This window comes from Pelmatolapia mariae, linkage group LG16_19 (genome assembly GCF_036321145.2).
Source record: "Pelmatolapia mariae isolate MD_Pm_ZW linkage group LG16_19, Pm_UMD_F_2, whole genome shotgun sequence".
Lineage (NCBI taxonomy): Eukaryota > Metazoa > Chordata > Actinopteri > Cichliformes > Cichlidae > Pelmatolapia > Pelmatolapia mariae.
Window position 1 is genome coordinate 66,830,875 of NC_086241.1, and position 144,179 is coordinate 66,975,053.

At 42.8% G+C, this 144,179-nt stretch overlaps 2 protein-coding genes across 7 annotated transcripts; one reads left to right on the forward strand and one right to left on the reverse strand.

Moving 5' to 3' along the window:
- Positions 1 to 911: 911 nt before the first annotated feature.
- On the forward strand, positions 912 to 3,703 carry insm1b (insulinoma-associated 1b). Its single transcript, XM_063498266.1, has one exon. The coding sequence runs from the start codon at positions 1,182 to 1,184 to the stop codon at positions 2,643 to 2,645; it is 1,464 nt and encodes a 487-aa protein (XP_063354336.1). The 5' UTR covers positions 912 to 1,181; the 3' UTR covers positions 2,646 to 3,703.
- Positions 3,704 to 5,423: 1,720 nt separating this feature from the next.
- ralgapa2 (Ral GTPase activating protein catalytic subunit alpha 2) lies at positions 5,424 to 99,079 on the reverse strand. 6 transcript variants are annotated; one of them, XM_063499063.1, is made up of 43 exons: positions 98,801 to 99,079; positions 82,817 to 82,927; positions 82,396 to 82,445; positions 74,158 to 74,215; positions 72,728 to 72,771; positions 72,413 to 72,593; positions 72,119 to 72,234; positions 71,295 to 71,433; positions 70,695 to 70,903; positions 69,920 to 70,159; positions 69,213 to 69,395; positions 67,940 to 68,074; positions 67,692 to 67,840; positions 67,454 to 67,565; positions 66,989 to 67,226; positions 66,432 to 66,611; positions 62,969 to 63,115; positions 62,503 to 62,625; positions 60,000 to 60,085; positions 59,818 to 59,908; positions 59,432 to 59,605; positions 58,152 to 58,331; positions 57,267 to 57,460; positions 56,910 to 57,008; positions 56,230 to 56,385; positions 52,584 to 52,712; positions 51,408 to 51,536; positions 51,075 to 51,133; positions 50,122 to 50,230; positions 45,701 to 45,811; positions 45,181 to 45,249; positions 44,774 to 44,911; positions 40,810 to 40,987; positions 38,521 to 39,352; positions 37,855 to 37,926; positions 36,958 to 37,081; positions 36,704 to 36,859; positions 33,897 to 34,055; positions 31,842 to 31,969; positions 13,818 to 13,939; positions 10,996 to 11,055; positions 9,993 to 10,034; positions 7,877 to 7,982 (listed from the first exon to the last, which is right to left on the reverse strand). In XM_063499063.1, exons 1-42 carry the CDS (start codon positions 98,904 to 98,906, stop codon positions 10,030 to 10,032), a joined length of 6,081 nt encoding a protein of 2,026 aa, XP_063355133.1. In that variant the 5' UTR covers positions 98,907 to 99,079; the 3' UTR covers positions 7,877 to 7,982; positions 9,993 to 10,029. The 6 variants fall into 6 exon arrangements, with proteins under 6 accessions (XP_063355130.1, XP_063355134.1, XP_063355132.1 ...); XM_063499060.1 differs by lacking the exon at positions 9,993 to 10,034 and having other exon boundaries at positions 5,424 to 7,982; XM_063499065.1 differs by lacking the exon at positions 10,996 to 11,055.
- Between the last annotated feature and the right edge of the window lie 45,100 nt (positions 99,080 to 144,179).

The window sequence follows — 144,179 nt, forward strand, 5'->3', positions numbered from 1 at the left end:
TCAACTTCTAACATCCCGAAAACACTTTTGGGCTATCCTGCAGCTACATCAGCCACATTTTAGCTCTGAATATCTGGGCAGCATTTTTCCCCAACACGAAATTCGGCTTCGGCCTTCTTTGTCTGGAGCACTGATTCCGCCCAGCACGCGTCTAGCTGTGGGCCAGATTGGCCGTGAGTCCCGTTTCACAGTTAAGAGGTCAATTTGCCTTTCAAACGGAAAAAAGAGAGACAGGATATCCAAGCACGGGCAGACGTGGCCATTGTGCACAAAGACCAGAGGGCCTTCTTATTACTTATGTATGCAGCGAGATGCCTGATTTATATGTCGAGTTAAACTACCGAGACAGACACGTGCCCTAAAATAAAGAAACACTCCCTCTGTAGTGTTTATTCAAGACGTAATAAAAATAAAGGTCTTTAAAAAGTGTCTTTAGTTCACTGATGTGCCCGCGGAACGCGCGTAAAGGTCACGCGTAAACGAGTCAAGTGCGTGGATAGAAAAAATGTTTAGTCTTAAAACAAACTGGATGACTGTGCACTGCAAACACAGTTTTACAGCCGTGTGTGAGGCGAGCCGCCTCTCTGACCAGCACCACAGCGGACACGTGAAGAAACACACCTTTGGGTTTCTGTTTAACCAAGCTCGTCTCACCCAGTTTTAATTCGAAATTGTGATAATTGTGGCGGTGACGGACATTTCCTTTTGGCAACTCCAGGACCCCCGGAGGAGAACCACAAAGATGTGGCACGTGTGCATTTGTGTAGGGGCCCATCAGACCGTAAAAAGAGGAGGGTCCGGCGTGTGCCTCTGTCGGGGAGGGGCCGAGCGCACACATTAATGTAATAAACCGCCAGTACATCTGCTAAGCTATCTGCACATCCTCCAACGAAATCCAGCAAACCCAGGATCTGAGCCCTCCCACAATAAAATCCACTGGGATCTTGGTTTCATCCGATTGGTCGGGGATGCTGCAACAGGGGGGGCGAGAACAATAGCATCATTCCGGCATAAAAAGAGTGGAGCTATGCCTTGGAGACGAAAACATTTCAGCAACAGAGGGATCGATATACTGGGGAAATCAAGTCCCATAAGCCTCTAGTGTTGCCATATTTTTCAAACCTGGATACTCCAGATTTTACCCACCTCCCCGAAGTGCCTTTTCGCCGTTCCTCGCCAAGATGCCCAAAGGATTCCTGGTAAAAAGAAACAAGAAATCTGCACATGTTTCCTACAGGACTCGGTCAGACGATGATGACCTCCAGGAGCCACCCACCCCAGCTGCCTTGCCGAGTCACACGGACCCATCCCCGCCGATTTCAGTGGCGTCCAGTCCGGACCGCGCCTCCGCATCGCCGGATTTCACCGCAGCTGACGCGTCGGTGCCAAGAATGGAGAAGCCGGCACAGTTCGGCAACCCAGAAGCCGTGTGCCAAGCCCTCTACAGCCCCACCCGGCCAATCAGCAAGGAGCACGACAGGGGATATTTCGAGCGAAGTTTCAATCTGGGCTCGCCTATTTCTGCCGAGTCATTCCCAACACCCGCCTCCCTCTCCGGTCTGGATCACCTCCTGTACGCCCCGGTCGACCTGAAAATCGGCACCAGCAACAGCAGCCGCAGCGGCACCAGCACCACCAGCAGCAGCAGCAGCAGCAGCCTCCCGGGACCAAGCAACCGGGTCGGCACCAAAAGACCCGCAACTGATGGAACGGAGCGCAAATCTAAAGCCGCATCCAAAAAACCCAAAGCCATTAGGAAACTCAACTTTGAAGACGAGGTGACGACTTCTCCGGTGCTTGGTCTCAAAATCAAAGAGGGACCGGTGGAGATGAAGCCGCGGGCTCAGTCCTCCGCAGGAAACAAACCTCTGGGGGAGTTCGTGTGCCAGCTGTGCAAGGAGGCGTACGCGGATCCGTTCTCCCTGGCTCAGCACAAGTGCTCCCGCATAGTCAGGGTCGAGTACCGGTGTCCTGAGTGCGATAAGATGTTCAGCTGCCCGGCAAACCTCGCCTCTCACCGCCGCTGGCACAAACCCCGGACCACCGGCACGCCCGCCATGCCACCCGCGCAGGGCATCAAACCTGAAATGGCCAAAATGCCACCACTAGGTGTCAAGTCAGTCTCCGACGAAGCCAAAGACATGAGTGACAGAGACACCCCGAGTCCAGGTCTGTCCGAATCGGGTTCTGAAGATGGCTGCTATGACTGCCAGTTCTGCGGGAAGAGGTTTAAGCGGCAGGCGTGCCTAAGGAAACACATCATGGGACACCAGGCCCTGCAAAAGAAAGTGCTGGAGGAGCACAGGTTTCAAACCAGCGACCGCCCGGCAGAGCAGGCTCCGGAGTCAAACACCTCCTCATCAGCGTCATCATCCTCATCCTCAGCGGAAGCCTCAAACCAAAGCCCCCTCAATCTGAGCCCGGTGGACTGCCTGCTGTGCCCGGTGTGCCGGGAGAGCTTCACCAGCAGGGCCGGCCAGGAGAGACACCTGCGCCTCATGCACTCCTCCCAGATTTACCCGTGCAAATACTGCCCCGCCACCCTCTACAGCTCGCCGGGGCTCACCAGGCACATAAACAAGTGCCACCCCTCGGAGAACAGGCAGGTGATCCTGCTCCAAATGCCGGTGCGCCCCGCCTGCTAAAGACAACACAGAACTCGTGCCTTTGATGGTGGAAAATTAAATAAAAAAATAATAATTAAGAAGCGGATAGAAAAGTGGCTTTGGGGCTTAAAAAAAGAAAAGAAACGAAAACACAAAGGGTTTGTGCTCACTGCCATAACTTTAGGCCAATGAAAGGCAGGGCGGTTAAACGTTTAAATGGTGTCTTTTCCATGCCAATCAGTGATTGTTGAATGCTTCTCTCTATATTTGAATTACATATAGGCCTATTTTGAGATTTTCTTTCTCATATTAGTTTATCAAGATTAAAAAAAACGAATACAAAGCGTTAGTTTGACTGTTAAAGGGTATTTTTCTAGGACAGCACATGTTCAACGATAGCTTCTAGACCTAAGAAATGTCTTAAATTTCTCAGAAATCCTTTTCCCCATCAAAGCCTGTTGACTTCACCGGCCGTGATTGCTCTATCACTGTAGCTTTACGCTAGTTTGTGAATGACAGAACTTAGTGTTGATGGAGGAAAAAAAAAAGAGTGACTGAGGAATTCCCTGTTTAGTAGAACCACAAATGCCTTTAGTATACAAATAAGCCTAGTCCGAAATAGCCTACGTACACATCCAAATCCCGCTGTATAACTGCCTTAAAAAAGTCAACATAGATTGTTTTAATTTGAATGCTGGCACATATTTTATTATTATTATTATTGAAAATTGTTGCAATATTTGTCATCATATGTTTATTTATTTATTTATTCTAATTATTTTATGTAACTTATTGTGTTTGTCGTGATTTTTTCCTGTGAATCGTTCTGGCAGTTTACATGTCGTATAGCCAAATCTTTTGTGTTTTTTTGTTTTGTTTCCTTTTGTCAAATTTATGAGTTGTGATAAATGTCGTGGGTCGGGTTTTAATCTTCAATCTCCACAGCTCTTGTAAAAAAAAAAAAAAATAAAAAAAAATAAAAAAAAGAGGAAAAAACGTAAAGCTCTTACCTTAGATGCAATCTTTTTTAAGGACAAGTTATTTTTCTTAAATGTTGGCTTTTATAGCGCTTTGATTGTATGTGTATATCGTTGTTGTCTATCGAAATAAAATATTTTCCAAAGGACACGTGGTCTCAAGACGCTTTTCACACAGACACCAATGAACTTTATGTCCAAACAAAACTCTTCGTGTTACAATAATTATTACTAAATCACAATGAGCTCGTGGCTCATTCTGGTTTTGCTCCTTTTGGGAAAGCCGAGAAGAAATGCCAAAATGCCCACGTGCATCAGTCGTTTTCTTAATTTCAACCCGCAAACTGCGCAGTGCGCACAGGAACACACACCAAAAATAAATCCCGCTCCGTTCCTCCACACATATTTTAAACTCTATTCGACTAAAATGTTCTACAGGAGGCATCGTGGGCACTTTTTGTCCCATTTTTTATGCCTGATCAGCTGATTTGAAGTTGATTCTGACAGCAGCCTCCTGAAGTACAGCAGCGAGATGACAAATTGTTAAACTTTGACAGTGTGAAATTAAACCAAGTCACCTTTCAAAACCTGTAACGGTTCCTCTTCAACACCTCTCCCACACATGGTGACACTCCAAAACGATACCAATCTATTTAGTCGTCTTTAACAGGGAGAAAGTCCAACTCCCTTGGCTAAACCCCCCTGTGCCTTCGACATCAGACTTATTCTGCGTAAATCATCGCTGCGGTGGCTCAATAGACGCCGTTTCGCTGCCTCAGTGAAGCACTTAAGGCCTAATCATAAATTCACCCTCTTAATACCACGTCAGGACATGACAGCAGGACAAAGAGGTGGTGGATCAGAGCTCACCTCTGCAGCAGTAAAACATCTGTCTGCTTTGGAGAACTCATACAACTCGATTTATTTTCCTGCTTCGGTTGTTTTCAAATGATTTAGGACACATCAGGGCACAACTGGCTTCAAAGCTGACCTCCAGAATCCATAAAGCATTAAGTTAGTGGTAATTTAGCAAAAGACACATATAGCTGACCTCACAGGCCAATCAGTGATGACAAAAAAAAAAGGTCAACTGAAAGACTAATGTGTAAAAATAAATATATATATACACACATTTAAAAACATCACCTCTTCACTAACTTGAACTCCTCACAGTCTCTTCCTGCTTCTGCAGAGTTCTTGTGCTTATTAAAACTCCTGCAGCGATGCAAGGCCAAAGAGAAGGCAAACTTTTCAGTGTTACCCCCTCCTCGAGCTCCTCCAGGCAACACTGACAATACATTAAGAAAGAGTGAGATTTGAAGTGTGAAAATTGACTGCAGCTGCCAGTGTAACACACGAAATAACACAATTTGGTAGTAATCACAGGGATATCAGCTTGTTCTGTCGTAACGTATCTCAGAGTCGGTGACAAACAAGCAAACAGTGCCGAGCCGGGTGAAAATGGGGCAACATTAGGTTTCTTTCTCACGCATGCACAATTTAAGGGCTCCAATTACAGTCAAGTACTTTTCTTGCGTCTTTATGTGGCCCAGGAGAGGCAGGGCACCTGTAGATGCTGCAACCAATTGCACCTGTACCTCCTGGTGGGGTTCCATTATGCTCCTCTAAGCAGGGCAGAGCAGCAGGGGAGACAGATGGGAGGAGGGTCAGATTACTCCTGCTGCTGCCAGCATGGCCAGGCCAGGGTCAGAAAGCCCATGGCAACAGCACCATCATAACCACACACACAAACCTCACAAATCTCCGGATAATGAGGAAAAACAGCAAACGACAGGTAGAATTTCAAATCGATTTAATGAAATGTTTCAGTTTTCACATTTCTAATAAAGATAGCAGGACTTCGGTCATTAAAAACAGTTTGATATGTTGACAAGTAATGATGAAAGTTTCAAGCTTTTTCCCCCTCTTATACAAAGATTATATTACAGGCATTAATATATTTATATCCTGAGGGCAATGAAGCCCTCAAATTTGACACAATGTACAAGGATTTCTAAAACGAGAAGGAGAAAATAACTAAAACTAAGACTAGCTCAATTTCTTCACGCGTATAAGACACAATCTTATCTTGGTCCGAACTAACACCTCCAGTGACTAATCCTCCGAAAGGAAGGCGCGAGCCCTCCTTTTAACAGACATATTCTATAAGCTACAATCTTTGGATCAACATCATGGTCAGCTCCTTCAAGTGGCTTTGGGGAAAATTAAAACCATAGATGTGATCCAGGCCTATATATCTATACATTCCTCAAAAATGACAACAAATAAAATAAAGAGAGCACAGATCTGTCAGTCCTCCTCCTGCTGCGGGGATTCCCCACATCCTGCTCGGGGAACGGACCAACAGGAGGTCAGATGGTGGAGAAACTGACAGAGGAACGCGGGGAAAGTAAGGCATAGTAGTGCAACAGATGGGGGATAGTGTTGCAGCTTAGGTGGAGCCCTCAGAGGGTGAGAGTCTATAGTGTGTTTATGTGAGTGAGTATGTTTGCGAGTGAGTGGGTGAGCGGGAGGGAGGGGAGGCGGGGGACACCTGGCTACCATGACAACCCGAGCTGGCAGTTTGGAGGAGTGCGAGAGGCGGGCTGGCTGTTGCTAGGAGGGCTGTTAAGAGTTCAGCTCTGGCATGCCACCTAAACCCAGCCCCCTCCTCCTCCCCACCGCCACCCCCTCCCGTGGCCTCAGGAGGCCATGACATGGGAAGAGGATCATGGGAAAGAGGACGAATGGATGCCACTGACACAAAGAAGGTGGCAGCACACCACCAATAAATAAAGACCAAAAATCCATCTGTTGCCGTTTTCATGAGACGTGATCTTTAGAGACGCAGAGGGAGGAAGAGACTTTTTTTGTTTTTTTTTTTACTCCCGAGGAGGAGACGGGACGCTGAGATTTGATTGTGGGGTGTGGAAATAATGTGGGACATCATCTTAGAAGACAGACATTACACAGGCACTGTGAGAAGCTCCCTCAGAAACACAATCTCACACACACACACACACCAGTGCATGGAGTTACCTGAGGCTCTGGCGGCATTTTTCCTTTAAACACCACACGAACACACAACACCGCAAAAGATAATTCAAACAGTCCATCCAACAGACTGACATCAACAAATAATATTTAAAGCAATTTACATCCAAGAACAAAGAAGCATTTGATGTTAACTGACAAGAGCCAGTGCAAAGACCGTGGTCGGCGTGTGTTGGGAATGTTGGAATGTCGATGTCTCGGCTTTACAGGACAGGGAAACTGATAGCGGAGGAAAGAGACAGGAGGAACTTATTCAATTACCGGACATGAGCCTATGTTAACGACATCAGAAAACAATTACAAACGCAGTGTTTTCTCATTCCAGCGCAGTTGCATAAATCAAATAATGACACGATCCATTGGAATTCATTTAAAAAGGAAAATTAGAGTAGTAAAAAAAACGAAACCCAAATGTCATTTCAGCTCAAGTTAGAAAGACGTCATCGATTGTCCACTCCGAGTTCAAAACAATTAAACAGCCTCTGGCTGCACATGCTGCAGGGACTCCCGTGTACTAGTGCAGCGAATGCGAAACATTCAGGGGAGGCTTTCCCCATCCATTGGTGCTTTTCCCTGCAGGAACATCATTCCCCCACGTAGATGGGACGGCATCACACTGCCGCTAACTGAAATGGTATCTTTGACACAGAGAGGCTGTGGCGATGCAAACAGAGGTATAAAAGGCAGACATATTTATAAATGGATACCAAACTCTTGTGCAGTTTTAGCGTGGTGTCATTTACAGCTGCGTCATCAGTGCTTTGTTACATGAAGTGCTGGGACAGAGGAACTACAGAAACTGGGTAAAACAGTCTCCCATTACCTTACTACAGTAAGAACTTTAAGTGTTTTTCTAGCGCACGTGAGCGCTCTAGAAAATGAGGATAAAATCATTGCAGGTGCCTCCTATGCTGAAACCAACGAACATAAATAGCTTACTTTCACGTACACACCTGTCTCAGTTAACACCACAACAAAATGAAATGTACTGACAAAGAAATCAATGATTGCCACTTAAATTAAAAATTGCCGTATGCTCCAGTTAATGTTTACATGTCACAAAAAAGGAAAAAAATGAAACATTAAAGTAATTTCTTGCAGTCGCGGCTGAGTTTGTGAGGTTTTTCCAGAAAAGACTGAAGGCGGCACTCGGGTAGGGGGAAGAGGGGGACGGGTTGAAGAGCTCAGTTGGAGGATTTGCTTATAGCGCTGGCTGATCGGCGGAGTTTCCCGGAAACTCTGTTCTTTGTGGCACGGGGCATGGTGGGAGACACCTGGTCGACTGAATCTGTTGTCGTCGTGGTGATGCTTCCAGCTTCGGTGCTTCCGCTGCCGGTGAAGGACCCTGGGAGAGAGAGACGGAGGAAAAGTTTGTAGACAGAAACACGACAAAGAGAGAGAGAGACAGGGAGGGTTAAATGTGGCGGGCGTTTGTTTGATTGTTTTATATCCCAGCACGCTCCATCATGCACGCGGCTGCTCCCAAAACCAGGATCACCCAATTCCCTGGATTTCCACCAACATTCACACAAATACCAAGTTTAGAATAAAAGAGTGTCGGGATTCGAGTTTGCTGCAGAGCAGAATTCATTTGAATCAAGATGGCGCATCTCAGAAATCACATGCTTTTTTCACATGCTGTAGAGAAGCAAAGCTTGTTAAAAGAGAAGCCGCCTTTATCCCCAACAGTTTTTTTCCCTTTTATGATGTGAAAAATGAGGCAACCTTTGTAAAAAAAAAAAAAAAAAAAAAGTATTCAGTTCACAGTGTGACAGCAGAATGCTTTGAATGAAAATGAAATTACACATTACGCTCTTGTTGTGAACATGTGGAGCCTTCCTATTGTCAAACATTTTCCTTTTCCACAAAAACTTCACTTCAATGATTATGGCAAACGGTAATAAGCCGGGAGGTGGGCATGAAATGCTGGCGAGGACAATCAAGTATTGTGAACGCCGACTTCCTCGCTGTGCCCCTGACCAAACCCCAACTACGGGCACCCCCCACCCCGACCCCACCCGCTTTGGCCCCATGCCTCGAGTTTAAACAACTTTTCTGCTTTGTTGAGGTGGCATCTGGTTGCCTATTTTCTTTCCTATCCTTTTATTTCCTGCCATTTTTTCGGAGGCATCTCAAGTTGCAGCGGCTAAAAGGAATGGCAGATGGCTGGAGTAACAGACACTCAGCCGCACAGTGGACACCAGCAGCATCCAGAGCCACGGCTCACAGAGAGGAGGCTGGGCCGTGGATGAAACGCTGGGTGTGGGTATTGTGAAGGGCTAGAGGGGAGGTGAGGCGGGGGGGGTCTGAACATGCATTCTCAAATCTGCATATGAATATAAAAAAAAGAAAAAAGAAAAAAAAAAAGGATCGGGCTTGGGTAAAAATGTGAGCAGGACGATTTCTGCATTCCCGTATTGTACTCATTCCTACAGTAAACTCTTGCAAAATGCATCTGCTGGAAAAACATACGACTATTAAAGGCAATCCAGTCAACACACCATTAAAGACGCGCTGCACTAAACAGTCATCACTACCACTGTGGCACTTAATGACTGCGGTTGCATCAGTTTCTAAATGATGTTCTTCACTGTACGGCCTTTTGTAAGAATTAATTTTCCAAGTAAGCTACTAAGTGGGGAAAAATAACACAGATCCAGAAGAGGCTAATGTGTCATCATTATCATGATTACAACCCAACACGTCCGCCCTATACTCGGCCAAAACGGCCGTACGCCGAGCTTCATTTCTGACAGAAAGAAGAGAGGAGAAGCAAAGGGAGAAAGAAAACAAAGAGACTCTTTAAATGGCCCTGCTATCCCATTGGTCCCCACTGCAGCAGTTCAAACAAGGCTTTAGATGACAAAGACGTCTTCCAGTGCGGCAGGTGTTAGTCTCAGAGTCTGCCCCAGGCAAACAGGCACACTCCAACAGGAGGAAATGACAGGGGTGGGGGCGGTGGGGGGATTGAGGGAGAGAAAAAAAAGAGGAAAGAAAGAAAAAAAGTGTTTGCTGGGGGAAGAGATAAAGGCGCGCCACATGCAGAAGCGAGGGCCAGAAGTGTAGCCGTATTGTTCATGCTGCTACTTAGTCAGGTGCTAATTGTCCCCACCGTGCATCACTCTCAATTACCAGCCTGGCCTAAACAGTAGGACATACCCCAAATAAACAGCCTGGTTTTTCTGTCCCTTTCCCTTTGTTAAAGCGCTCAGTAAATAAAGCTTGGTTAGTACTGAATGAAAAAGGAGAGGTTCGGGGAGGGGGAACAGCCAGGATGAGTGAACGAGGGAAGAGCAGGTAGGTAGGCAGGCTGCCAGAACCAAAACAAGCTTCCGGCCTCATTTGGGGGGCTTACCTTCACCACACACAGTATTTGGATCTTTAAGATATTTTTAATCTAAAAGGAGGGGAAAAAAAAAAAAAAAAGAGTAAAGCATCATGAGAGAAAGCAGTGGACACACAACCTTAATCACACTGCAGGAGGACACAACACAACGCTGCTGAAAAGAAAACTCTCAGGCACAGAGGGAGGGACCTTCAGCCAGCGCGTGCGGTGTCGTGGTTAGCCGTCGCTGAAAGGCTTAAAGGTCAGAAAAGGTTAACTGATTTGTGTGATGAGTTAATCAACAAATGCCATTTTTCCCTCTACCTGACAAACTGGTTACTTAGAGTTTCTAAAAACTGAGACCATTTTGAAAAAAATCCCAAGCACGAATGGTGTTCAGTTCACATGGAAACAAGAGGCTGGAAAACATTTACCACCAATGTTACGAGCTGAGAGGGTTAGCATGAGAGAGGGAAAAGATGCCGGGGCACCTCGGAGGGTCAGGGGGAGCTTTTATGTACTTTTACCCAGAGAGAAAAAAATTGGTTTTCTTGTGTGCAGTTAATCATTTTAAAAAGTAAAGCGAATGATCACAAAATGACAAAAACACTCAAAATGCAGCAAAACGGTGCAAGTTGTAACACACGGAGGGCAGAGTGGTGAGGATGGAGTCTTCGTCCGGGTATGACAGACGGGCTAGCTCATGCAGGAAGCCGCGATGCTCGACTGAAGTTGTGGGGTGAGACTGGGGTTACATTCAGGAGCTGTGAGAATGAAGTTATGAAAGACACAGACAAACCACCAAGGTGGAGGGCTCGGGTTGCATGCCTTACAGCAAACTGGCAAAACTGCAGGAGCGCTTCATTTAGCAATTAGTGTGCAGGGCTTAAATTCAAACCCTGCTGCTAAATCAAGCGCAACCCTTAGTTATCTGACGATGGTGGGGTTCAGGGTGACCTAAATGAAGTGATGGATGTTAGCAAGCCGATGCCGGGCGTCATGCCTAGTATGGAGGAAGCAGGCAGAGTCTTACAGTCCAGTTTGGCCCAGGGGTACTCCATGTCCCAAACCATCCCCGGCCAACGCCTGCACGCTGTCATGGAGCATGAGTGACATGTTAGTGGCAGCAATGAGAGGCAGAGCAGGATGGGTGAACAGACAGATGGATAGACAAACTTGTGTATAAACAGACACACACGCACGCACACACACACACACGCACACACACTCCTGCACAAAGGAAAAGCATAGGAGAGTGAGAGTGGTAGCAAATTTGAAAAGAATGAGGAGCAACATCAGCCAGCCATCACAGACACATTCAAGCTGTAAGCCTGGTGAGATGCATTAGACCTGAAGCGCCACACGTACTTTTTGAAATACAGCAAATGCAGTTGACAAATGAAACATGAAATTGTGAGAGTTGTTGCTAATGACAAAAAGAGTGTACTGGTTGCAGCATCGACAATGTCATTAATTCCTGGATTTCACCGACAGTGACCGAAGAAATAATCTAACTTTAGAAAGCCTATTTAAAATGGATTTTATTTTAATCTCAACTTTAATTTTGAAAGGCTGGTTTATTCCTAGTTGAAGCCTTTGTAGTGACACCAAACTGTAAATGACTCTTATTCTGAGTGTATTCCACATGCAATATCCAAAACCTCATACAGTACTACGCAAAAGTCTTCATTTACCTCTCATTGCTTAATGTTTTCCCAGAAGTAGCAAATACAATACAAACTAAAAGTCACATAGTGACCTACGAATCACTCCAACACGAAAAGGCACCAAGCCTAAGGGATGAACCAGTGTTGTGTTTACACATAACAAGAAACTTAGTAAATAACCAACTTTAAATCATAGCTTTAGGATTTTAAATTGGTTGCCTGTCACAAAACAATCTGGTAAAACAACAGTTTTACCAGTGCAGTAAAAGCATACCTGGAGAGAAAAAACACACCATCAGTCATGGACTGGCCTCCCCAGAGCCGCACCTCAGCATTACTGAGGCAGTGTGGGATCATCATGACAGAGAACAGAAAAAAAAAATATGCAGAAACATCCAAAGAAGAGCTTTGAATGTCCATCAGGAGGCCTGTAGAACATTTTCTGTGGACTACTTAAAGAAATTACAAAAAAGTGCCCAACAGAGTTCAGGCTGTGTTCAATAATAAAGGCAGTCATACCAATTATTAGAATTATTTTAGCTTAGGCATACTGTATTTCTGTGTTTCAATAAATCATTGCACCTGTTTTCCATTTCCTGGCAAAATCTAAAGACTTTTGCACAGTTCTGTAAGAAAAACATACTTTATTGTAGTATTTTTATGCAAGTTTGAACAATACCTTTGTGCATATCCTTGTATTATTCTGTTGGCCTGTTTGCACACAGTTTCTGGAGAAATGGGATATCGCTGCTCAGCGGCAGGCTGACACAATGATCTTGCAGACTTCATTATACTTCTGAGCTTCTTGCATTGGCTGCAGCACACGTCCCATGCTGTGAAACATTATTCTCAGTTCTAGCTAACCTTTCTCAGACCGGCTCCAAAGCAATCTGGGAACCCTTTAACTCTGTTCGCTGGGGCAACAGTCATTTGGGGCTCTTCCAAAATAATCTGCAACAAGAATCTTCTTCTTCCACCGTTTATGATTTCCCATAAGTAAAATTCTAACACATAGTTAAATCATCATCCTAAGATTGGAAGCAGACTCGACACGGAAACAGAGTTTCGGGTACCGAACGTTTTTCATCTGAAGGTGGTCAAAACAACCCACGACTGAAATACTCGTCAGCATCAGCTGTTTTACGTAATTAAAAATAATTCTCTCTGATTTTCACTCCTGTTTGTCTATATGCCCCTGCACGCTTGTTCAGCACCAAGGATGGAGGAGGTAAATTTTACACCCCTACCCAGCAGTATGGTAATGTGTCTCACCACCTCCCGCCTGCCTGAATATCACACCTGAACATCTGAAGTCCGACACAGACATAAGACAGGCACCAATTCCAACAAAAAAAAGAAAGGAAGAAAAAGTAGTAGACAGTTAATTTTCACATGCCCACATATGGCACAAAAATACAGAATACACGGTAAACCTTGTTCAAAACATAAGCTCTGACAGATTTGATAATGACACGACGTCTGCGGTGTGGTGCTGTGGAGTGCTTTTCTTGTCAAAACAGAACGTGTGTCGAGATCCAATAGAGTGTAAAAGTGCAATCCTGTATTGATTTCAGTGCTGGCGCAGATCGATCGGTGCTGGTACAAGTAGGAAGAACAAGATAAGACACGTTTTCCATTCTATTCATCACAGGCTGATAAGAGTGCTGTGCTGACATCCGAGAGCTGCTGTTTGTTGGTCGGATCTCTTAAGTGTTGGTGAATGAGCTCATGAAGACACACACAAAGACACACACCCTGCAACTGCCATTTAAAAGGCTGCTTATATTCATAGGAAAGTAATTGCATGGAAGGATGCGTTTTGAAAAAAAAAGAGGAGATGTACAAAGTAGCGTGAGTGGGGCAGGAGGAAGTGGAGAAAGTGTTTGAAGTCAGTCGGACAGCGTGAAGAGCCTGGGCCCGTCGTTTGATATTCATCAGTGAGCGTGGGCTTGGAGTGGAGAGAGAGGGGGGGGTAGGAGAGGGGAAAAGGTTTGGACAGGTGTGTTTTGAAGGAAAAAGAGAGACTGAAACGCAGGGGGGGGGGAAATAGATGATGAAGAAAAAGGGAAGAAGGCATGGGAGGAAAATACCCAAAGGTAATGAAGCAGGAGTGAGATGGAGAGACAGAAAGAGGTGGAGTGGAAAGAATGTGGAAGAGGACAGAATTGCAGTGTGGTTCATTTCTCACCTGTCCCACTCATTGGATATCCAGGGGAGGGGGAGAAAACCTGTGAGGCAAAGTCTTCAAAGGTCATGACCTCTCTATGGTTCTGAACAATGGCCTCCAAGTAGAGTGCCCGCTCCTCATAGCTGGTAAGGTCTTGTTAAGGGAAAGCACACAATGATAAACAGGAGAAAAAGCCTTGGATTCTCATAAGAGTTACATAAAAATATCAATTAATTTTTTGCAGATTTCAACAAACACAAAAAATAAAGACAAATAACAGCCACATTTTTCTGGATGCGCCGCACACAAACAGTGCTGTGGGAGTGAGTGGCAGCTTTACCGGGCAGGGCAGCTCCACCATCAGCAAAACCCAGCCAGAAGCAAAGATGGAACAATCAGCCATGCCACACAAACCCCAAAATGAGAATGCAGTCTCCAAATAATCATAAAGAAAGAAAGAAAGAATACATCACTACTGGCGTGATGCTCGAAACCTCTCCTCTCCTGTCCTCTCCCGCCTCTCATCCCTCTCTTCGCTCTAATAGAACCCCTGCTGCAGGCAGCATGTCTAGGACCACCCTCCCCGATGTGCTGCCTGCCACTTCTCCGTGCCATCAGGGGGAAAATTGGAGCCATTTGAAATTCAGAGTGACAAGCAGTGACTGGGGCCTGGGCAGCCAGCATGCAGGATGGATGGCTGGGTTTGAAATGAGAAAGCTCCAATAAATAAATAAATATATAAACAAATAAGCCCGCAAAAAGGCTGCTGGGTAGGGTGGAAAACATTCTGATGGCCATTATCATATCATTATCACAGATATATCATGTTGTGGAATGGCGGCAAGTGCTGGATGAAATATGGTGTAGTGAACTATTGGAGTAAAAAGGTCTATCTGGAGGCATAATGATACTAAGTGCTGTGAGATACACCAGTGTGTGTGTGTGTGTGTGTGTGTGTGTGTGTGTGTGTGTGTGTGTGTGTGTGTGTGTGTGTGTGTGTGTGTGTGTGTGTGTGTTCAGTCTGATTATTCTCAGCTGTCTGTTGTGGTCATGTTTCCTTCACAGACGACACCTGACAAATTGCTTGACAAATGCATACGCTCTCGCACTGAAACACACACGCGGAGCTCTCGCTGCTGAACGCCGACGCCCTCCTCCCCCCCGTCTCATTATGATTGCCAGGGTGGAGTGACACCGGGCCGCTGCTGACGCCAAAGCTGTACCAGGCTGAGCGGAGATAGGCTGGACTGGGCTGAGAGGCTCTAGTCTGGGTTAGATAGATAGGACGAGACAGCGAATGGGCAGGGGGCCTGCTGTGGGCACATGCCGCCACAGCAGGGGCCAATGCAGCCATGACCAATGGCTTTGAGGGGAACCGTAGCAAAGCGGGGATGACGGGCACCTGAGCCGGGACACACCAGAGGGTACGATGGCCAAGCTGCTGCGAGTCAGAAACGGACAGAGGGCAGAATAAGAGACAAGATAACGGGAAGTAAGTTCATTGACAAGCCACGACTTAATGTTTTTTTTCCCCCAACATGCAGGAAATTATTAATAAATAAAATATACATGTTGCTCAAACACAAATACTACATTGAGAAGTTTACTTTGCTAAAAAAAATAAAGCAGAAGCTTTACATAACCTCATTTGGACACTTGTCAGGACACAACACTAAGACATCCATTAAATTAAAAGCTCACAAAAGAAAAGAAACGGGAAGATTAAAAATAAATAAATAAAAATATTAAGTGTACGACCTGCCGACTATATGCTGCACCTAATTGCTCATTCTTTGCCAACACCTCCATTTAGGAAATGCAGAGCAGCAAGACTTTAAGCGCGTAAAAGCACTTCGCCGTGAGCTTTGCATCTGTCTTCCTGTCATAGCCAGACATGCAACGTCACTGTTTTCTGTCACTTGTTTGAAACCGTGCTGGACAAAGAGTGGCTATCCCAGGCTCTGCTGCCATGGTAACCTGGGTCACAGCTCTGTGTGGTGGGTCATATCCAGGGTTTAGTGGATGACCGAGAGAAAGGATGTTTGTTAAAAAAGAGCAAAATGTGTCCACATTTGAGGTTTTAAGTGGAGGGCAAAATACAGGAAAAAGACTGATTGAATGAGAAGAAACGAGAGAACTTAGAAGGACACCGAGAAATGAAAAACAAGGAAGGATGGGGAGAGAGAACCTCAGCACAGCGTGGGTCAACAGAGCCATATGGCTGTCCATTATCAGAGATGCAGATGACTGCAGGCCTGTTATTGAGATTCCTAAAGCAAATATTGACTCCAGCTGGAGCAGACGCTCTCTCTGACTCTGACACACGCCTCTCCTCCACTACTTCCTTCCGCTGCCCTCTATCCAAGTTAGACAAATGGATTATACTGGGTGAGAGACAGAGAGAGAAAAAAAAAACTTCACAGAATAAAATGAAGGCAGATAGTGCAGAATTATCAAGAGACGAGAGAAAATATGACAGAAGGAGGGGGAGAAAAACAGGTGGTGAGGGAGGGAGACTAATAAAAGGTATTCTGGGGATGAGTAAAAGCGAGAGCCATAATCAGCTCACTTAAGTAAATGTGAGATGCTATCTGCAGGTAAAAACAAAAAATTGTTGCACAGAAATCAGACCTGATGCACACAGTGAGGGGTAATCTTGCCTTCACTCTCATTTTTATGCTGGTCTCTAATTACTTAGGCATGGGCACAGCTTGTTCCCCTGCATATGCACGGACGCTGTTACCTCTATGCAGTATAGTAATCAGGGGACACATCCAGAACAATGATGCAAACGCCGTGTCCATGTTATGGACACCAAACCCGCTCACACTGACCTACTTTTAGTGGAAAAATAAGCTCCAGCTACAGTTGATGAGTTCCTGGTAAATATTCATGTTTGTGAGACCGGGAAAGAGGACGCAGCTTAGAAAACTTCATACTTTCTGAAAATGTTAGACGTTATGAAAGCCTTCCTGATGAACTGTATCACAGAAGGCTAAACCCCATATCCTGTGCCATAAAAAAAAATCTCATAAAGCGAGGGATGAAATATAAAAAGGAAAATGCAGACAGGTCTACATTTCCACAGATGGAACGCAACTCAAGTCACCCGTGACATAACTGTCATTTACAGCTGAACAGGGAGGTCAAGAAAGACGAGCACGGGTGGGAGGAGAGTTTGCAGAACCACTTTGGGAATTTCCAAGGAACCCCTACGTTCCAAGCGGCTGCATTCTTATTAGGGAGAAGAAAGGAAAACCAATGTAATGTTTATGGAGCGTGGCAAACACTGGGATAGTAACGAGAAAAAAAATCTCCCAGGTTGGAGTTAATGTAAAACAACTTTAGTTAGGAGATGATATCTGGAGACATGGATGTGGTCGTTTTGGAGTTATGAGGGTGGGGTGGAAGTGGATGCTATAGAGAGAAAAGCCTATTAACTCCAACACTGTACACATTTGAGAAATGCTCCTTTTTCATCCTGTCCCCTGGCTGCCCTCTGCTTCTCTGTCATTACAGGTGACAAAGACCTGAACTTATAGCTAGTATGCAGCAAATCAGTGCAGGTGTGAAGCCAGAAACCTGCTACTCATACCTGTGTGAACATATGTGCATGCATATATGGAGCAACATACGTGTGTATGCATATGCATCTGTGGGTGTGTGCACATATGTATATGTATGCATGCATGCTGTCCAGATGGTGGGGGTAGCTCTGGGGGAATGGTAGGGGTCAAGCATCTTTGTGGATCAAAGCCAAGGTCAGGGCAGCTGCAGCGCCCCATGTTCAAGGTGAATGGAGGCCTCAGATGGCTCTTCATTAGCAGGCTGCTCCATCCCCGCTGGACCCCATCGGCCAACCGTCACCAGCCCTCATCATCATCTCTCCTCTTTTCTCTCTCCATCCATAGGGACCGGTCCTGAACACGCCTGTCCACTGGGATCCATTTTATAGTGTGCATAACCCCACCCAGCACATTCAGCCACATACGCACGCTCACACACAGAGGTGTTTGTGCATTAGCAGGCACAACGCTCACGGTAGCACCCACCACCCATGCACTCTGTTCCCCAGAAGAGACTGAGCTCTAAGCTGACCTCTGAACCTGTGCGTCTCTAGAGAGGAGCATCCTGACCATCCCAATCTGAATCTTTGTGTTCCTATGGCAAAAGTGGTCACACCACAGCACTGGCCTCCAACATACACTAAGCATCTTTCAAATACACAAAACCTTTGAACACACAAGCACACGGCCTTCAAGGATCATTATGCATCATGGCTTCAGGAAGTAGTCCTTTAGTAAAAAGGTATCACTGAGGCAAAATAAACAAGCAAATGTTCTGGATTCTAAACGCGTCTTTCACCCTGCATCATTAACAGTAATCAGACAGTAAGGGTCAGAAGACCACAGAGAACCTGTTTGACCACTGGAGGCTGCTAATGTTAGGTCTGCAATTCTGAAAGCATTACAGTTCAAGACAAAAAAAATCACCTCTGCTTTTGCCTGATGAAGACCAAATAACGGTAGACACCTCGGGGTTAGATGACATAAAAGATAGGAGCAGCTTATGGATTTGAAAATGTGAGGCCAATGCTTATGTCTTAAATCTGGATTCCTTTTAAAAGCCAGCAGGGTTGCAAAAAGAAGTCTAGAAGAAGACTTTGAGCACTTGGACTACATACGCTCCCGATCTTATCAAATGACACCGATTCTGAACATTTTGGTCCTGAACACAGTTAAACAGACAATATTGCCACTGTGTCAGTGAGCTATAACCTCAGTTTCTCCTCCTCGTCCGGTTTCCAAACAAAAAACAAGAATGAAACAGCCAAAGTGCTCAGCTTAAGGTTTCAAACAGCACTACATACACTGAAGTATGTCATCATGGCTATGTCCATCTTTTATATACAGTCTAAACGATCATTAGCTGTACTAACCATGTATGGCTACATGACCGGTTCAGACCTGGTGTCACTGAATGCTCCTGCTGAAAGCTTATTTTATTTCTATTAAACCATAAACATCTTTGTAAAAAGGAAACAACATCTGTGTTGTAAATACACTAATCAATAACACGGACATCGTTAATGGTCTCCTTCAGCGTAGTTAGCTCTGGGGGGTACGGTTGATATCCAGTGTAAACACGTTCGTCAATTTCTGATTTCTCCCATGTGATCCTGCTCTTAATTTGTGTCACGACATTAAATATCCCTCATTTTTCAGGACAGGATTTTGTTACAATGCTTCATTATATTTCGTAGAGTTCAGACACAACAATACTGAACTCTACAGTACACATTTAGCTTGTGTTTCTTACCCATCCCTTTTTTAACGTGTTGATGACCAGCTTTGCATTCGTAGAGAGCTACACGGGTTCTTGTCTGTGTCCAGATGACAGTTGGTTGTTTTATTCTTTTCTTTTTTGTCTTCTGTTTCCTATTTGAACATTTATTGTTCTGCTCTCTTTTAAACTGAAATGACTGAGACAGGCACACACAGCTAATCTGCTGATAAGGCAGCGTAGGGGGTCGAGGCCCAGATTAGGCAAAGCAGCATTATAAGGGTCCTAAGACACCCCATACTGACATTTCACTGCTTAAGCTCCATTTCTATCCACTTCTAAGTGACAGAAGTCAGATGATATGAGCAGGGCGGGCGACTTCCTCCTCTCCTTTTGTCAAAGGTGCCTTAATCGGGTTTCAAACAGCGCTCCTCCTGAAGCTTGAATTGTCATCATCTAATAAGGACGTTTTCGTAACAGAAAGAGAGACAAAAAAGACGAGTGCTTAGTGGATAAACTTAAATTATTCTAGACATCAGAACTCTGAGATTTAGTCTCTCTGTGCTAATGAAAAACAACAACTCTCCAACCATGACATGATCCTGATATATGACACTTCACTGATTTTATGAATCCAGGGATTTCACCTAGAAAAAAACAATAACAATAAGGGGAAATAATCAAATACCCATTCAAAAATATTTTTGCCATGCGTGCGGACAAACCTACTGCTTAAGTCTCCACGGCAGCAGCCAAGGTTAATCCTGTTTGTAGAAGCACTGGTGGCAAAAAGGGGCTCTTGTAGTGAAGAGGGACAGTTTAGAGATGAGGTGAAGGGTGCCTCTAGGTGCTTGACCCCCCCTCCTCTCTTAGCCCCACATCTGCCCATTAACCTGGGCCAATCAGCTTGACCTTGGTGAGGAGAGGAGCTGAGGAGTAGCTCACAGTGCCATTGACTCCCAGCAGTCACATAATTGGGCTGTTAAGAGGAAAAGGATGTTTGGGGGGGGGTCTGGGTGCAAACAGTATAAAAAAAGCAGATGTGGCCGTCATGCTTTTCATTCAAAGACACAGTAAACCTCCTCCTCGTATCAAATGCACACTCACAGCAATATCACTGGATAGCACACGGATAGAGTCCAATCCTGTGGATTAATTAGAAGGTTTAGTCCCTGCTTTGGTGGCGAGCTAAGAGGAAATGATGACTGCTATCAAAAGCGGACAATAAGACTCACTTTGATACAAGCTGTTGACACCAAATGCAGTAATGAATACAAGCCGGAGCAACATGAACAGGTTCAAATCATGAAGGAATTACAGTGCCATCTCCAGGAGGCATTGATATAGACAAACTGATTACTGCATATGGACGACCTGTCACTTGATACAGAAGAGGACACAAGAGGCAGAAAGGCAGGGGCACAGGGCAAACTACTGGTTGAGCATCACAAATAAGGGCTATGACTATGGAGAAAGAAGAAGGTGGCAAGGGGGGAAAAGGGAGGAGGAAAGATGGTAAAGAGGAAGGCAAGAAAGAGAGATAAAGGCGAGCAGGTGTTGATTGGAGAGAGGCCCGGCGTTGAGTGCCAGCGGTACCTGTTGTCACAGCGAGGGCTGAGGTGTGAAGCTCGTCTCAGCAGAGGCCCTCAGAGGTGTGAGGTGATTATGGGAAAACGGGGAGGAAGACAGAGACATTTAGATGGAAAGACACAGGGAGAAAAGGGGACAGAGAGAGAGTGAATGTGCCACTAAAGCTGGCTGCAGGAATAATGGCAGAGTGGGAAGGAACAACAGATTGAGATGGATAAAGTGAAAATGTGTATGGTATAGCGTATATGTGTGTCCAACTCCCACTTTATATATCAGCTACTCAAACCCTGGTGTCTCATTAAACAGCTGTGGCTGCAGAAAACGTCTGAATGTGTCACAGATGCGTTATTATGAATGGTGCTGTTTGTGGGTCCACTTTCTGGGTGAGTGTGGACTTGCAAAACATAAGAAGCTCAAGAGGAATAGCTGGTTTCAGAGAGTTTTAACAAGTAGCCCAATTAGTGGGTCCAAGAAATTGGAACTCGGAGGCCCCAGAGGAGTCAGGTCAAACAGTAAGCCAAGGTTAATGACACCTCCTGAGGGGCACGTTTCCCACAGCGAGAGCTTTCTAAGCCTCAACCTCCACACCTCTCTACCGTCCATCTGGCATTCGGACAGCAGGGTGGGGAGTTATGACTGTGACATCACTCCTAACCTGTGACATCATCACTGCCCGTCAGTGATTTCACAGGGGTTCGCCAAAGCTGCAGACAAAATCAGATGTCTGCTAGCTGGCATGACTGGGTTATTTACAAGCTGACTGGAGGAAGCAGACACCCATTTTCTCAAGTCTCCGGCAACCCACCGTTCCTCTGGGGGCCACTAAAAATCGATTTCCACTGCAAAACAAATCATAAGAGCAGCACCTACACTAAGGTCAATGTTGACCCTTAAACTATGTTCGAACTGACTGATTGCCAGGGTTTCACAGAATATAAATGGCAGCGCAACAAGTCATCCTCACACACCAGAGACGCAGGTTAGCTCCAAGATACCTGGTGACATCATAATTTGTTGGCACATGGTTTGTTTAACATGACTGCCATCAAAGCCTGCTAGGCTTGTGTATTCAGATGAGCTGAGTCTGTAACCAATCTCCTTTTCAAAGGACTCTGGCCTGCATTGATGAGTCCTAACACAGCAGCCTTAGATGTGAAGCACAAAGGATCGACATGATTAATCAAACACAGACCCATTATAGCCAGACAGTCACACAGGCCTCCACTGTGTATTAACAGAAAGTCATAATAAGATGAGCTACAAAAGGCTGATAGGGATGAAGATTAACAGATACAGCTCTGTGAGTGGCTGGGTGAGAGTTTTCTTGGAAGGTCTCCTTTGTTAGCAATGATGGCCAGAGTGTCACGAATGTCTGCACCCTCTGGAAATGTTATTAGGTCAGGACAAAGGTGGGCATCCTGTGAGCTATCTGAGGTGAATATCTGTCATATTTTCCCCTCAGTTCCTGAAATTGTTCAGGGAGAGGAAGCAAAAAGCATCTATCTGATCTCAATTTGAACTTTTAATAAAAAGTCAAAGATTAAACAGGGAAGGGCATGCTGAAATCCATATGAGGGCTTTAGCCTCTTCTTTCTTCCAACTTTCATGATGAAATTTGTAGCACGATGATTATCACGCTCACACGGTTTCTGCCCACCTGTACACACACCTCAAAGCACAGCAGTAATCAAAGTACTCTGATGTTCTATAATCTATTTGACACATCTGCAAAACCAACCTGACACTTAAATTGTCAGAGAAATGTGCCAACGCCGGGTCATGCCAAATGACTCTGATTTTCACCCTGCGATCACACAGCTCAGACAAGCACTGATGAAATATTAAAACAAAATGAACAGAGGCTTCTGCAATTTTAATGATGCTTGCGGTATGTGCGTCAGAAGAAGCGTGATGCGTTAATGCCAAGCATCTCTTTCTGCCTCCCGGCCGAGGCATCCTACACATAAAGTCTCTTGCTCCTCCATTGCCCCCTCTGTGAAAGGTTCATTGGACCAATTAGGCTGCCTGGCCTCATGCAAAATGCCTGGCATTTAGGGGGAATGCTAATGATTAGCACTAGGTTACATATGATCACATCTGCGGTAAAAGCACTGGCAGAACAGGTTCATTACTATGACTAGGGGCATAGTTTAATCAATGCCACCGCTGCTAGAATGAGTTATGAAATCTGGACTGTCGGGCCAATTATTAAAGAAAGAAAATACTAAACGGTCAGGTACATGATGCACATACTTTTTGATGCATGATAACTAAAGTCTCTCAAGTTTGTGCTAGTTAATCTCATGGACATGAATCATTTTTCTATCCCATCACAATCTGAAAAGCAACTTTGTAGTTGTGCACATTTACGGTTAATATCCCGAATCTGTAATGTGCAAGGACATAACCTGGAATGGTGGATAACCTCAGTAGCGCCTCAACTGCAATGGATGAGGAGGACAGCGAAGGAAGAATTATAGATGTACGCACACAAAAAGAAAGTCGCACACAAAACCTTAGGAAAAAAGAAAATAGACTTCTATGATGGCAACAGCTTTTTCCTAATCCTCGCCCCTGGGCTATATTGTGCAGTCAAGCAGGCTATTACACGGCAACAATTAGGGGGGCTGGAGCCCAACACCTGGTCGTCTCCTATTCTGGTCCTTCAGTGGCAGCTGACTGTACAGTCTCACAGCCAGGTGGCTCTCCTTCAATGACATTAGCTAGTCACTCCAGGGTTAATCAGGAGCCTGCCATCATCCAGTGGGCATGCACAGAGCTCCATTCACAGTGGAAGCTTTTACAGGGAAAAGGGACGATGGAGACAATGTTGGTATAAAAACTTGTTCAACTGAAGATCTCTGGCAGAGACCGCACATAATCAAAACGAACTCGGGGGTGGCGTTCGTGCCCCTTGGATTCACGGCGCAAGTTCAGAGCTGCGTCTTGATTGGCTGAAGTGGAGTTTGCAGTACGTCCACTGTGCATCCTGCAGATTATAATGGACCTTTTCATGGGTGGACAAAAACAGATGGAGGAGCGGGAAGTGCTATACATCCACACAGACGGGTGATGATGTGGGGGGAGGGAAACTGGATTTTGTCAGAGTCGGCAGATACAAAAACAAGTGGGTGTAGCTAGAGCAGTCCGGGCTATATCTGCCTGCACAAAGCCCCCTGGCTTGGAGATCTGAGGGTAAATAACACTCATTAGAATATGAAAAGCTATAGATTTGTACCCAAATCAGCTAGAGTCTCATCAATAGTAATTAGAAGATATACATAACTAATGAAGATGTGTACGCTACATTAAACAAAAAGGTACCAAGCACTGCTGTGTATTTAAACAGAATTAGGTAAGTGGATGTTTGAACACAAAACAAGAGCAAACAGAAAAATGATGGAGAAAAAAAAAGCAATGCTAACCATGCACAGTAGGAATGGTGCTTTAAAGTTATACAGTATTTTAAAAGGAGATCCCACCACCCAAAAGGTGTTCCGCGTGCTTTTACAACCAACAAAACCTTCTTTCTGTTCGACATCAAACTCTATTACAGCCTGTTGCAGTGGAGAGGCAAAGGAAGATTTGGCCAATATTTCTCACCGCTTCCCTTTCAGCCACAGCCACCACTTGACAATGAAATACAGACTATCAGTATTAACACATCAAAGGCTGCTCCTCTAAGAAGAAGCAGACAATGCACAGCGATGCACACTTAAATGTTTTGTTTTTGTTATTGCTTTGTTTCCCTTGCCTGTCTGTCAATGCAGAACATTCCATTTAGTGCAAAAATGCAAATGCTGCAAGGCACAAGGACATCCTCTGAAAGAGAATAATGGCCACAGGCCAGCGGAAGAGCACACACTGCCTTTGAACCATTTAAAGAGGCATTAATGTGCAACTTATAAATAATCAAGCAATTCCTTCTTAAAACAGCCAATTAAGTCTGCAACATTAAAAGCAATGCAGCCTTATGGAAAAAAGAGCAATTCTGGTGTCTGAACAAAATAAGGGAACTGAAAAATTAATGGCCATTCAGGGACAAAGACCGCCAATAATGTCACAAGGTATCTTCACAAGAGTCTCCAAAACCCCCGTGCCAGATCAGAGAACGAGAGATTCCAGTGGAGAATGATGAGTGACATTTTGCTGACATTTCCCAGCAGCGTTTGATGTGTGGCTGTCTCAAGACGGTGTCAGAAATATCTATGGCTATGCTGAATGTGACACAGGCGTTAAGGGATGCAGGTTCTTTCAGGGGACGGCCTCAGCTCTGGGGCCGGTGATGAGGAGCCTGGACCCAGGGAGATTGAATGGTAATCACTGGAGCACAGATAATAGATGATTGAAGGCTCTTTCTACGCCGCTGTTGGATTTCAATATCAGAGAGGCCCTAGAATTGGGATTCTTATCAGGGGCGGTGTGTCAAACAAAGGAGAGCTGAGCGTGAAAGATGGGGTCCAACTCAGGCACACGACCATGCCGATTAGCACAAGGATAAAAAAGGCCGCACAAACAAAAGAGGGCAGCTTTAGCTGGACAAAAGGCTGTTCAGCGCTTGTAGCAAGAGACATGGAAGGAAGAAGGGACATAAATGAAAAGAGAGACTACTTGGTGGTAAAAGGAGGACGGGACAAGAGTTTTGCTGAGATGGTTGGAAGATGAATAGTGACAGAGCCAACTGTTAAAGAGTGTTCCAGATTCCTGGCTTCTGAAGACGAATAATGGACCAGCAGGGATGAAATGCAACGCACCCCGCCGCAACCCATTCATACACACCCAAACACACGCACACAGACTGACACGGTGGCACGAGGCTTCACATCTCTGCCAAGTCCATCACAAAAAACAAAACAAAAAACAACAAAATTATTCCCATTTATCCCCAGATTCCAAGCACTAAAGCTTGCCAGGAAAGCTCATTAACCCTCCCTTCAAGAACCCTGAAACAAAAGAGGGGGGGAAACAAAACATAACTAATCAATGAGAACGCACCCATTGAGAGTGGGTGGGTGGGTTGAGTGGGGGGGGGGGGGGGGCAAGAACACGCATCCATTTGGATAACCTGAGAGGACTAACAGCTTTTGCTTTAGTGTTGCACTGCCTGGCTGTGGGGTGGAAAAAGAAAGTTCATTAATTAAACAGGGCTAGGGGTAACAGATGGAGTGGCTAGCTGGATGCTAATCACATAAAGCAGACACAGGTTTTTACACCCGAGCTAGCAGCGCCACACATCAATCACAATGAACATGTCTCAGTGCAGCCCGTAATAGGTCCAATCATGCGACCGGGGTCACGGCATCTTTACTACGCATCCTGCAAGTTATTAGTGAGACAGTGATTGCATCAATGTTTCTATGCGTGATATTTTGTGAGAATATTTGTGCTTCTTTTTGGCTCCGGGGGGGGGGGGGGGTTTAAGCCATCCCCTTACATATAGTAGCCTATTTGAGATGAGGACTTTAGTCCTACATGATCAAGCATGCATATGCAAACTATAATAAGAGGGATGAGGACCATGCTATCCTCTTTGATGGTTCAATCTGTGGGAATTTGTGCCATTAAGCACATTAGGAGAACTGGGAGGCTTTTCTCTAGAAGCACACAGCAGTAGAAAGATATTTTAAAGTGAAGACAAAGAAATAGACTTCAAATCATTTTCCAGCTATCTGATAGTCAAATCATTTCAAATACAGAGTTTTTCTTGCATTTTTACCATCTGACATTCAGAATGTGGCACTTTTTATACATCACACAAGGAAAAAATCCCTTGTACTGGAATTCAAATATATTGACCAGAAAATAATACTAATTTAGTCCAAAGAGCTGCCAAAAGTACACAGAATCCTTCACACAACTGTAATAGTCTTTTTGGCATTCCTAACCCATTCCACAACGCTGAGTTGGAGAAGAGACAGGGAAGGTGATCCCGCATAAAACCGGCTCTCACTTTGCCTCTAACAAACAGACAGATGTCAGACACGAACGCATAACAGACGGAGGGGGGAGGAGGGCATGAGGGTGGGGGTTCAAGTTTAAAAATACACAGAGCATGACATTCTTTGGGTTACACTAGGCTACGCAGTTTTCCACCATTGATACCTGAAAACACCACGGCTTTTTATTTTATAAACACTGCGCAAAAAAGTAAATAAATGAAAGCAACTGAAAAGATCCTAATAAGAAATAGACTATACGTGGTAATTAAATGTCAAAATGTGGAAAAATATCAGTGAGACCAGCAAGACGTCACAAAGGTTGCAGGGAGAGACAAAGATGAACAAATGCAGGACACCAAGCATGATGATTTTAAAGCCCTGAAGCACAAGAGTGCAAAGCTAGCTGTATATACAAACACAAACTGATATACACCAACAGGCACAGCAGTTCTGACACCAGCAGTGTGTGTACGCTCTGACAGGCGGGGCTCTGGGGCCCTGCTGTTGGCCGTCTGGTTCCATGCCTGCTCTACCTGTGTTTAAAAGGGGGCGGCCCCCATGAAGCTCAGGCCCCAGAGTGTAGGCTGTGCTAGGCCCCCAGGGCTTTCAGGGTGTGGGTGCCGCACAGTGTACGCCTTTTGTTACAGGCTGGGTGGCAAGAGGAGGAGGAACTAATGTGTGTTGGGGGGGCAGGAAAAAAATGAGTAATGCTATGAGTCATTCTGCATTAGCAGCAGGGAGAGGGAGACGGGGAGGGGGAGTAGATGAGAGGGGGTGAAGGGAGAGAATACTTTTGCATGTTGTATGAAGCTAGACGCCATATGCCATCCGAGCTGGGCTGCCTCCTGAGTCAGGGCTCTCTGTTTGACAGGCCTGTGCTTGCCCCCTCCAAACCCCCAAAGCTACACCCCTTCTTCCCCAACCAACACCCTCCTCCTCCTCTAGGCCTTCTCGGCTCCAGCAATGGGCTTGGCAATTGCTTTGGTCGTGCATGGACTGCGCTCTGTTCATTTGTATTTGTGTGTGTGTGTGTGTGTTTATTAGGAGGGGGGTACTCAGTGATCTGAACACATCGGACATTGTCGTGAGTCCCGGCAGGAACAGCTGGTCAGCTGGAGAGGAGTGGGAGGGAGCAGGGATAAGAAGGGGGAAGAGATGGGAGGCAGTGCGCTACACTGATAATGGGATTAGGTTAAAACATTCAGTTGGGGAGAGCTCCCTCCTCTCTTTGCAGCCCCCTGAAATAATGTGTAAACTCTCAACCACCCGATCAAAGCCAATCCCAGCCTCCGCCCAAACTTAGCCCTGCCAACTCCAAGCAGGGACACTTTAAGTCCGAACTAGCCCCTCGCCCCTCACCCAATTCCAGCTACCTACTCATCCAACAGCAGCCAACCGCCTCCGACTAAACGGTTTGCATCCAGTAATAACAATATGCTGACAATCACTTATCATAAATCATGCAACAAGTCAAGCTGTCCAACTCCCGCTACAAAAGTTACTGCAGATTACAAATTACTTTCAGTTGGTCAGCCCCGCTTCCAGTGAACAGGAAGTTGGCTATACTCACATCAGCTCAGACCATTACATGAATCCAGCTTATAATGACTAGCTTGGCGTCTCACTGTGCCCAGTCAAGCACTGTGCTCCATAGTGATATAGACTGCTGAGTATTATCCATGAGTCTGCCAACAGTTATGGCACAACAGCTGGCAAATTAGACCTATCAACGATGCTAAATAATTCATGGGAGACAACACTAACATGGCAGATCCTATTCATGACACCCTATCATGCATACAGGCGCACTTTCATCTCCGCTAGGTGAAGAATCTTACAGTATACAAAAGAACATGCTGTCGTGAGACAAAGACGCGATGAGTCCGGGACAATAACTTGCTCAGAAGGGGTGTGAGAATGTGTCACGGTCAATGCGGCGACTGTACTAATTATGACGGCGTCTGGGGATGCAGAAACGGCACACAAAAGCAGTGCATGCAGAATATCATATCCATTGTGTTTTCAGCATACATCCGTTGCAAAGATGTACATCTTGTTTCGAGCAGTGGAGCTGGGGGACTGCAGATATGCTCACATGAGCCTGTGAGGGAACATGACAGAGTTAAGCAGCTTTTTGGGTTCCACTGAAAGGATCAAGCCTTCCTCTCCTCTTTCTGCTGCTGCGCACACACACACACACACACACACACACACACACACACGCTACCTAAAAGCCTGGCTCGCATGACTGGCGATGGGCAGAAACAGATTATGGTTATTGATCGCTGCCTGGAGATGGATCTGTGTGTGTGTTTACTTGTGTGTCAGAGCAAAGGATGGGGACTAAGGGCAGTGTGCAAAAGCTATTGATTCTGTCCAGTAGGAAGGCTATGCCTCTGAATCAAGGTCAGTTTTGCATTGTCTCACCTATTACTAACTTGCCATCACCCCCCCCCACACACACACACACACACACTTCACCTTTAACAATACCCCCATCACAAAGAGTGATGGACGGCACATCAAACTCAAGTGCTTGTTGAAGAGTGAAATGAATCCCACCTTCTGGATGACGACATTATTCTATACTGACAGTATGAAGGATCTTTCTCATACAGTAAATGGCAGCAGACAGCGAGGCAGTGCAGTGGCAGGTTTGGTCCACGTGTCACTAACAAACTAATAGCTGTTTTTGATTTTAAGCTTCTTACATTTGCAAGGGAGGGCCCGATTAACATCCATGTTTCAGAGAAATCTGTAAAAACAAATGTGGTTACATTTAATTCAAAGTTGTTTTTGATTGAACATTTTGTGGTCTCAAGTATTCAAAATGCAGCCGCGAATGGCCAACAATACACTTAGAACACAAAGCCAGACCAGCTGCATTTCCTATCAGCCATATAAATAATAAATGATACATTATGAGTTGTCTGTGAGAGTCTTGTGATATGATGCCTATGAGGCCAAGGTTGTGTCCTGGCAGAAGAAAATGACACAAATCGCAAATGACACCGATGGCTGTACGTGACACGAGAAGGCATATGCAACTGCACAGATTTGACAAAATCATGTGGGCAGAAAAAGGACGAGAGAGCAAAGCCATATGAGAAAGACAGAAAGCTGCCAAGAGGTAGTATCCTTTTGAAAAACACTCTTGTAGCCCATCTGTGTGTATTTTCAGAAAATGTTGCTGGTGGTCATTTTTCAATATCAAATCCTATTAGCTCGAGAGTTTCTGTGAGCGTTGCAGCAGACTGCTGGAGTCCTCTAGATCCCTGTGACGGAGCGAAAGAGGGGGCTGCAGAGCCATACTGGCCTTTTATCTGGACACACAGGGGTTATATAGCTTCTCTTTGAAGAAATATTCAACTAATTACCTTGGAGAGTGGCCTCACAGGCAGAAAGCAGGCTGTGAATTGTAAAGGCATTGTGAAGGGGTAAACTAAGGATGAGGATTTTCATCAAAAAAAAAAAGAGTTTCAGGTCATTGTTCCAACCTGTGAAAGATAAAGGGCTGCAATATCCTGAGAAGATGGAAGAACTGAAACGACCGGAGAGGGAAAAATGCAAAAGGCTGGAGTGGTGTAACAGTAAAAGCAATGTTGAAATCAAAGCATCTGAAAGAATAACTCCACCTGGCTACCAACGCACTGTTTCTTTTACGATCAGAACCACTGCTGGACGTTGCACCAGTGCACTCTGACGTTCTCTTAAAATATCAAATCCCAAGTTATCACTTTTCATACAGCACCAAACATTCATTAGCTTATAGTTTTGCCTCTTTGCCTCACGAGCTCTCTGGCTAGGCAGACATGCAGATACTCATTTTGGCCGTGCGCTCTGCCTGGCACTTTCATTCATCTCCTCTGGTGGAGTGTGTGAGGCCTGGCAGCCGATCAGTGCCAGAACTCCAGAGGCAGCGCTTATCTCCTCTCATAGATCATGCCTTTGTGCTGAACTGATTCTCTGCTAAGGAATGCCAGGTGAGGCTTTAGTGTCCCAGTACGGCCCTCTTACTGCAGCAGCACCACCCCCCTTTAAAAACCCCCCACAAAAAACCAAAAACCCCTCGGCTTCCCCAGTCCCTCAGGCTTCCAGAGCCAGGCAGGCCTGTGGACGGCCCCCTCTGGCACTGAGAATCACACTGGGCTAATTCACTTGGCGTCGGGTAACAGACATCTGTCACTCAGGATACCCCCGGGGACTCTCAGACAAGGCCCGATATTGGGGTGGGGGGGCCAAGCTATGTGATGCACTGTGAAATGCATACAGACACACACATACTTGCACACACCCAACACTGTGAGCGGTGCAGCACGATGACAGACCAAAAGCCCTTTGTGAGTAATAGTCATCCACACAGAGTCTGAAAACAAGTTTTGAAATCATGCATACATCCTCAATCCAAAGTCTTCCATCCAAATAAAACCTCCTTGGGAGAGGTTTCTATAGCAACTGCCAGAGGGGCAGTGTGGTTCTGGTGAGGCAGTGGCGCACACGCTGTCCGAGTAGGAGCGGGACGTTAAGGGAGATCAGGTTTCCCCCTCCAGGGGCCATCCCAACTCTGCCCCCCCACCCCCATCTCACCCTCCCACCCCTCCCTCGACTCTGTGCTGCTGGTATTCACATGCTAATTCATCTCCACTGGTAATTACACTCTCTTTAAACCAACTGACAACTACAGCTGGAGTCAGGCTCTTAACGGCACACAGTTGGATGGATGGGTGTAGGGATGAGAGCAGTGTGTGAGGGTGTGAGTGTATGCACTTGTATACATTTGTTGATGGGGCTTTTATTTTGGTTCTTCTCGTCTGCCATAAAACGGTAGTGATAGATGATGACACATTATCTGTTCTCTTACCCAAAACAACCCCGCAACCTCCCGTGTTGCTCCAGGCTGTGAAACAGCCTCGGCCTAATAGTTGTATGTAAATCAGGTAGCTCATAAAGATCAGTGTCTGCACTCAGCTGTGTACTTTGGCTAACATGGAAAGCACACCACATGTTCCAGTGAATTCACTCCAATGTGGTGGCTTGTCATGTTGGAAATTTAATCTCAGTGATGTTTTATTTACATCTAATTGAAATATTCCAAAATCGTTGCTAATAAACTTAGCAGTCTGAGCTCTCTGAGTAACCACTGCCTCATCTTTTAAAAGTGTCGCACTCATCTGAGGAGCTGTAGCTGTATGAGAGAGGAAATAAAGCAGAAGCCTTGAGGAAAAAAGGATACAAGCTCTGGTAGAGAGTCAGCCGGGACTTGACAGCTCTGCTGGCATTGATACAGGTAGCCCGTACTAAACTTGGCAGCAGCGTCCCAGTGACGATAGCGCCATTAAACAGAGGGCCAAAGAAGGGAACCTGAGGAAGTCGAGAAAGAAACAAAGAAATTAGACAAGTCGATAATAAAACTCAAATTTTAGTGAGGATCCTGTTTTTGCATCTGCAAGTACTTAAGAGACACATTTTTTTGCTTAAAAACAAAACAAAACCCCTCCTCCATCTGTTTAGGGGAAGGGTTCAAGTTGAAATTGGATTTTGCCTAACTCTGCATGACAACCACACATATCTTATGCGAATCAATGTTAGGTAAATGAAATTAAAATGACAATCAATACTATACAATGCCCTCATATTGAGCTATTTAATACAAAGGGGCAGAATGAATTTCAAGAATAGCGTGTGTGTGTGTGTGTGCGTCTGTTCATGCATATTGGAAGGGGGCCCTTAATCACTGAAGCTCAATAGTCACTGACCTGGAAGTTGACGTGAACGTCAAAGTCTTTCCAAAGGCCCTGCTGTCCTCAACTTGGCACTCGACCAGTCAAATTAAACAACAAAATAATGTATAACACCAGTGATACAGAATAATTAGCTAAATCGTGTGATGGAAACCTGAAGTTATACTATAAATACTCCAGCATCAGACATCTGAGTAGATGGTTTTACATGTTTTTTTAATAAAAATGTTTATTTTTTCACGATTGGGCTCGGCACTGCAGCGGCAGCTCTTCTTCTGACCTTCACCCACTGATAAAGGCTTCCTGTGGCAGAAACTCTTTTTTTAAATTATGATCTTTAACGACTGTAGTTTTTCAACTTCATTCCAATTCCTCTTTGTGCAGCTCCCCGACAGAAAAACTGAAATAAAAGCTTCCTGCACAAAGGGTTAGTGTTTTCAGAGGTTATCCGGAATAGGCCCTCCATGAACACGAGTGGGCCTGGAGTAGCACTGAGGAAAACGTATGGATGGAAGTCGACTAGTGTATGACTCATGAATGATAAAAGCAATTTGTGGGTTTTCTTAACAGCAATTGAGAGTTCCAGGAAAATGATTTAAATTTCTTTTTGATAACTAATGTGCTCTCAGCAGTGAATAAAGTTTTGCATCTAGTGAACTGCTGCGTTGAATTTTGACATTCAACAAAGTCAAAACGTGGAGCTTTCAATGACGAGGATGGCCTCGCTAGTTTTCTGTTTACACGGACAAAACCAGCGCTCCATTAGTGCAATGACTATGATGCAAACAGAGACGGCAATAAATTGGCACTATGATCATTCACACTGGAAAACAATGAATGAAACAAATACAGTCTGAATGAATTTCCCCTCCTTCTATAACTGTTATAAAAAACAATGGAAGAATAAGAACATAACATGTTTCTTCATGTTAGGCTTAAACTACAACATCATTTTACATGATCCATTTCCCGATTATCTCTCTCAAGATAACTTACTGGAAAGAAAAGAAAACTACTGCTTTAAGAATTTTGCACTATGCATTTTAATAATGTGTGGATATATCTGAACATCTGAATACAGTCATCCTGGACAAAGCAATTTCACGGTCCTCTGGGAGGCCACACATCGAGTGCAGCACTATGGAATAACCAAGATGAAAGCAAGCCAACAAAGGCCAGTAACCATCTCTGAAAGCACATACCCACAGTGTGGGTAATAATGCACCGCTGGAGGAGAGACCTGAGAGCCTTCAGACAGAAACCACAACAAGGGAAAGAAGGTATGAAATTCAGAGCAAAGTCTGAACACAACAGAAGGACGAGGGTCTGCATTATCTAATGAACACAGACAGGAAATTAATGCAGTGCCATGCTGTATGCTGACTTGTTACAGGTAGAATTAACAACGGCTCACTTTGTTTAGGTGCCCTTAAGACATGACAGTAAACCTGCATGCTTAAAAAGTAAAACCTCCCGTAAATGATCATTACACCTAAACATCTGCAGTGGTCTATATCCTAAATATTCCACTCGGCACAGCCATTTACCTGTGGTTTCTTCATGATCTGGATGAAATACATGTGTTTCTTCATTGGGTAGATGACTATCAGCACATCTCCAAAGTCAGTTGGGATGATGCCGCGCCGGTAGTCCCTGGTGTGCTCGGACCACACTATGTGCACCTCATCGTTTCCCAGGTGACGCAGCTGCCAAACAAACAAAATTAGTCTAATCAACAGCTTAGTGAGCGAATGTAATTTTCACTGCTTGGGGACGATGACAGGAACACAAATTTGGATGGATTAGGGCTTCTAACTGGGTTTTATCCGCTCTGCACTTAAAACCCACACTGCCTCCAGGAGACCGAGGAGCAGACTGAGGTTCAAAAGATTTTTTAGAAGAGGATGACTGACAATATTATTTTCTAGTGCATCTTGGGAGCAACTGTTTCTGGAGCAGGTGATCGCAAACTTTGTTTGAAAACAATGGTCTAAATCGTAGCCTGGCTCTGGTTTAGTCTCCTATTATAGCTTTTTCATTACAAATTCAAATAGCAAACATAAAATGGACAAAATTGAGCATTTTAAAACCAAATAATTCAAATCCAATTAACCTACCCCATCAGAGGTTAAATTGCTTCCCATTTCCACTCTGTTCACAACCACAAATGAAACTGGGCAGGACAAGAAGATTTGCTTAAATGACAGGAAATTGACTGATGCTAGTTTAAAAAAAAAAGAAGAAAAAAGGTAAACAGCTTTCCCCTTTTCAAAGTAAAATAGATGGGAGTAGCAACGTTACATTCTCTGACAAGTGTAGATCATTTATTAGCTGGTGGTCCAGTGATGTCGAATCCATTTTCCAGAGTATCATGGACACTGAGAAGTGAGTCTCTACTCAGAAGAAAACATCTGCCAATGTACTGTTGGTCTAATGAGCCATTAAGAAACATGCCCTCGCCACCAAAAATGCAATTAGCACATTCTATTATAAGCCCTTAATTATGGTAATACGCTAATCTTAAACAAATCCACGGCATGCTGATTACTGGAGCTCGCCAGTTCAGTCTGTCTGTCCAAGGATCAGCAGGTACCAGCCAGGTCAGTCACTGGGACAATTTCAGAGAAAATGTTGAATATGCATTTGCTGCAGACAATCAGCAGTGGGATGTTAATTTGGGTTAAGATATTAGCATTTGGATTAGCTGAATGACAAGTTTAATGAGGATGCTTATGCTCTAGTCAATCATCTTCTGCACCAACCCATTTATCCCCTTGTTAATCACATCCAAATGTTGAGACTTCTTTAATAAAATGTGATTCAAGTCAAAGGCTCTTGTCCAATTAGCCCACTTTGACCTTCCACCCAACCAGTGGGGTTCACATACATGGAAACTGCCACCCAAAGGATCCAGAAGACAAGAGCATCCTAATGAAAACAACCTGCAGCAACCTAGTTAAGACGTAGCGCCTGAGGGTAACTGGGACGGCTAAGGCACCCGTCCATCTCCCTCGCTTTCACGCACACATCCACATCGTCTACATGGCCTGACCCCAACCCTGCAGGTCATTTCTATAAATGCATTACTGAAGCCAGCTGCTGCTGCTACAGCCTGCAGTGCCTTAAAACCCACAATTGGATTGAGGAATTCATGGTTTTTCCTCTTTTCTTTTAGGTTTAGCTTTCCCCCCTTCCATCAGCTTCAAACAGGCAATCTACTCAGCGAGAGCTACCCCATCCGTCTCTCCCCTACAGTATGCCTCTATGGTTACAGCAAGTAAAGTGGGTGACTGCTGGACTAAAAGTGTTATTTTTAAATTGACAGAGAAACATCGTACTTAGACACAGACAAAGCCTGTTTCTCATTCCAATTTTTTTCATACCACTTTCTCTTCTCTTCACTTTCCCATCGTTTTCTGAAACATCGGAGCAAGCGGCCCAGCCCGCAAATTTCTCTTGGACCTGTAGCTGGTGTGGAGATCTGTGCGAGGTGAGCACGAGCAATTACAGAAGTTCCCGGCGAAACTGAATGAGAGCGGAGTGGCAGCACACTCTGCTTTGGGCACGGCCACCCCTCCAGCGCCACACTCTGGACAAACCAAGACAAAAATCTTTCCTCAGACTAATTTCTGTGGCCACTAAACACAGTTCCAGGATGGGTTTGGAATGAGTAGGCGATTATTTGTGAAATGGAGAGGGGGATGTCTGTTGAGGGCTGGAGTGTGGCTGGATATGAGGAGAGCCTGATGAATTTCCCTCCTCAGCAGGGTACTGTATGAGAAGATTGGCAGCACGGGCAGGGGCCTTGCGGCTCATTTCTTTCTGCTAACTGCTACTGCTGCACTACAGCTCAGAATCCCACTGCAGAACCAAATCGATCGCTCCTGTGGCGGCAGCAGGAATTGGATAAAAGGATCCTGCCGGCATCCGGCCGGCGCCTGCCCTAGCAGGGAGAGCTAATGGCTGAATCCAGGCCCTGGTCACAGCACACAGGGAGGGGGGCAGGGGCTAGCAGAATCATAGTCATTACCACAGCAGCACATGCCCTCTCTTCACTCACGCGCCTGCGATTCTCTACTCCTCAGGCCTTCCTGGCCAGGGTCACTAATCAATGCCCACACTCTGGAGTCACACCTCCTGATCACAGCTTAACACAGAGCTGAAGGCTGCAACAACATACTGCTCTGGGCAGGCATGGCTGTGTAGCCATTTCACTGCAGTACATTCTTCTTTTTCTAATGCACTTAGAACTTAAGGTGTGCAAGTAATTCAATACAGACAATCCAGATGTGCGAATAGTCAATACGAGCTTTAAAAAAAAAAAAAAAAAAACAGCTGATGGGATTTTTTTTACCTTTTTGGTGAGGCAGTCATCAGAATCAGATGGCATACGTGTTGAGACGTGGAAAATGACTTCCACAGTGGAGGTAGCATAATAAGGAGCCGTTAGACCTGTGCTGCCATTCCTCTGGAGTCCGCCCATAAAGCCACAGTGCGTGGCTAGGTCCACCTGAAACGTACAAGCAAAAGTTATTCTTTTCTGAGTGCGGCTGTACAACTTTGTACAAATATGAATGCAAAGATTTGATTTAAAGTCGTGGTTTGCACCTCCCATCCCAGTCCAGATACAAAGTCTTCATAGTCCTGGCTTCCTGCACTGTTAGACAAAATGGAGCACTTGTCTTCTTGGCCTTCTCCAATGTAGAACACAGCAATCTTGTGCGTCTCTCGGCTACAGAACAACAACAAAAAATAAAAAGCAGCCAGCATTAAAAGAACAACAGCGACACTAACCCGTTTAACAGTTGTAACACAACTTGAAAAGCCTTTAACTACTTGAGCTACTCTGGATGAAATGCTTGGACTACACCTCGCTAATCAAGGTAAATTGTGTAATTGAATTGCTGAATAACAATCTCAAGCACAGAGGGGAAAAAATGTTTATCTCCAAAAACCCGCCTGCTATCTCTCCATCAGCTTTAACATCATGTTTAAAAAAAAAAGAAAAAAAAAAAGAAGAAGAATGGCAGCAAAGCCCCCCCATCCTACTTTCCCTGTTGCCATGGCAGTACATTGTGCTGGAGTACATTTAGGAGACTTTGCATGATTGCGCACAGGTTGTTATTGTCCAACCAAGTCTACCGTCTGGGAGAAAACGGTCCACTCCTGAGGGCATTCTTTAATAACCTCCTGTCACTAGCAATGTGTAGAGCACTTATGGATTGGACTACAAGAGTCCAGTAAGAACGATAAGAACAGGACAGAGTGATGGAGGGAGACTTGCAGGGCTGTGCTCAGCAGGAGTTGGCACAGATTAGGATGGAGGAGGAAGGGAGCACTGCCGTCTTGAAAAACTGGAGGGCTCGCAGGACATGCAAAGAGTTAATTTTACTCATTCAGAAACATGTTTATGAGCGATCAGGAAAACACAATACATTACAGACAACACCGCTTATCTCAGACAAATTATCACAAGATGATACAAAACTCCCAAGTGAACTTTACCACTGCCTGGAGTCCAAGTTCTTCAGTTCCCGTAAGAGTTTAGAGTTTTTCTTCAGCAAATGGAAGCTTTTCCTGTTGAACAACAACAAGTCTTGATTAGATTAGACATGATGATTTTAATCTGAAACTAAAATTGCCATCGGCAGCTTAAATCATCACAAAGAAAATAAGTGTTAAACCAAAGTTTTGTTTTGCAGATCTGATGACCGAGGACCAAAAAAAATAGGCACAGGTGCAAGCCACAATCTCCTCTTGTTGTGTGCACGTTACACCATCACCATTAAGAGGTGTAAGCTTTTAATTTACGGGGCAGAACAGCAAAGATGAGGCTCTGCAAGCTAGACCTTAGTGAAAACAGCTGGGCACTCTTATCCTGTGGAGAGGAGATTAAGACACTGCGGACTCCAATGTGCCTTTAAATTCATCCTCTCTCTCTCTTTGAGTAACAAGCCAACAGCTGAGTTACTTTGAAGAAAGTGACTTGGTGTCAGACTTAACAAGAGGATGTGTCTTGTTCTTTCTCTCTGATTGCCTGCATTTAATGTGTTGTTTTTAGACTAGTGACCAATAAGTAACAGACCCTTGTCTGACTTCTCTCAAAATCCCACTTTCCTCTATTTGTTTCTTTCAGTAAAGAGCAGGCTACTTTCAGTCTGTCTGTAATACCTGCGATCCCAAGAGTTCATGCCAAGATCATTAAGCAGCAGCCGGCAGAAGTAAAAAGGAGCTTTTGGTTCCTGGTGGGATGGTTCACTCTGGCAGTCAGCCCGAAAGCTTACATCAGCCTCCCACCTCCTCACTTGCTCCTCCTCCTGGTGAGTCTGACGATGAATGGCTTCCAGGATGGCGTTCTCTTGCTCTAGGTTCATTCCATGGGGTGACGCGGCCGGCTGGTTAAGCTTAAGTCGTGGCTGGGGAAGACATTCTGGGCTGCTGTGTCCGAGGTCCTCCAAAAGCTTATCGAGAACATCAAACTCATCCTCCTCACAAGAGTTGGAGTGACAATCGGAGCCTGAGCAATGACGCTTGTGCGGTCCTGCTACTGGGGAGGGGGGCGGGTTTCTGCTGTGGTTGACTGCAGCGGCTGCAGAAAGGGAAGGGTCAACTGGTTTAAAGGCTCCCACATCAAAGTCTTCATGCGCGGTGCAGTAGAGGATGGCACCATCCCACGAGTACTTGCCCGAGATGTCCCGGACAATGACGCGCACTTGGGAGGAAGTGTGAAGGGGCTGTCCGACGGTGGGAGTCTCGGCAGGGATCTGCAGGTAGGACACCAGCGTGCTGTCGTTGAAGACAAAAAGCTGCAGGTTGGGGCTTTTAAAGACCTCGGAGGACAGCTCGGACGACTCCACGTATGGGTTGTCATGATTTTCGCTCACGAGGCTGTGGAGGAGAGCGGGGCCGCCGCTCAGGGGATGATGGCCCAAATGGTTCACAAGGTGTGTCATGACCATCCGTGCCGTCAGCGGGATCAGCTCCATGTTGCGGCGACGCTTTTCTGGTGGGAGAAAAAAAGATGGGAGGATGAAAACACGGAGACCATCTCTAGTGAAATAATACAAGCAAGAAAGTGTAACACATGATCAATAAAAATGACCAATGGGTTTAGAATACGGCTGCACACAGGGCTGTCTTTTATAATATGTTCAATGTAGACTTTCTTAACAATATTTAAAAAGCTCCACATTTGTGTGTCGACATGTTACACTCTTTATTAGCTCCTTTTACACAAAACCAAATCTGATTCATGATTACTAATAGAGCTACTTTATTCATTTCTCACAATAGCTTAGCTAGCACACCTCTAAGTAGGTAGCATCTAATCATAAGAGACAACTTTGAAAAGCCCATTGAGTCTTCTTACAATGGACAACCATTGAGACTGGCCAAGTGCTAATGAGAACCACCATCTTTGCAGACTGCTGAATAGAATTGTACTTTGCAGATTGCATTTATGTAAATGTACAGGTTTTTACTCCCAAGTGAAAGGCATGCCGTGCTTTATTCTGCAGTGATGTGGGAAAAACAAGAAGATGCACTCTTGCATTGTGACAGTGCTATCAATACCATCATCCCCCATCAAAGTGGAGAAAGCTCTTTAGAAAGCAGGCCAAGCTGCATTAGAGATGCACTGGCCCTTTGATGTGACTTGATCAATATGAGGTGAGGGCATGAATATAACTAGGCCGGCACTCTTTGGTTTGCCCTTTTGATAGTGTTTTGTTATTTCAACCAAGACTCTGTGCAGCTGTGCACCAAAAAAAAAAAAAAAAAGAATGGAAAAAAGCAGAGGTGTGATGAAATTTTCAAGACAAAAGCTTCTGTTTGAATTTCTTACATTGTTTCAGTAGACATTCACATTGTGTATTTGGGCTTTGAGGACTTTTTAGAAGTTGAGGACACGAGAGAGAAAGAGGAATATATTGCCTAATGGAAACACAAGGTCACAAAAAAGATTTTTTTTTAAATCTAAACCCCATAATGGGTCTTCTCTTAGGGCTGAGTACTAATGTGAACATTCCATTCCCTGTGATGGTTGATTTCCTTTTCATACTTTTAATAAGATATTGACATTTAATGGAGAGGCTCCAAATGGATGGCCTACTTAGAGTTTGCTTTTACCTGTAACCTGTTTTGGATGATTTTTTGTGGGGGTGGGAGGGTGGGGGCAGACAGGGTAGAGAGTTTGGCTCCATATTCTGGGAGCTATAATATAGGAACTATAAAATATAGAGCTGGCAGCAGTATCCAAAACATTAAAAGGGATTGTCATCACCTCTTACGACGCAGCAGCTGGCATCAAGTACTAACTGGCTTTTAACCCTCCTATGTAAACCTATGTACATAACAACACATACTATATAACAATTGACACTAAATAACCTTTTTATGCAGTGCGATCTTTCTCAAAACAGATTCAGATGCTCTTAGGAAATTACATTTTCCTGCCCTTACCCTCAGCCACAGTGAGTAGGTTGCCTAAGTCCATGGTGGGTGTCTGTGACGGGGGTGGCTCGCAGCGCTTAACCTGACCCAGCATGAGGTCATAGTCACTGGACAAGTCAGACAGGGTGAGCAGATAGTGGCTCTGCTGGGTGTGCAGGTTGGACCCAGCCACACAGCAGTGCAGCACCTGAGGAAAAGAGAGCGGAAGAGCAAAAATGTAGTGATTATTTGGCATGCATGGGTTGTTTTGCTACAGTACTTTGTAGAGGTGTGAACCACCAGACACCCCGCAATACCATAATATTACTATACTTAACTCACAACATTACTGGAATCTGTCACCTTTTTCAAACTGCAAATTATGTCCTCAAAGTCAAACTCTGTCAATACCGGTTTAATCAGATAAGATAAGAGACTGCAGTCGGTAACTACATGCCAACAGTTTTATATTTCTTAGAATTCAGCAATTAACTGCAATAAATTGTTGAAAATCACATTTATTGCCATCTACGTAGACAGGAGTTCTCATTTAACATAAATTGATATTTAACTATTACATTTGTGCTCAGCAACCTTCCTGCTCCAGTATAACCAGATTACAAGCAGCTGGCAGCCAGTTGAGTCAAGACTCCTTAAGTTTTGCTCATTGACTCATTCATACTGATGGCAACATGTTAGCAATCTGTCTACATAAACAGTGTAGTGATTTAGGGTAGTGATTGGGGTCAGTCTAAATCAGACTGCAACTGTTTGCAGCAAGGTTGCCTCCTATCAGGTGACTTGCAAGTGAGTGAGCAACACCAACCTCACTCCAGGCAACCATTTAGTCACCACAAATTGCAATTGGTTGCAGAAAAAGGAGGTCGCTGTCCTACTTTCACTCGTGTGACTGAGCCATTAGCGTGCTTTGAATTTGGAGACAACTTTGTCAAGATAAAGCATAATTTATGGTCCTGCTAATGTGTCCATCTACACATTTGAGTTTGAACAGAGAGAAATGCAACATGTGCTCCTGTGCAGTCCTCAAAGATCCTGACTGAGCACCGCTGACGAAAGTGTCTTTTTAATGTTGACAAGTGGGCTGGAATAGAGAGGAGAGTGACAGCAGAGTTCCTGGGAATGGGAGCACAGACAGTGGCTGCAGTGGAGACTCTTGTTTTTAACACTTGGATTTACTTCAGCTCTTTGCATGTTTTAACTTTGCTCTCCTCTGCAGCTGCCTAGTGGACCATCAGCAGTACAAGTAAGAGTGGCCCACTTTGTACACTGCCTCCATTTGACATCAGAGCTCTCTGCAGGCAGTCGGGCAGTCCCCAGACTGGAGCGGACAGCGAACACGCTTCCTCTGCTGGACCATAAATCCCGCTGAAGTGTGTCTAGTGTGGGACGTTTTTCAGTTGAACCAATTTAATTAAAAGTTTGCTTAGCTAAGGTTATCTGAGGATGGCGGTGAATAAGACGAGCCACCTTGTTTACAGTATTCCCAGATTTTAATTCATTTTATTAAATACTGATATTCGATGTATGTTTAACCCCCCACCCCCACCCACTCACTCACAGTACTAGAATGGTGAAGTCTGGTAAGAAAATATGCAGTGATGTCTGTCATGACTGTGCACAACGCAGGAGAACGTGAATGGGGAATATATGGTCTATTTACATCATAAGGCAAAAAGGGGGAGAGAGGGAGAAAAGGGAAGAAAAGAGGGTCTTTATAGCCACTAATCCATTTCTTCAGTGATGTGTGAGTGTATCGATCTACATAACAGATGGCAGAGCATCCGTTGGCAGTGCTAGATAAGGCGCACTGGGGCAGTTGATTACAGCCACTGAACAGGTTTACACTGTTTGATTTAATTAAGACTTTATCCTTGTGCTCAGCTCCCACCACAAACACGCATGCTTAGCCACATATACATATCTGAGTACACAGACAAACACACCTGTATAGTGTATGATCTGAGCAAAGGTAAGGGGGTAGAACATATGCCTAATGTATGTAGAGGAGGGCGCCTCTTATTCAGAGTGGAGCAACTTGGGTAAAGCCATGCAAAGGCTAATCCCATTCAGCGCACACACACTTGGCTGTGAGACGCTGGCCCTGCCATGTGAAACAGTATTGTGTGGGGCAATGTAGACAGTATGTGGATGATTCCATCAAGCAGACCTCTGGGTGCGTAGGGGGAGGGATTTGAGGCTTGATGCTGAAAAGATGTGAACCAAACAGCTGCTACACCAAAGCCCCAAAGAACTTCCTCTGTGGAGACGTAGAAAGGGAGGTGGGGGGGAAACCCCGCGACTGTGCTTGACAACAAATTGACTGCAATTCGCATAGCAACAGTTCCTGGAAGGTAACACAGTAGTTAGAAGGGCACATGGTGTATGGAGATGTGAGCACACTATGTACACAAATAAATCAAATAATAAAACACGGATGTACCTATCTTTGCCGTCTCTCTCGCTCACACACACACACACACACACACACACACACACACTCACACATGCGGGTGGTGCAGCTGGCTGCTGAGGCAGGCAGAGGGAGCAGATGGAGAAGCCTGAGCAGATCTCCAGTGAACCGACATGGTCTAGTGCAATGTTGCTTTTTACAGCTATGTGCTCGCCGTTAGTCAACCGTACCAACTTTTTTCACTTTTGTCTGCATCCCAGGAAGCATGGAAGCCATTCATTAGCTGTAAACATGCTCCCTGCTTGCATTTGATTGGTCGGCAAAGGACACATTGTTAAGTGCCCAAGTGGAGTCATTTATGACCCCAGTCGTATTTTTAAATGTGTAGCTGTGATGCTTTCATTCATAAGAAATTTTTCTACAACTTTTAGCAGTTTTTTTGTGTTGTGATACAGTGGAAATATGTCTTTTTTTTGTACATTTATATTAATTTTCCACTTCTAATCACTACATTGCAACACTTTCCAGCGAATCACTGCTAACAGATGTAGGAGTTACTAATCCTTCTGAATAAAAACAATATAACTAAATTAATCAGGATATTTTAGAAAATCCAAACAAAAAAATGGAGCCAGGACGGGGAAAAAAAAAATTGTGGTCACTAAAATAGCTTGGGCGCTTGAGCGTTAAATATAAATTTGTAATTAAAGGAAAATGAGGCATGAAACAACCTGTCAGGGAACGTGGTTAGTGATGGAACAAAGGGAAGATGTTTTCTATTCTCTGCCTGGTATACAGAATAATTAGCAGCCAATGTGACAGTGGAAACATATAGATTTCAGTGTTGATATCACATTAATATCATCACACCTTGAATGAAAGCCGGAGGGACCGTGCCTTTTGTGCACTGATAGACAACCAATCATGCTTAATTGTCTTTGCTTTCATAGCAGCTGCAGTCTCTCTCATATTAAGACATATTCCATTCAAATCTCCAGGACAAGCATTTATAGCCTGAGCTTATCAAGTGGACAAAGGGTCCCGTTTGAATAATTGGACCATTTCTTATCAGGGGTGACATCCTTACAAAGATCTGCCGTTGACCGCATCTGCCCAGACAGGAGGGAATGAATAATACCTCATTCATTTGGGCCCGAAGCTTGGCCCTCATCCTCAGGGTCAGACCATAAAATAAAGAATTTGAGGGACAAAAACAGAGGAGCAGATCCAATACGGAATATTTTGCATGCTTGAAACAAACACTCCTGAAGTTTCCTAAAGGTTGTCAGGGTTTCCTACATATGCTAAATGCCAGTCATGAGTGTAAGCTGTGGTGGACACTTCTACGCCTTTGTGCTACAATAATGTTAAATGATGCATAGTCAAAAGGTCATGGTAGAGGTGAGTCTAATTAATGTGGCAAGCCCATGTGGCGGGTGGGGGTGGAGATGTCAAAGCTTAAGTTGCTGTGTCTGTTTGCAAAAGCTGCGTGTGGTTCAGAAGACTATGAATATGAATCGGTAAAAAGTGGCTCTATTCCAGGCTGCCACTGATGACACCCACCCTGTAGATGTAGTCCAGCAGCGGGGCCTTGTGGGCTGTGTGGTCCTCCAGTGAAGGCATGGTGATAGGCTCAAGCAGCAGACTCAAGGGAACAGCCATGCACCAGTCCAACAGGCAAAGCAGAAGCGATACCATCAACTACAGTGTGAGAAATGAGAGAGAAGTTCCTAATTTATTTCAGTCACACACTAACAAATAAAAGATATATTATTAACAAATAAAAAAATAAAAGAAAGAGTGGCAGCGGGTAACAGATGAGAGCATCAAAGACGCAGTGGAGAACGAGGTCGAAGAGAAAACAAATCACTTCAGTAGAAACATTCCTCTGCAAATGCACCATTCCAACATGATAGATCAAGAGCCTTTAGATCTCAGCCATTTCATGTCCCCTCCTTTCCAACATGTACCTTTTTGTCCGCTTCCACCGTTGAGTGCTCTGCGCTCGGCAACAAAAAGGCTATTGTGGCCACAAAGATCTGTATTGGGACAAAACAAGGAGAAAGATAATTGGATGACACACTCCCATTCATCATCTGAGTCATGGCTGCGTGCTAAAATGGAGACGAAACCACAGGATGAGGACTGTGCACATGAGCGAGCGACAAATTGTGTAATGTTTGCATTTAAATGCTAAAAGTTATTTCAAAGGAATTTCTCTTATTGGATGTGAAACACATTTACATGGGTTACATCAATATGTGTGTGTGTGTGTGTGTGTGTGTATTCATATCTTAGTGGGGACCAAAAATTGGAAGTTTACTAAACTTCAAAAAATAAACATATGTTTGAAGGCATTTTTACATTACCATTGGGTTATGGTTAGGTTTAGGCATTCATTTCTGATGGTTAGGGTAAGCAGCTAGAGAAAGCATTGTGTCAATGGGATGTTCCCACGAGGATAGCAAACCAGATGTGTGTGTGTTTTACCTCAATAATTTTCTTTGGGAATGTGGGCTCCAACCTCTGGAGATGCTCCCAGTGAGAGATGAGCAGCTGAAAGACGTCACAGGCTACCTGCGCCACTGCTTTGTTCCCAAACTTAAAAACAAACAAACAAATAAACAAACAAACAAAAAAAACCAAACAAGAATTTAAAAGTGAAGAGGAACTGCACCGTCAGTTAAAAAAACATAATAATAGAAAATGCAACACACTAACTGGCCACTTAATTAGATACATCTTTTCAATTACTAAACAAAAGCAAAAAGCAATTTATCTAATATATATCTAATCATCCAATCACATGGCAGTACATTGGTCCTTCGTTTATCGCGGGAGTTGCGTTCCAAAAATAACCAGCAATAGGTGAAATCCGAAGTAGCCAACTTAATTTTTTTTATAATTGGATGTGTTAAGGCTGTAAAACCCTTCACTACACACTTCGTACACTTTTCCCAGACAGGAATGAACATTTTCACACTTTTCTCTCTTGTTTAAACACTCAAAGTTCAAACCTTGGTAGAAAAATAAGTCCAGTATTATAGAATGAAACCAAAGGCACCTGCAGGTGACGATGTTTCGTCGGCATTGTTGTGTTTGCTGGGGAGAAAACTTACAAACATACAGTACAGCACTTCAGAGTCACACTGCTAGCGATCAAAGATTTATGTAAATTTGACAAGCTGAACACATTCTGTACTGTACAGGAGACATGGCACGAGGTTGATTGACAATGGTCTACAGCCAATCAGGAGGCAGAACACAATGCGCTGTAAGAAAAAAAAAAAAAAAAAGCTGCAAAATTGCACCAAAAAAAAAAAAAATCCCAGAAACAGCGAGGCCGCGAAAAGTGAACCGCATTATAGCGAGGGACCACTGTAACTTGATGCATTTAGGCATGTGGACATGATCAAGAAAACCTGCTGAAGTTCAAACTGAGCATTAGAAAGGAGGAGAAAGGTGATTTAAGTAACTTTGAACGTGGGGTGGTTGCTGGTGTCAGGCGGGCTGGTCTGAGTGTTTCAGAAACTGTTGATCTGCTGAGATTTTCCCATAAACCTTCTCCAAAGTTTACAGTGAACAGAGAAAATACAGTGAGCAGTAGTTCTCAAAGAAAATGCCTCGTCTTCCTGCCAGAGGTCAGAGTACAATGGCTGAGCTGATGGGAAGGCAACAGTAACTAACCTAACAACTCATTCAAACCAAGATATGCAGAAGAGCTGAATGCAGCTGAATGCACAACGTGTCGAGCCTTGAAGCAGACGGGCTACAGCAGCAGACCACGCCAGGTGTCAGCTGAGAGCATGAAACTCAGACTACAATTTGAACAGACTCAGCAAAATTGTACAATAAAAGATTGTAAAAATATTGCCTAGTCTGATGAATATCCGTTTCTTCTGCCACATTTGGGTAGCTGGCTAAAAATTAGAGTGGGCAACATGAAAGATCCATTATGCCTTGTATCAATAGTTCATGCTGCTGCTGGTAGTGCACAGGTGTTGGGCGATACTTTATTAGCTCACTTTGGACCCATCAGTACCAACTGAGTATTGTTGTTAGCCACGCACACCCCTTTGATTTGAACTTTGGGACACAGTGTGTTGCACAAACAGTTTCTGAACATGACGATGAGTTCACTGTACTCAAATGGCCTCCATAGTCACCAGATCTCAGCGCACTTGAGCACCTTTGGGATGTGGTGGAACAGGAGATTCACATCTGCAGCAGCTGTGCACTGCTATCATGTTGATATGGACCAAAATCTCTGAGGAATGCTCCCTGCACCTTGAATCTGTGCCTTGCAGAATTAAAACAGTTCTCAAGGTAGAAGAGGGTCCAACCTGGTATTAGAAAGATGTAACTAATACAATGCCAGATGTGTGTATTCACACATGTACAAGTGTATATAAAAACATAATTTTCCAATAGAAGCGTATAGTGGGACCCTGGGACAATGCTGAATATCTGCCATGTTTTCATGTCAAACTGAAAATAATTGATAAGTTTAGGGATATAAAATTTATATACAATGGAGGAAGACATTTAAGATGTTTTGTTTTAATCAAGGTGGAGCTGTAGGAGCATTAAGGTGGAGCTGTAGGAGCATTAAGGTGGAGCTGTAGGAGCATTAAGGTGGAGCTGTAGGAGCTTTGTGGCACTGACCATTTTAAGAGGTGGATTTGATCAATTCACAAGAGGCTTATTCAAAAAAATCTTACTTAAAAATCACTATGCCTCAAGTTTCCAGCAGAGTTAAATAACATGATGTGATAGAGGTACCAGAAGTAAGACAAGTTTCAGAGTCAAAGAGGTTTTTCCCAGTGTAAAATACACTGAAGACTTGTGAGAGGACAGTACCCACAGTAAGACCTCTGAAACACTTTAAGGAAAAGGAATCGGGTAGGCAGACTTGAAGAAAAAAAGTCTGCTGAATAAAGAATTTAACACACACACACACACACACACACACACACACACACACACACACACACACACACACACACACACACACACACACACACACACACACACACACACACAAAAGCAAAGTTAGTGGTCAGTAAACTGCTTTTCAGGAGGGGAAAGAAGGCCAAATGCTTGGGCTGGGCTAAGACATACCAGCATTTCACACTTGATTACAGATGAATCCATCTCTGAAATCTACGGCAGGAACAGAAGGATACGAGAGAAAAAAAAAAAGAGTGATGGGAATATCAACTCCTCTCGAGTTGGACACCCCTCGATCCTGCAGAGACATGCTCCACCCTCTGATTTACATCTCTGCAGACAAGGATTCACACTCCCGTCCAAACACATCTCAGAGCTGTGCAGGAACTACTTGAAGACCAAAGAAGACTAAGAAGTGCAGACTGTCATAGACTTTCTTCCGCCCTCAATGGCCTCAACTCAGCTGAACTCGTGTTTGAAGAGCGAGAAAGTCAAGCTCTCCTGTCGTCACAAGAAGCTTTTTGGAACATGGTCAAATCATTCTGGTATGACATCGGCTATCAGGTTTGACGAAAACCTGGGGAGTCATGCTTAAAAAACCCCAAAAACAACCCTTTTTTATGTTTATCTTCATTGGAACTTTTAATCTAACCAGCAGTTCAATTTCAATCTAAACACTGTAGGAAAAGAAGGGAAAGAACGCGTTTTATCACGATACTCTTTAAATTTTGCAGATACATAAACCTCAGTGGAGTCTCTCCTTACACTTAAAAAATTGGGCCAGTTTTTTTAAGACACTAGAACTACAGAAGTACTTTGAATGTAATGTGTGATCTTAAGGCAGAACATTAATTATCTGCAGAATCCCTGATTTTAAGGCTTTTAAATGTCTCTTTCAGATCTTCCAGAGAGTAACGCAGGAACAAAATCTCTTGCTGCATTTGTGTCACCTAATTTGTAAAACGGCAGAGGGACAATGCTGATTAAAGACAGTGAAAAAAAGTTTGGGGACACACTGACTGTGCCAAAATTTGGAGTAATTTTCCTTAAATTTAGTTTTGCACTTACTGTGCAGATAATCAGCATAATTTCATTTCACTTCAAACCATGGTTCATTTTCCCCAGACTCATTGAAGGAAAGAATTGAGCTGTTGACAATTTTCTTTCAAATGTGGATTTCTTCAGTGATTTGAAATTCTTTGTGGAGAAATAGAATTTCCTATTTCTTCCAGCTGAATGCCTCTCAACATGTAACAAGGGCAGACAATGTGGGGAGTGCAGAAATGGCCAAACACAAAAAGGGGCCCTGAGAGTTCAGCACCTGCTTTTAGAAAAGAGACTCTCAGTGCCACTCTTCCCCCTAGATCCCCCACCCAGCCTATACCCTCTATTTTGGGGCTGGCTGAGTCTGTGTGTCAAGTTGTACAGGGGAGTGATTACTGCTCCATTAGAGAAGGGGGCGAGGGGATGGGTGGGGGCTCTGCTCGAGCAGGAAGCTGGGAGATGTAGCTGCTTAAATTGGCCCACATCTACTGAGAGTGAGCAGCCTGGAAATTACGCCACCGCCCCAAACCCTTTTCCCATGGAAGAAAAAAAAAAAAAAACTAAACCAAAAACCCCACAAACCCACAGCTTCTCTGCATCTCTTCACTTAGGGAGAAAAAAGGCCTGTTCCAGAATATACCCACGAGTCACATTTTATTCTCACACTTTTTGCCCGTGTTGAAATTGTTCTGCAGTCCTTTTATGTAATCAACTGTCATTTCAGTTTGAGCTAAACAATGTAAGGTTTGCACGGCAAAAGAGAAAACAGCTTCCAACACCCATTCATTTCAGGACAGCGGGCTTATCTGTGTTCTCAGCACATGACGCAAGCATTTCAAAAAAGCGCACCTGTAGTTTCTTGTAAATGAAACTGGAAATGCACAAGTGCAGCATCCTCGGGTCAGAGGTTCACTCACCTTTAGTGTCACTCCCAAAACATTGATGGCATCTTTAACCTGGTGGTGGATGTTCTTTTGCATTAGCTCCTCACACACCCACAGACCCAGGCTGCACACAGCAATGCACCTGAATGGCAGCAGCAGAGAACAAAATGTGCAGATTTAAGTAGAGCAGGATCTGAATGGGATCAGATGTTTTCAGAAATAAACTACTGTATAATTAAAACCATGAACATTTGGACATTTTTTTGCAAACAGGCTTTAGAAGCGTTGCATCAAATTTTAATGATGGGTAGCCACTGCTTCACCACCATTAGCCTCTTCAAATTCCTTATGTATACAGAAATGTACAGCTGCAAAGAGAAACTAAATGTTGGAATGACTACATGTCTGCACTGATTTGTAGACAAACAAAGTACAACCAAACTAAACCGCTCCAGTTTATGTCTTTATTGAACACTAATCATTCACAGTGCAGCCTGGAAAAATGAAGTGAACCTCGATGCTAATGAGTTCTCCACAAGCTACTTGAGTGAGTTTTGAGATTGGAAGTGTTGGCTGTAGAGGTGCTTCTCCAAAGGAGGAGGCTGGTAAAGTGTGGTTAGTTAGTCTGCCCCTCTTAAAAATGATTGGCTGGTGTCAACAACGCCTCAATGACAATTTAGTGGAAGAACAAAACAGGAAAAGGCTGCGGAAGCATTTCAAAACATGTCATGATGACAATAACAACAATATGATGGCGCAGGAGGAGGAGGAGGAGAGGCAGGTGTAATCCCAAGATTACAAGAGCACGACAATCGTGACACAGGTGGACAAGATTCTTAAAAAATATGTATTCTGTGTTTATCGAGGAGTGATCAACATATAAACAGTATTAGGAAACAGTGCGAGCGGGTTCCCAAACCTTTTCTTGGAACGTGTGTAAAACGCAATCATATCAGACAGTGCAACAAAAGAATTACTAATCATACCTCGCCCCTTCATAGTGCTCCTTCGTTGCCGTCTCCAGCAGGATGTTGACCAAGTAATTCTGAACAGAAACGACAACACCAGTTAACAGTTCTCAGTGACAATCCAAGCCATTCCTTCTTTCATCTTTATAACCTTAAGACGCCATTAGCTGTAACACACAGCCTTGTAGTCATGTTAAATCAGTGTGATGTTCACACTGCTGTATCTAATAATGTTTAGGATAAGTTTGTCATGATTTACACGGCAGACGACTGATTGATCCCAATTAAAACAACATCTGCTCTTTATATGAAGTGTCCGTATTCCCGTCACTGCACATCATGAGCGTTTACCTTGATATCCTCATTGCTCACATTGATGTCATCAGAGCCAGGCACACGGTGCAGTATAGGAATCTGGAGGTAGAGGTTTGGGAAACACACGAGGGAGCCCAGGATCGTCTGAGCTTCCACCCTCGGAGCCTGGATGAAATTTGGAAAAAGAAAACCAAACCCACGGCATCATTAATTCCTGAAACAAGCACATAAACAACCCGCTTCAAGCAAAAGGAGCAGTACGCATACAATGGAAGAGGATTTGAGGGATCTTGCAGATTTAATTTCATCTTTATTCATGATTCTGCTGACGGAAAAACATCACACACGTTAGGCGCTGGACAACAAAATGATTGATTAAATGCATGATGGATGCAGCTCCGTAGCAGGTTGTGCTGCTGCACCTGATGAGCTGCTGTTAAACTGAGGAGCGAGAACAAATCTATGCTGGGAGATACGTGCAATGGAAAAAACAGGAAGAAGCAACACATACACACATGATAAATGACAGTTAACATCAACTGAACCATATTCAGGTTTAAAGCTGTGCAGGTAACAGATAGTGGCCATAATATTGATCTGCTCCAGATCAGCTCTGTCTCCATCTAAAGTCCATATGCCCACTTGTACAGATGGCTTTGACTGGAAACAGGCTGGTCTACAACATTAACTGAACATGACCGACAGTCATATTAAGACTTTTCATTTAATACTTGTGTGGATTTAATGAAAAAAGGATATTTAAGTATTTCATTTAGTTCTCAAACATGAAGTCATCCATCATGATGAATAATTATAGTAAGACAAAATATCTATAATTTAATTTCAGCCACAGTTGCTCAGTCCTACATGTAAGTCCAGTTTGTATTTTTTTTCTTGTGAGGTGAACAAATAAAAGGAGTTTTAACATTTCTGCTATTTGGTGATCAAATAATTTTCTTATTGCTAAAAGCGTCAAAATTTCACAAAACAATATCAGCTTTTCAAGGTCAAACAGCTGCAAAATATGAGAAGGATGATTTATGACTTTTTTAACCACATTTTTTGAAGAATTTTATCATCTTTGTTGCAGATTTACAGTGCTGCTGATTTGTGGGGAAAAAGAAAAAAAAATCTGAAACCTTTTTCTAGTTCTTGACTCATAAATTCCTGTATGACTCACATATCAAATAAAAGTTGAAAGTGTGTTTGTACCTCTGAGGAGCCAGAGGTGAGGACGCAGGCAGCAGCAGCGATGAAATCTCCAATCAGCATTGTGAAGCCCGGCAGGCCGAGGAAGAAGAATCGAGGAGAGCAGGAGCGGATGATGGTGTTCAAAACATCCTGATGATAAGCATGGACACAGATAAACTGTCATCATGTCTGCAGCAATCTCCGTTATTATATCTCTTCAGACTTTATTTAGGAACAGCCTGAATAATAGCAGAATAAAAACAGATTTTTTTCCTTCTTTTAATTCTCCAGAATGTTTACAATCACAGCTGGGGATTTTTGCATTTGGTCGGAGCCTCGCGTGTTGTTAGTGTGGGTGGAGTGAAGCAGTACCAGAAATATTTTGTAAATGGGACACAGTGTGAGAGACGTGGCACCGAGAAAGCTTTTCACTTCAACAGGTAGGCTAAGCATTTTAAGCGTGCTGAGGAGAGTAAAGCACTCAACAGTGCATGTCACTAAAGGACAAAAAAAAAGGGGAAAAAAAACAGAGTGGGAAAGACAGACAGAAGAGAGAGACAGCAGATGGATTGTTCACAGTGGATAAGAGGGAGAACAAAAGACCTCAACTTTCAAGAGTCACATGTATGTACACACACAAGCAAACCTGTAATTAAAGCCAGAGACAAGGTATTGTTTGGTTGAGGTGCAGGCGGCTCAGTGGCAGATGGGTGCTCTTTCAACACAGGCATATGCTGTATTGCGGAGGGTTCTGCACAAACTGCTCAAGTATGTACAGTATAATACAGCACTAGTGAAGGGCGTAAAAGGATGCTTGAGAATTTCCAGACTATATTTAGCTGGTAATCTTACAGCAAAGACACTCATTTCTTCACTATTGACGGACACAGGAAATACTCTTGGGGAAAAAAATATATATAATTAGTTTAAGAATAAAAGAATGCAGCATCTAAGGCGGAAAGATTGCTGTCTCTCTTATCTGAGTCATGCATGCGCATATTTGCGTATGAAGGCAAGGTCCAGGCTCCAAACACCTGCCTTCTTGGCCATAAACTTGTGTAAATCGGACAGTTCAAACATCAGCCCGTTTCTAGCTGAACCGAAGGGCACCTTAACAAACACAATTTCTCTCTCTCTCTCAATCACACACACACACACACAGTACCACTATCTATGTGCGACATTAATCACCCAGAGCTTTGGTAAACAGGGAATCCAGGTGAACAAAAGAATAGAATAAACACAGAGAAGACTAGTAGGAAGTCAAACCAACACCAGCAACACATGTGGAAAATTGGTGGGAAGAGCTTCGGGATTGAGGGCCCATTTTACCCTCGTTTTGTTGGTAATTGACCTCTGAAGCATAATGTGTAGTGCAGTCAGAGGTAATTAGCAGGCAACAAACTGTTTCTTGATTGCCTGAAATGAGCATTTTAGAGGAAGCCACAAATGTAGAATGCAAAGTGCTTTCAATTGTACGTGCAAGTAGAGGGAACCTGATTTGAAGTGTGTGTATAGAAATCAGAACAGAGAAATGTGGAAAGGGAATAACCGCATGCGGCGCTGTGTTGGCAGTAGGAATAGCCCCTGCATCAACAAAAGGTGCATTAACGTAACTCTGAATAGAGCCACCTCAGGCCTTTTTATGTGGCCTCATTTTCACGAAAGCAAACGCTTTCCACCTGCTGGCCCCTGGGGTGATGGGGTTCATTCTGGCATTACATCACTCTGCACAGAGTCCCAAAATTTACCAATTTAAATGTACAGTTTAGCATGGGGACATATTTCCTATTGTAATTCATTCACAAGTTGTAAGAAAGGGATAATAACCTACCTGCAGGCTGTTGTAGCCACGAGCAGTTTAATCAACAGCCGTGTCGGTGGCCTACGGGTCAACCTTCACATTTTAATCTGACACTATATAAATTATGCAGCAGCCTCCTTTTAGGGAATGACAAGATGAACCGAGTTAAAAGGAGCAGCCAGCTCTGCACAGGTGCTGAAATCTGTGTGTTTGTGCAAATGATGTGATGTGTTAGTGCTTTCGAGCCCTTTCTTTAACCTAAAGAATAAAAGGTGAATAGATGCATTAAAGCTTTGTGTGCACTTATTATGTTTAGCAAAATATGCTGTTGACTATTGCACTCCAGATTGCAGACCTATTAGATAGATTACTGCCATTGTGCGGTGGTCATGCTTTTGTGAGACCAGTGACCAGAGAATGACAGACTATCAGGACAATAGCCCTGACCTTGGCACTCTGTCAGTTGGAAGGAGAATCCCTCCAAGGGAAATGTCATTTTCCTCCAAGCTTAGTTGATTTTATTGGTGAGGATTTACACTGGGATTCCCCCTGCTGTCTATAAAGCATGGCTGTTTAAGGCAGACTGTGTTACTCCATTGACAGGCAGACTATACATTCAGCATTCATTCATATAGTGCAGCTATATAAAAAGACATGAGAGATGCTGTTGAACAAAAAGACCAAACATCTTCAGATGTCTAATATTAAACGCACAAAGAAAAAAATATTTAAAAAAATAAGTCCCATCATTGGAGCCTCCTGAAAAAGCTTATAAATAAAGAAGCTTAAAAAAAATTTGTATGCTTTGAAAGAAATCAAAATCGCAAATGTTTTATGTGCATTGGGGGGGGGGGAGTGAAGGCAGAGAGGAAGGAGGAGGAGGAGGAGGAGAGTAAGAGCCACTTTCTTATGTTAAGCAGGCGTGCGGCTGTCCTCTATTGTGTGGCGTGAGGACTCTTTTCTCTGGCCAATTTGAGCATGCTTCAGTGGCCAGCCTGGCTCTGGCCCCCCAACGCATTATACAGAGCCACAACAAAAGCTTGAGAATGCTGCCTGCTCTCTCAGAGTGCCCCCCTCATTGCTCTACTCTGCACTACGTTCCCCAGGCTCCCCTCCCACTCCTTCACACACACTCGCATACACAGAGGCAGGCGGGCCAGTCTACTCCGGGCCCCCGGCCGACGTGTCAGTCTAACGGAGCGCGACAGACGTCAGTCCTTAATTAATCACGTATACGCAGCAGGGGCTCAAAACATTATTTAACGACATGGAAAACATTCTAATAAGCTTGTCACACAGCCAAAGCGCAACAGAAACCCGGCCAGGAGGGCATATATAAATCTATAGTCCTTTATATACACACACGGTAGCATGCAAAACATCTCTTACACACATTTTCATCTTCACTTTTTTATTTAGAGGAACTCCATTCATAACCACTCAGCTTTGCGCAGAAGCAATGGAGCAATGCCAGATCTGAATACTAGGAAGGGTGTGGCTGAAGGAGGTGGAAGATGCCAAAACACAGTAACATTCCTCATCACCTTCTTTTTTAATAAAACAAGGGTCACAATCATAAACCTATATAAACTGTGTCCTCACTCCTGCCAGGAAACCCTTGAACTTAACTCATCACTCCAAACACATAACTAGTACTGACACAAGTACAAAGATTACAGCAAATACAACCAGTTGAATACGACAAAAATCACACATTAAAAAAGGTAAATGGCAAACTGACAAAAACAAACAGCCTTAATTGCTTTCCAGTTTTTAATCAGGGCTGATGCACATTGATTTGACCAATGCGCCATCTACTGGAGGAAAGAGGAACAACTGACACCTTTCGTGTAGAAGCCTTACCGGGTCATCGCTCGTGAAGCCCTTGTGCATGATGTGGTAAAGGTGCACCAGGAAATCACTGTTGGGTAGCACATCCTGGTGCCTGGTCATCATCTCACAGATCAGCTTGTAGGCCTGCAGTTTGCCAGCCTTGTACTCTGCTGGCAGCATGGTGGCCTAAAGAGGGGAGGAGTGCCATTATGAGGAGCTGGAGACACTTAGAATCTATTAAGCTGCAGCAGAGGCTTCAGAAGCTGATGCATTTTGTCCCCCACCCATTAAAAAAATACAATAATCCAACTCCAACCACTAAATTTTCCCTCATACAGAGATAACATAGATTGAGGCAACATTCTTCATTTTATTGGTTTGCATAAACAGTTTGATTAGATAATACTAATATGTTCGTTGCCGCCAAGGCTAACCATTCGGCTGCATTTATTACTTTTTGCTGCTCCTGGAAATGTAATGATATTGCTTTCTGAGCATTATAAGATCCTCCAAGATTTTTTCCCCCCAAATAGCGCCGATTGAGACATTCACTCTAAATGCTTTAATATTTACTTTTAATGATATGACAGTGGATCCGGCAATCAGATTATAAATTATTTTTAGGTTTTAGTATTTCATACATACTTTGTGTGCACACTAACATATAAAAAGTTTTTTGAACATCTGCTGTGTCTTTGCGTTGTTCATACCCTGAAAAGCCAGGACGCAAGCATTCGAAGAGGTGGGATGAAGGCAGGTTGGGGCGGAGAAGACTGGTTGTCCACACTAATCCCAAGATTGTCCCGAATCTGTAAGCACACATTCCACTTCATTGAATAACACATCATATCTAATGTTTGGTTCAAACTCTCCACTTTGGGAAGTACAGAATACAATCTCTGATTTAAAATGTCATATTTATTTATAGAAATTTTACCTGTCTTTGACATAAAGAGGATTTAAAAGCATCACTTTGATGTAGGCTTTTTTTTTTTTTTTTTATGCTCGTGTACACATAACATATGGTATTACTGGTTTATCATCAGCTGATTATGTCTTTATTATACCTTGGCCAGCTTGTGCCAGAGCTCATAGAGATAGGAGAAGACCTTGGCATGGATTTTGGGGCAGCGGATATTGTTGATATCTCCCAGGATACCCAAAATTCTCCTCCACAGGACAAAGGCTGAATCAGCATGCCAGCCAGTCAGAGTCCCACCAGCAATGATGCTGACATCATCAGCCAGAAACTCGCTGCTATCTGCATGGTCACATAGAAAGAGTAATGGGTGATGTGGGTTACAGAAATTATTATTTGGCAACACTTTGCCAGTACCAAGAAAGACTTCATTTTATTCAGCTGAATGGATTCAGTCAACAAATGCAGGCCAACTTTATACAATTATAGTAAAATGATTTGACTCTCAAAGCTAATGCGTCGTTAGAGCAGCTGTTGACCAAATCCTTAAGTTATCTGGTGCATTTTCCCCAAAGGCATTATGCAAGTGAATAAAACACTCAAATACTTTTGGGAAACAGGCAGAAACCACATGCATCATCCAAGTGAATTGTGGAAGGACAGTGCCACCTAGTGGGCAGCAGGAGAGCAATGAGAACCTGAGGGAGTAAAGGCTTGGAAATGACAGAGATGATAGTGTAGCTGATGTGAGGTGATTAAAATGACTTCTGAAAGTTTTTTCTGTTTCACTGTTTTTAAATTTGGTTGCAGGAAAAAAAGACAAAAGATTGCTCATTTGTTTACAAGAAGAAACAAAAGAACAATTATTTTGTATTATGTGTGCAGAATAATGACAAAGCAACTACTTTAAGGAAGAGTAGCATCAAACCAAACAAACAAAAAGAAAATAGAAAAATCTACAATTTAAGACAAAGAAGTGAAATGCAGATAAAGACTGTGGTCTACATGATGAGTAGCAGCCAGGGAGCAGTACCCAAGTGGTGTGGCATGTGTAAGACAGACTGATGCATGGTGTCGTCCAGGGGGCAATCCCGTGGGCACTCTGTGTGCACCAGCAGGGCTGGTGAAGCGGGGGGATTCTGGGGGTAGTGGTTTTGGTGGTTGTGGTGGTAGGACGGATATGCGGAGTGGGTAGGGAGAGCACACTCAGGACCTAAAAACAACAAGTGGACATGGATCAAACTGGGTTTGAGGAACAGAGCAGAGGGGCAGTGATCACAATGTGGGAAACACAGAAGTTCACGTACAAGGGTGGGAAGGGCAGACAGGGGGACGACAATATCTGCATACATGAGGGGGGAGGGAATAAATAAATAAAAAGCCTCAAAGCTGAAGGGATGTTTTGGTAATCTCCCCCCTCACAAAAATTGACAGGTGACAAATTAAAGAAAAAAAAACAACAAAAAACAACAAACCAGCTAATTCAAGCCCCTCCTCCATTTTTCCTGGCTAATGAAACATCTCTATCCCGATGGGAGTAGTCTCCTCCAACATGACAATGCTCTCACTGAATGAAAATTATGTGAATCACATCCTATCCACAGTCACCACTTCTCTTTCTATCTGATTACACATGAGACAGTGCCTAATAATAATAATACCTATGAGTTTTTGCACCTGTGTGTTGCACAGCATCAGAAAACCAAATGAGGGAATATTTCCTGGAACAAATGTATTCTATCCCTCCAAGGGGCAAAGAATAAAATGATGCTGTGGTGGTTCTTCTCCTTACTACAACAGCACATCTTATTTTTTTTTCCTTTAATTTGTCAAACATCTGTAGATTCCTTAAACAAACCAGAGACCACAGGTTACTTTTCCTTTCATAACATTTCCACTTTTCAAATACCACAAACTCTGAGCAGATTTAAAATCTTAAATTGCTTGGTTAAAGAAGTCATCTAGCCGATATTAGGTTGTTTAACCTTCCTAAGATTGATCAATCTATCAATCAAGAGCAACGTTACAGGAGCCATCAAAACCCAGTTTAAACTGCACAACTGCTGAAGTCTCCCAAATAATTTAATCACTGTGATGAATGGTCACAAAGGGCTTCCTTTTATAATAATGAGCACATTAGCTCTGTTGCTAACTATTATATGTATCAAACCAGCTGCAGGCTGCAGACAGACATAGACCCAAGTACTCTAACTGGATTTGTTAGCTCAAACAAACTGTAACAAGCACAGACATACAGAGACATTTAATAGAGACACTTGCATCAAGATTTAGGGGCATGCTGTGAGTTTCTACCTGCTAAAGCTTCATTATGGCTGAGCAGCAGGCTCCCCTGGCTCTGAGGATCAGCTGTTACGTCCATGTGTGCAGACTGTGTGGACTGATTATCAGCTTCCTCATCAAACGCCTGCCAGGTAACTTCAGCCTCATTGAGGTAGCCGTTGGACATCTCGCTACTAACACTCTCACCTAGGTAAGGTGAAAAGATTAAATTCATGAAAGAAGAGAAGCAAAAGAAGCTTCAAATGGAGCCTACTAGCTCTGTAAAGAAAACTGTAACATCCAATGCAACAATGACATATTTATATGCTATAGTCTTAGAGTATGCTGATGAAAATTCACATTTTTAAAAAGCAATTTATGTTTAACATTAAAACAAAACAGTGATTGTAACTTCTAACTTTTCTCTCTGAGCTTGGGCCTCGTGTAGTTTGCGTGTCCCTCGGTATTGCACTCTGTCTCAGCTGAGCTGCTGGTCCGTCGGATGAGGATCTACAACAAAGACAAACATTAAAACAGATGAACCAAGCGTTGATCAATCTTATTTTAAGCTAACACGATGGTTGAGGATGAACGTTCTCACCACTGGTGGTTCACTGCTCTCAGTCCTGCCCTCAGACATCCTGCTATCAGAACCACAGGAAGTAGGCGAGTACTCTCTCTGCTGGACTGAAAGGCAACAAACAGTTCTGATTTGGTCTCACTGATTGAAAGCCAACGAGGCCCTACCAAAAACTGGAACATGTTCAGTTAATCCCTGTAGCCCTGATCTTAATTATAAAAAATAAATAAATATGTTTAAAGCAGGTCACCCAACCAATCTGAGCAATCAGAGCACACAGGCATTAGTCAGGAAGGTGACCAAGAACCCGATTATCACTCTGATCGAGCTCCAGAGCATCCAGTAACGCTGGAGACAGGAGAACCTTCTAAAAGAACAACCATTTCTGCAGCACTTCAGGCCTGAATGGTAGAGTAGCCAGATGGAAGATGCTTCTCAGGTAAAAAGCACATGACAGCCCACCTGGAGGTTGCCAAAAGGTCTCTCATCTGATTAGAGCACTTCGCTCTCACACTGCAGGCTTACTTGTTGTTCCTACAGTATTTAAAAGTAGAATGGGAGGCAGAGCCTTCAGTTTTCAGGCTCCTCTTCTGTGGAACCAGCTTCCAGTTTGGATTCGGGAGACAGAGACTGTATCTCTACTTAAGATTAGGCTTCAAATTTTCCTTTTTGATAAAGCACATAATTAGGGCTGGATCAGGTGACCCTGAATCCCCCGTTAGTTATGCTGCAATAGGTGTAAGGCTGCTGGGGGATTCCCACGATGAACTGAGCGTTTCTTCCTCAGTCACTTTTTTTCACTCACTATGTGTTTGTACACCTCTCTGCATTTATTTGTTAGTACTAATCTCTGGCTTTCTTCCACAGCATGTCTTTGTCCTGTCATCCTCCCCTCACCCCCAACTGGTCGCAGCAGATTGACGCTGCTCCCTAAGCCAGGTCTGCTGGAGGTTTCTTCCTGTCAAAATTGAGTTTGTCCTCCCCACTGTCGCCAAAACGCTTGCTCATAGAGGACGTGATTTTTTTTCCTTTTTATTATTGTAGGGTCTTTACCTTACAATATAAAGCACCTTACAGTAACCGTTGTTGTTGGGACACCGTCCCTAAAGTAAAGCACGGTGGTGGCAGCATCAAGTTGTTGGGATGCCTTTCAGCTGCAGGAACTGGGGGATTAGTCAATCTACAGAGACATGCTTGATGATAACTTGCTCCAGAGTGCTCTGAACCTCAGACTGGGCTGAACGTTCATCTTCCAACAGGACAAGAACCTTAAGCACACAGCCATGATAACAAAGGAGTGGCTTTGAGACTCTCTGAATGCCCCGAGTGCCTCAGCCAGAGTCCAGACTTGAACCTGACTGAACAACTATGGAGAGACCTGAAAATGGCTGTGCACCAAAGCTCCTGATTCAGACCTCAAGCTTGACAGTTTCTGCAAAGGATGTATCTCTGAACTAATTAGCAGACACCTGTTTCTGTGCAATGCAGCTTCTAAACCAAGCTGACTAGCGCTGGCTCATAAATCCACCGTCTCATCACTTAAACAATGATAACATCAAAGATCTCTGACATACAGTTTAAGGTCTGTTTAACTATTCATGCTTAGAAATCAAACACACAAGGCTTAGCTGCTAAAATGAAAAATTCCAGTTGACTGTAATGTAAATAATAAAGTGTTCACACTATATAAGTCCATTCTCACATCATCTAGTTGAAAAGAAGAATAATGAATATTACATTTCTTTAATTTGCTTACTGAGCTGTTTTTTCTAAATGGTTGTTTTTGTACATGTATGTGTAAATATATGATGTTCAAACTCATTTGCAAACTCAAGCTGCACGATCACATCAGCTGTTTCTGCTCCAAGCTTATCAAGTGCAAAGAAGTCAGTAACTTCCTGTTTATGAAAATCAGACTAAACAGAAAAATTCAATTTGGTGTTTGGCCTGTTCTTCATATCCTTTTTATCACAAGGTTAAAATTTTAACTATGAAAAACAAGCTGTTATTTGCTTTTTTTGTATTGCTTTGAAAAACCGAATAAGATTAATACCTTAATATTGCACTGGATAGTGGTGTAATAAACAGACAACTGAAGTGACAGATTACTTCTCTTTATAAAGAAACTGCAGGGTTAATTTGTATCACAGCTGAACACACAAACTGAATAAAAGAGGAGTAATTCCACTGAAAATAGTTGAATAGTCCTAAAAAAGGAAATTATCCAGTGAGCAATAGTTCTCAGTAAGTGCCAAACTGCTTTAAGTGGATAGGAAGGCAACAATAACTCAAATAACCACTAATTGCAACCAAGGTGTGCAGAAGAGCATCTCTGAATGCCAATAACTGAAACTTTGAAGGAGATGAGCTACTGCAGCAGGAAACTGAGGCTACACCTTGAACAGTCTCAGCAAAATTGGACAGCAGATGATTGGAAAAACATCTGGTACTAGTACAGTGTACCTAATACAGTATTCAGTGAGTGTATATAGAAGATTAAAAAGTGCTTTGTGCTTGTATATACCTGGTAAGGTTTCAGACAGCTGTTGGGTGATGTCTGAGGTGCTGCTGCTACGCGGCAGAGGACTGTCTCTGCCTCCCACCTCCTCCTCTCCCCCACACTCTGACAGCTGACACTCCTCCACATCTGACAGTCAGGTAGACAAAGACATGGTCAGGCAGAGGTGCAACACGGATCAAATATCATGGAAACACACTGGAATGTGACTTGCAGACACTGTACAGACAAAGATTTCACGCATATGAAACATGGTGAGGAAAAACAGGGCATGCAAACATGCAACGGTGATACATACACAGCACAAGGCACCGGGGCAATCTTGAGAAATGCATTAGTAAGATCATCCAACAACATGGTTTAAATAAAAAGTTCAGGGTGCTATGCGAGAGACTGTGACTGAAAATGAATGGGAAAGGCTGGGCGAAGGTCACGCAACACGCAAATACATGCAGCTCTCACAATACTTTACCTGAGAGTCTGTGAGAGCAAGCAGAGTTACCAGAAGAGATACCAGGCAAGAAAGAGCTCACAGTGTGGAGCAGCATAGGAACACTTTTAGTAGTGGGCAAAGCCTCGTATAGATGAACACAGTTGCTGATGGACTGGCTTCGCTTAGCTTCCATCAGGGAAGGAGAAAGAAGAGGAAAAAGAAGAGAGACAGCGGGAAGAGAAAAAAGGTAAAGGAAAGAAGCAAATATTCAATGATAGTAAAGTACAAAATGCTGCAAAGAAGCTTCTGCTAATAAATTCAATTCTGATCATGAAAATGGAGCAACTGAAGCACAGCAGCACCGGAGTTTGATCTAAATATAGTCGCACGTGAGTCACAGGTTAAAATACAACGGCTTTAAGAGAGAAAATTTAAAAAAAAAAAAAAAAAAAAGGGGACACTGTCACAAAACTGAGATTGAAAGATTTTATACAGAAAAAATATAGAAAATCATAACACAAATCAGCATAGCAATACCACAAAATCTACCAAATATAAATCACGAGGGAAAGAAATCAAAACGCCTGGAAGACAATAAAATAAAAACGGGTAATACACATTTCTCAGATAATGAAGAAATACTGTGATTGTGTATAATGTCAAATTTTATATTTTATTTTACTGTGAAAATCTCTGGTTTTAAATGTGCAACAGAAATAAAGAAATTATATAGAAAATGAGCACGAATGCTCACTAAAGATCAGTGATGTCTTGATTCTGAATTAAGTGAACTCCAACATGTTATGATTATTTAAAAGCCACGTGACCCTTTTAAGATGATCATGAGGAGGCGTTTTAATTTATTCCTAAATAATGACATACTGCTGACATTCATTTTAAATTAAAAGATACATTTTCTGACATGTAGTAACATATTTGTAAATGGCAATACGTGACTTCCAGTGTGCAGTATCTACAGTATTTCTATACTGATCTCCTTATCAGCTAAAACGCATATCAGTATAAAAATATCTATAGACTAGTACTCTCTCCTAAATCCATGTAGACTCAAATGATGATGATAAAAATATTAATTTGTGTAGTTAAAATTCTCATTGACTGACACACACACACACACACACACACACACACACGTCTGGTTTGCTATCCTCGTGGGGACATCCCATTGACATAATGCTTTCCCTAGCCCCTTACCCTAACCCTAACCATTAAAAATGAATGCCTAACCCTAACCCTTACCCTAAACCTAACCATAACCTAATTGTAACCCTGACAGTAAAACCGCATTTTGAGTGTGAAAATTGCTTTCAACCCCGAGGGGACCTGGATTTTGGTCCCCACGGTGCAGAAAGTCCCCACCAGGATAGTAAAAGTCAGATTTTGGTCCCCACCAGGATAGTACGAACCCGTACACACACACACACACACACACACACACACACACACACACACACACACACACACACACACACACAAAATCTCTTTCAAGGGCAACCTAAGAAAAAGAGCAACAGAACTCATCCATCCATCACACATATACAACTCAGGGTGGCAGGATGGCTGCTGTGTATCCAGCTGTTACAGGGTGAGAGTCGGAGTACACCCTGGGCAGGTCGCCAGTATATTGCAGGGCTGCACACACACTGTGCAGTAAAATCCAACGGTAGATATAAATGCTATGCACTGCTTTTGTTTCTTGGACCAGCATGTTCACTTAATGTATTTGGCAGAAACACACAGCGATGGATTTCTGTACGTAAATGGTTGAGTAAAAAATTAAAAAATAATAAAAATAATTACCCGTGTACACGCCAAGCTGAAAACATTTGATCTCACTCTCTGTATTATTCCATGAGACCTGATAACCATCTCATCTCTGGCAGACTGAGAGCCGGTTCAACTGGGTCCTTGAAGCTGTAGAAGCTTAATGAGTACCGTAATGAATTTTTGAGCCCCTTCCTCCGTTATCAAGACATGATCTCAGAACAATATTAGTTTGCATTTGCATGCTTAAGTGCAACCAAGTTTTGACAGTTGTCAATGCTGAGGCATTGCCATTGTGCCTGGATAGCACTTCAGGTTTAATCTCAAAGCGAGCAGAGAAAGAGGACAGTTCTATTCTCTGCTTTCAGCACACTTTAATTATGCCTTTCAGTGAGAGAGATACATCGTCTCCTCCAGCCCGCCACTGCATCCCATTTATGCATATTAATGAGCATTAATTACACTCTTAATGAAACTATCAAAAACTGCCATGCAATTGATGTGTGGGCCTTCTCTTGAGGAGTAGGGAGGAGGGCTGCTCAGCCTTTGAAGATCAATGTGGGAGAAATCCAATTAGGCCAAAGAAAGGGAAGGGAATTTCAAGCGGTAGTGTTTCATGTCCATCTTTGCTTGCACGCAGATACAAATAAACAGACCAACATAATAGGTGGATAAACATGTGCATGGGACACATAATAGATTGGAGAACACACACACACGCACACACACACCCCACAACCTTAAACGTGACCTTACTTGAACCCTTAAATGTGTGCGATTTAGATTGCGGGCTCTTGCTTTTCGCCTCCATAGGGAAGACACGTCTCCATAATGAGACTGTGTAGACAAACAAATTTAGGTCCCCACAACATGAGTAATACCTACACCACACACACACGCCCCTTCTAAGATGTCATCCAGGCACAATTACGTCTGCTCCTCGCTCAATGAGCTCGTCATTTCAGAACATTGGCGGTAATTGGTGAGGCGGAAGGCCAGGGAACAAAAAGGGATCATCTCTGTGTTTTATCCCCCACATTAAGATTCTGTCTAGACAAAATTAAGAGGAGCAAGCCAGACACTGTAGCTTCTTACTACTCCACTGCCTTCCAGCTCAACTTATAATTAGCCTGCCACTTTCTCATCAGATAAGGGGTGTTTGCAGAGTCCAAAGCTGGCCTCTGACATGCTGTCACGGGGACTGTGCTGTATGCCTACAATCCAGTTGACATGGAAACATGTTGACACTGGGTAGTGACATGTGAGGGAAACAATAGGTGCCATCTGCTGGCCTCTTTGTCTTTGGTGTCAGGGCTTTCAGAGACACCTGGGCCAGTGTACACACGGACCTGTCTGAAGACTTTCACACACAATAATACTGTCTGATAAACCCTGTGGTCTAAAGTTGTGCTTCAAAGGGTTATCAGTATGGTGTTAGAGACTCACACAAAAGCTGAGGATAATACTCTGTGCGTATGGAACAATGCTTTAAAAACAACAACAACACACATTTAAAACACAGCTTAGTTTCCTGCTTTATCGCATCAAAATGCAGCCTAAATGCATCTTAAAAAATGCAATCATAACAAGATAATCCGAGCCATTCTCTTCACCTGTCAGTGACTTTAATGCTAATGTTTTATATAAAGCCAAGTATTCAATTCATTTTATGTCTGCTTTAAATGTATATGGCTCATATGAGCCACATCTTACTTACCAGAGGCCTTCTGCCGGACATTGTTCCGGGCCTTCTCCACACCCGGTGCTCCTGAAGTAGTGGCTGAGCGAGTCCTCATGGGCTCCTGTACTGGTGGCCCGCCCTGTTCCCCATGATTCCTCCAGCTCAGGGAGAATGAGCGTGCAACTGCTGCTGCCTTCTGAGAGTCCTGGATCACTCCTGACATACGAGGAACAAAACTTAGTGAGTGCTGAAGTGTTCAAGGGCATTTTGTAATGAACACAACTAAACATTTAGATTCACCTAGAGCTGAAAAAATAAGAATAAAAATTAATGGGCCAACCCGCTTTATTTGCCTTTACACAACACAGAGTAGCTGGCAGAATTATCGTTTTAACCTTACATAGGTCACTTTTAAGCATGGCACCTTTAAAACAGGTCAAACACATGTACTGAATCGTACTGGTCAGAGTTAGTCAAGCACACAAAGAAAAACAAAAGACACAAAAAATAAATAGTGTCATTTTTTCAAACATCTTTTCAATCAAATTAAAGCCACTCTAATCTCCCCATCTTTTCCCATTTTGTCCTCTCACCACGTCCTCTCTGCTTCTTCTCCTTCTGTTCACTGAGTTTGTCCAGAGGCAGGTTGGCCATGTCCAGGCCATAAACGGAGCGTGCCAGCACAGCCGTAAGCGAGTCCATGATGCTGGCCCATTCTGTCACCAGCTCCTCCCAGCAGGTAAGAGAGGACAGCACTGCCAGCAGCTCATCCCAAAGCTCCCGGGAGATAAATACGCACAGGTTGGCTCGTACCCACGCCACAATGATGGTCTGGATGCAGGAGGAGAAAAGAGATGATGAATTAGCACCAAGTTACACATACAGTGAGACACAAACACGCTAAATATAGAGCAGGCTTGATAGCACGTGTACGTAGCTGCTTACAAATAAAGACAAATCGCACTGTATTCAGAGCCAAAGAAGAGAGGTGATGACAGATCCATCTCTATGACTGCCTGTTTATCAGAGAGTGTGCAACAAACTAAATGCAACCATACCCTAAAAAGCAAAGATGCTAAACTTTCAGCAAAGCTGTCTTTTCTTTGGTTGTCCTGTGGCCTCTTCATCACAGCCTCTGTGATTCTCAGTAGTACCTGCAACATCTGCTCCCTGCAGAACACGGACAATAAATAAATGACAATAATGTCAATTGAATTCAATTTTTAACAGGGATGAAAATCACAAAAACCTTTAAACAAATAAATAAAAATTTGCACATCTAAACATACTACTAACCACGTCTGTGTATTCATGGAGTGCTCCATGATCATATGCCGATAGATGCTAAGAACACCCTTGCACACCTCAACCTGATTTTCCAGGAGTTTTGGTACATCCTGGCATGGCTCCAACAGAAACACATTGGATGAATTGGTCAGAAACACCTACACGAACGTAAATGTGTGCAAACAAAGTAATTAAGACAACAACAATACTGGAAAAACACTGATTCCAACCATCAGAGGTTATGAACACAGATATACCTGTAGTGTTGGCTGGATGCCGGCTTTGATGTCCCTGTTCTCCTCCTCGGTGATGAAGCCCTGATTGATGGCACTGCTGAACGAGTAGGTCCTACCCCAGCTGGACGACCGCTTGTGACTGTGACTCTCCATCATCTGGTAGAAGACAAGGTCGGCCAGTCAAATACACAGTAGACGTAAACTAATTTATTAAGACAGGTGCTGTAGACTTTATAGAAAAGACCTTTTTTTGTTAATAAAATACATCCACTCTGGTCATAATTATTATTTTTACCTCAGCTGTTCTGTGTTTTGGTTTTCTTGGCTTTGTAACTACAAATATATGAATCAATATCAGAGTAGCTGCTAGAAAACCTATCGTGCTAAATCATAAATAATTTATTTTTATTTTATTATAAATTCTGATTCATCATCATCATCATCATCATCATCATCATCATCCTGTAACAATTGTAGCGTATGTAGCTCTGTATGTTTCTTCTCCAAACTTCTAGATGACTGGTTCAATCTTGATTAAACTTGGTCTATAAACTAAGTAGGGTAACATGATTGGTAACATCTATATGATGATTGATTAAAATATTTAACTCAAATAAGTAAAAGCACTATCCCCAAGGGCTGTTTCTTTTTTCTATGTATTTGTATACACAAACTGCATGACTAAGGCCAGTTAATCAACGTAAGCTGGTTTTATGCACATAAATGCATCGTATCATTTGCATGTTACACGTTTTAGTGTTTGGTGCACCTTTATCATTCTACACCATTAACTGGGGTTCACAATAGGTTGCAGAGACAGGAGACTATTTCTGGACGTTTGCATGATCGATACAGGCTGCAGGTAGTTTCTGTGAATAAAAAATAAAGCTGCTAATTGCTTTGAAGTAAAAATATGCACTTTAAATATTGTGGTAATTAAGTTATTGAGGCATATGATTTATAGGTAGATCAATGTTTACAAATAACAGAAAAGATATGTCTAACAATGAAAGTGAATAACTAATAATATTCTTATTGCATTTCTGATTATTCCAAAATTGTTAGTAATAAAATGTTTTTTTCTGTAAGATTCTCAACTGAAATTGTACCAAGTCTGATACAGGCCTGGAAAAACTACCTGTAAGACGGGTTTTTGAAAGCATGGGGGAAAAAACAAGGGCATAACTCTGATTTTTATACAACCTTTTAAGATTGTTTTATCATTCACGCAGTCATTATATATGTGACAGGTCAATGCAAACTTATTGGCATCTTCATCTTTTGTATTACTTACTTGCACGTGCGTGTTATTTGTCTCGGTGCTGATAATCTGTTCGGAGCATTCGTCCACTTCATCTTCCCGAGCAGTTCTGTCGGGCTCTGCCATGAAAGAGGGTTTCTCCTGCAGGAGCCACTTCCTGTACACTTTGATGACCTTCCTGGTTGCAGAAGCCTCACAGGACGGCAACAAGAAAGCCTTTGCAAAACAAATTAACAAGAAAGAAAGAAAGAAACCATGGCTCATTAGGATTAACCTCCTAGGACCTGGCGTCCACATATGTGGACATCACATTTTGGGTTATTTAGACCAAAATACTAAATCTTGCTCTACAAGGGCCTGATATCCACTTACAAGGACATTATACTGCCACTGTTCTATTGAAATTTTAAATGAATATCCTCCTATGTGGCTCTCATTTTTCTTACAAACAAAAATCAGGTAAAAAAAAAAAAAGAAAATCTGGTAATTCTTTGTTTTTACATTCATCAGGTCCCAATATGCCCAAATATCAAAGAGAAATAAAAAATGCATGCCATGGAAGAGTTTGGGTCTTAGGAGGTTAAAGTTAGTTTTAAATGTGAATCTGTAATTTAATGAAAAGGCCAGCAGAGGGCGACACAGTCCGTGTTACTGCAGCTCATCTTTATTAGAGGCATCTTCCAACAGAAAAAAATACAAAATACTGGCAAAGATTGCAACAGAAGACAGAAATACTCCACCTGGTGGAAGATCTCATTCACGAAGTTCACATTGTCCCGGGTGGAGAGCAGAATGGACTGCACCATGTCATAAACATGGCGGTGCTCCTCCTCAACGCTACACAAACTGGAATCGCTGGCTCGTCGATCTGACAGGGTGCTACTGTTGGAGTGGCTCTTCTCAGGCTCCCCTGCTGGTCCGTTTGTATCCCCATCTGATGTCTTATCCTTCTCCTGGCTGCTACTGCCTGCAGTGACAGTCTGGAAAACACAGGCAGGAACGAGAATCCTTCAGTATGCAGTAGGGGGTACCTCCTCACACGGACCACTACAGTCTCCTTAGTGATTACTTGGCTGTTAGTTGTATTTTATAGCATTTTTTAAAGGGAAATGAACCACTGTAGTAAGTATGCAGCATTCGTCTCTGGATAAATCACATAAAAATCCATTTATTTTCTCCATGACTGATTTAACTTGAATGTGACAGAACTGTTGCAGTCTGAAATAAAACCTTCATGACTCCTGATCGTCGTCATCACGATTTTATTTCAACTATAATCTTAGTTTGAATGCTGTATTGCTTGTGAAGCTGTTGATCAACTATGTGTTTTATATAGAGGTAAAATAACATCTAGGAATGAATAAATGCATGAATATTTGTTCAGAAAAATAAACCCCAGATGTCTTTATACAACTGCTAAAGATGGTGTGCTACAAAAACATCTGAAGGATAAAGAAGACCTTGGAATAACAGAATGGAGAAAGAAGAAATCAACACAGGGTACTGTGTGTTCACCTGGATGAGTTTGGGAATGACCTCGGTGCCGTTCTTTGCGCTCTGCGCTGAAGCAGCACTGCTGATGTACTTCTTCTCCAGGAAGAAAGTGACAAGCCAGGTGATGAAGGCCACACGAGGTGCCAGGTACTGATCCCTCGTGCAGAAGGTGCTCTCATTGTTCCGTGTCACTGGCACATACAAGGGTTTTGGTCTGTGGTGGGGGAGGTCTGATGGAGTAACACAGTGGATGAAGAGTTGAGGGCAGAGGGGCGGTTAAAAATGGAAAACAGTGGGAGAAAAAGACAAAGATATTAAAGATTAAATGTGTTGCTGTGGTGAGGTGTGGTCAGTTTTTCCCACTAAATCAAATTGTTCATTTAAATGATGAAACAGGATATGATTTCATCATTTCCTGTATTTCATGAAACTGCTGCTCAAGAGTAAAGCCGTCACTGTTTTTACTAAGGAAAACAATTTTCTGCACACTTATCTTATTTTCTGTGTTACGGGAAAATAATAAGTAAAGAAAGAGTAGCTGATGTACACTGTGTGTAACTTGAGAGAATACTCCTTTTGTAAAAGCTTCCATATATACATAGATTGGGTTTGTGGCCTTACCTAATAAAGGCTTGTAGAGGTTTGTGAGCTTGGTGAAGGAGGGAAATAAGTGTGGAAGGTAGTACTTCTTGAACAGGGTGAAGAGAAACCTGAAGCCTGTGTCCTGGTTCTCTTTGTTCCTCCATTCTAAACTGGATGCCTGGCAGACAGACAGCACAATAAGGCAGACAAGGTCAGGCTCCAGAGAGAGGAGATGCTTCCAACATCACAGCGACAGTATATTGTTTGCAACACAATAGCATGAAGGTTCCTCTTAGATTAAAAAAAAAATAGTACATAGACATAAACTGTTTGATCTGAGGCCAAATATGATGAAAAACTTTAGACTTAACAACTGAATTTACTTTTTATCTTACAGTGGCACAATATATGGAAGAGACCCAATCATGAAAACATATGAAAGATGAAGCCAGAACAGAGTATGTTCAGATTTGTTGAGCACTCCCATCACACGGCTGTCTATTAAAGACAGAAAAAGCATTTGCACACAAAATTAATTTAAGTATGCAAGTGCATTTGCGCAAATTTTATAACACAAAACTTCATCTAGTCACTGAAAATGTTTGTGTCTGAGGAAATAACTGTACAAAACAAGAGGAATGAATAGTTTAGCTGCCGACTTCATAAAATGTGCTGGGTAAAAGCTGATATTTTGATGATGAAAGAAATAATCAACTAAAATACTTTATCTAAAAGTATTAGAAGGAACCCCAACAACAAGTGGGGTAAAGCAGCCATCAAGCACATCCAAGAATATCCTGCAGGCAGGGTTAGTTATGACAACACTACTATTCTTGCTGCTGTCACACGAAGTGAGTTATTACCTGGATGACCATGTACTTAAGCAGTATTTCTAGGATATAACAGGTCAGGTCATCTGCAGCTTTTTCACCTGCCACAGCTGGAACCAGTGGGGTGATCTCCTCAGGCACCACCTTGGCTGCTCAAATCAACAGAAAGAAAGGACCCGAGTTAATGACAGAAGATAAACCTGCCCAGTATTATAACTGGGTACTTTAGATAATTTCAGTGGCAATCCTCAGCATGTACAAATGTAATAAAATCTATGGTCATTTAAATGTGAATACATAATGTGTAATGTGCTCCTCTTTTCTCACCATCTGGGGGGTTGGAGAAAGGGTTGTAAATGATGGTGTCGAGGGTGCACGGCCCTCTGGAGGAGGGCACAGCGGGGAATCCTGGCACCAGACAGGCAAAGATGAGGAACTGCTCCTCTGCACAGTGGTCCCTTAGGGCCTGCAGCCACAGCAGGAAGAGACGGATCCCCTCACAGCGAATCTAGACAGCGGGAGAAAAGGTCATTTTTATGCATATTCAGAAGGAGACTAATTTTAACAATCCATTCAACTAAAAAAATATGTTCAGTCCATCTTTGTGTGCCAAGATTTTAAAAGCTCAAATTGGGCACTTACTTTGAATGAATTTCCAGTGTGCAGAAGCTTTTTGAGAATAGAACCTGGAGGATAGAAAACGTGACAACGGTCAAAAACCGCTATTCTAATTTTCTTCTGCACAACAAGGAAAGAGACAAACCGCACAAAGCTGTCATCTCGACTCAGAAGAATTGACCTTGATGGGTGGTCTTGACAAACTAGTGGGTAGAGTGGCAAGGCTTCATATTTTCCTGATGAAAATTAACACGAGTTGGCAGCGACACACATTTATGAAGCCAATCTGGTTCCACTGTAATCAAATGAGACATCGCTCTGATTGCTAAATATCTCGGGAGGAAGAGCTCTGCGTGTCTGTGCGTGCGTGATTTAGGACATGCTCTTGACAGGCAGCAGTCTCTTTTGAAGACGTTGTGGGCTGGAAAACACTTTGACTGGTCCTAATATTGATTTTAAGGTGATGATTAAGGTTAAGAATCGGGTTTTGTTAGTGTAAAAGCCAAACCGCTGAACAGGTGTCTTAAAGTCCTGATCAACAGGCCCTTACTGAGGGAGCTTTTGTCTGGTCCTCTCATCAGAATACTGAACACGGAAGCACAGAGCAGTCCTTTCATGGGTTGTGGGCTGGGGACAGAAGGATAACAAAAAGCTGTGCACATTTCCTTCAGCATCTTAAAGGTACGAGTGAAGTACCTGTGACCCTGCAACTCCAAACTAAAAGGCCAAAACCACCAAGTCATTAATGTAATTCTTGAGCTACTCTACCCACCACAAAGAATATGTCACAAGGTGCTGCATTTCCATTAGTAACGGTTCTGGATACAGCACGCTAAGAATTATGTGAAAGAAAAAGTTAACCAGGCTAAAGCACACATATAACAGCACTGCATCTTGACCAGTGACACTTGAACTGATGTGTGGAAAAGAAAATTCTATGCAAGTGCAAGAAAGGCTAAGAGGAAGTTTTAAACCTGCGCGGATTTGTGGTCCAGAGACGGACAAAAATGGTGAATATGTCTGGGGCATCCACCCAAAAATAAGTGTTGATATTTAAAATTACAAGCCTGGGGAGGGGGAAGGCAAATCTGCAACAGTGATCTCGACCTGGACTGTTTAGCTGCCAAAGGCTGACGAAAAACAGTTATAATTGGGGTTATCGCTTCTTGCAAGGGTTTTCCTTTTTTTGTGCAGGACTGAAATCATGCATAATTCAATTACTTATTTGCATTTCAAATGAAGTGTTAATTTGCATTTCCCATTTACATCCCCTTCTCAGACTAATTATTTCCTCCTCATTATTAAAGGCTAAGGCTTGGTCCTGGTGACATTTTTTTGTTCTTAAGTGTAAAGAAATAAAGCGTACACCTACCTGTCAGGTGTTACAAAGAAAACGGTTAGAATTCAAGCAAGTGCAAAATGTTTGATAAAGTGGTAAAACGTTATGTGCATACCTATACTGTGAAACTGCCATCTGTTGTAGATCTTCTCAGGCAGATTCTGCAGGATTTTCTGATGAAAAACAGGAGATGTCATGATTAGCTTTAGAGGAGTGATTAGAGTGGTAGAGAACAGTACCTGCGTCAGGTGTGACAAACAATTGTGGTAGCTAGCTGAAGAATGAGAAATTGGGAAATAAATATATATATATATATATATATATATATATATATATATATATATATATATATATATATATATATATATATATATATATATATATATATATATATATATATATATATATATATATATATATATATATATATATATATATATATATATATATATATAGCAGTGCCCTCTCTCTCCACTTTGCCTAGCCTGTCAGTGAAACCCTGTGACCCCACACAGCACTCATCACCTCACCAACAACAGTTTTACAACTCAATTAGCGAGCTCTAACCTTTGAGCAGACTATCATTATTCCTCAATGCAGCGACCCGTTAACTGGGTCCCTCTGGAAAGATGAAAAAAATGCCCGGGAGTCTGCAGATGTGTGCGGCTGTGCACATGCGGCTAGTTAATAGTCAGTTCATTGCGAGCAACTAATGCTCCAATGACTCACTTCTCATCAAATCCTAATGACTGACCCAGTAAGACTTCATGATTGCAATGCAGAGGTCAAGCCTGTCCTTTACTGCTTTACGTATACAGCTCTGACCCACTCAACCAGACAACCGATGGTGGTCAGCATGATAAAAAGCTCATCTGGTCTTGAGTGCACGAAACAGAGGCGAGAGAAGGAAAGTGAGCATGCCAGGAAAGAAATGGCAAATATTAGTCTCCTAAAGCAACAGATATGAACAGTGGAAAAGAAACTTAGCACTCAAACAGAAACTGGCAGGATAAAAAACTCACTGAAGTGATATACTAACAGCACTCTGTGTTTTATTAGCCATGGACATAACACTGGTCTGACAAATGGTATGAGGTTTATCTTTACCCTGTGCTTTGCCACATTATGCTGAGAGCTGTGGTGGCCCACAAGTCATCTCAGGCTTTGAGTGTCTCCGTTTGTCAACAACTTCCTTCTTCCCTTATCATCTTTAACTTTCCCTTCTTGTCCTCTGAGACTAAATCCCCGTCATTATCAGTGACAGCAGAGAAACTGAAAGGCATACATCATTTTAAGGGGGCGCTGGATGACTATCTGTGCCATTCAACTTCTTTCTGATCCCCAGACTCGATAATATGCGTGTACAGGCGTGTGGCTGCACCTTGGTATTGATCCCACGTGGGATTATTACATCTCCGCAAAGGCTGTGCTGGCCTCCTTCATTTTGTCTCCTTATGCCAGTAGAGACATTATGCTAGTCAGTAACACAGCAGGGTAGCCAGCTTAAGCCTTATGTGTGTGTGCATGCACACAGTAACACTGTCTCTTCACAGAGAATTAGGAAGGGAGAGTGGGAATGAGGTGGAGAAGCTAGCTCAGAAAAACTCCCTGTGGAGCTGGAATGGCGGCCGCAACAATGAAGAATTTACCGGCTGATACGAGGCGAATACAAAATCTGCAGGACTGGATGTTGTTGGAGTTACACTAATCTGCAGCCATACTCCAGCATAAATATAAGGGCATTATTGTGGTCCAACAGCAGCCTTCACACATTTACATGATCCGCACTTAGATTTCCAGCAGTAGAGCCTGAACATGACAGAGAATATGCTGCTTACAGATGTGGTCTACAAGGGCTTTTAGCAGCAATCACAATGCAATGCTTTTAGATGAAATGTTGTACTTTGCATATTGTTTGGGATTTTTGGCAATCACAGAGATGAATATAGCATATATGGAGGAAGGACCAAACACACTAGAGACATAACGAACTAATCTACCTTAAACTGCAGTCAAGGACGTGCAATAATGAGAAAACCAGCCAAAATAGGCAAAACTCAAATTATAACACAGAGTAAGCAGTGTAGGAAATAAAGTGCAATATATAGTGCTTGCATTCAATCAACCAAAAGTGGGCTCTGGGATTACAAACACTTATAAATGAAAAGCACAGAGAGAGAAGACGTCAGTTACACACACCTGCTTTGCTTATGCCACAACAGTGTGAGCCACGTAAGACTGAACAGAAATTTGGCTAACATGCAAATCAGCAAAGTTAAATTAAAGCAAGTAAAATATACAAAACTCCACTTACATGGTGCTTTAAGCCCAAAACACTTGTTTTTATTCTTTGTTTTTAAGAAGAACACCAAAAATATGGGAACAGTGTTACAAAACTGTTTTAATTCCCCTCTGTGGCCAGTAGATGGCAGCAACAGCACATGAGACTCCTTCAGCGCCTTAACGCCAGCTTCTCAGCCATCTGCTACACCTTCCTCTTTGGTTGGCCAAGCCAAGCTAAAGCATTCTAGGGTCCATTTTAAAAACTCTTCTTAATCAGGTTACTTACGAGTGACAAAAATATTCCTATGTGTAAAATTCTGGACCAACGCACAGATCATCAAGATTCATCTGCTGCTCCCCTGTGCAACCCCAAGCTACACTTTGTACATTTGCATTATGCATAAGCAGTGGGGGTCCAATGGGTAAACTGCCAGTCAAGAAGAATTAGAGTGTAAAACAAATCATGTAACTAAATGGCCCTGAGCACATTTTTTTATTAGAAGCGTTAGCCGAGGTTTAGAGAAACAAAGAATATGAAGCAATTACACGAAGCCGAACAGAACTATAGATGGCTGCTCAAGATACAGACGTAAACTATGTAATTAATTACTAATTACAGACCTGGGCATTTAAAAACATGCAGGTCAAAATAAATCATATGCTTCGGCTGACATGAATAAATCTCAGTTTAACCTCAGAGATCTCTCTTCTTAAAGTCTCTTTTTTCTGCTTGATACTTGTTTTAGTGTGTTGCCATTTTGGCTGATACCATTCCTATAAAAAAGATTTCTCTCAGTCTGTGATCCCCAAAAACAAAAAACTATACAAAAATAGATTTATTTTGTTTATTTAAAAGTCAGTAAGTTAAGTCTCAAATCTAGATGGGGCAGCTTGACAGAGAGGATAACAAGGGGAATTCAGCCTGCTGACTCAGGTCCAGATGGCACTTGACATGTCAGGGTGAGGTCACGGAGTTTCAGGGGTCCCAAAGCTGTGCCTTAACCTGTTCCATAACCACAGTGGCACCAGTGGCATTGAACTGTTGTCAGTGAGAAGTCATCTCCAGTAATACAGGCACATAAACAAACTCTTCCCCTGAGGCCTGAGAAGCTGGTTCTGGTCTTGTGACAGCAGCAAACAGAAAGAGGTCTCACGCTGGCTGTAGAACTAATTCTTTATAGTATCCTTCTGCCGTGCAGCAGCAAGAGAGAGAAATGAATTACATGTAGAAAAATATTTTCTCAAACACCAACTCTTGACTCTAATTAGCTGATATCTAATTAGCAAATAAACAATTTACGGCTGCAGCTTGCAAACCAAGAATGAAAACTCCCTGAAAACTCTAAAGACATGAACACATGACATTACAAACCAAAAAACAAAAATCACAAAAACACGAATAAAACGACTACTTGACAATAAAAAAGAAGCCCTCCTTCCTTAACTTTCTGTACTCAAATAAGAAAGTAATGAACTAATCAAGCACACTTAACTTCACTGATCAACCTCACAACCTGTGTCACATGTGTCAAATTTGGCTCTTTGTTTATCACTAAAGACTCTTGGCCAATCAGCAGCAATGTGTGTCTCACGCACAGGTCACCTGACGAGACAGGTGGTTCTCCACAGCAGCTGGGTGCCAACAGGTTAAGACAGAGATTGAAAACCATAAATCTTTACCGAATGTAAAGAGAAGCCTGTTTATCCTTTTGGCACAAGTTTTTATTTTATGAAAAGAGGAAAAAATTGTTTTGTCCTTCATGTCTGAATCCATGTACAACACAGATATGGAGACACATCCATGCATCTACAGCAGATTGTGTGTCTTTGAAAGACACATTGTGCTCACAGGGATAGAGCTATAAGGGAGTTTTATATTAAATTTTACATCTGTGTGCAGCCACTAGCCTACCAGCAGAACTATAATTAGAATCTATTGTTTTGCTTGACCTTATTTTATAAAGGCTAATAAGATTTTTTGTGGACATGTTTGCATGCAAAAGGCCACTCCAAACAAATAAATTCATTAAATCAAATAAATTAAAGTACAACAATAAACTCTATATGCCTGGCCCTGACGCAACACTCATTTTCCCCAGTGAATTTTTGGGGAACGCCTCCTCAATTCAGATTTCCCGACTCAGAAAGTCGGAGCAGACCAACCCCGAGTTAGCAATCCAAGATGGCGGCAGTGAACGTAAACAGTTGTAAAACTGTAAACCTTTGAATCTGTACTGCCACTGTTGTGTATTTGTGACTTAGCAAAGAAGCCTTACACAGAGCACTGACCAGGCTCTATCCATGAATGTCTTTTTTAAACACAAAAAAAAGTAGTATTACTGCTGCACTGCATGTGATGCGTGAATGACTCTAGTGTGCCAAGAACAGAAACAAATCCTGGTTTTCCTTGCTTTTTCTGGAACGTGCCAACACATGTGTGATGTCATTGCTGAATTCTGATATCAAAGTTCCAACACACCTGGAACGTGGCCTCTTCGTTGGTCAGTCTGTAAGAAGAACCAGTACCAACCCCTGCTGGCCACAGGGGTTGGTACTGGTTGGTGCGCATGCTGCCTGCTGTAACCCATAATTTCCTTCAGGATTAATAAAGTATTTCTGATTCTCATTAAACTACCCAAATGAACTGCAATTTTTAAAAAAAAAAATTTTTTTTAAAGCATGATTACCCAATCTACAGTAGTTTACCCTCTTTCATTGATTGTGATACTGGTGAAGTTTTAGGTTTAGGTTATGCACAAACTGCCTCAGATTTCTGCAGCTGAACAGCCCATAGATTTCATGGTAAATGCCCATTTCCAATTTCACTCTCACACAGAGGATAGTTTCTTCTGTGTGAATTTACAGCTGTTCAACGTTCTGTCCATGTTCTATGACAACCATCACGTTGACTTTATCACATTTGTTTCTGTGTATTTGTTGCTAATGTGCCTGATTTGTATGGGAGTTACTGCCTGGGAATCAACTAACCATCAATCACCTTGATTACTTGGAAGTCTCCACTGAATTTGTCATTTGCAGGAACAGATAATGATTAAAGTGCATCAGATGTTAATGGCTAGGCAATGGAATATTTTCACATTTGGATCAATAAATTCAGAACTTCTAATCAAACTAAGTGTTCGCTCTCTCAAGCTGTGAATGACCAGAAAAACTGCTAACGCTACTTCAAGCCTCGGCCTACACGGTCAAAGGAGCCAAACACACAGTTTTTTCTGCGGATGTTATACACTGAAAACTTTTCGTTTGAATTATTTTTAACAGCATGTATCATAGCAACACATATTCAAAAACATGCACGCTGTACTAAAAAAAATAAATGCATGCTTGACTCTTAGTGTACGTATTCGCTGTCAGAGATCTGAAGCACTAGTAAAAAGCAAACAGTTGCCAAGAGAGTTCAAAGCCTTGTGGTCATACTAGGGCAATGCTTTGATTCAGCATTGACTAACTATTAAAGTTAAACAAAATAAATAAATGTTATGTCACTTTTTATGGGGTAAAATCTTTAATCAATATCAAAATAAAAGATGCTGAGAACACGACTGCATCCTCAGAAATGTGGTTGCATTCCCATAAAAACTGCCATGGTATGATGCCTCTGTGGAAGCAGACAAAGAAATCCTGGAAGGGAGTGATGGCTGCTGGTGGGATGGGGGGTGGAGTGGACCAGCACAGTTTAGGCAGAGGAACAAAAGATTACCCCCTCTAGACAGCCATTACTCAAACGGGCCCAGCATGGGAGATCATGCTCCCCCACAGCAACTCATGAAAAAGGGGTTGCATACCTCATCATGACAGCAAAGTAATCCCCACATAGCCAGCTCGAAGGAAACAAACTGGGGACGTGGACTGTATATATCAGGCAGATGTGAGGGACAGGTGAGAGCGTGAAGGACTACGTTTCACATTCCTGAACAGATGAGTGTAAACGGGGTTCTCCAGGGAAACTCATACAAAGAACATGAGAAGTGATGTTGAGATGTCCTGTTCTTCTTACCCTGTCATACAGCATTAAGCTCGATCTGATTTCCTCGTGTTGGTGTTGTTCCCAGATCATCATGAAAATGTTGTTCCAGGATCAACATTGCAAGTGACCAATCAGAATGTTGTGACGTCATACTTTTGCGACTTCGGGAAAAACCACCGTAAAACAAAAAACTGTACTTAAGCTGTGAGAAACCGCCTCTGTCCGCCGATCAACGTACCCTGACCCTAATCCTAACCCTAACCCTAACCTTTTAATAAACGGTAAGCAGAATTGATATTATCCTTGCAACATTGGAATTTCATAAATGCAAGAATGGCTTGGCGCGCAAAAGAATAACGTCACAACATTCTGATTGGTCACTTGCAATGTTGATCCTGGAACAACATTTTCATGATGATCTGGGAACAACACCAACACGAGGATATCAGATCATCCCAGCATTAAAGTGTGACTCTAAGCACTGTGCTGCAAACTTGCTTTTGTCCTAGCCGTTATCCACTCGTAGGCCACGCTACAAAGTGCTCTGACGCTTGCTGGACAAAAGCTGCCATGTTTTGGCTGGGCGATTCCCATCACTTACGTTAACGATGGCCGTTTACACAAAGTATTATCCTGCACTGAGAGAGGGTGTATGACACACGTGGCATAAATGTAAAATTCCCATAAGAAATATATTACATTACTGTGCTTGTTGTAGAAATAATTTATGAGGGAGCAAAATGCCATTGCCTCGAAACACTGTTTTAATTAATTTTCTGCTGCACTGCCACATCTTTCATTGCATAATATTACACCTTTTCTTCAAGTATGCATGTTTGGAAGTACATGCACTGATATCACATTGACGACTACCTAAGAGCTAAAATTCTTAATGTAATGTGGTGTAACGAGAATGTCCACACAGTGCAGCACAGCTCAGGATCAAGGCAACCCTGTATCTGTCCTGCCCACATTAGTCAAAGCAAGCTTATCTTCTCAGTGCATGGGTAAAAGCACACAGCGTCACAGGCAGGGGCTAAAAGGGGAAAAATGAGGGTTAAGCTGCTTTCAATATTAGTTCTCTCTGAAAAGATGACTCCATAAATATGTAGAAGCCATGAATCCAGGCTTTATTTACAGGTCAAATGACTGGATGTGTGCAGACAGACACTGTGGGTTTCTAGGTAAAGACTAGAGAGAACTGAATGGAAATGTTGAACCGAATGATAACATTTTTCTGTTTTGATCAGAAAATAATTTCTGGTATGATCTGCAGGAGAGGGGCATAGGTACAAGTGTTAATTCTACAAAAGACTGACAGACTGAAAGAACATCAGCAGGAAAAACGATGAGCAGACAGACACATAGGGAAGCATTTCAGAGCATGCATGAAGTACACGATGCATCACCCAGACAGCACCAAAAACGTAATGTGATAACACGAAAACACTGAGCCCAATTTGCATTTGATATGCCCGACTAAAAAAAAACCCCCAACGACATAGTAATCCATCGCTAAAGACAGACTACAGCAGTTAAGGATCCTTGGCAGCGCTTCCCTAGCTGTGACTTGGTGTAATTTAAGGAACACCCTGATACTGCTCCCAGGTGATGACAAAATTTAGGGCAAGGCATACTGTACAAAAAGAGACAAACAGACTGCCCCACAATTTGATCTGCTGCCATCCTAACAGCCCTGCCCTGAGCAAATGTAACCGGAGAGCTCACTGTTTGTATTGGAAACTCGAGCTGCCTTTGCAGTCAGGTGGGAAAACAAGGTAGGGGACTTTAACCTGCATGTGCAACATAAAAGTGCTCAACAAAAACAGAGGGAGGGGCTAGAGAGCCAACAGCATGCTGTGCATGCAGAGATGAAACACACCTCTGATTTGCATGCACGCCTGGATTTTAAAAACAACAAGTGGACTGAATGGCAGCGCAACAATGAGGCCTTAGAACAACCTGCTATTGATCTACAGACTCTATGAAGTGAATCAGGACGTAGCAGGTGATTCTACTCCCAGAGTTTACCTGGAAATACCAGATGGAGATATCAACATAAAAAAACAACAGAGCACTTACTTCAAAAATAAAGAGGACAGAGTCCAGCTCCTCCCTTTGAGATTTGTTCCCTGAAACACAAAGAAAACACTTTTAGTACAAAGTTTTTAAAACGTTTTACCTGAAGCTATGCTGCATAGAGCTTCATCAATAATGCAAAAATAATATGGGCCATTGCATAAACATTCATTTAAATGAACGCGTATGACCATGAGACCGCAGTCCCAGTGGGAATGAATGAAGGCAAGCTCAATCCACTCAGTTACACTAAACATAATCAGATTGATTCTCTAAGTACCGCTGCTCTGGAAATGTGGGGCAAACGGAAAATAACCTTTGCTGTAGCACAGAGGGCAAAGAGAGGGTTAATTATTGAACCACCACTGACAGTGGCAGCTAAATAGTTCATGTGCAGTTTATTACAAAAAAAGCTTTTACTCACCTTTTTGTTTTAAGTTGCTTTCCAGTGTAATGAAATTTTCATAGAAGATAAAATAAATCTGAGAACTGTTGCTCTCAAAGAATGTCTTCAACTCACTCTTGTCAATGATATCTGGGGGAAAAAGAAAAAGAAACTCAATCAACTTTAGTCAGTGAGAATATAAAATAATAATTAAATAAAAAAGAAACAACAATCACTTCTATTCCACTGTGTATTCAACTTTCAAGGTTTGTTAATGTAGAGATCTTTTCCCTGTAGTCTGTTTTGAGAAACCTGGATGCTTTAATGTTGTCTGTGTGACACTAATCACAGGAGTGACAGTGAGTTCCCATTAGTTCCCCATTTAAACAGAAAACTACATACATTTTAAAACAAAGCAAATTGCTTCACTTCCTTAAGCAGTGTAACTTCTCCCACTCCTCACCTGTAGCCACGTGAGAGAACTGTTTTTGGGGACGTTGAGAAACTTTTTACCCCGATCTACGATTTCACAATTTGAAAAGTGAAAGATTTCTAAATGATGCGTTTACTGTGAAATGTGTATTTTATCCAACAAAGACACAGTTTTTGTATTGTTGCCTCTGTGGTGGCGCACAGAGGCACATCCGTGCATTGGTACATAAATTATAATAAGTAACTAATAAGTAATACATGTTAAGCTGGCACTACAATGAATAGACCGAGTCTAGTGCCACCATGTTGCACCTCAACCGACTACAGTGGTCCTTCTGCTCTGGAGCCTCAGCCTGGTACAAGGTTCTGGTTAGCTTGCAATCAATCTCCTAAACAGAAGACAAACAAGCTGCAGTCCATCACAGTGAAATGGATGCTGTCTAATAGATTCATCCTCCCATCCAACCGCTTATTTAACTCCATCCATCTCAGCAGTTATGGTGCAAAAGGCGCAGTGAACCACGCACTGGTCCACTGAGATCTGGCAGAGGGACAGAGAACCTTACCTTCTCCCATATACATACACCTATGGCTAATTAACCTAAAATGCCTTTGGGAGAGAACCAGAGTACTCAGAAGGTCCCACAGGCACAGGGAGAACACAGAAACTCTACACATAAAGGGCCCAGTCGACTAGGAGGTGCAAACCCAGAACCTTATTGTGAGGAATCACTTTTTCTTTAGGACAGAATAAAGAAGTAAAAGCTAAACGAGTTGCAAAATATACTTTTGTAGCCCCCAAAGGCAAAGTCCATGTGAGGGATACAATGCAAAGCTAACAGCACCTAATCTAAAGAATGGTAGTCGCAGTTTAACATGGAGACAAAACATACTTGCAAACCAAATAAATGTTAAAGAAAATATCAGTTTGTGATTTTTTTCCCTTTTGTTTCCTTCTGTTTTTTCAAGATTGCAAAACTCTCAGACAATTTGTGGCCATTGTTTCAGTTACTGCTGTGATGAAAGTCTCCTCCACATTTTAGCCAGTAATACTTTGAGTTCATCCACACTGGAGGATGAATAAATGAGATGACTTTTTTCCTCCATGCCATCCAATAAGGCTCTTTGGGATTTAGGTCAGCACTCAGGAAGTGCCATTGTAAGACAGATTTTCTCCTGGTCAAAAATGCACTTTAACAGGCAGCTGGGATGCTTTGGATCATTTCCCTGCTGGAAGAGCCACTTCTGCTCGATATTTAACTAATACACATGTTTAAGCTTCCTCAAGCATTAATCTATCTATATTTATTTACAGCTGTGGTAACTGTGTTTTTCAATGCATTAAATAGCAGTTTACTTACACACACACACACACACACTATAATATCCCATATACATTTCCCAAAATGATTCCTGGCAAAACAGAGCAATTACGCTTCACCTTCTGTTCCAATTCTCCCTCTATTAAATGGCAAATTGGAAAACTCCCAGAAGCTGTCCAACTCCTGGGAACTGCTGGAATGATGAATTACGTGACAAAGACGAAGCTTTGTCCTGAGATCAAAGCAGGGATAATGAAGATGCATGATGGGAAAACTGAGTCAAAGTAATGAGTGCTTTAAATTTTTAGCCTCGATTTAGGAAAAAATAAATAATCATGTCATCATGGGTGAATCCCTAGTGACACTGCTGTTTGACAGTTAGGTGTATAATGTAACGACTAATTGGTGACACACAGTGAGATGACACTATGACTTTCTACCTGACCCAGTTTTACTACCGTCAGTGCTTTACAGTTACCTTAGCTTGCCCATAATTACTGCAGACTAACAAAACTACCCGATGATATCCGCAGATAGGCAACCTCCCTGCCAGTCAGCAGCTAGCAATTTAAACCAGTGTAATGCAACTATTATCAGCCCAGTGCTGTAGAAACAGATGCTCATTTTCACCTGAGTAAGTGCAAGAAGATGTACAAAAAAAAAAGAAAAAAGAAAAGCTACATTAATCCCATGAGGCTAAGATTCATTAATCATGAAACAAAACAGTGAAGCATAACCAAGAAAAGCTCCATCAGGAAATTCAAATGTCTGTATTATTTAAACTACCGGTACCCGACTTTTGATTTCGTTAAAAAATACAGAAAAAAAAGGGAAAAAAACATTTAGGTTTTTATTTCAACTAATTCTTAACCACTAAAAACGGTTGTAAAGAGATGTTGGAAAATGTAGGATAATAAAAAAATAATACTAATAAAAAAGATCATTATTCCAATCTTCCAATTTCCAATCCAATCCTAAACTGATTTTAGGTTATAGATTAGATTTAGACTATATCAGACTGTTTTAGATGAGCCAATCTTAATCACAAAACACATTGAACATTGAAGGAATTAGCTCCGCTCAACTGCACTGTTATAAAAATAACATCCAACACTAAAATGATTCAAAGAAATCTAATGAACCTTCGTCTCCAGTCACACATGCCTATAGCCAGCCACCAGTTGCTATGGAAAAAAAAAAAAGTATTCCTTGAGTGGTTGCAAGTGGCTGCAGGCAATAGCTGCAAAATCGACTGCTAAAGCCCCAGTCGCATGATTTAGCAGTAAAGACAACTATTACTTTAAAGTAGAATGTTCTCCATAAGGTAACAAGTGCTTGCAGACAAATGCATCTTGCATGAACACTATGGGCCACCCCAGGAATCTGCGAGACCAAAGGAATCACAAGGTCAATTCAAAACATACTCTGTGTGACCGATTTAACCCAGAGACAGCCACCAACCTCCAGTAATCACTCGCTAACCGCAGAGGGAAAACGCAGAGTGAGACTGCAGATGAAGAAGGCTGAAATAAGCCTTCAATGGACGAGTGCCTGGGCTCTCCCTTAGAGCTACGGTGAGAAGCTTGGTCACTTGGGAGGGGCTCAGAGTAAAGTAGCCCCAGATGGACAGGTGGAAATATTCTAGTGATCCATAATCAGAAATGTTGCACAGAATAATAGACCAAATCTTTTTAAAGGCTCATGTTGCTCAGTTTGGTGTTTCTCTGCTAACCTATCTAGTTAGTGTGAACCATAAAGAATGATTATAATACTGTTTAATGTGAGTTCAGTGTATCTGACGGACGAAAGCTAAACCAGTTCCACACCACTGAAGTTGCAGCATTTTTACAAACCAGTTCTGATTCATCTGTTTCATTCAACGATTCGCTTTCGCCCTTCTCATTCTCTGTCGCTGCCACGCTTTTTCCGCCATGTGCGTATGAAAACAAAGGCATTGCACATGGACGGTTTACCCATATTCTATTGCGATATTTCATTTTCTTATCGTTGCCCAACATTATACCAGTATTACCGTGAACGGTATTGTATGGCCCAGCCCTACTATCCACATTACTATTTTAAAAATCAAAGTTCTTATGCACATTTGTATAACATCATTCCCCTAATTCCAATCTTCCAAAAAAAACGTTTTTATTATCTGGCTCAATGAGTGTCTGTGTCTGGTAAACCGTGAGCCCATGGGCTGTAGTAACATCACAAGCTTTTAAAAAGTGAGCTTTTAGGACATGCTGCATATGAATGCTGCTAATGAAAAGCTAAGAATGACCTCTGATTATTTTTAGGGGCTTGTTTATATTAAATAAAACATACAAAGTCATAGTGGAAGCAGGGCTGACACGTTATCATTTAGAACAGAACAGCCGCTTTAATGACAAGAACATACACCAGTCAGTGCACATCAGAAAACTAAAGGTATACTTTTTTTCCTATTCTAGGAACTGTACACCTAAGAATATAAGACAAACTTGTCCCTATATATTATTATTAGTTAGTAAAACTGTACAGAATATATTTGAAATAAGATTAAAAGGACAGGCATTGGGGCAAACCTTTAAAAAAAAAAAAAAGGCTAAATCAGCAAAATGCAGAGGATGGTAGGTGCCCACCTGACCACCCTAACTCTACTATGTGTTATCCTTTAAAGCTAGTGCAAGAACCCACAGTCACCACTGAGCCCAAGAAGAATGAATGGATTATTCACTGCTTTCCCAGTAGCTTTGAAAACATGGAAGAAGTGCAGATGCACAATCTTTAACTTGGATTCAGCACATTGGCCTTAACATGTCCTGTGTATAATAAACAGTAAGAACTTGACCTTACAATATAAAAGTGCCCTGAGATGAAACTATGTGTACTTAAGAGCTCTGTGGATAAAATACAATAAAAAAGTCTTCATATCAAACAGATTATATTAGAAAATCATGTACCTGTAATGTAAGACGGAGAAAGAAAATAAAATAATTCTGTAAGAATTCATCACTAAATGCCTCTAAATTAAATATTATTGGCTGCTTCATATGTTTATGGTGCTGGGTGAATTTCATACATCAAGCTGTTGTGATACTATTCTGCGCTCTCCAGCAGTGGGTAGAAAATCGCCAACTAGCCACTGAAGCATGAAAAGCAGACAAAGAAGCCTTAAGGCCTTAAGGATGTTGGAAAAAGCTGACAGTCATCTGCTTACCAGTACAAAAGTTCAGATAAAGAGTCTAGATGTGATTGCGAGTGTATACAATCCCTCCTAACAGACCTACTGTCCAGGCTACATGGAGAGGGTTAATGCATTAAAATTCAATAATGAGAATGCTCTAATATCTGATCACACTGCCAGCTACTAATGGTCTGCCAAGCCATTAATGATTTACAGAAGGAGAGGAACTTTATTTCTTATGCTTGCTACATCAGGACTTGCTTTTTATGAAAGAAATGTGTTAAATGAAAGAATGAAATTGTTCAATAGCGTCCAGCAATGTGAGAAGATATCCAGCAAGACCCTTCAACTCTGTGGTCTTCACCAACATCATCAGGTAACAGGATGTGGACAGAAAGCGACAGAACCTGCTCTCCAGACCCGGGAATGCTGGGGATAACTCTGTATCCTCTGATTCCAACAAAATAATTCAGTCCTTTGAATGACACGCCTCCATCTGTCAATCTCCATCTGCTCGCGTCAAAAACAGGAAATGAAATGATAATGAAATGCAATCAGCCAAATAATGAGATAGGAAGGCAATGCATGGTAGCATGGAGAGACAACACAGGAATTAGTGTTGAATTAATCGAGAATCATACTGGGTAAAAACGCTCCAACTTTGGCAGTGGCAACATGACTGGTGATAGACATGCTTATATGATTTATGAAACTGCTGTTAGAAATGTCTCTCACACACGCCTCTAGGGTTTATTGAAGCAGTTCAAAAACACAATAAAAATGGGTGAATGAAACACTTTTATTGGTGAAAAGAGTAAACGGGGTGTGGCCAAACTGGTTTGAGCTGCGTTTCACAAACATTCAAAGTGCACAACAAACTCTGAGACAGAGTCAAGAAACAACAAGATCACATCTGGATGGGTATCTGCAGGCCAAGGGCAGAAATCTAAGGCTGCTGTATGCGCACACACACACACACACACACACACACACACACACACACACACACACACACACACACACACACACACACACACACACACACACACACACACACACACACACACACACACGACAGTTGATGAGTGGAAATTGTGCCTTGGTCTGATAAATCTCAATATCTGCTGAGACGCACAATTTAGTGCCGACTGCATAAATCTAGAGAGCTAAACTGCTTTCAAACGTCAAATGCCGAGTTCATGCCACAGGTGCTATTTTGTTCCTTCCAGTTACTGTTTATTTTCTGATAAAGTGCCCAATAAGGCTTCATACTCACATAAAGCCTTTTGGTTTCATAAAATGCAGTAAAACCAACCAAGTCAGCCCTATTGTTAAACAAACAATTGCACGAACACTCTTCTAAATGGTGCTGACAGTGATAAGTTAATGATTCGGAGATCTGCAATCTTCTACAATGGAATTAATAAATACATGCCAAACACACCAGCCATGCCAGGTTTGGCTTGGAGGACACAGTTCTCCATTGTGATGTTTCCTGTTAACTGTCAGGAAAGGGCAGATGTTCCACCCCTGTGTGAAACGACCAGCTGCAAAACAATAATATGCAGCCAGAGCCAAGAGCCATAATCTTATATACTGCACAGCCGCTAAACACAGTATCTTCTCAAAATGCTCAGTCTAACATTATCAGCTCATCCTCCTGTCTAAAAAAATAAATAAAAAATGACAGATTATACCTTTACTTTCTGATCTTTGGCAGCGCTGTTATCGGATAATTCATATCATCATCATCATCATGACATCAATGAGGCTTCCTTACATCTCACTGTGACTTCTAGGACAAAGAGACCGAGAGCTGCTATGGTGAGAGTGGTTGGAAATACCCCAAACAGTGTTCAAGTGTTATCTAACGCTTTTGCACATCCTTTGATGCATAACCTTTTCAAATAAGGTGGAAAAATGAACAGCAGCCACCTGCTGGGTAAAGCAGAACAGTCTTAAGTTTTAGCTGACTAATTGGTGTGCTCTTCTGCTGTTTGCTCTTTGAAGGCGATGGGCCACGATGGGCCACTCTGCCTACTCCCCCTGTTTAAAGTTAATCAGCAGACAACACATCCAATAAAAACTGACATTCAGTGTAACAGGTTTTGTTAAACCACATTTAAGTCTCTGGGTAAATTCCAGTGTACGCCACTTATTTCAATTAAAGCTGAATCATTAGTATGCCACGTCATACACAAAAAGCAGTCGAATCAAGCCTTTGATCAGACACACTCTAATTTGCATTAGTCCTGGGCTAACTAGCACTGCAGGTGCACTATATTCTTGCCAGAAAGGAGATGAGAGAGAGAAGAGACTGATATGTGCCCTTGGCTGAATGCTCACATTAGACACAGAGGACTCTTTAAGGGCCCCGGCACGGATGCCTGGAAGCTGCCAACACGTAGGAGTACAGATATGGCATGCCAGCTAAAGGAGAAGGCGACAAATGCACTATGGATGGCATTATACTTCCCAAATTTAGAGAGACTGCAGGAGATTGATCATAATAAAGATACGCCTGTTCCTTGAGGATTTCTTGAGAATATTCAGTTCTTTAACCAGTTCAAACATTTTTCATTTATTTATATGTATTTATTTATTGTTGAATAATAACTGCAAAAGTCAGCAGCAATACCCTTAGCTATTCTACTCAAGTACCTTAGCTATAAAATATTCCAATCAACAAAATGCATTTAAGTAAGAATATTATTACCGTTATCCTTCCAGAAATAATGGAAATTCTATATGAATATGAAGCCAATTATGGACACTACTTAAAATCTGTTTTTTTCTGCTCCCCATCCTGCTCTCAGTGGCTGTTTGCATGACGACAAGGCTACGATCCTCCACTAACAGACAGCATGATTCACAGAGCCGCCCTCTAACAGCCGCCCAAATGCTATTTGATCATTCTTAGTCAAGTTAACTTAGTGAAAGCGGTGACAGTGTGTCTCAAACAGTTATCATGGCTGCTACCAGTGGTTACAGTAATTAGTTACAGTAATTACATATGTCAGGCAGGAAATCCAAAGTGTGGAATCATTTTGAGAGAGTGGAAGAAAACCCTAAGAGGGTGACATACTAAGTCTGCACGCAAACAGTCCTCTTATTTGTTGACAGACATCAAACATGACATTTGAAACATGTAAATGGACCAACATGAGCCAAGTCTTTCTATTCAACATGTTTTAATGTTGAATAAAAAAACTTGTCAGTTGTTGCACTGCTGGTAAACAATACTGGTAACATTTTGAAAGGCTCTGTGTCGAGGGGACATTTTTCTTATAATCTGGTACGGCCTTTACAATATTATTTAACAATGTCTGTCTTAGCACTGGAAGTGAACCCATTTGTGCTCCACCCAAAATAAATACTGACATAATAAAATTATTTTTGTCAACAAATGCTGCTAATCAAAGGGAAGCCAGGGGCAGCCTTAATGCAGTGCTGATGGAAACTTACTATTAAGATATGCAACAATACTTGAATACCTTTGGAACAAACCAAAGATATAAAGTCAGTGTGCAGAGTTTCCATGTTTTATACTTAGTTATGAATGAGTTAAAAACAATCTAAAGGCAGACAACAAAGGAGAGACATGCTCCCGTCAGCCGGTTTCATTTAAGTATAAGGTTAACAGATTTCAACCATTTCTAAAGTATCTCAGTAACTGCTAATAAGCCCAAGAGTATGCCAAGTTACTCTAACTTTTCTTGTGGCTGTCTGTGGTAAAAAAAGAAGCAAAAAGTTAATATGTAACTTCTTCTAAAAATATTCAATATATCTACAGTATCCACACTATCAATATGGGACATGACAAACACGTACAGTCAATTATCAGTCCTAAAATCCCACGTTCATGAATGTAAATGAAGAAGAACAGAAAACAGGAAAACATACCTCCTGTAGGAAGTTCTTTGCAACCCACAGAAGGTTGATATTTGACCAAAGTGAAACAAGGTTAATCATAAATCTGCTGCAACCAGCAGAGAAGGACAAGTCTGTCACATGATGCAATAAGGAGCAATCAGTGTGAGGCACATTTGAGGCCTTGATAGCACACAGTGAACATTTGTGTTACTAAATGCGCTCCAGGCTTTGCCAATCTACAGATGTCAATCATAATTCGATGCTCGCTGGGACAGAATGATTTTCCTTATCAGGGGGTCTATTAGAGCCATTTGTTTTAGTACTGACAAGACTCATCTTCTATGGATTGCTTCAGCCATTAAAGCTTTTATTTTGCAGCACTGGGCAAATGTACAAGTGGTTGGCTGATCGTGAGCTTAGCTTAAGAAAATAAATAAAATATTTCCAAACTTTATGTTTATGGTTGAAACAGTGATTTACTCATCATAATCTTTCAAACTTATAAAACTGGATTTTAGATACAAGATCCACAAAACTGACATGATCTAACAGACATGTCCAATATCAGAATATCCTCTCATTTGTCAGTGGCACTCACACCTTGCTGACTTGTATATTAGCCAATGCTTCACTGATCAATTGGTGGACCCATAACTAACATGGTGCTAGGGTAAAGCAACACTGCAAAGGCTGCCACACTCTCAAAGCATGAGCTATATTCATGGAAGACCATAAACTAAATATCATCAGGCTTGTCATAACATTAAACATGTAACATGTTGTGTAACATGATGGTGTGGATAAAAACTGGAGTCCATATTATTTATGGTTGAAGGTGCAGAGCTGCATTAAATCAATCACAAGAATGAAACTGATGAAAAAGGACTTTCCTACAATCCCATCACTTTTGGTCCATGTCATTTCATTATGGTGCCACCATGCCAAACACTGCATGAATGCCTCTTGACTTGCAGTTAGTGTCTAGCTGTGTAACAGATTGGGGCCTATGAGTCTACAGAGAGCACAGTGTGAAGTGGTCATTCTAGAACTGGCAAAGCCTGACCTTATCCCAGTCTGAGCCCACACATTAGAGAGCAGCTTATTGCAGAACTGAGCTGCTAAACTGGCAACACTCACTCTTCCTCTCCACGCACCATCTTAACTTCTATTGAGAGCTGTGGAAATGAAAGACCAAACTGAAACTAGCAGACAGGTAAAGACGCAACAGCTCACCACAAGGCAAGGTCACATGAACACCTGGTTACCTGGTGTAACCTCAAACAACCTTCGTTATATTTATGGAGTTCTATTTCATTGAATATCAATTTGTCAGTGACTATTTTTGAAACAAACACCAGCCTCAATTGTGCTTTACTCAAACTACTAATCTGATAGACTGTAAGCCAAACCTGAGTGTTTGTTTTTACTTGGCTTTAAAACTGCTTAAGATTAGCGGGAGCTTGTGCATTCAAAAAGGCAACATGAAATGTAAATCCACCATGAGATCAGATCTCAATAACAGATGCTGCCACAGTAAAACACAGGGTCTAGGTTTAAGTTTGGCCATTATAAAAACAGGAAAGGTCAACAGTGAAACCTGTCAAACTGGTTTTGCAGTGGGTGAAACACAGATCACCCACAGCACAACACAGGGTTGTGGTGTTTTTCTCTCCATTTCATCAGCAGGCCTGTAGCTAAAAGGGGAGGAAAGGAATTCATTCAAAAGCATGTGATTTACACATATCTTTATATCTGAAATGTGGGCTCTGATAAACAGCAGTGATGGCAAAAAGAAAATACAGCCAGGAACATTTCCAAAAGACTCAAAGAAATGGCTCCAGTGCAACGAGTTTATTCTGATGGTGTATGAGAAACACCTGAAAACACAGACACGGGACACCCTAAAACTGTCATTACTACGGTACATTACTACGGTATGGACGTACTTCAACATCAAATTAACACTAATAAGAGCCCTCCACTCCTACTGAGGTGTGCCGATCCAGCACCATTTATAATGCGCAATAGCTAGTTTCTGTTTTATCGTGCCATGATTTGCAATTCTAATCACCCAGGGACTGCGGGATAGGACTTCTTTGTACTGCCAAATGCTTATCTTGACACTGCCACCAGTTTAGAAGCCACCAACATTAACAGCAGAAACAAGGGTGGAAACAAACTGTTCCTCTTATTACATCTACTTTTTAATCTTGTTCTTAAAGCCTGAAGCTCTTTGCCTACAGAGTTATTAATCTCTGATCTGTAGCTAATGAATAAATAAATCATCATTCATTTACCAGAGTGACTCTGAGCAACTACTGGTCAAAACACTCGTTTTTCACCTTCCACCTGCTTTCTGTGTGTGGGCAGATAACTCTTTATGTAGAACTGAAGCTTTTCCCCCAGCTTACCTTAGTTCCTCTATAACTTCTTTTAAAAAAGCTCTTCCACTGATTTATCTAAAACAAATACGTGGATGAGGTTTTACATTCGTCTGCCCAGCAGCTATCTGTTAGATCATCAGCCGTTTTTCACACTGTAATAGGCTCACATGAGCCTTTTTGCAGATGTGGACAAAAACAAACCTGTTTTGCTGCTTTTACATTTTTGAGATCATGACAGTTACAATCCAGTCTCTTCTTTTAAGGATCAATTTTTAAGAAGTCTAGTTGTCTCTAGGGAGGGGGGCACTACTGCTTCTGATAAATAGCCCTGAGAGACTGAAGCTGACACTTTCATTACAATCAACTGCACCATGATATACACATATTTGGGTTTTATTACTGACTTAAAGGGTACTTAAATCAGTGAAGCAGCACAGTAAGTAACAATAACATCTAGAAGTGACTATTTGATAACCTGCATGGCTAAGTTCTGTTTTGCTGCAGAAGGGTCGTCTACCTGTAGATGCCAGTAGCTGCTCCCATTCTTGATTGATAAGACTGTAAAAATGATAGACTTTATGAAAGGAAATAGATCTTCCCCTCCTGTTGTACAGAGGGCAGCCTAAATTAACCATGTGGTTAACATGACAACCTTGGTAGATATCACTGCAACACAATAAATAATTAATTGATATCCATGACAGAGTCATCGTCCTGCTGACCCTATCAACTAATATAAAGCAGTTAAAAACATTCACCTTTATGAGCAAATATATATTAAATATAAATTAAACTGATAAAGTCTACAACAATTTATAATGTACAGTCAAATCAGACAGCTTTACACTATTCCATGATTATACAGTGGAATGTGTTAGATATTCCTCATTTCTATTCCAAAGCATCTCTGTGCTTCTCTTAATAAGGCATTTAGCACGTGTGAAGTACGTGCTAAGATGCTAAATGCCTAGACCATTATGAGAGGAGGTGCTGCTGTAATAGGCAACACTACAGAGCTGTTAAAGCTGCCATCTAATCTAAGCAGCACACAATGCTTCTGACATCATTATATTAACAGTGTATCTGACAGGGAACTAACAATGATTTCTTTCTGCATACGTCTTCATTTATCTGGAAACCTGGTAAATGTTTTGGTTTAAAAGTGGTCAGACTTATTTTACTTGTAACATTAAGGAGTCCATTTATGCCAATTAGTGTCAAAAAGCTTTAATCATCCATGATGACTTGGATACAAGTTTAGTGATAGCATTAAAATAAGAAACAAAACTCAAGACTGTGAAAGGTTAATAAAATCCTGAACGGACAGTTTAATATGACACTTGCATTGAACCGCACTACACTTTTTAAGTGTTGATATCCTGCCTACGCAGTGTGGGATAAAAGATGATAAGAGGCTGAACTTGTTCACAAGTCTAACCTGAGTGTTGTACAAATGGGGCAGCATCAGAAGTCAAGTGATCTCAGCCTTTACTTCAGCCACACAGAGGACCTTCTTGAGAGCACTTCCAGTGTTGTGCTCATTGTTCCCCCTGGTGCTTCAACTTGTGATTTCCTCCTCTAACAGCAGCACTTTCAGTTGACCCCGACCCACACAACAGCACACGAAGAAAGGCAGAGTGTAATGACACCATTTTCATTTTTTGTGAATGATGAGTACAGAGCTTCATTTTTTTCCCCAGGTTTTACCTTTGGTTGCAAACTTAAAAATACCAAGACCTACAACAAACACACCTGAGTGTTATCACTGGCAACACTTGTTCCGGTGCAGTTCACAAGCAGATTCCAGCTGAGCCTGTTTACACCAGCTGAAAAGTCAAGAAACAACAGCTAATTTACTCCTTCAACCAAGGCACCCGGTCTCAAGTCCTCACAAACGAAAAGCTTTGAGTTAAACATTTACGAGCTTCAAATGCAGCAGCGTGACTCGTTTATAGCCGACTTGGCACTAAAAAAAGAAATACTGCCCCGGGGATACAATGGGTATTCCTCCAGACAAACCCTGTTGTTTACATTCATGTCAATGAAGGATTTCCTACACTTTCATCATCATACTCCAGGTCACTATGAACAACCTGGAGCACTGGGATGCACAGCGAGCACAGCAGGTGGGGGCCGCGGATGAGAAAGACTTTGCACAGAGAGAAGTCAAAGGAAAAGCGGTTGGTGCCACAAGTGTGTGAAGCAGTGAGTGATCAGGTGGTTTTGCTGGGTTCCTGTAATTAACAACCTCAGCCAAATGCAGCCAGGCATGACCAGCAAATTAACATGCAGCAGCTTTCACACTCTATCCCACAGATCGGCTCAGTGAGCAGAAAACCAATAGAGGGCCACTCTGAAAATAGCCCAGACCACAGATTGTCCTTTCAAGTACAATACTGCTGATAGTACCACTGATTTAACAAGCCTGTTTACCAAATTTCTGCTGTTGGTGTTGCAATGACATAAAGAGGTCAAATTTTGGATAACTTAATAGACAATGACCTTGAGAGAAGACAAGCGGGTTGAAAACTTCTGTGCAGAAATTTAAGGATTACTGAAAACATAAGAGTCATTAAAAAACAAACTGTGCCTTAATGGTATCTTCTCATTGGGACATAGTAAATGAGTGTGGTAAACCCCAGCTGTGGATGCTTGACATACAGGTTGTAAAGTTTAACAAGAAGCTACATATTAAATTTCCTCCCACCAGAAGCTGTTCCAGCCTGCCGCCTCTGGAAATGTCTTCTCTTGCTAATGTTATGAATAATAACATTTAAATATTTCAAAAAGATAAAACAGCGTGATTGGTGAAAGAAGGTCAGCTCTATCCAAGTCCCTGTCCTGCCCTGTCCTCCACCTCACCCCATCTCTCATCAAGCTTCCTGCCACACAGGAACCAGCAGAACCAGGAGGAAATCCTTCCTGAACTGCAAGCTCGGTGTAATCTGGGAATTTGGGGGACATTGCAACGTCGGCCCAACTATCAGCTGCTGGACAAACAGACCAGCCTTATCTTTAGCTGCACATGAGGGAAAGAAAAAAACAGATGACAGCCAGAGCACTGTGCTGACCTCCACCTTGGCTGTACTAGTCTTGACATTGAAAGTTTGCTATGATAGCAAAAAAACTTCAACCATATCAACTTCCCACAGCTTTGCTCAAGCTACAACTGTTAGGCTGACAGTGGCTATTACAATCCTGCTGCAGTACTGAGGATCAATAAAGTGGATAACAAGTCACTATATGAAAAGGTTACAAGCAGGCACGTGTCAATGAACCGATGGTTTAAACTCTAAACATGGCAAACGTGCTCGGACTTTCCTCTGAAGTCCACTGCCACCACAGACATACCAAACTTTAGAAGCTCTAAAAGTGCTCTAACTAAAAGCAATTAGTGTTTACTGTAACTAAAACTCACCCAAATGAGTGTATTTTGGGACAATATGTAAAAAGGTTTCCAATATTTTTCAAAGCTTTATGTAAAAAAATAAAATAAAATAAAATCTAAATGAAAACAAGAGAAGAAACTGTGTTTACTGCATCGGTTTTCCAGCTACTCTGGGGATATAACCATTAATCATCAAATAAAAACAAGAGAAAATTAACTGCCTAGATGTTCACCTCTGTGTGGTCCACGTCAAGAAATACACATACATGACCTACTTTGAATGATATTTCTGAAAGACATGATTTATTGCACTCAGTGAGCAGATTGCAGTTTTTCTCCAGATCTCTTTGTTCCTCTCCACACTGACCTCGATTACTGACAAAGCACGGAGAATAACAGAAGAGCACAAGATATAGTACTACAGCATTCATGATGTTGTCAACAGAGTTCTGATGGGAGGCGACTGTAACATTTGACCTCCTTACCTCTAATACAACGTTTGAGTTCCAAATACGAGAAACCAATAATACACCAGTGACATATCACCAGATATTAGCCTATCACATATATTTTTCAGCCAATGGATGCGCTCTTCATTTATAAAAAGGATGATGGTGCTTTCAAATTCCAGCACTGCATTTATTTTTGTCTTTGATATGATTCGGCATGATAAAATGTACAACTTGCACGTCATCGGTTCTGCTTAAATCAGTGTAGATTCAGCATTCACTTGTCATTATTACAGTTGATCAATGGAACAAGCCGTGCAAACTCAGACCGTTTAACAGCTCGTATGGACAACACAAGTCAGGTGACTGCAGAACACAGTCGTGTCTCTTTTTTATTAACGCAGCGCAGGAAGACAACAGTTTTATGAGTCTCATAAATTCTGCACTTCCTTGTCCAGTGGATTAAAATAAATGACCGCTTTTGTGTAACACGTTTATGTCATTATCATGTCAAATTTCTCAAAAAAGGTAGAGGCAAGTTGACTGAAACTCGGGAAGGTAACCTGCAGTAAGAAAGCCCTGTCCTCTCTCCAAAAGTCCAAACAGACTTCAACCTGTGCGACTCGATGCTGAATGACGAAGCTTCAGTTACGTGTTTAACACTATAATGATGGCACAGGACCGATGGCACTGTTTCCCCTGCATCAGTTAGCATTATTGGCTGGCTAGGTAGCCGCAGGGGAGCTAGCTTGTATCAGCTAGCATCCATGCCTCATCACAGTGCGATTTGTCTCATATTTTAAATGAACAAAGACTTCAAACAGCAGAGGGTACCGGCATAACGCAGATGCATGTTACAGGTCAGCCGGCTGGACTCGCATTAAGCAGCCGGCTGACCTGACGCCTTGTTTGACGTTAGCCGTCGGCTGGTGCCAGCTAGCTAGCTCCACTTAGCTAAGCCTCGACGATGCAGCATCCAGCTCCCCGGTGACATTTCACTCACCTAACAGAGTCCGGAGGTGTTTGAACCGGGTAAACACATCCTTCTTTGGGTCCAGAACTTTCTGTGTAGATTTCTTGACGTCTCCATGCCCCCTTCGAGTGAACATTACGCTTTAAAATGCGACCGTGAAAGCTGAAATCACCTGTGTTTCACCATACACCGAGCCTCCCGTGTGGCTGTCACTTTCCTCACTGCTACTCTGTGCTTGCTCGGTAAACAGCCGCCCGACGGCCGCTGGAGTCTCCTGTTTTTGTGGGTGTGTAAACACGGAAGCGCAGTCTAACAGAGGCGTGGTTAGACCTCATGAATACGCCTCCGTGTTTATGTCTTTTACACCTTGCACCTCCAGCTTTACTCTCCATCCCTGCTGGAAGTAAGGTTACTCATTTCTGTTTTCTAGGTTAAGAACAGACTTTTGAAAGCTCCACGGAGGAGTTTGTCTACTTTAATTTCAGAAACTGATAGTAGTGGGCTTGAGTGCACTGTCCTGTCTAAAAGTTTGAGTATTGGCAGCAAGCTTTAGTTTAAAAATGGGACTGTGAGACTGTATACCTCTTTATTTTGATAAAACGGGGTTGATATAGCTCCCAAGCGCCCTCTGGTGTCTAAGGTAAAACACTACAGTAGAGGAGCAGTGAATGGATATTCATGATACTATACACTGATAAAAAGTGATTTCCAGTATTTTTCCCAAAATGATTGTCTGTATTTAAACTGTTGTAAATGACTCGTTGGCCTATGTTCAACATGTCTTTCATGAATGATATTAAGACATTTTTAAGCAGAAAGAACGGAAAGAAAGTTTATTCTTTATTTTAATGTCATTCACATTAAAAATGTGTTTTACAAGAGATCGAACCAAGAGGAAATTGCAACAAAGATAATATCACAGTTCTGATTTTTTTTGTAGGTACAATAACTCAGACTCATAAAGATACTTGCAAAAGAGGTAATTTCTTTATTTTTTTATATATGACCCCAGTCATAAATCCTGTTTCATAAATCACCTTTTGGCATAACAACAACAACAACAACAAACAGAAATGTGCTTGCAAATTAGAATTTGTTCCATGGAAATTAAAGATAAAGTAGTGATTGCCCATTTTGTCCAACACAAGGTCATCAGGTGAGTGAAGTATAATTAGTGAATTGAAGTATAAAAGTATAATTGGGTTGAAAAACAAACCCAAACAAACAAAAACAAACTAAAATAATATGCTCTTGAAACACTAACTAAAATAAGATTTGAAAGAATGTACAGAATGCTTTCCCTTTTAGTCTCTAACACTAAAGCTAGAGAGGGACATGGTGCATATGTTCACACATATTAAATTAAATAAATGAAAATAATATCAAAACTAAGGGTAACTAACAAATGAAATCACCACTTTTTGAAGAACATAAACAAATCACAATTATGACACAACTGCTCCCTTTAGGGATCATCACAGGGAATCACCTGGCTCCATCTCACCCTGTCCCTACCATCCTTCTCATGTCCTCCTTCACTACGTCCATAAATCTTCTCTGAGGTCGTCCTCTTTTCCTCCCGCCGACCAGCTCCATCGTCAGCATCCTTTGTCCACTGTGTCCAGTATATGCTCTATCCCACCTCTGCACGTGTCCTAATCATCTCACCTCGCCTCTCCAACTTTGTTCCCAAAGTGCTCAACCTAAACCGTTCCTCTGACGTAGCCATTTCTAATCTTCTCCATCCTGGTCACACTCAATAAAAACCTTAACACCCGTCTTTTTGTCAGCTCCACCATCTTCAATCCAAACATCCTAGCAGGTCTCAGTACCATCATTTCAACCTTTCCCTTCACTCTTATTGCTTTTCTTCTTTGTCTAACAGCCAAACATGCTTCAAATAAATTAAATGGAATTATTTTAATTAACGCTATATTTTTTCCAGATCAAGTAGAAATGGAAACACTCGATGTTGAGGGGAAAAATGATGGCTTAATCTACAAAAACACCAAAATTAATAATTTATTGCATCTCCTCTGGCTTTCATAACGGCCTGATTTTTCTGAGGCATGGATGGATTTCACTAATGAAAAGCAATATTCTGTATCAACCTGTTCTCTCAACCAGCCTTCCCAAATAGCGGCTGGCAGATCAGCTTTCCAGCATGGATACTCACTATGGAAATTTCCTTTTTCAATTTCCACCATAAATTTTCAATCAGACTCAGATCCAGACTGTTTGCTGCCCATGGGACGAAGTTGATATTAGCTGCCTTTCCTGAAGAAATGCTTTAACACTCTTTGCTCTGCAGCAAGATGCATTATGATCCTGAAAAATGGCTTCATTATCACCAGACCTACTTTCTGTCGGATGAGAAAAATGTCCAACATGCAAGTGTGCTCCTGTGTGTATAGTGCTGAGTTAACGATGGTCATGCCGCCCGGTACTTTACCTGATATGCAACCCCATTAGCCAGGAAATTTGTTCAGGTAGTCGTGTTTAAATGTTTCACACTGCAGATTTGTGATTCGGCACTGAACATCACTTTCATCCATGCTGCTCCTTGGCCCACTATATATTGGTTTCTTCTTTTTAGGTCTTAATCTTGCTTTTTCTTTGGCTTCTCTGCACGTAGATCCCAGTTCACTCAGTCGTTCATTTTTTACAGCTTCTCATTTTGTCTGGTAGTGACACTTTTTGGAAGGAGACAGAATATCAACCAAAAGTCCGGAAAAAAACACATTAAATTAAATTCGGTTTAACACATTAAACCGAGTGAAATAAATATTTGATCCTCAAGGAAGTCATCATTTAGTGCTTGGTGGAGAAACCCTTGGTGAGACCTTTGCTGTAGTTGGTCACCAGGTTCGCACGCATCTCTGGAGGAACTTTAAGTCATTTAGGTTTCTTGGCTGCCACTTGGTAAATGATCATTAATATTAATTATTTCCTCTGCTGTATATGTATAAAAGCAGACACAAGCCTGCACTTTATCTCACTGTAGTTGGAAGCCTGCGAACACGTCAGAGGGTGTATTCAAAATATTTCAAGTCTTCCTGCAAACTCTCAGAGCTGAATGCACTCATTTTTAGAGGGAAGTTAAAAATGAACTGTGGAACCCAACTTTCAGATTAAAAGGACTTGCATTTTTTGATATTCACACCCTGCTATGGTGACACTTAAAAAGAGAATGAAAGTATAACAGCTTCACTGCTCATTCCAGCTGCTGCCACTTGACACTTTAAACTGGAGGTTTTGATGAATGAATATAAGAATACAAGGTAGTTTCAAAACAGCAAAGCTTTTCTGTAGTTTTAAGTACTCTCACGGTTATGATACCTTAAAAAGAGTTCACTGTACTCATGACACTACTGGGTTTTATTTTTTTCAGAACAGCGTTCTGAGATAAATATTAAGTTTGAAGAACATGGATAGATTTATTAATCAACCCACTAAAGTGACATTCAGTGCAGTCTCACACTTTGTCTGAACCAATCTGTCTCATTTTGTAAGCAATTCTGAGAGTAAAATGATTTTACTTACACTTCTTAGTAACTGATTAAAAACACAGATCCGACTGCAGGCTTAAAATCTTTTTAGCCTTATGTGATAAAATAAAGGTTTATACAACTACCGTGCCACCGCTACATATGAAAAATCATGGGGCACCTCCCACCTTAGGATCTGCAGTTATTCTAGAACAATGTGTAGTGTAATTAATGAAGCCATGTAAAATTCGTGCTATGAATATTTACCAACTTGCGGACTTTCATAAAGATTTGGTTGCTTGATCTTGTACAAGCTTTGCTCAAACTTTCAGTAGAAAAAGGTGAATGAGGTGGACTGAGAGGCTGTAACTCAGGAAATGCTCATAGTATGAGTTTAAAATTCAAATGGCTTAACTTTATGTGATTCTGAGGGGGTCAGGTGGAAACTTTTTTAAATATGGAATGATCCTTTATGACGTTATGTAATACTATTTTTTTGTTTTCTAATTATTGTCCTCACAAACACCCATCCTGGGTTCTTCGAGTTGACCTAATTTACCAGAAGATGGCGCCTAAACCACTGAAGCAAACAAACCTGCTGAGCTGCAAAGGCTGCAGATCTGGATTTCTTTCTTTTCCCAAGGAGCAAATATGCTTCATAGCCATAGGTCTGCAGATGCATCGGTGCAGATAAGACTGACAGAATCCATTTAAATGGCAATAACAGAATAATCTGCAGGAAAAATCTCATAAATTCTCATGTTTTGTCTGAATACCAAAAAACAAAATTGTGAATGTAAAATAAAGACGTTAACAAGAAGTTGAGTCAACGGTGAAGCATCGCTTTCATTAAAGAAAACAAGACTGCATTCTGTTCATCTGTCACCCCCACATATCCAGCACTGACAATGCTGTGAAAGCATTTGTCTCTCGTTTTCAAGGTTCCAACAATGGATGTCTTGAATGATAGAGAGGAAAACAGAGGGTAGTGAGAGCAGAGGCCAAAGAGGAGGAGTAAAAAGAGGAGTAAAATCAGCCTTTGCCCTGCAGTTTGGTATGACACTCATTATCTGAAGTGGGCCATTCTGAGAAAGGAGGAGGGTGCCTGTCACAACAGATGTTGATTACACAAAACAGGGTAGTTTGGAAGAATGAGTGAATAAAACAAGCTCACACATGCTCACACACACACACTGGGTTATTATTGGTGCTTTGTCATCAGTCTTAATTGACTGTAATCACCATTCCTTCTTGGCAAACCTCCCCTGTTCTTGAAGAGCAGGTTATTGCTCGTTATCTAAGATGGCACGGACCTACGATAATCTATCAACACTAACAATGGGACTGGATATTTTCCTCTCTAATTTGGCACCTGGAAGGAGTTCGGGTCCAGCTCATGTTTGAAATCTTACACCGTACGCTGAGGCAGAGTTTGTAGCCCGCTGCAGAGCCACTGTTTCCTGAAAACTGGTTCAGTGCAGAGTTAAAACTCTTACTGTGGCAACTGTAAGATTATTTTTGAATTATTTCTTCTTTTTTTAAACAGGACTTTTGAAGCATAACCAAACATAATTTGTTATTTTTCATTCCCAGCTTTCAAAGATTGGCAAGTGACGCTCCCCAACACGACCAAATGGTGGCACTGTAGGCTTACAAATGCGCACCACCGCTCTCATGGCCAGACTGTCGGACTGATTCCAATCCAAGGTTTGAAAAGCACTTGTCTGCTCTAAATTGTTCTTATAAAGAGCTTGGAAATACTTGACTTTTCTCCTTATGTGGTTATGGATTTCCTTTTTGTACAATTAAGTGCCATTAAAAGCTAATGTATCCTGTTAAACCACATTAAGGTGTGAGGGTGGACAGTGGTGCATCCGCATATTTTGAACAGGAGCCCACTTTTGGAGTAATGTTTGAAATCTATATCAGACCATTCAGAAACTTCAGGATGAAAAGGATCAAAAGGGAAACGTCCACAGCGACCCACATTTTCAGGCTGAGCGACCACCCACAGCTGCCTGACAGAGACGAGCCACGGAGCAATAAAATGATAAAACAAAAGCAATCTTTGTTTGGTTCAATGCAGCACCTCAAAAAGGGACTATCCATATTTTACCTTCCTTTTTCTTTTTTTAACGCTTTGTTGTAATTACACAACATGCAGAACAGCAGAGATAATTCTGAAATATTTATTTAAATTAAATACATTTTCAGGCTCACTGTTAGACGTGCTGTATAGAAAACTTACTATATGTTGACTTTTTTTCTCTCTCCCTCTCTCTCTTTTTAATAAGGCAAAAATGAAGGCTTTTAATCTGAAATTACACCTCCCACCAGGGGTCGTCATGGTGCCCTTAGCCACCAAGGTTATCTCACAGCTGGTAAGTTCAAAGCACAGAATTCCTAATGCTTCTGTTTTTTTCTTTTACTTTGAAATTGAAAAGAAAATCGTTCTTTTTTTTAAAAACTGGAAACAGTCGTATCATTTCTAGTAATATAAATATTAATACAAGTATCTGTATATGGATATAAGCAATTTCGGAGTGCAGTGTGTGTAATTCAGCCAGCAGTTTGGAGCACATCTCCACAGAGGTTAATGAGGGGGCACTCTGAAGTAATTAAAACAAGAGCATTATAAGGCAGCAGTTTCACATAAGGTACTCTTAGCAACATACCCCATACTTAATTAAAACTCTTTGCTGACAGCATTTTGTATCTTCTCAGGTAATCTGCTGTGAAATTAATAACGAGGGAGAATTAAATGACTAATGTTAGCAAAGAAGGGCTATTTTTTTCCTGCAGTATGCATGACAGGGGTCTCTATCAGCAATGCGTGATCCTTATTGCGCTGAAAAACACTTCTTCAGATTCTTTCCGTAATCTGATTCCAATTTCACTTATGCTGTGACACTGTAGCGACAAGCTGGGGGGAGGTTTAATTGAAATGTCCATGCTTTTAATTGGATTCTGTTAAGATGTGAAATTACCTTCTGAATTACAGCCTTGTACCTTTAAATGCTGATACAGAATTGTTTCCAGCGGTGATCAGTTAAGGAGCTGAAATAATGCTTCGATTCAGCGGTGTGCATCTCTGTGCCAAGGCAAAAGAACATTCTTGAATTTAAAGGCAAACAGTTCAATCTGCGTCCTTGCATTTCAAAGACGGGCGTTTATCTAGTGAATTGAATTGTTTTTTTGTTTTTTTAACAGGGTTTAGTGCTTCAGAGACAATGCAGTACTCAAGCATCTGCAGTACAAGACGTGCGACTCAAGGCAATGCCCATTAATTCTGGCAAGATTTATTTATCAAACTCTCACACTCATGGTATACGCCGCTCTTTATCGTGATACAGAGTTTACACCCACAAATGCCCAGTGCCAATAATATAGTGGCTGCCAGATATCCATTGCGAAGCAAGTGAACCTGGCATTCATGATATCATCGTTGGGCTGAAGGTGTTGGCACAGGACTCTGACATGTTCAGGTAATGTGTGGGTGGTAGGCAGCCAAGCTTCCCTCACCTCCTCGAGGGTTGCGCTCTTCTAACCTCCTACACTGAGATTTGAGAATTTTCCCATTCTGTGGCCGGTGTCACCCTGCTGTGGCTGTGCAAAACATCCCTTCTCTCCTACTGCTGCCTCCTCCACCTACATCCATGACCCCTTCTGATAAGCTTGGAGGTCATCCTTTTCACTGATTAGTTTGCTGGCAGATTGAATGCCCATGTCTACAGCCCCGCGGCACCCGGGCTGGCTCTACCTGTGTGTGGTTGGATCAGCAGGTGGCTGGCACACTGTCCAGAGTGATACTGAAACCATTATTTACAGTATACATGGCAGTGCTCTGTGTGCTCAGCTGAGCCGTGTTTCCAATCTCAGAGAGAATGTGAGGGATAGGCAGCATCCTTGGTTATTTTGCTATTCTAGAAAAATAGCTCTTTTTTTAATGCTAGAGCTGTACTGTATTGGAATAATGTAAAAATTGTCAGTAGGTATTCCAGGATATTCTCTATGAGTGAGAAGCCTGAAAATGTGAGGTCATTAGTAAGTTCTCTGCCGAAATCCCTTCTCTTTAGAATACTGTGTGTGTGTGTGTTTGCAAGAATTCACGTGTTTGTTTGTTTACCGTGTCACTGCTGGCCCAAGTTGGAGCCACAGGAGTGTGAAATAACAAGCACAAGAGGGATTTCACGCCTTTGCAGAGCTGAAAAGATATGTTTTTGTCAGACAACTCAGTCCATTTCCATCCCCGACAAACTTTGTTTACTTCCAGCTACTCGCAGCCTACCCATTTCCCATACAAAGCCATACAATTAAACCGCATCATTATATATAAATATATATATATATGTGGGTTCCCACGGGTATAGTGTGTCCAGGTTTGCTTATGCTACACCCCTGACCCGTTTTATCGCTGTTATCAATTGCGCACGGTGCATCGTTTGAAAAGACAAACAGCCCCTGTTTCTTTTTCGGGGGCAGACATGCTGACAGAAAATCAATGCCCGGGTTCCCATGAGCACCTAATTAGCTGGACACTTGTGCACTGTTGAAACACCGGACCACATCTCTTTGTCTGCTTAGTCGATCAGGTGAAATGCATGAGAGACACCATCAGAGCTGATAAAGTGTCAGAGAGGTGAGGAGTAAACACATAAGTGACACTTATGGTCTAGCACGTCTCACACCCACTATATGCTTTGGCAGACTTGATCTGAACTTTATCGTCACAGAAGCATTTTATCTGCTCATCAAATAGGCTTAGTCATTCCACAAATTTCTCCAATGAAATTTGCCAGGTGTATATATACCACATTGCATAACATGGAGATATTATAATCCAAGAAAACGGTTTAAAAACTATTTCGAGGCCGTATTTTTTCCATCTCGCTGTAAAACCGGGTCAGAAAACAAGTGCCGGAGGTGGATTTCTGACTGGAGTGCCATGCAGAAGTCATTTTTCTAAAACGGCTTGGACTCAATTGGTCTCTCACAGAAAATTCTAAACACTGAATAAAAAAGGGAAGAGGTGGAAAAAAAATCTTAAATGTCCAATCTTATTCTATAACCTGTTAGAGTGACACTTGCGAATTTCCATTATGGACATGGTGGCAGTACAAACGCAGATAGACGAAGGGGAATAAAAGGGCCTTCTCATGACAAACTTTCTGGAAATGTCAGCCTTTCATGCTGTTGAGAAGACCTATTTCATATCTATTACAGCAGGCATTCTGTGTCCGATATTTCAGATTTCAGTCCTCCCCGCACTGCAAATCCTCTGCCAATCTTCCACCCTTAAGAATCTCTGCCAGCCCCGATGCATTATTCCCCCTACCTCCTCTCTCCCCCTTTTGATGTGACAGAACAAACCGCGACCTATTAGGATTAAGGCTTTGAAAAGATCTTTGAAGCCGCTCAAGGTTCCTTTAAACTGGGGAATGACAATATGAGCTGTGTGGCAGCAGATGCTGAATGGAGTGATTGCTAGTCCTTAGCGAGGTCTGCTGTCACATAACACACGCGGGCATTCAAACGCTCACACATCTTCGCGGGCACACACACACACCGCCGACTTGCAGCATCCACCCTTTGCCCGAAGCACAGCGGTTGTCATTTACAGTACATGTTTTGCGCTCACAAATGCAGATTTGGTTCATCGCGTTTCTTTTTTGCAGCGAGGGCCAAGTCTGGCTCCGAGCCTTTGCTGTATCTGAGCTGCTGCCCAGGATGAAAACAAACAAACATGACAATGCCTCGCGTTTTCTCCTTTAATGATCCGATTCTGTTTAGGACGCAGTAGTGTCGGATGTCACGGTGCTGAAAACGTGAAGGACGGGGGTCGACGCCGAAGGATGTGGGCTGCTGGAAACCGACATGAAAGAGACGAATCGTAACCCACTTGTGTGTGCTAATGATGTCAGTATGAGTGCGCGCGAATGAGAGTTTTGTGTCTCTTTAAAGCATAATGGCATGCTGTGGGAGCTGTTTATCTAGCTGAAAATTAAAGGAGTTCAAGGTGTTTCAGTTTTTATTGCAAAGATTCTCAATAGCACAGAAGAATTTTCATTTTTATCTTTTCTATGATGCCTCACTACTCACAGCTCATCTGATGGTGCTGGAATGATGGAATGCCACAATGATGCAAAGGAGAGCAAATTAAGTAAAAATGACATCCTGAATGCTACCTATACACTTTACTTCAGTCACACAGACACGGCAGAGTGCAAATACCATAGCTATGCATCTCCCACAATCGAAAAAGAATTTAGCTTTCTTTTATCTAATCGCTCCTCTGAATATCCCTTATCGTTCCTGCCTCACCCCCTGAGCTAGCCAAGGATAGATGCCATATCAAATATTCAAACTGGATGATTCCTGGAGAGATTTATCATGGCAAATTTCACAGGCGATCCTATTTAGATATTCACCGTCTGTTTTGCGTGGTGTCACGGGTTAAACATGCCCCGGTGTGAGATGTCACTGAGAGACAGTTACTGCAGATAGCTGGTCTGTGGAGAAATGAAGCCATGGGGCACACAGGGTAAAGTCTTCTTAGTACACAGGAAGAGAGACAAGTTCTCAGGGAGCTGCCACCATAGAGCACATATTGATCTGCCATTGCATCTTATCTTTGTGACTCTAGATTAAAATGCTCAACATTGGCTCTCCCCCTCACTCTCTGCCAGGCTGAAGGCCTTTCTGTGTCCCTGAGTGGAGGAGCTCTAATCTCCCCACCAAGTAGTGGGAGCCTATCACTGGCGGAAAAACACATTTCTTACTGTGAAAAGCAGAAAAGGGCGAGCATGGAAATTAGCTGTCTCGAAACGCTTTGCATCTAAAGAATGACGTGAACGATAATCGGGTTTGTTCATTCGGCATCTTTCGATGCGGGCAGTTGTTTTTTTCTTAACACCATGTTTTCATCTGTGAGATCCCCCCCAACCCGCCTTTTCTGCTCTTTCTTTATCTCGAGCTACTGTTATCATAATCCAAACAATTGGCTGTTGTAACTGTATGTATTCCTCTTGTGGGAAATGGCTGGGAATCAGATCCTCTTGGGTCTTGTTTAATGTCCTGTCCAAATGAGCGGGGAAGAGTTGAAGCTCTGACAAAAACTGGCAGGAATAAAGGGGAGAAAGGCTGGGCAGACAGACGGATGAGCCCCAGGCTCCAGGGCTTTGACTTTGGCCAAACAAACGTTTGTTTTTCAAAGTGTTTTTATAGTAGCATGGATTAAGGAGGATGTGGACCAAAGCCCCCCGCCACCCCCTGCCTATCCGCAGCCTTGTCAAATGGTGCATTGAGAGGATGGGTCGCACCTGTTAGGGCAGCCCAGAGGAGCAGGACCAGGATGATATTGAGCAGGGCTTTGTGGCTATCAGAGTCAAAACAAAGCTGTCAGCCAGGGCTCATTCATCTTTGATGTTCATTGATGAGGAAACTGGTGGGCCTCAACAGGGCATTGTTTCCTCTAAGTGGTGCCCATTGATAGCCAGAAAGCCACGTTTGTTTTTAGTCTCTGACGGGTGGAGCTCATTTTAAAAGGCTTAATGGTGCATTTAACCAGTCCAAAACACTGCGCTTTGGAGCCCTCCTTGCACCGTTGGCTCGGGGCTGTCTTCCTGCTTCCTAAATGGCCCATAAACAATAATAAAATGCTAATCGTGTCTGAATGGCCAACACCGGTGGGCATGCATGTACCGTCGATTCCTGGGCTCTTCTGAATGCCTGCTGCGACAAATCAAGATCCAGGAACGAGGGCATTTGACTGCCATCGTGTCTGCTTCCTGGCCCATTCTCCACCTCTCCACCCTCTGTCATAAAAACCTGGATAGCCTTCATAAAGTGCATTTCTCATGCTATTGTTCAGCTAATCATATCCTCTCCAACAATTTCAGGATGTGACAAGATAAGATAGGGAATATTAATGCCATATCGCCTCATCTCAAATTATGAAAATGTGTGGATGGGGGGAGGGCATCTAGGAAGGAAATAGAAATCAATTTGTAGCGCTTCCATTTTGTATATTGCCTTGAAAAGAAAACAGTAATTTTCCATGTTATCTACCTCAGATCCTATTAGAATCAGGTTAATTTAGTGGCAATGATTTCAAAACGTTATCACGCCGTCCTATCAGCTAATGTCTTTGAGTGCTCTCTGTTTGTAAGGTGTAAATGTTCAAATTTAATATCATGTCAGATACCACATCTGACTGATGCATGATCTTGGATATCGCTTGCAGAATGGTGAATGCGGGAAGACCGCATTAATTAAATTCTTAGCTGTACTAAGCTTCCTGTGCAGTTCACCATTGAATAAGGTGAATGTAGCCACACAGGGGAGGAAAATCTTCAAACTGATACGACTGCACAACAACAAGGAGGGTTTTTTTTCATCTTTGTTGGCGTTCGCTTCCCTCCATCCTACATTAAGAGCACTACTCTTAATCAAACTTAATTATTGAGAAATCCCACCCTGTCCATGGCGCACACTTCAAAAAAGTGAAATACATATACTTTGGTAACTAGCATGAATACTTCACATGATTATAGTATTCGAATGGTTTCTATCATTCCACCTCTCACGGAGAACGTTGTAGCTGCATGCTCATAATTTACCACTATAGATGCTTAATTCATGAATATGAATGTGTCTTTCTCAAGAGCTGGCCCCCATTGTTGTGAAAAATCAAGGACTCTTGCTTTGTTTCAGTGCAGAGGTGTATCAAGGATGCACAGCTAATCTTACCTTAAATAAGGGTCTCTGTTTACACCTTCAAAGCACAGGAACAAGAAGCCCTCACACAGTTTCTTTTCCCCTCTCTGCTGATTGTTTGCAAGCTTGATTTGCTTGGATTCCTAAATGATAGGCTCATATAGAAGCCCCAGACTTTGTTTACGTGGCCGTGTATTGGTTGGCTGCCTCCTTAAGCGCGAGGAGATATGCAAGAGCAATCAAATATTTCTATGACTTGTATAAATGATGGTGGATGGCAGAGGAAGTTTGAATTTTTCACTCCTCATTTGTGGTTCAATTGCCAGAGTGTGTATTGCCTGTTTTTCCGGAAAGAAAATAGATGGCTTTGTCACTCAGTATGCATAAACTGTTGGTCTGTTTGCTGTCAACAGAAATGATAGCAGTTCTATTTGTCTTATGAGAGAGACATTGTTACAAAGTCTGAATAGCAGTTTTCATGAAAGGGATTGTTTGTCCATTCTGAAGTTATTTTCTTCAGACATATCTGCACGAACCCTTTTAAATGCCGAGCGCCCTGTCACAAAGTGATATGTTAAGAGGGAAAACAGAAAAGTAACTGGTACTATAATGAGTTACAGATTACTAGATGAGCTGTTAAAAATGTAATATCTAATGTTTGCATTTGAGATTTCTACACCGGGCAACAACAGTCCCCTCCTGGCTATAAATGTTTCCTTTGAGGCTGACAGAATTTTCACTGCAGCAATGTTAGTGCCCTTTTCTGAATGCGGAAGCTGGTGTTGAATATCCGGCAGTAAAAGGGGTTCTTGTTAGACAACGCCACTGTCCGCCTTGGTGTCTGGATGACTGGACACAGGTGCTTAGAGCAGTGCTGTTGATTTCCTGCCAGACAAGAGCGGGCAAATCAGACGACCAATCGAAAAGAAGTTGAAAACTGAATTTATACACAGCCATCCTGTTATTGACGCCATGACCTGAGAAAATATACCCTGATGTAAGAATTTTTGTTGATTATTAACTGGGATTTCATTTTTTTCCTCTTTTGAAACTTTCAAAAATTCACTTTTGTCGTTTCATTTTGGTACCTATGTAACTTGTAACTAGTTATCCCCCAACACTGTGGAAACACTCTGCCTATCATCACCTGACATACACTGGGTTAAATTCAGAGGTCGCACTGAGCAAAATCAAAACAAAAAAAAACTTGATACAAGTGCTGGTAATTATGAGCTACTCATCCAACACTAATAGTACACCACAGAGATTACAATTTGTCTCTTTATCTGAAATGACAGACTGTCATACACACTACCCGTCCACATCCACCAATGAGGTCTCATATCATCCTGCACTTGAGCCAAACATATATTTCTACCGAGGCGTGGGGAGAATAGCATCCTCCGTTTGGCGCAGAGGAGGTGTGTCCCCTTCTATCGCCGCGAGAGAGGGAGCGAGGAAGAGGGGAGAGAGAGAGAGTGGGTACCTCTCTTTTGTTCACTCCCCTCTCTAACTGGTAGTGTTTGACTTCCCCCAGCCAGGAGTGGGTAATTCTGGAGCCCTGTGTGAGGTTGTTAGATCACTGAGGCCCAAGACAGCACCATTCTTTGCAGACCCTTGACAGCAAATATGTGGTAATGATATTGTCTCCTGCTGGGTAATAACACACAATTCAGACTGCCACATACTGCAGTTGCCGGGGAAAAAATGGAGGGGAGAGAAAAAAAGAATTACACTGAAGTACTGGAGGAAAATGACAGGAGAAATGTCTTCAACCTGAAGTGCTACATTGAAAAAAAATCACTCCTGCAGGACACTGCAGTGGGAACAACTGTTTTATTCTGCACTTCTCGGTGATGTAGCACAGGATGCAATGGCTGCCGATACCTGGGATAGGCACAAGGTAGTTTCCTCACGCAAATGCCTGTTTCTGGGAAGATTACTCTTCTTTAAAAACAGCCTTTATTATTATTTTAGTCAGCCTACCGGAATGTGGCTAACCACTCTTAACAAACGCTGTGGCTTCAAATGACTAAAGCCAAAAAACACTTTGCGTAGTGCACAGTGTTGAGTATAAACAGCATTTTCCCACCATGGAGACCTTTCATTGTTAACCAGACCACACTGGCAGCTTCAACCTTGACCTTTGTGTTGCTCCACTTGCTACTCGGCTTGTAACTGTCAACACCATCCATCACTAGCCAATCTGGGCCTGGGATGGGGGCCGGTCCCCCTGCTGTACTGTGAAATTGTGGCATGTGATCCTTAATGTGCGTGAAGTAGACAAGGCCTCGACACAATGCATCGAGCTTCAGGGGGGCTCCTCTGGGCTAGCCTATTAGCCTCCCGCTGTGCCTCTGGCTGCCTGGACTTATTCCTAGGGATAAGTTGGAATAATAGTGTTATGTCTGCATGCATCCAAGACACTAGCCTCAGCCCTGCTCATACTCGGGGCTGGCTGTCAATCAGAAGCCTGACCAGGACAACCAGTGTATCTGTCCTCCTTCCTTTTTAAATAAAGAATTATTGCTGACAGACGGGGAGGATATTTGGACAGTCTTCAGCTCAAAAATAAACCCTCTCCTCACAGAATTATCTTTGCCAATACGAATGCGAGTATCCATGATCTTAGATGCAGAGAAATGGTGTGTGTGTGTGTGTGACTCCCTATCCTTATTCATACATTTGACTACCGGAGAAGCGCTGTGCAATGGGCTAAAATAAACGAGAGCACAGCGTAAAAAGGTAGCCTTGATACCGTGCAACTGGGTGAAAAAGGGAGGCACATTCAAACGGAAGAATTCATCTTTTCTATCAGCCCCTCCGCTCAACTCGTGAGGAGAGGGGCTGATGGGTTCAGTCTCAGCCGCTCAGATTTGCATAACACAGACAGATGAACTCAAGTGATTGAATTGGGCTAGGTGGAGTGAAAAAAGAAAAGAAAATGAATTTCCAAGTGAATTAGGAAATGATGGAAATGGCAAAGGGTACATTATTTATTTTTCACACTGAAATAATTACAGAATTAACCTTTCCTTCCCGTGTGACAGCCCTCTGAACCCTCTTTATCGCAATGAATTTGGCATGCCGGACTCTGTTGAAAAAGAAAACTGGGATCTGCTGATGGATAAAACAATGTTACCTATGCACCTGTGTTTACATCACCATTGGCCCAGTGTGGTCTGCTGATCTGAAATCCTTGGCCAAGCCCCACCCACATGTCATGTCTTGCTTCCCATCGCTGATGTAACACTAATGTCCGTGACTGGCAGTGACCATTTTATAGAGTCACAACACTACAGGAGGGGAAAAAGCAATTTCACGGTTCACTCTGTGGTTAATGTGCTGCTGTAATCTTTAGAGAGGCCTTTCCGTTTTTGTTTAAGTTTCACAGAATAAAGGGTTGAACTATCGGGAGCTCAGCCCAATTAATCACTTGGCTAAAAGGTGGCAGGAAGCATCCACCAAGAACAGGCTCATGGTGGACGTGTGTCCCCATGAGTGTCTTCTTGAGCAAATAAGTTCTTCCAAGAGAAGTCAGGCTTTCGTTTTGTTGGTGTATGTGCTGACCATCAGCTGGTGTTTCTAAGGAGAGGGTAGGGTTGGGTTACTTACTGTGTGTACCTTGTGTGTGTGTGTGTTTGCGTGCTGTGCTCACACAGTCAGGTAAGCCTCTCTAATTGCCGCTAGGTGCATTAGCACTTAGCCACCACTCTTTAGCTCTCTCTCTCCCTCCCTCTCTGTTTCTCGCTCTCTTCCCGTGTCTTTGTTTTTCCTCTCAGTGCCAGTCTGTGGGCCAGAAGACAATCAGACCAGAAGGGTCATTTTCTGCAAGAGCTCACCTCCCTCCTCCGAGCCTCGCCACTGACAGGCTCACGCTCGGCAGGAGCCCTAAATTAACACTTGACGTCTGCGAGGCTCAGCCCTGATGAGGCCGCAGAGAGACAGAATGTCACAAAACAAACACTCCATCATTTTTGCTTCATTTCCTCCACTGTTGGAGAAACACACTCACCTGGAGGGTTGGAGAGGGTGACATTCACCCCCGTATCTGTTGCTGTGGATCAGCCCTGACGCCTATGGGCCGGGGTGAGAGGTTGAGACCAAAAATGAACGGAGGGATGCTGAGCAGGAACTGGCAATGAAATAATACTTCTCAAGAAACGAGTGGATTGTGTCAAACCTGTTGGGTTTGCACGAACGTTCATATCATCGAATCAAGAAAGGAATGTGACTTTGATCTATAAATATGAAAATACATTTGATCAACATGAATGAAACCTAAATATTTTTTCTTTTTTCTTTAAAATGTTTACAAAAAACCCCCCAAATCCTTATTTCCCTTCACTGGGGTTGCGTTTATCTCCTTTCTGCTATTACAAAGTAAATGATTTGTTTTCCCGAGCACATCAACAACAACCCTTGTAATTATTCCTCGCTGGGGATGTTCACAACACTAGGACTCAACACTGTGGAGTAGTATGATACTATTTGAAGCCTACTTCAAACACAGTGCCCCCAGCGAGTTCCGATAGTGCCCGTGTCTATTTTATTATTTGCTTTATCTCTTTGTTGCGTGAGAGTTTATTTGTTTACATGAGAGGGATTGGAGGTTTGGTGATCTGAGCAAATTGCAGCAGAAAGTACTTCAGATAGGAATGACTGTAATTAGCATGCTCTTAAATGTGGAACGCTCTCCTAATGTTTTTGTTTACATGGGGCAGCTGATCTGTGACTTGGTGCGGGGGCGGCCCACAGGCAGGTTAAAATCACTTGTCATGCCAGAGATCATCATTATGAGCTTACAATTGGTCAGTGTTGAGGAACAATCGATGCAGCGCCAAGCAGACACTCAACCAGCAGCCTATGCTGTCAGATTTTCTGTTTAATTTTCTATCTATAGTTTGGTCTTCCAGAGTGGATAATTTGAAAATTTGAGTGTGTTTATGTGCGTACATTTGTTTGCGGTCATGCTCGTGCAGATTTTTTTTATTTATTTCATTTTTCTGCTGCGCTCACCAAACTGGCTTTTCCTAATCTTAGCATCTACACTGAAGCATATGTTCCATGACACTCATTAAGAGCCAATTAAGAATTTGCTGCTGTGCCCAGTTATTCAGTCAGTGATTATATTTCACTGAAGGATAATATCCAGGTAAATTAAGATTTCGATTTAATTCAGCCCTGGTTGTCGCTGCATCTCCATTTCACATCATGGAACAATTGAGATCTTATCAAGGATTAAAGTGGGGGATATTACACCTAATTTAAAATATGCACATCTACGACTGCTCGCGCTGCTTAAGCATCTGCTATGATAATGTGGGGGGGAAAAGGAGAAGAGCGAAACAATTCTGAAAGCGCCTCACCTACAAAACTTAAAAGGCTTTGAGATACAATTCATCAAACTGGCAGAAGAATTCAGGGCGGAAATGCTGCCTTAAAGAGTTCTTGAGAAAGATGAAGAGAGGCGGCTAAATAGAGGGACACACGAAAGGAGCAAAGAGGAGACAGGAAGTTGGGAAACACTGAAAAGGGGCTGCCATGGTAGTCAGGTGACAGTGTGACAAAGTTCTGCTTGTTTAAAATGGAAATCTTCCCAGACTTCCTCCCTCTTGCCCTCGTTCCCTCCTCCACCCCCCTTAGAGCCCACTGCGAACACTAAGCTCCGGCATCTGAAGTGGCAACACTTGAGATGGTGAAAGTGACAACATCTTAACATAAGCTGAGGGGCTAAAGTGAAAGTCAGTGCAAACCCCCGACGAACCTCTCTTCCCACCAACCACTTTCACTCCTGCTCTGTCGTTCCTCTTAACCCCTCCTCCACCGCCCCGCGCCTGGGCCACACAGTGCCCATACTGTGGCTGCTCGGACATCCACCCTCCCTTGTGCAGTACGATAGCTGCAGTTAGAAAACGACAAAAAAGACCACGTGTGATTCAAAAAGTGAACATTAGCGTTAAGAAAGAAATAGACTCGACAGAAAATGAGGGAACTTTTCCTCTCTCCTCTTTCTGTGCTTCACTGTTGGTTCTTGATTCCACCTCCAGTCACAGGTGCCTCCAAACAGAACTGGAAGCATGTAATCCGCCCAAATCCAGCCTCTTCCGAGGAGTGTAAAACCAGGAATGTTCTGTGGGGGTCACTGGATTAGACAGAATTCATGGTGGTAGCTTGGCTTGAGAAGAGGAATTAGAGGAGTAGGGGAAAAAGAGAGAGGAGACTGAACTGGTTTTGTATTAAAATGAGCTTACCAGGTGGTCTCCCTCCCAAAAGTGGACACAGTGTGTCAAGTAATCTGAAAAGCCCCCGGTGTTTGTTGCTCATTGGCCAGAGGCCTGGTAAAAAGAGAGCGCGGGGGACTGAGAGAAAGCGACAGAAAGAAGGGGGGCTGGCTAGGGAGGTGGCACTGATGTAGCCATTGAGGCCTCAGTGAAATGTCTGTCAGGCTTGGTTTACCACAATCACAGCAGTGATTAGGACCCTTTTGATGACAGGTTTAGTTTTCTGTCCATTGGCAAGAAAGTGAGAATGGACAAGAGGAGGGTGGGGAGCGGGGGAGCAGGGGAGCAGGGTTGGGTTGCATAGGGAGACGTTGGGGTGGGAGTTTACGCACTGTTGCAGGAAAATGGGAGGGGTGGAGATGGGAGGGGGAGGAGGGGGGGTGTATATTAATGTCTTGCACCAGGGAGCTCCTACGTAATTTCCCAGCAGGTCGTGGGGTCAGGTTTGTATTTAGTTAGTGGTAATGATCTCGTTAGGGATCTGAATGGACCACCGTCTAAGCCCATTGAGGATAGCGAGTGTGCTCCCCCATCCCCCACCCCTGCCTGCCTTGTGTGGGCTTACACAGCCCGTGAACTGTGATTAATGGACTTCCAGGGCTTAATAACTTGCAAAACAGTATTAAACAAGGGAGGCCCCGGGACAATCGGAGAGGCTACCCAGGCGGAGTAGGAGGTGGCTGTAAACAGTGCCCGGCAACAATTGCAATGCATGGAATTAACTGAGATGGGCCACTCACAATGCTACAGCTGGCTAGTGGCAGGGAGCCAGGCCTGGGAGAAAGCTTCACTGGTGCTTCCAGGTGGCCCGGACCGGGCCTGGCCTTTTCAGTTTTGTAAGTGTTAAAAAATAGAAGGGGAGAAAGGCTACATTTGTGATGGGAAGACAGTGAGAGGAAGCCATTGAGCAGAGACAAGAAAGAGATTAAAGAGCACAGAGAGTGATAAGCAGATAATGGGGGGGGTACATTCAATAGAACAAGTAATCCTTGACATGCAAGCACAAATATGAAGCCTTTTGTCTCTTGTGTGTAATTCAAGCCAGGATGTGTAAAGTGGCAATGCAACAATGGCGATCCACATAAACAAGTACACAGACACAGATAAAACACACTCGTCTGTTCAAACGCACACAAACACACACATTTCATCACCGGCTCCCACCCCGCACCAACTTCCCACATCTCCTGGATGTCTTATATTCCTTTTTTCCCACCCTTGTGCCCTCTTGTCTGCAAACAAATGATCCCAGCATGGAATCGTGAGTACTGATGTGTAGAGACCACCCTCCACTCTGCCACAGAGCTTCTCTTTCCCCCTTAGTATTAGTGTGCAGTTTATGCCGGTGTAATGTACCTCAGATTTGTAAATATAAGCAAAGGGGCCCACTTGTGCAGAGGCAAAAAGCACTTTTTAATGGAGCTGGGAACTACATTTGTTTCTCAGCTGAGTGGATGTGCAGTTAGTGACAAATAAAATTTCATCAGGGAATTCTCAGTTATAGTCACATTTCCAAAGAAGTTTTAAATACATTTCAAAGAAATATTGTCTTATTCCAAAACACGTGTGGACGTATGTCTGAAACGAACAGCAGAGATAGCACTGTTGATACAAACATGTCAGTGTGATTTTATTGCAGAAGACAGATATTGGCACGAAACAGCAAAATTGCACAGTGTGTGTTCAATTATAGGCAATTATGAAACGATTTGGAAAGCATTTGATTAAAACATGAACAGGTAGTTTCTCCCATCACGAGACATGCGAGATAAATGTTTGTGCCGAACACGACATAGCGACTGTTTTTATTCCTTAATCTCTTAAAAATACATTCGGTAATGATTCCCATGGAAAACAAGGAGAAAACAGTTTTAGCATGTTTGTCTAATGTTACGAAAGGAACAAATATGAACATTTGCATGTAATAAAAAAGAAAAAAAGCGCCACACAAAGGAGGCTTAGCCATTTCTGCTGTTTGACATTCTCTCCAGTTTGTTTGGTTTTTCTCGACAGCATCTCATCTCCAAATGAGTGACACCGGGGTCATCCTAATCTGCTTTTCTAGCAGATCAGAGATGAGTTGGACAAAAGCTCACTTCGCCATTCATTCTAGTATAGAAGTCCAATATGTCTCCAAAATATTTGCCCAAACCCTTTACTTAATCAGCTGATGAGAGGTTATTCAGCACCCCAGTCTGATGCTCCATCCTCCACTTCTCTCATGTGTGTGCGTGTTCGTAAGATTAATGTAAGAAATAGAAAAAAAAAACACTTAGGAGCAATTCTACTGAAAGCTCACGGCAGAAACTATCTTACAAAAATGAAATAATCAGGTTTGAGTTCTTAACCAATGCGATTATGTGGAGGGAAAAATATTTGATCTGCTCTTATTGCACTTTGAGGTCTGTTCACGTGCAGTAATGACATTTAATATATGTGTGTGGGAATACATACTGTTGCATTATCTCTCTATCTCCCTCTCTGTCCTCACAGCTGTCGCCCGAATAACCCCCACCCCACTCGCCCTCACTTGCATCAGGGTGTGGGTGCAGTGGGGGCCTTGGCCCTGATGAGGCCGAGAAGGGAGCCACTGCTGCGCTAAGCCTCTGGCTCCCTGCTCCCTCCCCACCTCCTCACATCATGAATAATGCATCAGAGAAATACATTTATCTTTTAATAGCCCCGGCCCCCTGGCTGAGACCGTTCAGTCTGGCCCAAACCGCCACAGCACAGGGCTCCCCCCTCCCATGCCACAGCACCCCACCCATGATTGTCTCTGCTCCTTTTGAAGTTGGGCACTTCTTAGTGTCCTAGAGATGGGTAATCAGGCTTGATTTTGGAAGGGTCAGGCCATCTTTTGAAGGGGCGGTCATCTTCAAGTTCAACCGAGGAGGGCCGCGCTCATGCTCTGTGTAAGAATTACTGTAATTTTATTACACGCATACACGGCCCAGTGCGGAATTAGATAGAAAGAAAAACAGATGGAGAACAAGGTGGTTGTGACACGAATATTTTACAAGGATTGTGTAAGAAGGCACTCGAGCACTCGCTAACTGTAAGGTAAATATAAAGTGTTTGGCTTTTTTTTCATTAAAGTTGCAGCAGGAGAGCAGACACTGACGTAACCGTCCTGAAAGAACATTTTTTTACATGTTTCTAGCATTTTTTATAGTGCACCGAATCCTAAAACCCATGACTCGAAGAAGGACAGATTTATTTTAGGACACAATTTTGTATATTTTCCCTTTATTTTATTTTGTTTTAAAAAATTAAAAGCAATTGAACCAAAAGAAAACTTGCACCCATTCGCCTCAGATTAACCTAACAGGCAGAAATCTCCTGTCTATGAAATAAAGACAGCATCCACATGTGTCGTCACACTATTTTAAATAAGATTTCAAATCAGTCAAGGCCCTGGTGCTGGTGCACTGTAATGCGGGAATAGCGCCGTCTTTCTTGTTTAATCAGGATCAGGAGGATTTCGATCCAGCCTCCTTGCCTGCATTGCTTATACAAGTGTACGTGTGGACTCTGGGGAAGGAAAGTGTAGCTGGTTACCTTAACCCTCTGTTTGTCTGTGATGATTTAAGGCTCAAACGGCTCTTACTGTGACACCTGCGGGAACAGATACCCGAGAGGGTTTAATTTCACACTCTATTTGTTACAATGAGAAGATAGCTTATAAAAGAATTTTTCACAGTATAATCAGTTAGTTTGGGTTTATAGTGCATTGTGCAAGTGTATTAGGACTGTGTATTGTGTGGAGCAAGTGTATTAGGACTGTGTATTGTGTGGAGCAAGTGTATTAGGACTGTGTACCCACCGGCATGGTTTTTACCCAGAATATGAATGTACTTTTATTTTTATTTTTTTTATTTAAATGTCTCCATAACTGACACTTCCATTTTAAAAAAGAAATAAAAATGAAGGAGCCTTTCGTGAAGTCCAAAGCAGAATTTGCAGTTATTTCAAAAAAGATTTGTAACATTTCCCAGAATTTTTTTTTTAAGGAAATAATCTTTATTATTAAAATATAATAAAATTTTACACATGCTATACTCACATTCAATGAAACAGCATGTCAGCAACACCCTGATACATTTTAGTGATTCGGATCTTTCATATCACTAACTTGTGGTCAGATTATCACATAACTGAAAAATACAGAGAACAAAACGCACTCGAGAAACACTGAAGCTGACATCACTTTTTCAGCCAACAATAACAAGTTCAAGCACACACTTCTTCCCAACATGCCCCCTCCTCGCCCTCTCCCAACACACACACACACACACACACACACACACACACACACACACACACACAGAGCAAAACCTAAATCTCTTTTCTCCATACCCACACACACACACACGCACACATCACCGAACCCCTCTTACCCACCACTCCCCTGCACCCAAAGCCTTCAAGCAGCCCTGGGCTTGTGTAGTCATGCGTCAGTTGCCCGGCACTGGGGATGAGGCCTCGCTAGCCGTGGCTGTAGCTGGGTCCTAGCCAGCAACTCCTCAGCTCCCTGCTCTGCTCTATGGAAGGCAGAGAAGCTGAAAGCACCATTTATCATCACTTGTGTGGGCAGCATCACCACGGCAACGCTCAGGCTGGCAAATGCCACTGCTGTGAATACTAATGAGGCTCTTGGCAGGCCTGTGTTGGCGTAAATGGGGCCAGGGTTGTACTCTGTGTGAGTGTGTGTTTGTGTGTGCATGCGTGTGAGCGAGTGCTGGGCTCTAGGAGGGCTACAGTAGAGGTAAACAGTCCAAAGGAAATCAATTAAGTGTTTCCACAGTGTTTGGCAAGAGCTCTAATCTTCAGCACCACATTTTAAAATAAGGGCGAAATCTGCCTTTAATACCTCCTCTGCCTTCTGCATGACAATAAACAAGCAGGCGACAATAAACAGCCGAGCACAGCCGAGCTTGACTAAGTCCTCCGGTCTCTACTTTGAGAAAACACAAGTGAAGTCATTATTCCCGAGTTCTTTCTTCCCCGTGCAGTATGTCTTTTCTTAAAGCTGAACATTAAAAACAGTAATTATTCCCTCGCCGTTTCATATTCTACACTATTTATTAGTGAAACAATCGCCACTGACTTAAAGTTGGAAAGCCAGTGTAATGAAGTATCAGCAGTGCATTGACATGAACTGGAGCATACCTGCCTGTCTGCTACTGACACTGGCTTTTAGTTTGAGCTGGGCCTCCACCTGTCAGAGAAGCGCCCTCTCTCTGCTTCACTCTGACTCTCATGTTAGAATGACGCTGGGAATAAATTGGACTGGAGCATGCCTGCTTGGCTCTTTATTGATTCAGGCACTTTGATTGAGCGGGGATCTAATCAATTCTTCAGTGGTAGTGAGACGCCAGAGTAAAATTATTCTTAGGCAAACCCTTCAAACGACTTGTCATTAATTTGCCTCTTTACTGGCACTTGTTTGCTGGGAACGAGATGCGTTTTGGGCTTTCTCCGTCTATTAGCGGGGTTGTGCTCCTGGGATTTTCATGGGCTGCTAAGCTTGGGGCGGGAGGGAAAGAGAGAATGTGTGTGTGTTTGTGTTTTGTGCACAAATCTGTTTACGCATATGTGAACTAGAGGTGATTGGGCACACTATGCTTGCTCATCCTTACAGAGTGACTTATTAGTGCTAATTGGGAAGGACAGTTCAAACAAGCACAGAGGAGTGGTTGTCACACAAGCGTGACAAGAGTGTAGAGAGGCAGGCAGTGCTGGGTGCTCTTCTCAGCTTCAGCCCTCCCTTTTCCCAAAGCCAGCCCCCCCTGCCACCGCCCCCAATGCCCCCAGTCATCCCTGGCCCCCGGCCTGGCCACGAAGAGTGGACACAGAGTGGGCTCTTTGTCCGGACACAGCCATTAGCAGTCAGCGGACTTCAGAAATGTGAGCAGGACAAGGCAGTGGACAGAGGCGCAGACAGAAACACGGCTGTCTGAGACACTTAGGAAGTCAACAGCTGACGGAAGGGCCACACAAAGGAGGAGCTGCTGAAGCATGGGGAGCGTGATCAGCATAGAATATAGACCTCCCTCCCTTCACCCGTGGACTTTGTGCCAAGCAAGTGCACACACACTACATGCGACCACATTACGCGCATAAACATGTCTGATCTGCTTGTGAGGAAGGCGCACACACACACACACACACACACACACACACACACACACACACACACACACACACACACACAGAGAACTGCGCACAGACGTGACTGTGATACATCAGCGCCTCCATTAGCTGGTGCAGAAGATGCGCTGACATCACATGATAAGAAAGGCATTCTCTTTGCCCTGAACCCTCTAGTTAATGATGAATCAACTGGTGGTGCATCGACATTAAGACCTCTTCCTGGAAAATGCTCCATACTGTTATTTAGCGCTTTTTTTTTTTTTGGCTGAAAGATGCTAATTCCAATGATTATTTAGTACCATAATAGCTGCAATTATATTCTGCACAAACTGATATAAGGTATAAGCACCAATTAGTAACTGGTCATTATCTTAAGCATTTGGTTCAGGGAGAGTGAAGTAATAGGCAACCATTCAGTAACCCTTGCTCAGAAAAATGGCTGCATAGTGCCTCAGTAATTAGTGGAGCTTGTTTTGCCTTTAGTCTTGAAAGTGGGTTGTATTTCCAGTAACCTGCATTACTGCTTATTGCTCGCAGTCATATTTTGCGATTATAGAGACAGGCATGCTATTAATGGGTAGCATGAGGACAGTGCCACATTTAATTATTCTCTCTTTGGTCATGGCAAGAGGGCACTTTCAATAAAAAAAACAACATTTTTCTGGCTTTTTTAAATTTTACTTTTTCAAAAATGAACACATGTGCAATGAAACCAAACCAAACATTTGTGTGTTGATGGTTAAAAAAAAAAGTGTCAAATAAGCCAAATTGTTATGCAAACGTGGTGGTGCCCAGAGGAAAAAAGGGGGATTTCATGACAATAATAATGGAAAATTCAGCACTATGTGAAAAAAAGCACTGTATGTAATGGTGATGGCCTGAGCTCTGTGCAGTGTGTGTGTGCGTATGCTCTCTCAAAGCTATGGCAGCGAGGATCACAAGAGCAGTATCAAAGCACTTGGTCACCATGCGAAATGTCTTCTCGCAGCAGGAGGTTGTGGGATTGTTGTCGGCATTCCAACTCTCTTTGAATGTCAGCCTCACTAACAGGGCAGTTGGCCTACATGGCACTGCTGACAACATAGCTACACTTTCAACTTTTATTCTTTAATTTTTTCCCCCATTTTTCTTTTTTGTTGTTGCTGTGCCTGGCACAGCGCCTCTCAGTGGCAAAGAAGATGACAGACGCGAGAAATGCTCTGACGCACTTTTACTTCATCCCCACGTGTATGCGAACATGTGTTGAGGTGAGCGTCGGGTCAGCGTGCATTATTTAAAGCGGCGTATGCCCCATGAAACTTTTTGTTCACGGTGACACGCACAGGACTTGTGGAACATGGAGCCCAACATGCTGCTGAGCATCGGGGACAGCTGAGCACAGCAGCTTTGGACATAAATCTAGGCCACCCCAACAAACTGCTCCGCTTAATAGATGTTTAACTAAACCCCCTCATTTGAAACAGTTTGACCCCAGTTCGCTAAAACACAATGCGAGAACTCCCCGAGGATTAGGCCCTGACCTCACAGGGAATGGAGGGAATGGCCCACACTGGTTATAAAGGAGGCTGCCATTGTGCTGTCCAGGCATGGGGGAGGACAGTGTGAGGGAGATACATGCCAGTGGGTGGAGATAGCCTTGTTGTAACGACATCTTGATGGAGCATCTTTCCCACCCACCAGAGCAGCACCAGCTCTGTATGTATTTTAATGAGGCTTTGTGTCTGCCCACATATAGCCCCTCTACTGACAGGGAACGTGTTAGCAACATGCTCACCCTTTGTCACGACACCCAATCATATAATCGACTGGCTGGCTAGATTTATTCTCTTGACACTGTGTGTGTGTCCATATGTGCAGGGAGGTAAATAGTGCGTGACCTTTTGCAGACAGTGCACGGCATAGTTGGCATGGGTTGTAAAGCTGCTGGGGCGAACTACAAAACCCATGGAGCTTTTGTGAGCTCCCTGTATGTGTGCGCGCAGGCATGGCGGCGCTTAAATAAAAAACTTCAAACTTTAACAAATCCACAGTTTACAAGGGTCACCGCGGTGACAAAAGTACTTTGCAAAATGCTTGTCGTGAAGATGAATTTGCCTTTCATATTGTAGGATCAAAATAATAATTTTTACTTTTGAAGCACTGTCTTTTCATACCAAAGTGCCTCTATTGAGGAAACGGTGAATGCGGGGTAATTTTATTTTCTTAAGCGGGGATATGGCAGGGCTGGGGAATCCAATTGTGTGCCAGGATGCAATTCACATTTTATTTTCTTAGTTACTGACCTTGATCGGGGGAACTGCAGGGTCAGAGCCTCTCCAGACTCTATTGTGGGCTCAAATAGAATGTTAATGAATTGGCGCACTGAATATTAAAACGCAGACCCGCTTTCAGCACCCAGTCAGACTGCTGCGGCATGTTGAGTGCTTTGGCGGCTAGACATGCAGTCTGCCTTGCTTTGCTCAGAGTCTGCTGCCGACTGGAGAAAAGGTGGGTGGGAATATCGAGGCTGTTTCTTTTTCTTTCCCCCCCAGCCCGGTCTCACCGATCAGCAGAGGGAGGGAGAAGATATACGTGTGTGATTTGTTGGTATGGATAGCCCACAACTGGGTGCTCTGTGGCCCTTAAGATTTTTCTTGCAGAGGACAATGGCTGATTTAGGGTGCACCCTGGTCCTTCTCACCGGCCCCGGAAGTGCTTCATTTTGTTCACGGGACAGCTGCACAGCTCTGTTCATCTTCCCTCGCCTTCTGATTGGCCTGGCATGCTCGACAAGGGCACGAGTACTGATTGTTTCACAGAGAACCTGGCATGCTCTCAGTTGGGAGGATTGTTTATTGGGGGGGAAAGGCAGCACAAAATCAACAAAGAGAGCCAGGAGCCAACAGTGGCTCTGAGAACATCCAGGGACAGTCTTCAAAGGAAACAAGCATCTATACAGCAGCTCCAAGCCACCGTGAAATATTACAAATGGCGACAGAATACTCATCTCTCTAGTGCCACCTTTCTAGTCAAGTATTAACCCCCGCTAAGCAGGAAGGAGCCACATGACATCAGCGGCCAACGAAGCACAGATCACAAGCAGAAGAGTATAAATATTAATTATTACATAAGCAGCCACCATGTTGGAGCTGTCCAGTTTGCTGTCCATGTTGATTTTTATGGTTCATCTGTTGAGGGCATTTATCAATATATCCATCCAAAATGTTCCGAGCGATGACGACGACGGGGTAATTTAAAATCAAAGGCACACCGAGACCGAACGGACTCACTGACACGCGCTTCGATTTGAATAAATCTAATTATTCGTTTGCGGCTGCAGTTACAACTGCGTCTATTTACTCAGCCTATTAAAACGAAGCAGCATATTTAATGTCACCTAACTGAAAAGTTGAGCTGAGTTTCACCTTGCATTTGGTATCTAAATGGAAAAAAGAGGTTATCCTTTTTGAGTTCGGCTGAATAGAACAGATCCCAGAATTCATTTAGCCATGCCTATTTCTCTTTCACGGCCCTGCACTGAGTCCCTCTATACAAGGATGAGTGAGTTGTGGCCTCGCGCTAGCCTCCATCTCCCTGAAAGAGGAAAGGGAGAAAAGGCAGCAAGTAAACAAAAACGCATCTTGGAGTTGCTTTTCCTTGCCTCTCCATCCTACTCATTTTGAAGCAGCTGTGCAAAGAATGTCAAAAATTCAGAGTGTCCTCTTTTTATATACCTTTCTGTCAAGTATTTCTTTTTTCCCTCAGGTTCAGATGGAAACCAATGTCTGATGACACATCTGAGGTACTCTAAAACGACCCGGAGAGAAAGGGAGAGCAAGAGAAGTTGAAAAAACCCCACGGGTGTGTATTCGAGCTCGTCTGCGGGTTTCAGTCGGTGCACGTGCCTAGCCGGGCGTGAGTGTGTGCGTGCGTGCGCGACACGCGCCATCTGAAGATGGTGCAGATGTCCACGCTGTGGCTCTGCTCTCGCACACTGTTCAACATGCCTCAAAAAGAAGGGATTTTCCCTCTTTGTTTCAAATTTCACAGGCTGTCCAAATGGGCACAGGCGTGTTTCCAAAATAAATAAATAAGTGGATGTATCAGTGGCCAACATCTGCAGATTATGATTAGCATTTGGAAATTGCGTCCTTGAATGAGATTTGGATGTCGACTGTCAGTCTTCCTTTATGAGTGCGACTCCTATTCTGGGGAACTAGAGGGTACCGCTTTGTCCTTAAATTGGCTACAATTTGGAGGGAGAAAGAAATCCTCTTCTCTCTCTTCCCCTCTGCCCGTTATGATGTGCCGTCTGAACAAGAAAGAGACACTATTAATTGTGTTGAATATGAATAGCTGTATTTGGTTAAACAGTTTCAAAGGAAATTGGCCCAAAGGAACTTCTTTTCCTCTTCTTCCCCCTACTGTCTGTCCCTGCTTTTTCTTCTCTCTTTATCAAGATTTTTTCTTCCCTCTCTAATTTTACACTGAGCGAGCTGGCTGCTTTAGTGCGGCTGCATTATCTTATGTATTCAGCTTTCAGCTCCTCTCCCTCTCCCGATGAGGCGAGGCTTAATTGGGCTCTGGCTTTAAAGTCTGTAGAGCTCTCCACTTGCTCATAGAAACACATTCAGGGGCTGCTCATTCACTTCGAGTATGTGTTAGATGTACAAATATTATTTACTTTTATACTCCAAATCAAAAGGCGCACACTTCCTGCCTCTCTACACACAGTCCGTGCAGGAGAATTCACAGTTCAATTCACTTCAGGGTATTTTCCCCCTTCTTCGTGAGCCGCGCTACTAGAATGTGCTGCTGCTTCACAACAAAAGTATTATTTAAAAGGACTGTTTCATTACAGTGTAATGGCATTGTTGATAAGAACAGCGCTTTTAAAAGACAATAATTATTACACTGCCTTGCGGTGCTTGGCAAAGAAAATGGAGAAGCTTCCGCATTTCAATTTTAACAAGAAAAAAAATGTAACAAAAAAGAAACTGTACCTGCACTCTGCCGACATCTGTTTACTGCAACAGATGCAAAAATGTGCTTTTTACTGCCACCCAAAATTTCCTTTCAAATCTGAATAAATTCCTAAAACAATCCAAAAATATTAATTGAGAAATCCAGTGAGCAACAGACCAAATTATTCCTAAATGATTATACAGTAAAAAAAACCCCACACAAGTAAATAAAAACAGACACAGGTGGCAAAAGTGGAAAATTACGGCTTCGCCTCTTGGAGATCAGGCAAAGAGAATAGCTTTGTACAGCCACTCCTGCATTCCTCACACCTAAACAACCTCAGCAATTAGCTGCACCATTAGAGCCTGGAGAAGGGAAAAGGAGCTGTTAAGAGAGACATGCTGGAAAGAGGAGGAGAGAGAGAGAGAAACTTGGCGGTTCTTGTTCTACAGTGAGCCGCGGCGCTGTTACGTGAAGTGTGGCGGTGCCGCGCGGCGTCGAAGCCGAGGCCTTTTCGGGTGGGAGCTGATGAACTGCAGATGAACAATTTCACACTTCCCTTAGACCTGAGCTTACATACAAACTCCTCCTCATTAGTTTTTGTCACTTGCTCGTGTGCCAGGCACAGGAATAAATGAGACCACTATCAGCTGCCGCCTTGATAAGCTGCCTTATCTCATTAGGTTCCACATCAAAGTTAATCAGAGATGGGAATAGTAATTGGCCGACTAGACAATGCCACAGATCATGGGGCTTTTGTAGTGTATGTCATCTCCAAAACATCAGCAGGCTGGGGCTGGAAGATAGGGTGCATCTGCTGGAGAGAGAAGGAAAGAGGAGTGCGTGCAGGGGGTGCGGGGTGGGAGCGAGAGCTGGGAGTGAGTGTGCATGATGAGGAGCAGGGGGTGGGAGAGACTGCGAGAGAGAGAGGGGATGAGAGGGGAAAGGAGTAATGGCAGAGGCATAACAAGCAAGCTGCTCAGAATTAATGAGCTTACTCAATAAGAAAAGAATAACCAATCAGTGTGTGTTGGGCAAATATAATTTGGGAATAATTGCTTGATTGCTTTTCTATAGTAGGCTGATTTGACCACACACAAGAACTGAGAATTAAGATGTCAAGACAAGAATTAATTTGGCAAGCGAGGGCACACAAATGTTCCTCTCGCTCCCCACTCAGACGACTTGGAAGGCAGCAGAGCCGCGAGTTGGAGCGCACTAATGATGAAAACACAGTGGTAGATTGCGTATTCATTTCCCTGTCTCTATTTTACATAAAGAGAGCCATGGCTAATGCCACAGATGTTGGGATATCATACAAAAAAAAAAAAAACCTGTGCGTATGCTAACACATTTAATTGGCATTTTTGCATATTCCACTCCATTGTTGATAGCTAGTTGCAGCTGATTGTTCAGTTTGTGTCCTCGCTGATTTCAGTGGTTTTTTTGGAGGGGTAACTGTCTGTGGATAGTAATTGGTGCATTTTGATGCTTCCCATCCCCAAACAGCGCTTATTTCTGAAGTCTTCTCTCCTCTCTCGATCGCCAATTCATGAAGGCTTAGAGTGAGTCTTTCATTACTCGCTACCTGCTTTGAGAAATCAGTGTCAACCTCACTCACACACACTTGTGTAAGAGGCAATGAGGAAATGTTTTTGTCCTCTAACAAAGTGCCGGTGGTCAGAGTAACACATTAGAGAATAACCGACAGGACTGCGGTTAGGAGAAGAGCAAAATAACACCCACCCTAGGACCCTAATGGCCAGCTGCACCCTGCTAATGATACGTACGCGTGCACGTGTGTGCACGCACACGCACACACAAGCACCAAAGCTCTGTTTCCATTACAGGGTGCTGTATACCGTCTCCCAATGTACACATGGCAGGAGTTTATTAATAGTAATCACGAGGCATGATGCAGGATAGAATACAATATTAGTGCCACATTTGGAATGGATTCAGCCCAGCCCCATTCAATTTAGATTTGAATAAGAAATGTATCCCAACCTGACCACATGCATATGAATCGCCACATATATTTGCTCCCACATGTGTCTGGTACTTAGTTCCAATTAGGCTGAAAACACTGCTGCTGTGACGGAGGCTGCTCACACCGTCTCAGTTATCACTTCTCTGCAGGTTCAGCAGCTAAGGCTATTCATTTTCAAATGCGTGTGTGTGTGTGAGGGTGTCAGGGAGTGTATGTCCGTGTGCTTGTGTGCATTGACATTATTTGAGCAGTGAGGTAAGTAAAAGGAATAAATAAGCAGGCAGAGGTCCTGTCATGATGATGTTATTGCCGCCCTGGGTTTGCCTGCGGCATTATGAGGACAGGCACGCTGCCATATCCCTCACTGTCACATGCACACACACTTCCACACACACACATGCCTGCGTGCTGGGGATCTAGGGCACATGCTCTAGGTAAATTTGCTTTGATCCGCATTGCACCTAATTGAGTCGCAGGCAACGTCTCTATTCCCACATCAAGGAATTTGAAAATGTTAGATTATTTCGCTTGGGGATTAAACCTAATTTTCGTGTGTTACGCATTAACCTATTAGGCTGGTTCATCTGCATTGCTAATGCCCCGGTGCAGACAGCTGTCACTACCCTGGAAAAAAAAACATGATCGTGCAATCCTTGAATGAGTGATCCCTGCAATGATTAGTGGCAGTGAACTTCGCTGAGCCCAAGCGATAAGGCTGCAAAATTCCCAAGTTGCCAATAGCTCCGAAAATTATCAGACTGTAGGCAAAGGAGAAATTGTGCCTTCCGGCTCAGGGGCTTCAATCCAGGGTTTGCCCAGATTGACATTATTTAAAGCTATGGAAATGGGCTCTGGCTATCTGGAGGATTGCTAAAATAAGAAATTTTCCAGCAACATTTATGAATACGCTGACAGGAGAGGATAGGGACATAAAAAAAAAATATATATATATATATATTTATATATATGCTGTGCACATTCTCGAAAAAGCAATTTTAGGGTAATTTCATGATTTTATGATCTAATCTTGGTAAATAAATAAACAGATATATGTGGAGCAAAAACCCATATGGCTGTAATATTCTTAAAGGACCTCCGCAATCTCTACTGAGAAGCTACTTTAGCAGGAATCACTGTGTACTCTACGTGTAGACCAAGTGCATTGTCTTCTAACCTGATGCAGCAGAAATGGAAACAAAATCCCTTCAATCGCCTCCTGTTGTTTAGCCCGAGACATACTGGCAATGCAACATCTGTGCAATACATGGAAAATGCATTATATATTTGTTGGTTAGTAAAACAATTCAGTGTTTTTTGTAGATTCAGCTTTAGTGACTGCTGTGATGATACAAAATAGTGGACCTCCATCGTGGACAAACAGAATGACTGCTGGCACATCAGCTCTTTTCAACATGCACAAGCACTAGTGAATTGCCGTTTTGCATAGCTTAACACAATTGCGCACACCGATCGAGAAAAGCCATTTTTGTGCAGGAGAATATGTTGTACGCGTCTGTATGCACGAGCACAACACCTCAGTCTTCGAGTGTGCGCGTGTCTGCGGATGGACGAGGGCGTTATCATCACCTGTGAAAATGCACGCTGGGTGTGGGGTGGAACTCTGCCCCTGAGTGCCAATTCAAATGAACACAAACATCAATCGCTGGCCAGCCCCTCATGTTTCCAACCTTGGTGGGTGACACTGCCACGCATATGCTCCACCCACGATGCATCTGTGGCGTTTTAATGACAAGCAGATTATTAATCCTGTCTGCCTGTTTACCGGGTTTTTATTTTTTTAATTACCTGTTTTCACTTTTGCTTAAGCGCTATGCAAATTGAGGCATATGCATGTGTGTGTACGTGTGAGTCTCAGGGCTGTGTGAATGCAGTACTGGACACTTCAGCTTGGCTAATGGATACAACTTCATTGGATATGGTCATTATCACGGATGCTCAAGAGTGATGTGACCTCACATTATCACAATAGATCCCGTACTGTTCTCATCCACTGTCTAATTATGTATGGGTGCTGGGTGCAGTCCACTGTACTCACAATATCCATCTTGCCAAGGCTGAACAGATTTTATCTGTTTTTGTAAGCTTAGTACATTTTTTTCCTTTAGATGTAAAATCAGCCTAAATACTGTAGCTCATTGTAACAGGTACAATGTAAAAACAACGAGAGTCTAGTCAGGATAAACGGTGGTGCGGAGCTAACTCTGCACACTGCCCATCGGTAACCCGGCGGCTGCAGCCTGAATGTGGGGAGTCGTGGAGCACAAAGGCTAATCAATGTCAGGGTGGAAGCGGAGAATCCCTTGGCCCACCCTATTTGACTTAACTGCTCCGTTTGTGCTCCTACTGATCCTGTGGTCTTTGTGTACATTGTAATGAGTGCTGACATAATCCTGCGGATTTTCCTGGAGGCCAAACCTTTGCCACCCCCATCGGGCCTGGGGTTTCTCCTCCGATCAGGAGGGCTGCCAGAGGGGGGAAAGACAGAACCACAATGCCCCCCGACCCCCATGAGATACTTACATTTAGGGATGGTTTGAAGCTCTCTGTGACTGAGCTAGTAACCCATTTTAATCCTATTAACACTAGCCAACAAAAGCTAAATCTGCTGCAGGACAGGCAAGGCTGGGGCATGGAGGCTGGGCTGTGGATTGAAAATGGGGGCTGAGGCAGATATTGTGGGAGTATAAAAATTGTGCAGTAAAGGGAATAAAAAGATGCTGAACTGAAAAGCTTGCCCTTAAGGGTGCTTCTTTTTTTCATAGGAAAAGAGATGCGAAAATAGGGAACAAAGAACAAGGAGAAGAACATAAGGAAATGACACAGAACCTCGTGAACAAAAAGACCCTTTGTGCCAAATCGGCCTCAAAGAGTTGGGCCACCAATAACTGCTGGCAAATGTACACAAGGTTAACGCATTCAGCAAACATCCATCTTGAAGCTTGAAGGACATGTTTCTGACAGAGCGGGGTAATAAATGTACAGCAAAGTGCCACGCAGGAAGTTGAGGCCAGCGTCTTGTGGCTGCTGGTACCTCGAGGTCGAGAAACAAAGACCAGGGAGCTCTCAATGCACTTTTGTTTTGGGTGCATAGTGGGGCAAAGAGGCCAAGTATGCTGGTGGTCCTTGCCCTAGCCCCAACAGACAGGGAAGGATTTTACACAACTAGTGTGGCAGCTTAAAACTCCCCATTGTAAGAAACAAGAGGGGAGTGACAGGACCCATACAGACAGAAAGTGTTCTTTTTAGCCAAACAGGGCAGGATATGACTCTTTAAGGGGCAACAGGGTGAATGAACAATAACTTCCATGGAGAATGAAACCCAGTGCAAGCGACACTGACACTGTCACTACTCTCTAGGTGTCGTCAGCACTGTGCTTTATGCCTGGACATACTGTATTCCCTCGCCTCGTGCCCTTCTTCTCTCTCCCAATCCACAGCTCCTTCTCCTGCCTCTGCGTCGCTCATAACCATATCAATTTGTATTAATAGTGGCTTCATCCAGCAGTAAAAGCTATATATATGATTATAATTGTCACTGTGGGGTCTAAGTGACGAGGTGCGATATGCCATTACAGCTGCGCGGGGTACTCTTTGACATGGGTCATTATAGACAGAAGCCTTAACCAGAGATGCGACAGGCCATGAACCAAAACTCTAGGGGAACAGCGGGCACCCGTGTTCATGGCTCCAACATCATTATTTAGACACAGAAAACCCTTTCCCAGCGGAGTATCTCCAGTGTGTCCTGGGAAGTGTGCATAATGAGTGAAGTGAGACATGGGATTGGCTGCCTGGTTGAGACAGACAGTGAGCTCCTGTGAACCTCTTGTGAGGTCTGCCCTTCACACTTCCCAGGGCGAAGTCCTTTAAAGTATTCTAAGATCCTTCTCTGAGAAGGACCGTGCTTGTATACATTTATGTATGGGTCTGACCTTTCCTATAACGAGTTCACATCATAACCACTGACATAAATCAATTCAACAAAATGTTCTCAGCAAAATGAACCACAACTGAAAAAAGGAAGTGTGGAAAAGAAATGAGGGGTGAGAGAATCGCACAGTGAGAAACCACATCAGAGGGTGACTAATGCTGCTCACGCGTAAAGTACCGTTTTACAACATGTTAGCTGGCAGCTAATTGAGTAACAGCTTATCAGCGATCTTTGATATTGAAAATAGTTTTTATAAAGATCCTCATGAGTAAAAATAGGACAGCAACCTCTCTGCAACTTGGAAAAATTTGTGGTTGTCCGATGAATGCATTGAACTTTTTGACATTTGGCAGATAGCTATGATGACGCAGAGGTTGAACATGCAACACACATAATTGCAGCGATCAGACTAGTCAGTTTGACACTGAGTTACATTTGATTTAACTTAAATTAACTTGAAGTAGAGCTGGGCGATAGAACGATAACGATATGTATTGCGAAATAACTTTTTCTCGATAGAAAAATTAAACTATTGCGATAGGCCTCATCTCTCTTGTCCTCTTAAAAAAAAAAAAAAAAAAAAGAACAGCCAATCCAAATTAAGTAGCGCAGAGCCGAACCAATTACAGCCGCAGCGTCACGTCACGTGACTTGTTACGTACAGCACAAGTGCCAAGGCGCACATGTGTATTTGTTTTTGCAGCCGGGCTGCCCAGATAATGGAGGAAATGAGTTTGCCGACTAGAGAGAAATCAACCGAGAGCGTGAGCGAAGGTTACCGAAGAAAAAACAGATGATGGTTCCAATGCGGAGAGATTGTCGAACGGAAGGGCCATAGAAGTTCCGTAGTGTGAAGGTATTTCGGCTATTTCAAGTCTGACAAAAAACAGAGTAACGCGCACTGTAAATTGTGCTGAAAGCAAGTCTGGAAATACAATAAACCGGTGCATGCTCAATCTCTGACTGAAAGCGCTAATTCATCATTCAGCTTTTGTCAGACTAAAGTAACTGTTAAAACTGTTTGAAAAGCTAAGCTATACAACAAGGAGAGATTGAGAATTTCCTTTTAGTTCTCAGTTTATTTGATATTGACAAAAGTTAGTCAATTTTGTCTGTTCTTCTGTAAAACGAACTAAGATTTATTTTTAGAATTAAAATTTTGTTTCTAAGTGGAATTGACAATTTAGTCTGTTTTGTTTGTTCTATTTTGAAACTTAAACGCTTTAGCGGCTGCCTTTTGTGTAGTTTGCAATATTTGCCTTTATTTATCTGAAACTGAAGTCTCATGTTCCTTAAGTACATCTACCCTGCTGAACTTATTATGGGAAATAAATATTTAAATCAAAACAAGCTGCTGATTATTTCACATTTTACTTGTGAGCAACGGCACATTTCAATCTTACAAATATAGTTATTTGGCTTATATCGTGATATATATCGTTATCGCCTGAAATGAAAAAAACATATCGTGATATGAAAAAATCTTATATCGCCCAGCTCTAACTTGAAGTGATTTTATTGGCCACCTTACGTAGTGTTAAAACTACACTTAAGCGTAAAAAAGGCTCCTAACTCAAGCGATGAACCAGTGAACCAACTTAGCAAAGAACCCATTTTAATTGGTGTCTTTAGGTTCTGTCACAAAAACATTCTTTAGCTGAGTCTATGAAAATTAGATAACACAGTTTGACATACATAACATAGTATTTTTACATCAACACCTCAGCCTGATATGTAACAGCCACTTAAAAAAAATCTGAAAAAAACTGGACAAATAACCTACATTCAATTTTATTTATATTACAGTTATAATTCACACCAACAACAAAGAAAAAAAAAAACCTATCTACAGCAGATGAACAGGCCCTTGAGCTGATTCATCTACTGTTCACTGAAGCTTCATCAAAGATGGTCGCAGTGGAAGGACGGCTGTCAAGAAGCTGTTCTTAAGGAAAGAAAATAGGCAGAAAATTCTGCGGTATGCCAAAGTACACAAGAACACATGCATGCTTATGGTCAGGAGGACAGGTGGCAGGTACAACAGTGAGTGTATTCAGCCACCTGTAAAACAGTGGAGGTTCTGTCGTAGTTTTCATAGTTGCATTTCAACATCGCTGGCTGAAATGCAGCCCTATTTCAACACCCCATTGGAGGTCTTGTCGAAATGAAAATGCAAAGTTTTGAGAGGATTTGGTTCACCATGCAGTTCCATCAGGAAAGCATCTGATTGGCAGCGGCTTCATTTGTCAGCACGACAATGATCCCAAACGCACTGCCAATGCAGTAAAAGCATACCTGGATAGAAAAACACACAATGAAGCAGTCATGGATTGGTCTCCTTAGAGTCTGGACCTTAACATTAATGAAGCAGTGTGGGATCATCTAAAGGAACCAAGATTCAAAGAAGAGTTTTGAATATAATTGAAGAATCCTGGAGAAAACTGCCTAAGATTTCATTCTTTGATGAAGAATAAAGGCGGTGATACCAAATATTGTCTTTCAAGCTTGTTAGAATCGTACAAATTGTCTGTTAGCCCACTGTCTTTTCATATATGTCAGCACGTGTTTCAATAAATGGCTGGACCCATACTTTCTGAGCAAAATGTAAGGTGGCCGAAGACTTTTGCACACCACTGTACAGAAAAACATCTTCAATACTGGTTGAGCTCTGCTCTTGCAAAAACAACCCTGCAAAGCAGTTTGCAGAATTTCACTTTTCATTTTTTTGACGAGCATCTCCGTCGGAGTTGAATTAGACTAAACAAGAGTTATATTTTTACTCTCAACTCTAACCCTGAAAAGCTAGCACTTTAGATTTGACTGTGCATCAGAAATAAAAACAGTCAAATAATTTACATGCTGAAATAAATAACACATTTTGAAAACTAGGATTCAATAATTGAGATGCTGACTGGGATAAAACATTTGATCTTTACCTTGAAACGCTGAAATAGCTTTCTCTTTGGCTCAGAATAAAACCCCACAAATTACTACATACGTTCAAAAATATTTACCAATCAAAGTTGGAGACTTTTAACACATCCGCATTGTTGTACGTATAATAATCTCTGTAAGCAAAAATGTGGTTGAAATCTAATGTGTGCGTTCGCGCCTGTTTGTGAGGTGGAGAATAAATACCTGCTGTGGCACAGTGTGAATACCTTGACATCCTTGCGCGCCCTGTTCACAATAGAAGGAACCAACCTGCCAGTTCAGACTGCAAATTCAACCAGGCAAAGCGGGCTTGGAGGAATTGCATGGCTGTATTGGATATGGCCTCCTGGCTACAGGTATATGATAAGCACTTATCTATTTGCACTAACTGAGCACGTGCATTCAGAGGCTTCCTTCGCTTCTGCTCGAGCGTGTCTTCCTTGTACACCAATGCACACAAACGCGGTGCAAATGTTTACGTCGCAGAAATAATATCTCCATACAATGGAAAGAAAAGCAGCAAAATAAGTAGACGCCCACCCTGCTCCTCACCCGGGTTCATCCTTCTCATAATTAGCTCTCTTGTGCCGTTGTGTGCCGCATACAGCCGCCACAAAACAAGTGCTTCACGGGAGGAGGTATTTATCAACATTTCCATTTACTGTGTACTAAAAGGACATAAGCAGCACATTCTCCTCAGTTCATGGACAAACTCTTTTAATTCAGCGAGGAAGCGAGCGAGTTTTCAGCACACGCAGCTAGACAAGCATATCGCAAATAGTGCCAGGCAGGCAGATAGGGGCTCATAACAAGTGATCATCAGTAATTTTCAAAAGTACTGAGTTCCGCCACGAACGTCGCTCAGCGGGTCAGAAAGTGTACTTGACAGGAAATATGCATACTGAGTGGATCCTACTCCCCTGCTTTTCATTTGCATTGTGTATTGATTTTTTTGGTCCCATTTAATACAATATTATGTGTGGGTCTACGGCGGCTTTTAGGTGTCTCTGGAGTGGACCGGTTCCATTGGAGGCTTAATGATAATTGCAGCTGGTAGAGGCAAGCTCAGGCAGATTTCATTGCAGGGCCATCAGAGCCCTCTCGCCCACCTCTGCTTCCATTCCCATACCCTCTCCTTATGTTCCACGCGTGCACACAAACCGACACACGCGCACAAATTCGCACGGGAAACGCAGGACGAAGGAATTCATCAAGGGAGAGAAAGCACATGTTGATGACTTTTGTTTAAAGCAATCAGTCCCATTGTTATCATTAAAGACTGGCCATTTACAGTTTGAGGGAGGTGCTCAAAACCCTTTAGCTTGCTTCTGTTTTTCTACCGATAATCTTTTCTAGCGGCAGCCTACTACGCATACTCTGATATTATTAGAGAGCCGTCAGCTGCTGCAGTGCAAATCACCTCTCTCCTCCTCCCAAGAGACCCTGATTAATGTCATTATTGTTACACAATCGGTCACAACGTGGCTTCCTTTGAGAAAAATAAAGTCAAATATGTAACTCCCTAATAACACGATACTTATCGCCGCGCTGGCTTATAAAACTGTTAAACCATGACACCAAAACACACAAATCATATTAAGATCCCGGTCACGCTCCCCAGCTCTCTCTTTTCACACACCCACACCGAGGTTAGAGATTATTAAACTGTCACAGACAGTGGGAGTGATAAGCGGCTATTTGGTCTACAAATTAGGCATAATTAAGGAGACATGTTGCCAAACAGCGATGCAGATATCTTCATCTGGCCCATATATGACAGGACCCTACGCCTGGATTTACAGAGACGAACGGAGCTGGGGAAGAAGTCCCGTGGCAGGGAGCAGATAGCGATGCCTGCACGCGTTAAGTCTTTCAGCCGTTCTGTGTCTCTGTGGCTTAAAGGAAGCCGATCCAAAGTTGTATATCCAGGGAGGAGCCCGGCGGAGTCGATGACGGCCTTCTTTTTTTTAAGGGCTTAATGCTCATCCCTTGTTTATATCTACAGGCACCAACAGACATGCACAAACATTAATGAGATTAAGAGGAAGCGCTGTGCAATATTTATTAGGCTCGACAAACACTTCTGGGCTTTAGTGTGCTGGGAACGGGGCTCTCTCCAGGGGCTTCCGCTGGCACAGGCTGCCCAGGCAGGAGAGGCAGATGTCGCCAATTGCCAAGAGGATCTGCCTGCCTGCCACCCTCAAGATTGCTGCTCCACTTCTCCACGCAACTTTAAAATACACTTGCATGTGTGTATGTGTGCGTTTGCATCTCCGCCTGCACCCGATAAATTCCCTCCCTCCTTCCCGCTCCTCTTCATTTCGCAAGTTACCGCCTCTCTAATTTTTATTTTCTCTGTGACCGCTCTTATAACTTAAAAATGCTAATGTGTGGATTGTTGTGATCATTGATGAGGACCTCTTTGTATTGTGTGTTAACCTCCATTAGGCAGGATTACAGGGACAGAGGCACACATTTGGCATTTGGTCAGTGTCACTGTGACAGCACTTGCTGCTGGAATGCCCGACTGTCACAGTCGGCTTTATCGCTGGGCTTTCTCTCCTCCGAGTGTGGACTAATAAGCCTAGAAATTACAATTGCCTCCCTGCTGAATCCCTGATAGGCGGAAATAATGATATCAGTGCCCTGCTAATCTTCTTGGCTTGCCGCTTGGCATCAGCCTATTGAGGCACCTGTCATACTTACGTCTGATGAGATGAATTTAATCTTTCTGTCCGTAATGACAATAGGGGGCATTTTAATGTTATGGATGATATTTGTCAGGGTTCTGTCTTAGTGCCTTTTTTCTTTCCCCAACCCTCCTCATTTTCTAGCACGTACGCTATTGAGACATTCTGTCAAGGTATCAGGACACTTGGACATTAAGAAAGACTATCTGTGTTTAGCTAATTTTCTCATTTCATAAGGAAAAAAAACAAGCCGCGATAGTGGTGCCGTTTTTGAATTTAAATAGATAACACGTAAAAGGTTTCTCAGAGTAATAGGATGTTAAAGTACTGGCTGGGCTAAGCAGATGTACCCCACACTTCTGTCGAGGAAATATTTTATTTTCTTCCTTGTTAGCGTCTTCCGCATCGCTACCGGGTCATTCAGTGCTCAACAGTGTCCTTCAAATCATCATAATCCGAAGGACAATGTTCAGCATTCTCACAATAGCAACGCTTTTTAAAAAAGTACGAGGGATGCGTATCAATATGAAGGCATTTATGCTTCTTCTAGTTATTATTGATGTCCTCTTTGGACAAACGGGGAGCTTCTAAGAAGACTGCAATTTATTCTCTGCCTGTTGTTCACCGCCCAAAACCACAAAAGCATTGTTGTGACACAGCGGGGTCACATGACAATGACCTGTTTGGTGCAAAAAGAACCTAAAAGCGAGAATTTAGCTAAGTGTTTTGGAGAGTCCAAGAGTGGAGATATTACTGACTCCATTTACAGATGAGTGCTTACATATAATGTGAGCTGCTTAACTATTCCTGCAACACCTGAAAAATGTCACCATTAGTTTTGCTTTCGCTCACCAATAGGAGATGATATACTTTCAGAGTTAAAGAGAAGGAGAATCACAGTGGTGGTGTCATCATAAAGGTCAAATGAAACTTTAATTATTTCTTAAATTTTAAATATCCATTCTCAATCATCTGTGTAAAACTCTCATACGCAGAATGTGAGATTTGTTTCATCAGGTAATATTATTATCCATTAAGGCCAAAGGTTGACTACATTTTGCAGAAATGCTTTAAAAGATCCAGCCGCTTTACAACCGAGCTAAAAATTAAACTCTTGAACCAAAGTAGTAAGAAATTAGTGTAGTAACATTACAGGTAGAATTTCCTCATCAAAAAGACACGTAGCCTGTTTCATGGTGCGATTACAACAATCTGAGGTGTTGTTATTGTGTCGAAGCTATTAGATTTCAGTCTTTTTGTTGACTCTGTGTAAAACCAAAGAACGAGCGGTGAAAGTCTGAAGCAGCTGAAGAACAACACCACGTGTTTGGTATGAAAGCACCACCAGGCTGCCTCATGTGACGTAAAGACATGCCACAGATTTGTGCTGTTATGAGATAATTGCAGAAGTATGTGGTGTATTTGTAGTGCAGCGACAAAGGTAATGGCTTTTGTTTACCTTTAAAAGAACGACTACATTGCTCATTCTGCTGAATCAACAGTGAATACTAAAGCATGTGACATCTTAGGAATGTATTAAACACCTCTAAAAGCAAAGTTGCACATGGCCACAAAGGATCTCTGTGCCCTGTTCCTGAATGTGCTTCACTGTGTTCAGCTAATGCAGGCAAATGTTTGGCACCCCCCTCCCCACCACCACCACCAAGAATCACACACGCACACACATCTCAAGCTGCAGGAGGATCGATTGTCGTCATAGAAACTCTGTCATTAGATAAATGACTGCTTCCCCGAGCTGTCAGATTAACTTTGACAGAACAATCAACACTATGTTATTTATGCCTGGCTGACAAAGAATCGTTTTGGCTTGGCGAGAACCGAACAATCCCACTGTGTCCCTAGTTGTCCTATTCACTAAAGTACGCCACGACAAGGGTTGAGTTATGGAACATCGGACTTCCTTTACTGCCTGTTTATAGGCCAAGATTTGAATCACTCTCCTACGTAGTGGAAATAAACCCTTGGTTATTCACTGGCAACTTGTTGAAATGTACTTCCTGTCAGGCTGACATGTTTGAAATTAGGCAAAAAGAAAAAACAAATGCTATCCCAGGCACAAAATAACAACAACCGATACCTTTTTTCAATCCTTTGCTGCCAAGTATCAGCAGGACAAACACAGCAGATGTATATTAATATAAAGCATATATACAGAAGATGTTTGAAGAACAGCGGGGCGACGATAATTATCATTACGACTTGACGCGTCTGGCATCGACAACATTTGTTCCGGCAAGTTAGGGCGCAGGATTATGTTTTCCCGTGGATGCCTTTCATATGTTAACTGTGATCGAGAAATACAAAAGATGCAGAGTTTGCAGCAGTAATCACGGCCAAATGTTCACTAACTTTAAACCAGCGAGCGTACACAAATCCGTGCGCGTGGGAAGAGAATATCAATGCGCTGTCTGCTTTGTTTCCATTCTCGGTGTTTTTCCAAACCGTTTGCCTCCTCGCTTTATGCTCTAATTTTAAATCTGTTTGGCTTTTGTGGAGGAGTATTGTTCTTTCCTGCACTGTGCTGTTAATGAGTATGGTTAAGAACATCATTATATTTTAAGTATCATTTGGGTGTTCACAGTGGGTGATCTCGACAATAATCTGTTTTCTTGTTTCATATCCAGAGTGACAGCAGTGGGTGCCTCTTTAATACCCAGAAAATCATTAGCGCTGAGAATCTTTGGTATGCTGGAGAGAGAGGGAGGGAGGGAGAGAGAGGGAGAAATTGTAATGAAGACGTATTAACTACGGGTAATTTGGTTGTTCTTCAGCTCGAGTTTCCCTTCGCTCTGCTAGTTGGTTTTATTTGCATTGATGTCTCCTCAGAAGTAGTTTGCTTCTTGAACAAAGGGGCTGGCGTATGTTAAGTGCTTTTGAAATCACAAGCATTCCAGCCACGAGGGCTGGGCCTGATGAAAGGGTGTGAAATACAATGTGAAAATCGATTTCGCTATCTTCTCATTTGGCCTTGCCAAAGCACAATTTTATGTCAAAGCAGCAGGCACGGGACTGCCATGCGCACGTGTGTACATGCAATGAAGCACTGAGGAAAGGGCAGGCTGGCTTTAAGCGTGATAAACTCCCGGCGCCAAGCTGCGAACAAAAACGCATTAAGGCTGTTTAGATTTGACATAAAGGCTTGACAATTGCAACAAAAAATAATAATAGAGCGTGGTGGCATGAAAGCATGCGACTGCACCGTCAGCTTGAAGGCCACCACAGCAAAACACTGAGCCACTTATAGGATACAAAGGTCAAATACTTGATTTTCATTTCCTCAACAACAGATACAATCGCAATACAGTGACACAAATGTGAATGCTGTCATTCATAAAGGAAGATGGGTGGAAAAGGGGGCAAATCGCAGGAAGTCGGGGGTGCTTACATAGTGTATGCACATCATTATGCTCCTCACAATCAGTCAGAGCTGAGCCAGGCTAGCATCATCAATTTCTTTCCATTTCCAGAAAAACTGCTTTTTGTTTTTCCGAATAGCTACGTTGTTGCCATGACTCGGGTCATCCATCCTTTCGACTATCCATCCGTTCCCCGCGTACGTGTCTGCTGAATGTAAATGACAGCTCAATGTCTACGCTGTCACAAAGGGCCACAGAAAGCCGAGGCGACGGAACAACAGTGTAAGAGCTCCACTGTGCAGAACTGGCAGTACCATCTGTGGGCTTGGGTAAACAGGAAGCGCACACAATGAAATTATAAGGCTTTCCCTCCCTCTCTCTCTCTCTCTCTCCTCGCTTTTGTGATTAATGGCAGTGATATCTGTCAAGCCGTTTCACCATATTTAACACGGCCACAGCAGTCTGCAGCTGTATTTTTTCCAGCGCAGACAACACGAAAGCAGAAAGTAGCAAGAGACCAGCTCAGTCGAAATACAGACTAATCGCTCCTGCCTATTCTCTCAGCACCTTAACTCAGAGCGCGTCGCACAAAAACAAACAAGTGCACCCAATAATGAGACCGTTTGACATGAGCCAAAACAAGTGATACGAGACACATCGCGTTTCTCCGAGCTTTGCCCTGCGAGACGAAGACTCTTATTGGTTGGGTGGGATCAGCGAGACTCCAGGTCAGGCAATGAGCTAGGGGAGTCAATTAAAGGAGCTCCATCTTAATAGGGCTGTGATGTGAAGCCATAACAGCGTTATCTTGGCTCTCGCTTGAGGTGGCCAGATCTCTTTTGTGACACGAGCCAAGTAAATAAATAGCCAAATGAGGCCGCA

Bases quoted from the DNA above. Each gene is read 5' to 3' on its own strand.
- ralgapa2 (XM_063499060.1), bottom strand. From the start codon at position 98,906: ATGTTCACTCGAAGGGGGCATGGAGACGTCAAGAAATCTACACAGAAA. The intron at 63,116-66,431 runs GTAAGTAAGATG...CCCTGATGGAAG, and splicing joins TGTCCGGCAGAAGGCCTCTG to CTAAGCGAAGCCAGTCCATC. The intron at 45,250-45,700 runs GTAAAACACACA...GTCCCAATACAG, and splicing joins TCCCAAAGAAAATTATTGAG to ATCTTTGTGGCCACAATAGC.
- insm1b (XM_063498266.1), top strand. From the start codon at position 1,182: ATGCCCAAAGGATTCCTGGTAAAAAGAAACAAGAAATCTGCACATGTT.